The 131,894-nt window shown below is 38.8% G+C and overlaps 7 protein-coding genes and 1 long non-coding RNA gene across 12 annotated transcripts; 7 read left to right on the top strand and 1 right to left on the bottom strand.

Annotated features, from left to right (window-relative positions):
• Nucleotides 1-4,300: 4,300 nt before the first annotated feature.
• Nucleotides 4,301-12,581, top strand: LOC117596973 (E3 ubiquitin-protein ligase TRIM21-like). The gene is made up of 7 exons (XM_053233154.1): nt 4,301-4,536; nt 6,010-6,566; nt 6,801-6,896; nt 7,038-7,271; nt 7,368-7,530; nt 7,666-7,701; nt 11,886-12,581. Exons 1-7 carry the CDS (start codon nt 4,473-4,475, stop codon nt 12,431-12,433), a joined length of 1,698 nt encoding a protein of 565 aa, XP_053089129.1. The 5' UTR covers nt 4,301-4,472; the 3' UTR covers nt 12,434-12,581.
• Nucleotides 12,582-29,649: 17,068 nt separating this feature from the next.
• Nucleotides 29,650-52,347, top strand: LOC117597109 (butyrophilin subfamily 1 member A1-like). 4 transcript variants are annotated; one of them, XM_053233149.1, is made up of 8 exons: nt 29,650-30,142; nt 30,622-30,678; nt 32,827-33,092; nt 37,954-38,232; nt 38,495-38,596; nt 41,203-41,235; nt 43,414-43,440; nt 51,371-52,347. In XM_053233149.1, exons 1-8 carry the CDS (start codon nt 30,135-30,137, stop codon nt 51,910-51,912), a joined length of 1,314 nt encoding a protein of 437 aa, XP_053089124.1. In that variant the 5' UTR covers nt 29,650-30,134; the 3' UTR covers nt 51,913-52,347. The 4 variants fall into 4 exon arrangements, with proteins under 4 accessions (XP_053089124.1, XP_053089123.1, XP_053089125.1 ...); XM_053233148.1 differs by having other exon boundaries at nt 32,742-33,092; nt 51,371-52,338; XM_053233150.1 differs by lacking the exon at nt 29,650-30,142 and adding an exon at nt 30,163-30,511 and having other exon boundaries at nt 51,371-52,342.
• Nucleotides 52,348-56,186: 3,839 nt separating this feature from the next.
• LOC128318095 (GMP reductase 2-like) lies at nt 56,187-57,938 on the top strand. The gene is made up of 4 exons (XM_053233153.1): nt 56,187-56,301; nt 56,510-56,616; nt 56,726-56,768; nt 57,759-57,938. Exons 1-4 carry the CDS (start codon nt 56,244-56,246, stop codon nt 57,920-57,922), a joined length of 372 nt encoding a protein of 123 aa, XP_053089128.1. The 5' UTR covers nt 56,187-56,243; the 3' UTR covers nt 57,923-57,938.
• A 790-nt stretch (nt 57,939-58,728) lies between these two features.
• On the top strand, nt 58,729-80,520 carry LOC128317080 (butyrophilin subfamily 1 member A1-like). The gene is given in 9 exon segments (XM_053233151.1): nt 58,729-59,023; nt 59,134-59,190; nt 61,078-61,428; nt 66,134-66,412; nt 66,675-66,726; nt 66,728-66,774; nt 69,378-69,410; nt 71,634-71,660; nt 79,584-80,520. Coding segments are annotated over 9 exon segments (1,392 nt in total). The 5' UTR covers nt 58,729-59,019; the 3' UTR covers nt 80,126-80,520.
• On the bottom strand, nt 72,940-77,998 carry LOC117596981 (uncharacterized). The gene is made up of 3 exons (XR_004577934.2): nt 77,781-77,998; nt 77,597-77,704; nt 72,940-76,322 (listed from the first exon to the last, which is right to left on the bottom strand). It is a non-coding gene; the product is annotated as an uncharacterized LOC117596981 (long non-coding RNA).
• Nucleotides 80,521-84,403: 3,883 nt separating the features above from the next.
• On the top strand, nt 84,404-86,787 carry LOC128318094 (GMP reductase 2-like). The gene is made up of 5 exons (XM_053233152.1): nt 84,404-84,518; nt 84,727-84,833; nt 84,943-84,985; nt 85,976-86,135; nt 86,657-86,787. Exons 1-5 carry the CDS (start codon nt 84,461-84,463, stop codon nt 86,682-86,684), a joined length of 396 nt encoding a protein of 131 aa, XP_053089127.1. The 5' UTR covers nt 84,404-84,460; the 3' UTR covers nt 86,685-86,787.
• LOC113538166 (butyrophilin subfamily 1 member A1-like) lies at nt 86,734-111,431 on the top strand. 2 transcript variants are annotated; one of them, XM_034303258.2, is made up of 8 exons: nt 86,734-86,871; nt 87,351-87,407; nt 89,297-89,647; nt 92,133-92,411; nt 92,674-92,775; nt 95,446-95,478; nt 97,082-97,108; nt 110,484-111,431. In XM_034303258.2, the coding sequence occupies exons 2-8, from the start codon at nt 87,353-87,355 to the stop codon at nt 111,032-111,034; spliced, it is 1,398 nt and encodes a 465-aa protein (XP_034159149.2). In that variant the 5' UTR covers nt 86,734-86,871; nt 87,351-87,352; the 3' UTR covers nt 111,035-111,431. The 2 variants fall into 2 exon arrangements, with proteins under 2 accessions (XP_034159149.2, XP_034159148.2); XM_034303257.2 differs by lacking the exon at nt 86,734-86,871 and adding an exon at nt 87,094-87,240 and having other exon boundaries at nt 110,484-111,430.
• A 7,185-nt stretch (nt 111,432-118,616) lies between these two features.
• On the top strand, nt 118,617-125,534 carry LOC113540328 (E3 ubiquitin-protein ligase TRIM39). The gene is made up of 8 exons (XM_026936766.3): nt 118,617-118,770; nt 120,266-120,352; nt 121,871-122,427; nt 122,683-122,778; nt 122,919-123,152; nt 123,249-123,411; nt 123,513-123,548; nt 124,729-125,534. The coding sequence occupies exons 2-8, from the start codon at nt 120,289-120,291 to the stop codon at nt 125,277-125,279; spliced, it is 1,701 nt and encodes a 566-aa protein (XP_026792567.3). The 5' UTR covers nt 118,617-118,770; nt 120,266-120,288; the 3' UTR covers nt 125,280-125,534.
• Nucleotides 125,535-131,894: the final 6,360 nt, after the last annotated feature.

Below are 131,894 nucleotides of genomic sequence, written 5' to 3'. Positions count from 1 at the left end.
TTTACAGTGACATTCTGGTTAGTGTGTTGCCAGTAGACAACTGTGTAAAACTGCTTACTTTAAATGCGTTATTCCGGAAAATCTGTAAAATAAGCAATGAACAATTTATATAGGATATAAATCAAAATAAATTTTTATTTAAAGGGCCAGTGTCAGCATAAATTCTGCTACTGTAAAAAACAAAACAAAAAAGACCTGAATGCCAAGGCAACTAGTACAGAAGAAATAAGTGTTTAACTTAAGAATCCTGTGAGGTACACTTATGTTCTCTCAAAAAGCAATTTAAAATATGTACAATATCTAAATTTAGTGCATTGTGTTTTCTGCTGTCTGTGAAAATATACATCAGTTTGAAGATTGTGAAAATAATGCATCATTAGCAACATTTGGAAATCAAACTGCATTATTAAGACCATTCTGAAAAGATACATCATTAAGAACATTTTGAAAATTTGCATCAATAGCAACATTTGGGGGAAAAAACTGTTTAGGTTCCTTTTTACCTTTTAAAAGAGTCGTGTGAGGAGGCACTTGTAGCTTTTAAAAGAGACCTGTGAGGTGGGTGCATGCTTAGCTTCAGAAATAGCTTGGGTGGGTGCTGACAGATTCAGAGAGGAACCTTCTCAGTCTGTTACAGATGACCATCAGCTGGCTGGTTGTTGTTCCTGGTCTGTGAAAATATACTTAATATGCTGGTTGTTGTATTGAGAACACCTTGGAGTCTTAAAGGGGTAGTTTGGGTTTTCTAACATTAGGTTACTAACCAGCACTGACATCATGAGGTATTTTGTAGAATTCTGCTGCCTGATTTTCTGTATCTTGGAACTTTTTGATTGTTGAAAATTGCCAGTATGTCATTTGTATTCCTTTGAGAATGGTTCATGTTTTTTGGTGTGTTGTGGCTTAAAATGTTTTGTTACCTGACCCCATGTTCCGCTACTCATTTTTGCCCAAAAATTGCCCAGCTGGCCGGGAGATTTCTGATCAGACCTGCCTTAGTCAATGTCTGTGTCAATACCAGTAAGTAAGTAATACCATCTTATGTTAAAAATCCAAATTATCCCTTTTATGTATGCAAAGTAATGATTTCTGGTGATTCAGGTTTCAAGAATTGCAACTGTCAAAAAAAAAAAAAAAAAAACTATATTGACGACGAGTGTGACAAGCAGGAGGGAGGGGCCAGGCTGTGAGGACGCACGCAAGGCACCGAGTTGGCTAATCACTGGGAGAGAGGGATAAAGGAGAGGCTGGAGACGCCAAGGCAGAGAGAGAGATGCACGCGTGTTTTGTGTTCTGTTTATTTTCTGTTCTGGGGTGCGGCCGACCCGTTGCAAAACCAACCGTTTCAGGTCCGGGTAGACCAACATGTTGGTGACTGGCAGCTGCTGGGCTGCGACTTGGGCTTCACCCATCAGGAGCGGCAACAGGCGGGCCGCCCACTGATCCTCGGGCCAGCCCTATGCCACTGCGGAGCGCTCATACAGTTCCAGAAAAGCTTCCGGCTCCCATCTTGCAGTCCCATCTTGGTGAGGGCGACGTGGGGTGTGGCCATGGCGGCTTCCAGCTCTGCGGCTGCGGTGCCAGCCTGCTGGACCAGGCCCTGGAGCATCTGCCGATCCGCTGCCTGGGCCTTGAGCAGTTCCGTGAATCACTGCTCCTGGTCTCGGCGCAGCTGGAGGAGGGCCCGATGCTGGGTCTGGTGGAGGCTGGCGAGAGATGAAATGATGTCGGCCATGACGGCGTCTTCCTCAAGTATCCTGGGTTTTGGCACCAGTGTAACAATTTCACGGGTTCAGGCGGAAACGACAGGCAAGGAGGAGGCAGGAACCGAGTGAACTCAAACGTAACATTTAGTCATAAGCAGAACATAAACAGAACATAAAACACAAAACACGCGTACATCTCTCTCTCTGCCTAGGCATCTCAAGCCGCTCATTTATCCCTCTTTCCCACTGATTAGCCAACTTGGTGCCAGGCGTGCGTCCTCACAGCCTGGCCCCTCCCTCCTGCTTGTCACAACGACGAAATTAAATGAGTCTTACCTCTGAATGAATTCCAGAATACAGGCCGCTTCTTCTTGAAGGTTGAGTAAATTTTAGATTGCAAACACAGCAGCAAGAAATCAAAGTTTTAATTGTAGTCTTTGTAACCACTAACACTATCAGCTGGTTTTCCTTTTAAACTTAACCCACTTTTAAAGTTGAAATTATCACCATTTCAACCATTAAGTTTCTTTAGTGTTTTTTGTGGCATATGCAGTTACACTAGATGGTCAAAAGTATGTGGACACCTGACCATCACACTCATATGTGGTTCTTCCCCAAACTGTTGCTACAAAGTTTGAAGCACACAATCGTATGGGATGTCTTAGTATGCTGTAGCATTACAGTTTCCCTTCACTGGAACTAAGGTGTCTAGTCTTAGTCTTATCTGTTTCAGCATGACAGTCCCCCTGTGCACAAAGCCAGCTCCATGAAGACATGGTTTGTCAAGGTTGGAGTGGAAGAACTCGAGTGGCCTGCACAGAACCCTGACCTTAACCCCACTGAACACCTTTGGGATGAGCAGGAATGCAGACTCCACACCAGGCCTCCTCGCTCGACATCTGTACCTGACCTCACTAATGCTCTTGTGGCTGAATTAACACAAATCCCCACAGCCACGCTCCAAAATCTAGTGGAAAGCGTTCCCAGAAGAGTGAAGGTTATTATAACAACAAAACTTGGGCTACATCTGGAATGGGATGATCAACAAGCACATATGAGTGTAATGGTCAGGTGTCCCAATACTTTAGTCCATATAGTGTATTGACAAAGGGCAAAAGACTGCCAGCTAGCTAGCTAGCAACAACCACTCCTAGTCTTAAGAAAGTTCACAGAAGATCCAAAACAGATTGATGAAACTTGGGGACTCTAAAATGCACGTAAATATAAATGTTTGAGTTATTCAAATCTCAGCCTCACTGATAAGTGACATTTTAAAATCACACAGTCACTAGCTAAACAGCTTGCTGAGCATCAGTTTGATTTCAAACATTAATTCTGGTAATACTACCTTTATGAATAAGATACTGGTGAGGAAAATAAGATTGTTTTTAATTGCAGTCTAATTTGTAGCTGCACAACCCGATCGATGCAGATGAAGCAGGACTTCTTGTTGATATGTAGCAGATGTCCTCTGAACTGTGCGTCCTCCTCTGCAAAAACTGCTTTTCAAATGACCTTTCTGGAAAAAAATCTCCTCCCGAGTTCCTAATGGCAAATTTTATTTTCTTTTGGAAAATTAACTTAACAAAAGAACTTTGACAAAACAGCAATTTTAGAATGAAGACTACACCAATTTGTCGTGAAACTTGTACTCAATCTCCTATATTCACTGTGCATCACCCATTTTCCAAAAAATACTGCACTGTTCTGTAATTTAAAACATTAGCATACTGTTTAGTGCCACTGTGCTATTGCTTGAAATGGACCAGCCCACAATGCATTGCTAACTACAGTACAAAACCGTATTACATAAATACAGTAGATTAGTGTTGAAAATTGGCTATAAATTAACAGCAATTGCTTACAGTGTACATTTGCTCCAAAGGCTGCTATCTGCTGGTACAAAGATGAAATGATGTGAAGACGAGAAAAAGATCTTATCCGATAATCACAATAATCTGCAGGAGAAATAAACCACATTACTGTTATTTCATGTGCAGTTTGAATGACTGTATAAATACATATGAGCAGAGCTGAAGCTAAAGCTGAAGGTGGAGACAAACTGCATTGTGGAACTGCCCCTTTATCAGCCACTATGAAGTGAACAAGGAAGTGACTAAAGTGCAGGTGAAAAGCAGTTAGATCACATCGAAAGGAAACTCTTATTTTTACATTAATTTCTGAAATTAACTGCAGGATATTCACTGACTCTGAGATATAAATACAGACCATTCTCATTCCCTGAAAAGAGGAAAGTAAAATAAAGGTATGTACTTCAGTGAATGGTTTATAGTTCAGAGGTTTTGTCAGTGTGGGATTTATCAGGATAAACTGCACATGTTAACAATGTCAGACAGAGACAGGGTCTCTAACACACTGCTGAAATACTGACACTGAAATACAAGCTGATTATAACAGTGTTTTAAAAACTGTGTCTTTAATGATCAGTGATCAACTGAGACAGCAAAGCTGAAAAACCTGAAAAACAGGTTGCTGTGAGAAACTGTGAATGATACAGTTACTGAGCTGAAAGCTGTGAGAATGATCAGTGAAATTCTGTGTTTATTATAATCTAATGAAGATGAAGAATGTTTATGTGTGTTTTATAACACAGTCTAAATGCTTCCAGTGTCATTGCTTAGGTTTAACACTGCAGACAGGCATGCTGAGTCCAACACACTAATCAGTAACACCTCATACTGTTACATGTGTGAACTGAATGATGTGATTTCTTACTGAAAAGGTTAAAAACACAGGAGGAAGTAAATGGCTGAATCTCCATCACAAACACAAGGCATAAGAAGGACGAGCATGGAAGAACCATGTTCATGTAAGTTATACAGCTTATGCGTGATTATTATTATTTTGTATTTATTAAATATTAATGCACTAGAAAGATATTGTTTCTATAGTAACAACTAATTCACAAGGGCTTGTACTGCATGGTGGATGTGCTACATCGTTTGATGAAGGATTGTCACTATTATAAAATTTTGGCTGAAATTAATTGTTATAAAAATGATATAAAAAGTTAATGGTTTAATTGTCTTTTCTGTTGACTTTAAGCCACTCTTTTCATATAAGAATAACACTTGTGTAATAATGCACAAACATCTTAGAAAGTCATTTATTGACACTGATCATGTAACTGTGGAGGAATTTTCAGACTTTATTAGTTAAATATTTAAATATATAATGAAATAATTCAATAATTAGATATGTAGTTTAAAGTGACAATAAATGAATAATACTGACCAGAATTGGGGCATAAACAATTAAACGTAATTGAAAATGGGTTTTTTTGCTATTTAAATACTTAAATATTTATTTATTTCAGTGATGTGAAACATTTAATTTAAATAATTAAATAATTAGATATCCAATAAATATTACTGTGTAAGTCCACAAATTATAGTTACAAATAGTTTATCAATAGATGCCTTTTTAAAATAGATGCCTTTGCCTTTTTTTTTTTCTAAAAAAAGATTTTTATGGTTAAATCTCATGTTTGCCAGTAATTTATGCATAACTGAATATATGTAGCTAAATTAAAAACATATGATTGTGGAATGTAATTGTTAATCATGATCAGCACAAATAATCATGCTAAAATTGTTGTGATTAGGATTAATTGTGATTAATTTAATGGTTGTTACAGACTTAATTTAATGGAACCTTACAACACTTTTAAAATTTAAAAATGCATAATATAACACAGAACAAAACAGTAAAATATACAGTGAGGGCCAAAACTCTGAGACCACATTAAAAGGTTTGTTGTTTTGTTTTTTGGTTTTTTTGCATATGTTCTACAACATTTAAAATGACTACAGAATGAAAAAGTGTAATTTTTTTAAAGAAAAATGTATTATTGTTGGAGCGTTGCAGTGATGCTGTATAAGAGGAATAAATCACTCAAGCATGTGCAGTTTTATGTATGAATAATCAACCCTGTCATCGATTACTTTTATTGCACATTGTTCTGTGTTTTATTTCTTATGTAAGAGCTACAGTACACTTGTAAATACCCTTAACTGTAAAATTAATGAATGTATTCTACAAAAATATTTTTACACAGACATTAAATGACACCCCAACAAATACTTTTAGACTTCAGCTGTGAGTGAGTTTAGAATAAAAAGCCTTTTCGTATCAGTACAGGAAAACATGTAGAAATTCTGCTCTGTGATTTTCACACCTGCACTACAGATGCAGTGTACTGTATAGAGACAAGGCTGAAACAAATTACAGTATTTCTACACTATTTATAAACAATGTGTAACTTTTTTTCCATCAATGCTAGTTTCTCATGACTCCAGCAGTCTCCTGTCTGAAGAGCAGCTGCTGTGTTTGATCTGTCTGGATGTGTTCACTGATCCAGTCACCACTCCATGTGGACACAACTTCTGCAAGAGCTGCCTTACACAGTGCTGGGAGAAGAGTCAACACTGTCACTGTCCATTATGTAAAGACAAATTCACCAAGAGACCTGAACTGAAGATTAATACAACACTGAGAGAGGTTGCAGATCACTTCAAGAAGAAAAGTGGTCCTGATAAACCCGAGGTTCTTTGTGACGCCTGCACTGGAGAGAAGCTGAAGGCCCTGAAATCCTGTCTGGATTGTTGTGCAGCTTTCTGTAAAACTCATTTAGAGCCACATAATAACATTCCAAATCTCAAGAAACACAAACTAATAAACCCTGTGGAGAACCTGGAGGACTACATATGCCAGAAACATGAGAGAGCTCTGGAGTTGTTCTGTAGAGATGATCAGACGTGTGTGTGTCAGTTCTGCACTGAAGGAGATCACAAGAATCACAACACTGTTCCTATAGAGGAGGAGAGCAGAGAGAGGAAGGTGAGAAACACTGATTAACATCAACTTTGGACATTCAGATCAGATTGGAAGACATTGAGTTCAAATTTCAAGACCAATTACAAGGAAATAATTTATTGATAACAATAATAATTTAATATACTAATACAGTATTTGTTACACCATACATAAAGAAAGTTATGATAAATCCCTTTTTAACAAAACAGAGAAACAAATATAATAAAGTCAATTATTTGTCTTCTGCTCTGTCCTCAGACTTGGCTGGGGAAAACACAGACAGATGTGCAGCAGATGATTCAGGACCAACTGAAGAAGATCCAAGAAATCAAACACTCAGTAAAGCTCAGTAAAGTGTGTATAAATATGACATGAGATTATATCTGCTACACTCAGTAGTTTTCTTTTTATTTTGTAGAAATGAACAAACTGCATTAAACATTAGTTCACTATTCAGTGTTACATGATGAAAGTGAAAATGTGTTCCTCCTTTAGAGAAGCACAGAGAAAGAGAAAGCAGACAGTGTTGAAGTCTTCACTGCTCTGATTCGCTCCATTGAGAGAAGTCAGGCTGAGCTGCTCGAGGTGATGGAGGAGAAGCAGAAAGCAGCAGAGAGGCAGGCTGAAGGACTCATTAAAGAGCTGGAGCAGGAAATCACTGTGCTAAAGAGGAGAGACACTGAGCTGGAGCAGCTCTCACACACTGAGGAGCATCTCCACCTCCTACAGGTCAGTGTTCCTCTCTCTGCTCACTGGCACTGCAGAACATCACAGAACAACACTCACCATGCTGAGGGATTTCTCCTCTCTCCTGCTCTACTGTAGATTTACTCCTCCATGTGCAGCCCTCCACACACCAAGAACTGGACTGAGATCAGTATTAACACTGATCTGAGTGGGGACACTGTGAGGACAGCTCTGTCTCAGCTTCAGCAGACTCTGAATGAGAAACTCACTAAAACACTCAATGACAAGTTAAAGGAAACAGGTGAGAAACTTTCTTATTTGACTTTTCTAGACATATGCACATTTACTGCATGTTCATATTTTTTTTACTTTATCTCAGTTCTATCGCAATAGAATTATCTGAAATCTAATTAAAGTGATGTTTTGTTGTAATTAGTTTCCACAGAACTGAAGAGGATTCAGCAGTATGCAGGTACAGTGAGGTTTCTGATTTCCTCTCATATTAAAATGTACATATCAGCATTACACCACTGCATCATCAGACTTATTTTCATCTGTAGATCTCTCCAGCTAAAAGGAAGTCTTAAAGTGTCTCTCCTTATCCTCCTCACTATAGCTCCCTATTACTGCCATGCACTAAAGCCCTTAAACCCTTTTCTACTTTAGAAAGACTGATCTTCTTCTTACAATTCACTAATAAAGTAATGCAGGGAACATGTATGTTTGGACAGAGATTAACTTTATTCTTTCTTTATTAACTGCATGAGTATGAAACACTTTGTCTATCAAAGGTAAATGTTGTTTTCCTGCTAAGCAAAAAAAAAAGTCAGAGTTTTATAATCATGCAGTTAGAAAATTATTTTAAATACATGCAGTGTCTCTATCATTTTCTTTAGAGTCATGTGTCTCTTCCAAAAGCTAAAAGTTACTTAGCGTGTTGTACCATTTTGCATCTCTTGTCATTAAATGCCTCCCCTCTTGGAAGCATGCACCTGCATCACTATAGCAACAGAACAGTGAGAAGGCAACAGTGAGAACAGCTCCAGCACTGAGCCAGAATCCACTGTGTCTCTCACTGTGTCTCTCACTGTGTCTCTCACTGTGTCTCTCACTGTGTCTCCTGGCCTGGTTCAGCTGAGCAGGGTCTCTCTGGGGTTGGTGTAGCTCCAGTAGACTTCTGGACTGCAGGCTGGGCTTCAGGTTCGCTTCAGGGAACGGCCCCAGCAGGCTCAGCTGTATCCCGCCCCGGCCGCTCAGAAACACCAGGGTCACTCTGTCTCTCAGGACAGGCACAGACAAGATGACCTGTTTTACCACATTTAAAGCACTTCATGTCTACATCAGAAGTTACAAAGATACTGTAGTCAAATCCATCAACACTGAATTTAAACACCAGGTTTAGTTCATCTACACCATCTTTGAGAATCATGAAAACCATTCTCCTAAAAGACACCAGGTGTCTAACCAGTGGGGACTTACAGCCAAGGGGGATTTTCTTTATGGACCAGCCGCCCGTATCTAGGTAGTTCTTTGGAGATTATTTCATCCGATATAAAAGGAGGGACATTAGACAGCATAATCTTTTTGATGGGGAACTGAGGGGAGAAACCATTATAAGCTCATTATCAATCACGATACCATGCTGAACTAGCTTGCTTTCCCTGTTGACATCATTCAAGAAAACTACAACTGCACTGTTCATGCGGGTGGCAGAGACAATGTTCTCATTTCCCACCACATCTCCAACCGCTAAACAGCACTCCTGTACACTCGCCCCGCACACCACCCGCACACACACACACACACACACACACACACACGCACAACCAAGCTACTCGCTTACACAACAAATATAAATAATCCGAGATGTAACACGGTTGCACTAACTGCCGAAGAAAATTGGCACGACGCCAACACGTTCACTCTTCCACCGCGCATGCGCAGAGAGAGAGAGAGAGAGAGAGCGAATGAAACATTTATTTACGGTTTGATTTATATAAGAAAAAGAAGAAAAATGTTTTTTAAATGATGTTTTTATTTAAATTATTTTTATTTTGGTATGAGTTTGAAAATGTCTGCCTTTCTGTTTCCTTATCGAAATTTTCTCATCAAGCGAGAAATTCTGTGTGTATTGAAGTAAAAAATGACATAAAGATTAGAATTTTTTAAAAAATTGAAATTTTAAAAGCCATTGAATTCTTAATATTGAAAATTAAAGACCATTACATTCATAATATTGAAACATACACTGCCTGGCCAAAAAAAAGGTTGTTGTTTGGGTTTAAATAAGCAAATACTTAAGAGCCTATGATTGGATCATTACTGCAGTGATTAATATGTTTCAGCTGGCAACAATTCTTTTAACCTTAACTGATGCAGTGTGTAGCTTCTCATTTCTTAAACAACCATGGCAGATTACGTATCCCATGATCATGGAAAAGATGTTACTGAAGGGGAAAATTGTTGGCCTGCATCAAGCAAAGAACACAACTAAGGAGATTGCTGAAATCACTGGAACTGGGTTATGAAATGTCCAGTGCATTATTAAAGCCTGGAAGGATAGTCGTGAACCGTCAACCTTACAGCAGAAATGTAGTCGGAAAAAAATCCTGAATGATCGTGATCGGAGATCTTTAAAATGCTTGGTGAAGTCACATCGTAAAAAAATCGACAGGAGAACTCACGGCTATGTTTAATAGTGAAAGTAAGAGCGTTTCCACATGCACAATGTGATGAGAACTTACAGGATTGGGACTAAACAGCTGTGTGGCCACAAGAAAGCCATTTGTTAGTGAGGCTAATCGGAAAAAATGACTTCAATTTGCTAGAGAGCATAAAGACTGGACTGTGGAGCAATGGAAAAAGGTCATGTGGTCTGATAAAATCAGATTTACCCTATTCCAAAGCAATGGGCGTGTCAGGGTAAGAAGGGAAATGCATGAAGTGATTCACCCGTCATGCATAGTGCCTACTGTACAAACCTCTGGAGGCAGTGTTATGATCTGGGGTTGCATCAACTGGTCAGGTCGAGGCTCAGCCTCATTGTGCGGCAATAAAATGAAGTCAGCTGAGCACCTGAATGTACTGAATGACCAGGTTATCCCGTCAATGGACTTTTTCTTCCCTGATGGCACAGGCATATTCCAGGATGAAAATGCTAAGGTAAATCAGGCTTAACTTGTGAAAGAGTCGTTCAGGGAGCATGAGGAATCATTTTCACACATGAATTGGCCACCAGAGAGTCCTGACCTTAACCCCATTGAAAGTCTTTGGGATGTGCTGGAGAAAACTTTACGGAGTGGTCCAACTCTCCTGTCCTCAATGCAAGATCTCAGCCAAAAATTAATACGACTCTGGATGGAAATAAATGTTGTGAAGTTGCATAAGGTTTTGAAACAATGCCAGGACGAATGCGTGCCGTAATCAAAGCTAAATGCAGTGCAACAAAATATTAGATTGTGCGAATTTTTTTTGGCCAGGCAGTGTATATAAGGCTGAAAACGAGACATCTGTATTTATTTAATTTAAATTAACATCCTTGAAATTCAAGTTATCTCTTTCTTTCAGTGTTCAGAGATTTATATTTTAAAATTCATGTTTTCACAAAGAAATCCAGTATCTATATTCAAATATATTTTTTTCAGTGTTCACAAATTCAGACTGAATAATTCAGTTTTCAGATATTCAGAAATCTGTATTCAGGTCGCTAATTTCAGAGCTCAAATTCAACCAATCAAATTCGGGCTTTGAAATTCAACAAGGAAAAATCTCAATTTTAACATCCGGGTTACTCAGGGCTAGGCAAAGGCAATCGAGCCTGGAATGCGTTGTACCATTTTGCATCTCCTGTCATTAAATGCTTCCCCCTCTCAGGAGCGCGCGCCTATACTATAGCAACAGAACAGTGAGAAGGCAATCATGGATTTGAATCAGATTAATAAAGAAATGTGTCTTATGAGTAAACCTTTGAGTAAATCACTGTTCTTTACTCTTCACTGTTCAGCTTTATGATCTGATTGAATTCAGCTTCACTTGTAAAAATGAAAGATTATAAATGTTAGTAAAACATCGTGTGGAAATAATGTATTATTCTGAAAGAATGATTTGTTCCACCATGTATGTGGAAAAGTGATGAGTATAAAACTCTTTGCCTCTCAGAGGTGAATGTTGTTGTTGTGCTGGACAAAGAAGTCTAAGACATTTATAATCATGGAGTTAGAAAAGAATTGAAAAATGCAGTTTGTCTCCATCATGGACTTTAGAGTCTCGTGTTCTCTTCCAAAAGCTAAAACTTACCAGATATTTATCACTAGAGACACTCGCTCAACTGATTTTGTCCATCAGGATCAAGTTTTTCCTTAATTGTTTTTCTCTCATGTTCTGTGACTCTTTCTATGTTTTTCCTGAACAACAAAAATGATAAACACAAATAAATCAGTAAAGTAAAGTTTCAGAAGGAAAACATTTTATATTTCTCATCTTTGACAGACTCCTACCATAAACTGTACAAGTTTTCTCTTTTTACAAGAAATCATTTAAAAATGTTTCATTATTTAATCTTCTACAAATCCTCTTATAAATCCTAATGAATATGATCCACTGGATGATAACTTTTTTACCTGCATACTCATATCACACGCTGTGTGTTTCTCTCAGTGGATGTGAGTCTGGATACTGATACAGCAAATCCATATCTCATCCTGTCTGCTGATGGAAAACAAGTGACACACGGAGACGAGTGGCAGAAACTCCCTGATACACCACAGAGGTTTGATCCATGTGTCTGTGTTGTGGGAAAGCAGAGTTTCTCCTCAGGTAGATTTTATTATGAGGTGCAGGTCAGAGGGAAAACTGATTGGGATCTCGGAGTCGCCACAGAGTCCAGTAACAGGAAGGGGAAGATTATACTGAGACCTCAGAATGGATTCTGGACTGTGATTCTGAGGAATGAGAATCAGTATAAGGCTTGTGCTGGTCCCTCTGTCCCCCTCACACTGAGAGAGAAGGTGGAGAAGGTGGGGGTGTTTGTGGATTATGAGGAGGGTCTGGTCTCCTTTTATGATGTGAAGTCCAGCTCTCATATCTACTCTTTCACTGGTCAGTCTTTCACTGAGAATCTCTATCCATTCTTCAGTCCTGGTTTAAATAAAGGAGGTAAAAATTCAGCGCCACTGATCATCTCTCCTGTATTTAACACTGAATGAATTTTCACCTCACACATTTAATCATCTATTAAATGGTGAGAATAAAAAGAAATATTTTACTTTTTTGGTGAATTTTAGAAATACATATTCCCTTTTAAAGTGCTGTACAGTTTATTTTAATACCTGGGGTTTGTTTTTTGCAGAAACAAATAATTTTTTTTACACATTATGATTGTGGACCTTTGTCACAGATCAAATATTAATAAAGATCATTTACAGTTCACACTGAGTTTTACTGCAGAATTGAATCTGATCAATAAAATGGATTAAGTTCAGCTGCTGATGTCTGTGTAGATACAACCGAACAAACTGTTTCTCCTTCAAACTCCATCAAACACAAATGCAATCAAATTCATCTTTTATTTAGAAATAAACATGTCAGGGTTATTCTGTTCTTTAAAAAAAAAAGAAATTAATGAATAAATGAATTCTCTATCTGCACTGTTTTACATCAGTACATGTTCTTATCCGAACTGAAAACAAATTTTTAAACAAAGGATGACAGCGGGAGCCTCATTAATATTCATAAGGAAGCGCTACCTGATTGGTCAGTGACACGTTTCGGCTCTGACGTTTCATGTTGCTGCACGCGACCGTTTTCTGGCTGCTGTGAAAAGTCATGGTGAGGAGATTACACTGACTAGTGCAAGAACCAGGATTAACCACCCGGAAATACACCTTTTATTTTATTTTCTGTTTGAAAAGCCAGCTAGCTATGCAGTAAAGTGACATTTTCCTTCTGCTTTCCTCAATATTTCAGTCCCGCTGTGGTTTTATGGAGTAGGTTTGCCACACTGAAATGAAAAGGAGAATGTCATTATGTGATAAAGGGGTAAATGCTGAGTGGGACAGTAAGTCACTGCCACTTTAATCTGTTTTGTAGTGAAGTGATATCGAGCTCTGGAACACAAATCAGGAAAGAAAACCGTCCTTTCAGACTAAACACACAATGTGACCAGATTTAGTCCATGTTTGCAATAAATATTTGTTGTTATAATGTATAAGGACACAATAATATGTGTAATAAATAAATATAACCTAATTATGTAAAGCGAACTTTAAAGAATTCAAATATATACATAGAGAGAGAGAGAGAGTCACTGCCTTCTCACTGTTCTGTGGCGATGTGATCTGCCATTTTTTTGTATGAGGGGCGGATATAGGGTACGCTTTGTGGCTATAAAAGGAGATAGGACTGACGCCTAATTAATGCGTCCAGTTGGATCCTGGAAGTGACGTAAATTTTGGTGCGCCGGGTGCACATTCAGGAGCGTGGCTGAGGAGAACTTCAGATGCATTGAGTGAAGGCTGATCTCTGCGAGAGCTCAATTTGCACGCCGCCGAGCGCGTTGGGCGGGGTGCGTTGCCAGTCGCAGTAGTGATAAGGGGGCTGGAAGGTGTTGCAGCAGGCTTTTTGTGGGGCGCTGCTAGATTCGGCGCGACGCTGTATGAGCTGCAACTACGAGCACGGGTTATTCACCGGCTGTTTAGGAGCGCCGGCACAGATTGGATTGCTTCCTTTTTTTTCATGAGTTGTACTCTTCGATCAACCTTCTACCTTTTACCAGAACCATGCATGGGTTGTGGATGCGTTCGGGGCTAATTGGATGACCATTTCATTTCAGCAAGAAGGGTTTGTTTGGACGATCGGAGCGATCGTTGCAGCTTGAGGTGATTCATTCAAATTTTATGGTTTCAGGCATCCGGTGAATGTGGGACTTGAGGAGGGGTACCTTAGGCGAATAGCTACGTGTTTGTCAGTATTATTTGGTTGTGTTTTTGTGTGCGTGTGTGTATGTGGTTGTGTATTTTGAATTTTTCTTTCTTTGTAAATTTTTGTGAGCCGTATGACTTGCTCTTTTCCTCCAACAGCCCAAGCTAAATGTTCCTTTATTGGGGATATTATTTAAGTGTATGTGTGGTTGTGTCTTATATTTTTTCTTTTTTCCTTCAGAATTGGGGGGCTAGCATTAGCCAGAGTCCTCTGTGTGTGGTGGTTGTGCGGCTGCCGGCTTGCAGTGTTCACAACGGGTGATTTGGTGCTGTGGTGGCACGTGTGGTTGCTGTGATTATTGGATTATTGGGACGATTTCCCCAGTTCTGAAGTGGTAATGTGTGCATGTGTATAATGTTATATGAGTGAGGTGTTTTAATGTTTATATATTAAAGAGATCAATGCTGCAGTTTATTGTATGCCATTCTGAATAAATTGTGAACCCTTCCATCATTGTTTGATACCTGTCTCAGCCACAATGAATCTGTGTATTGGGTACTTGATGTACTTGTGGGTCCCTATTAGCTATGGAGACTGAATTACAGGAAATGAGAGATCTCGTGGCCCAGTCGAAGGCCGATAATGAGAGACTGCAACAGGAAAGGCCACCGGTAGAGCTGCTTGATCCTGGTGCAGCCTCTAGTAGTGCGTCACCGCTGGCAACGCCTCGTTCTGTCGAAGCAAATGTCGGTATCATCGAACGTTTTGTGTTTATTCCCCAAGAGCGTCGATGTCCAAAATTTAATGGTAGGTCCGGAATAGGCATTGAAGAGTAGGTTGAAGAAGCTCAAGCATGTATGCGCATGCAGACTATGACGGTCGCCGAACAAGCTTTCTTTTTGTTTGATAATCTTGAAGGAGAGGCTCGGGATGAAATTAAATATCGACCAAGTCTCGATAAAAATGATCCAGAAAGAATTATTTCGGCGCTGCGTGAGTTATATGGTTGTGTAGATTCTTATGTAACACTTCAGGAGGCTTTCTACTCATGGTGCCAACTGGAGGGGGAAACGTTGCAAGAGTTCTCCCTGGTGCTGTTGGTCCTATTTGATAGACTTAAATGACGGTCACCGCATGTTATTTTAAACGCTGACGTTATAGTGAGGGACCAATTTGTTGAATGCATGTTGGATAATGCGTTACGTTGGGAATTGAAGCAATTGGTACGGCGCCAGCCTGCTGCAACTTTTTTGGAAGTGCGAGGGGAAGCTATTCGTTGGGAATGAGAGGGGATGCCAGGCAGTGTCCGGGGACGAAGTCATCTGTTCCCCTGGTACGCGGTGTTCAATGCAGGGTTCACGGTGACACTAGACTAAGTTCTGAGCAGGGGAATCGTTCATTAGAATTAGGTGAATTATGGGAAATGCTGATTCAACAGCAAAAGCAGATTGATCAGCTTACTCAAATTTTTGCCCGTAGTCAAAGTCCCCAATTTTGTGGTCATCCATCTCGTCCCGCTTCAGTGATCTGCCGACGGTGTCAGCAGCCCGGCCATTTTGCTTGGTAGTGTAATTGGGAAAATCGTTCTTCCGGCCCCGTAGTCCGTCCTCATGTCAATTCATTAACCAGTGACTTAAGGCCTGTTTCTGGCTCTAACCAGTCGGGAAACTAGATCCCACCGGGCTGCGGAGCCACAGTTCGGATGAGGGTATGTCTGGCTCTCAGGTTTGTTTTAATGGTGAATCGGCATCTCATTTAGTCTCCTCATGCCCACATCTTGTAGTTACCATTGGGGGTGTCTCTGTACCTTGCTTGATAGATACTGGGTTCATGGTATCGACCATTACAAAGAACTGCTTTAGGTCACAATTTGAATTTGAGGCCAGGATTGCTTGCAGTCATGCCATTGGTTGCAGCTCAGAGCAGCCAATGGATTAGAAATCCCTTATATTGGGTACTTAGAATTAGACATTGAACTGTGTGGGCGAGTGGTGTCCAAATGTGGAATATTGGTGGTTCGTGATCCTCCGGGTGGCAGCCTAAGCATTCCCGGTATTTTGGGAATGAATGTGCTTAGTCGCTGCTACCAGGAGCTTTTCGGACAATACAGATCCACTTTATTTGAATTACCACTCGTGACTCAGGATGTGTAACTGTCTCAGGCCTTTCAAGAGTGTCATAGGGTAGATGGTGTTCTCTCATGCGGCGGTAAGGTAAAAGTCCGTGGGCGTTGAGTGTGTCGTGTTCCGGGGGGCACTTTGAAATTTGTAACCGCAACATGCTCATCTGAGTTTAGCGGTAGGATTGTGCTATTTGAGCCCCAGGAGACTGGGTTGCCTGCCAGTTTACTAGCCACTCCATCTTTAGTGCATGTGAGTGGCGGTACGGTTTCGGTACCCGTTATTAACGTTGGTGTGCTTGACGCTATTTTATATCCTACCACGATTCTTGGGAAATTACGGGAAGTGTACATGGTGGATTTACCTGTTGGATTGACTGAGGTTTCGGTGGTGCATGCTCAGGTAGTAACCTGTGATAGTACCGTTGCGTTAGGGATGGAGTTGAAACTGTAGAGCTGTCTGGCTTGTCGGACGAGGAGCAGGAAGAGGTAAGAGCTCTCCTTAGAGAATTTCAGAGTGTGTTTTCTACAGGTGAGGGAGACTTGGGGTGTACTAACCTCTTGTCGCATGAGATTCCCTTGATGGATGACACTCCTGTCCGACAACGATATAGGCGGATTCCGCCATCCGAATATGAGTTGGTTAAGACTCATATTAGCTGGCTCTTAGACACTCAAGTGATCCGGGAGAGCTGCAGTCCTTATGCTTCCCCAGTGGTATTAGTTAAGAAGAAGGACGGTAGCCTGCACTTGTGTGTAGACTATTGTCAGCTTAACTCTAAGACTCGGAAAGATGCGTTCCCATTGCCCCGAATTGAGGAGACATTAGATTCTTTAACAGCATCCCGCTGGTTTACTACTTTAGATCTGGCCAGCGGGTATAATCAAGTTCCTGTTGCTGAATCTGATCGTTATAAGACAGCTTTTTGTACACCTTTTGGGCTGTTCGAATGGAACCGTATGCCTTTTGGCCTGTGTAATGCACCAAGCACCTTTCAACGCTTGATGGAGCAGCTCTTTGGCGACCAGCAACATCAGTCCGTCTTGTTATATCTTGATGACATAATTGTGTTTTCCTCGTCTGTGCAAAGCCATCTACAGAGGCTGAGGATGGTGCTGGGTTGCTTACGAGCCGCTGGCCTCAAGATTAAGTTGGAGAAGTGTGCCTTTTTTAGGGAAGAGGTGCGGTACTTGGGACACGTAACATTGTAGCTACAGATCCAGGTAAGGTCGAGGCTGAAGCCCAGTGGCCCTGTCCTACCACCGTATCAGAGCTCCGAACCTTTCTGGGGTTCGCTAGTTACTACAGTGGTTTCATAGAAGGGTTTGCCCAGGTAGCGGCTCCGCTACATCGACTGGTGGCCGAGGCAGTTAGAGGGAAGGCGAGTAGTCGGGGTCAGGGATTGGGGGCACTGTGGTCTGAACAGTGTGAACAAGCGTTTCACATTCTGAAGCAGAAATTGATTACCGCGCCAGTACTCGCCTATGCCGATTTTAAGCACCCGTTCATCTTGGAGATTGACGCCAGTCATGTAGGACTGGGTGCGGTGCTTTCACAGGAGGTGGATGGTAGAGTGAGGCCGGTGGTTTACGCTAGTCGAAGTCTTCAGCCCGCTGAGCGAAATACCGCTACGTATAGTTCTATGCGGTTGGAGTTTTTGGCCTTAAAATGGGCTATGGCTGAAAAGTTCCATGAATATCTGTTGGGACATCACTGCGTCGTACGCACAGACAATAACCCATTGAGTCATTTGGCCACTGCGAAGTTGGGAGCCACCGAACAGCGGTGGGAGGCCGAATTGGCGGCCTTCGACTTTGAGGTGCAGTACAGGTCACGTAGGTCCAACCAGAATGCTGATGCATTATCGCGGCTGCCTGCTGGTGGACAGTCTGTTGAGGGGGACAGTCAGTCGGGAACAGTAGTTCCTGAACTGTTGAGGCGTGCAGCGGTCATGGGTCCATCAAAATCCACCATGTTGGGGGCTGTGCAGGCTATGCCAAGTCGATCTGGGCCAGAACTTGTGATGCTGCAATAGGAAGATCCTGTTATTGGTACAGCCCTCAAGTTCTGGCGTCGAGGGCAGGGCCCGGGGCTTCAAGAGCGGCGAGCATTACCTAGGCTGGTACTGCTTCGGCAGTGGGACCGCTTAGAGGAACAAGAAGGCCTGTTATATCGCAGGGTCTGTCGTTCGGACGGGGGTGAAGAGTTGCTGCAGCTGGTACTACCTGCCGTGCTACAACCTGAGGTACTGACCCAATTACATCAGCTCCATGGGCATCAAGACACAGAACACACCCTTGAGTTGGTGCGACAACAGTGCTATTGGCCAGGGATGTCAGCTGACGTGGCTCGTTGGGTGCAGGAATGCGAACAGTGTCAGCAGGCTAAGGAAGTGGCTCCAGTTGCTCGGAGTTATATGGGGCACCTATTGGCTTCCCGGCCGAATGAGATAGTGGCACTTGATTTTACAGTCCTGGAGCCATCTTACTCAGGGCTTGAAAACATGCTGGTAATGACGGACGTTTTTAGTAAGTTCACGGTGGCAGTCCCGACTCGGGTTCAACAGGCGGAGACAGTGGCCCGTGTCTTGGTGGAAGAGTGGTTTTTTAGGGATTTATGAATGTCTGAAAACTGAATTATTTAAATCGGAATTTGTGAAAACTGAAAAAAAAAAATCGAACACAGATATTTAATTTTTTTTTAAATCTGGATTTTAATCTGGAATCTCCATTGCTCTCAATTCAGTGACTTTTTTTCTTTGGGAAAAAAACAGCACCTAGCGACAAATCTAGCGACTTTTTGGACAAACCTTAGCGACTTTCTGTAGAACAGACGGAGGCTGTGCGCTGTGTGAGAGAAAAAAAATCAGAAAGCCATTGTGTTACTTCTAACTTTCTCTCTGAGTGATATGGCCATGTGTTATTTTTATTTTTTTTTTCTCGTGATCTCGACACAACAACATGTTGTATTTATTGTCATGGAGGCAACAAAAGCTTAGCGCAATCCCACAGCATCATGGATGAACAAATTCGCTTTTACTTTAATCAGGGACTCACACAAGCTGAAACAGCTGTATGTCTGTCAGTGATGGACAACTTCCACATTAGTATCTGACACTTGAGAAGGAGGCTGTCAGGTCCACACCCCTCTCTCTTAATGTGGAGATAAAGTCCATCTCTACAGCGAGCAATTATTAAATTTATGATGGCGAAGACGCCAACATGCATGCAACACCAGTCCCATTCACAAGGCACAAGATTTTGTCGCGATAAAATGACGTCGTGTGAAAACACAGCTTTTTGTTTTGTCAAGATCACAAGGAAATTAAGTCTGTACCAAAAGGTACACAGACCTTGGGGAGTGTCTACAAAATGATTGACAGGAGGCCAAACACAAACAAGCACTCTGGACCGTTATGCAGTTTTCCAAACAGGTTTTCTCAGCCCCATAAAACACTTGTGCTGAGGCCGTGGCTTAAACAATCATTTTTATCATATTCCACATATTTTCCAGGTTATTTATACAAGTAATAAATAAAAGTCCAACTATTGCGCTTTCCAAATTCTGGTCATTGGAATGTGCAGCTACATGAATCACCTCAAAAACACCACTTCATATCTTAGCATGTTTCATTAGAAAAAAGGTGTGTTTAGTCTCGCATTTAAGAAACAGGTTAAACAAACGAAAACACACCAAGAATGAAATTGTAGACAAAGGAGTTTTATTTTTGGGACAAAGGAGTTTTATTTTTTATCATCTTCTTATTGAGAAAATATAAACTTTAACAATAATAATGAGTAAGTATTCAGAGTTTTTAATAGAACTGATGTGTAATTTGTTAAATGTTATTTATCTTATGAAACAGATTGAAACAATAATAATAAACTGTCTTTCAGGGATTATGTTATTGTGTGTGACTCTCCTGATTCTCTACAGCTTTATGGAATCTCAATCAGGTGTGAAAACCTGCACTCTCTCTCTCTCTCTCTCTCTCTCTCTCTCTCTCTCTCTCTCTGTGTGATATATACAGTGAATTCTAAGATCACTTTCCAGCTTGAGAGTTTTTGCCCTCAGAGTGCTGTAAGTTTAGCTGAGTTATAATAGCTGTTTTTGGGAGAACTGATTTCTGGTCCTCTTGTAAACGGTGGTCTGTGACAGTCTTTAATCAAACCCTGGTGTGTGAAGATCTCTCTCAGCGCTAAGTAACTTGACAACACTTGTCAACAACTGGGGAAGGTGTTGTTATGATCAGTGGAGGAGACAGAAAGACTTTTTGATATATGGAGCAAAGAAGAAACTTATGAAAACTCATAATTTGTTATATGTATACGAGCATCTTTAGTCCAAAGCTTCACAGTTGATCGGTGTTGAGATAAAATATTCATATGTGATTAATTATCTCACCATTGTGGGGTGAGTGCCTGCACTGAGAACAGAGTGAAAAAGACACGTCTTATGCTGACCTGCACGGCTAAAAATCTCTACAAGAGCTGCAGATATTCCTTCACGATGACTTGCCAGTCGCCATACATCTAAATAGCAATATTCTTCTCAGATTGTGTGTTTATATCAAAAGAAAATAGTAATAATTAAAAAATTTCAATAAATAGATGAACTTAGTGCCACTATTTTGCAAACCTGTGCAGAAAAGTGATGTGTGGAATTGCACAATCGATCTACAATTATGAGGAAATTCTTCTATGTGAAAACAAATCTGAGATTATGAGCCTCTCCCTGAAATAAGCCTGAAATTTGTCCTGGAGAAGGACTCAAGTATTCAGATCAAGTGTGAAAATGCCCTTAAAAATTGTCAGACATGTTCAGTTTTTCCTCATAGTATTTTGATACCAGCTTACTCTTAAGAAATGACTCTTAAATTATTTTTTCCTTCATAAATCTACAAGTCTAACCTAAAAATCTAAAAATGTGACATAGCAAAAAAGTGTAGGCAGATTTATATATTTGAGAATGTATTCAAAAATGAAAAGGAGAATAATAGATAATAATAGATAATACAAACAAACAAACAAATAAGCATAATAAGCACAAGCAATCATATCCTTTGCTATGCCTTTAAAATAAGCCCATGTGCATCCTGTTTCCACATTCCATCATCCTTCAGATGTTCCTACAACTTTATTAAAATTCATATGTTGTGCATTCAGTTGAATGTGCATGATTTCCAAAGCCATACTTCTGTCTGTATAAAGCCCCATAGATGACAGTGCAGATCAGAGCAAAAAAAAAAAAGATCAAAAAGGCCAAAGCACTGATCTGAGAAAGGACGGCCAAATTCTCTCACCATCCACTTTATTAGGAACACCTGTACACCTGCACATTCATGCAATTATCCAATCATCCAATCATGTGGCAGTAAAACCATGCTTCAGTTAATGTTCACACCCAACATCAAAATGGGAAGAATGTGATCTCTGTGATTTTAACTGTGGCATGGTTGTTGGTGCCAGACTGTAGTGTTTCTTCTCGTGCAGTGTACCCATTAGACTACGTACACGGAGAGTTATAACTCATAACCACATTTGTATTACAGAACACAAGCAGCTCCTGCTGCTAACCCGCTCATGCATGTCTCAGTCTAACTCATCTGACCTGGTAACCCCCTGCAGGACCACCAGGTGAGAAACCTCTGACTGCTTGCTACAGAGAGCTAAACAGTTTTAGATGTAGTGAACTCATTAGTGCGTCTCTATGAGGATCATGAAGACAGAAATCAAAAGCAGGCTCAGTCCTACAGAAGAAGAATATTGCTGTTTAAAGAGGAGCTGCAGAAAGGCAACGCTTCACTCAAACTCTCAGCTCTCCGAGTCTCTGATGAAGGAGAATATGAGTGTTTCATTGAGGACAAGTCCTGGTTTGATGACATCACTGTTCGTATCGTTGTCGAGGGTAAGATCCATTTCTTCACTGAAGAGAAAGTTATACTACTATAAATGTTCTTTTCTCTTAATATATTGGTTTGTACATAAACCACTTTAAAAGTCTGTAGTCTTTCATTGTATTGAGAGGGTTTAGAATGGGTGTTCACTCACTCACTGACAAAATGATCCCATGCACAGGAGTCACTCAGACATACACTCACAGGGTGGCAGTGTACTTCTAAAACATGGCTCAGCAAATCAATATTTAAAAGGATGAAATAAAATTAATTATGGTGTCAGAAACAACTATGGAACAAATGAAACAAATCTGAATTAGCTAAAGCTGTTAGAGGTTTATTTGGTGTTTATTTTATATAATGTAGGATTTTGAACAATTTTCCAATGTATTCCCAGCTAACACATTATGTACCAGTTGTGCAGTCGTCTACTTGCACTCATTGCTGTGATGCATTTCTGTTTTGAAATTGTGCAGTTCTCCCATTTCCAGTAGCATTGTTTACATTTATCAGTACTAGTTTGTTGTGATCAAAGTGAGTGTCCACAATAATGTATTTAAAACAGAATATTTTCAACAATGACTAAAAAAAAATAATGTGGGCTCACATTAGCTTAGGTGTTCATTTCTGCTATTTTCCTGCCGTCCTAGTTGTGAAGGTAAGAATTTATTACAAAGCGTACAGTTTGAAGCCTACTAGAAGGGGCTTTGCAAGTATTCTTGCATATCTGACGAACATCATTGACATTCGGGAACTCCTGCAGACACAGACTGTATTTCCGACTGTAGTGAAAGAACTGGAACTGCAGTACCTGTGGTAAATATAATGCAGAAACTTTTGTGCAAGTAGCTCATTTATTCATCCTTATTGGTGAGTACAGGACTTACCAACTGGTGATGTAGCAACTACGCTCCAGTCTGATAATTTCATTACCATTTTTTTCCCCTCATTTCTAACATGCTGATTTATAATGTTGTGGAGTTACGTTGCCACAACATAACTAGTACCAATGCACAATGCTGCTGAGTAACATTGCTACTACCTGTCTAGGATTTTCACTTTTCTAGCTGTCACAACATAAGTTGTTATGTTGTTATGACAAAACTTTGGTAATCAGTAAATGTTGTGGTTATGTAATGACAACATAATTTGGTTATCTGGGTTTCGTCACAATACCTAGTCAGGGTCCATTGTTAAAGTGTGCATCATTGAATACGTGTTTCAGGAATATATATAGAAGATATTCATGCACTGTATGATTTGATTTAACTGTGGTTCACTTTCTCATTTTCGAGTTTATTGCACTCCTTGGCAGATGTGGAACAAAGCCAGTAAATAATCTTTCCTAATAATCTTCTTCAGTTTGCATATACTTGTCTATTTTATTGTGTCTCTATTGTGTGCTTCAGTCAGCACCAATAACAGTCTTATTTTTCACACAACCACAACAACATGTACCTAGATTTGGCATGTTATCACACATGTGAAGCATTTTTTTCCCTCTGGATGTCTATTTTCTAAAGCTGGTTTTTACCCAGCCTGCTTATCAATGAAAATAATGAAGATATTTTCAAACAAAATACTCTGTAATAGTTCATAAATGTTGTTATACTGTTTAAATAATAATTTATGGTTGTTTTTATCCAATTTTAGATGATATGTTTACCTCACATGTATTTTTCTTAATAACTTGGTGTTACAACATGACATCAAGGTCTGTGGAGATGGTTATGTGTTAACTTTATTAACCTATGATAAACACAGAATATGTACACCACGTCATCATGCCCAATCTGAATCCTGCAAAAATCTGTTCCACTCATTGTCCTTTTTAAAACAGGCAAAGCAAAGCAGCAATCTCTATGAAGGCAAACTGTTTGTTTATGATCTCCTGATGAGTTGTTAGGAAACAGATGAATATATGTGGATGATGTGAGACGCTGTAGATGCTATGAGTGTTACTTTGATTGATCTGTTTATTGTCTCCTGTTGTGCACAAATCATCACAAAGTCAGCCCAAAGATGCACAAATCATGACCAAAAAAATGTCATGCCTCACATAAAAATCATCAATGATCACTTTGCGTTAGGAAGAAAGCCCACCACCTCCCACCCCCCAACTGACTGGGCTGCATCTCATCAGTATCCATATGTTTGTTTAAATGGAATGGAGTTGTCAGTGGTATTGTCAGTGGTGGCTGACCTGACCCTATATCCAGCAAAAGAGATTTATTAGAATAGAGGTAGGAAAGAAATAACCTATTTCAGATAGCAACAATTAATGTTGATTGTCTTGTTTCTTAATATTTAGCATCAGCTTAACTGTGGATTTTTGACCATGAAAAGACAGAACAGACTACATCATTAAACTGAAAATGAGCTTTTAGGTTAAAAGCTTACATTTAAACAGTATTTTTTGTTTAATGACTGTAGTCCTGGGAAGCCACTCGGTGATCATGATGGAGAGTTGTGATAACTCAGGAGGGATTAATCTAGTGTGTGAGTCCAGAGGCTGGAAACCTGAACCTGAGGTTCTGTGGCTGGACAGAGAAGGAGCCACTCTGCCTGCTGAAGATACACAGATACACAGAGACACTGAGGGCTTCAGTGTGAAATGCCGCATCACTGTTTATGATCATAGCGCCTCCAACAGATTTTACTGCAGACTTCAACAAAAACATCACATGATGGAGGCAGAGGTCATCATTAATAGTAAGTGTAAATAATAAAAAAAAAAAACAACTCTTACACTTACATTTGGCTGTAACATTCTACTAAAATCATTACAGATAAGGTAACTAATAATGACATACAAACATGATAAACACACACTATTTTTGTAGTTCTTGCATAATTAATTAAAATATCTGTAATGTGGTAAATGTGGTTTCATTTTAGGTAAAGTTGAATGGACAGCAAGCTTGTGTGAGGGAACTGTTTGGGAACTGTCTGTCTGTTATAACATGGGTGATAACAGTAATTAACTTGTTTTGTGGACATGCCACAACATTATATGTAACTATAAATGGATAAAAAGTATGACATATCGTTTGTTTAAAAAAAATTTCTGTAGTATAAAAGCAATAAAACACTTTGGGATGTGAATGGAAAATAATTAACTTCAGGATGATAACAGTAATTCTATTTTGAAGTGGGCCTCATCACACCACCTTGTCATGATTACACTATAATGCTGAAGGTCTCATTTCCTCTTTCTGTCTGTGTTTCTCTCTGTCTGTCTTCAGAGCGTGGCCGTCAGCACTGGAACAGGCGAGACTGATTTTGAGAGACTCGTTGCTATTTTGGCAGCTGTGCCACAGATACAATACATTTGTGTCGACGTAGCGAATGGATATTCAGAACACTTTGTGCATTTTGTCAAGGACGTGCGGCAGAGGTTCCCTTCACACACCATCATGGTCAGTGGTTCACCCTGTCTGGCAAACACAGCACACTGTTTATAGAGACAGATAGTGAGGTAGAATGTATGTGTATGGTTGATAAGACAGTGGGATTGTTGTAAACATAGTTGTAAACTTCTGTCAAGGCTGGTAATGTGGTCACGGGAGAGATGGTGGAGGAGCTGATTCTCGCTGGTGCCGACATCATTAAAGTGGGCATCGGTCCAGGTGATAACACAAAATCATCCCACTCAATTCTTATGAAGAACAAGTGGTTTTGGGTTAAACAGCTTTGGTTAATGTCATATAAACATCATCCACTGGTATCTGTGTGTTGTCATTTATCATGTATGTGTCTTAATTTACCTGACATATATCATTTATGACATATAAAATTTATCTGACGTATATCATATATGCTGGTTTTTCTGTGTAGGTTCAGTGTTTACAACCCGTAAGAAGACAGGTGTGGGCTACCCTCAGCTGAGTGCTGTAATTGAGTGTGCTGATGCTGCACATGGCCTGGATGGACACATCATCTCTGTGAGCTACAGTTGTCTGCTTAGTCCACATTAATGAACCAAGGCATTTATGTGGGAGAACAGATGTTTTTGCTAGATTTTAATCATTTTCTTTATGGTTTCTCACCCAGGATGGAGGTATGTTTCACTGTTCTGGAATATGACTCGATCTGTTTATTACACAGTAGTAGCATTTTGCTTGCAGTTATTAAAATAATTTGATCTCAAAATGCTACTATTAAAAATATTAGTGTAAACGGGATAGATTTTGTGTTCTACGATATGTATCCTAACGCTTCAGAAAGATAAGAGAACACTATCTTTAGATTTGCCTTTATACTTGTCTTGGTAGGTTGTCTGTAAAAGTCCACTACAACATTATGTTTGATTGGTGTTTTGGCTTCCATGAAGAAAAAAGAAAGGGCTTATTCTGCTGCGACAGCCAAGGGTTGAGGAACTAGCAGTGTGCATGGGACAATGGTTCCACAGTGTAATCACGGTCCACCATATTTATTGATAGAAAATGTGATGATATCTTTGTGTCACTGGTGGATACTGGGCCACTGGGCTTGGCTCCAATTCCTCTAATGGAGACACGAGTACCATTGCTTGGGATGAAACACTACATGCTGACCTGCACAGCACACAGATTCACTGACATGAGACTGTACTGACATGTCAGAGCATGTGTGATTATGGCTGCAACTGAGGAATTTCAAGTGGGCAGGTTGCCATGCACAGGCTTTGTATATCTAGGTAAGATCATGGTGCAGGGAACTCCTGCTTTTCAGCCATGACACAAAGGCATGTGTTAGAAATGGTGACAAGACCATGTGCTCACAACTCGAGGTTTTATTAGCAGAAGTTTCCTCCTTTGGGGCATGACTTTGGGTGTCCTGTTTGCATAAAGGGCAATTGTTACAAGAAACGCCTCCCGGCAGGTCTAGGAGGGTATATGTAAGGGCTTTAGATTGGAGAAAGTGTGACAAAGTAAGCTGCGAACTTCAATTGCGTATCAGCATTCTCGAAATTAAAGCTATGTGGCAAGCTCTACATCCAGAAAACCCCAAAGATATTACGAGTTAGCATTTATTGTGACCCAACAATATCACAATAGTGTCTTACATCTATAACCAAAGTGGAGAAAAGGTCTTGGAAAATGCTGAGGTGGGCATGCAAACAGTGGAACTGGATGGATGCCCATCTTCTGTTTCTAGGCTGTTGCAACTGGATAAAGGGGTTTAGAAACTCAGAATTGCCCTAGAGCTGGGGATTGGTGCATTACCAACTTACTGTAGACTGTGGTTAAGGAAAGGGGAAGGGGCAGGTGCTCTGGACCAGTACGAATGTGGCACACAACTGACCTCTCAAATGCCAAACATAATAAGAATATAAAATGGTAGGTTACAAAGGTAACAGATTCTCCAGCTAAGTGGAGGACCAGCAACGCATTTGATAACAAACGAGATGTCATAGTGGACGTATAGGTTATCCGATGTGAGATTACGATCACTAGGTGACACCTTTGCAAAACTACCAAAGCCAAGAACAAGTACCACGTAGACCTGCCTGTTACCTGCCTGTTCTCATGTTTTTTGTGCTCCATATGTGTAATATACTCTGCACTATATTTGATTGGCTGTGTTGCGTGATGGACAGGTGCGGGAGCGGACTTCGTGATGCTGGGTGGAATGTTGGCAGGTCACTCTGAGAGCGGGGGTGAGACCATTGAGAAAAACGGCAAAAAGTACAAACTGTTCTACGGCATGAGCTCTGATACGGCCATGAAGAAGCACGCAGGAGGAGTAGCAGAGTACAGGTGAGAGAAAGACTGGCAGCATACTGAGTACAGGAGAGAAAAATCAGAATGTAAAGTCATTACACCGTGTTTTAACGTGTGTAATGTTATCAGACAGGATATCAGGCAGCATGCAGTAAAGATATATTCTATAATTCGATAATTCCTGTTGTCTTGGACATCAGTCCCTGTAAATGATTTTCAGAGAGAGCAGCTGTTTTTATTAGATAGTTTAGAAAACGAAACTCACACAACTCTGGTCTGTCTCTTAAATTGCTAGCATATGTTATCCAGGTAGCTCACTACCACACTGAACATATGTGCATTTCACACTCATATAGTGAGTGAAAAGTGAGTGAAAGTGAAGTGACTTGTGGCCAAGTATGGTGACCCATACTTGGAATTTGTGCTCTGCATTTAACCCATCCAAGTGCACACACAGTAGTGAACACACACACACACACCGTGAACACACACCCGGAGCGGTGGGCAGCCTTTTTTGCTGTGGCGCCCGCAGCAACTCTTTTTCACTCTCTCTTTCACTTTTTTCTTTTTCACTGTTGTTGCACAAGCCAATAATACCATACACTAATATATTAGGTGGTAAACCTACTGTGATGCCCAGTGTGATACCTGTGATTTTCAAAAAGTGGTTATAAAACAGCACAGTTTGCAATAATTAGTACACTATTTACCTGTCAGGGAGTGTGTTGAGCCTTGTTGAGGGTAAGACAAGTCTCTCTCTCTCCCTCTCTCTCTCTCTCTCTCTCTCTCTCTCTCGTGTGGATGCAGGGCGTCTGAGGGGAAGACAGTGGAGGTGCCCTATAAAGGGCCAGTGGAGGTCACTGTGAAGGACGGACTGGGTGGAGTTCGCTCCACCTGCACCTATGTAGGAGCTGCTAAGCTGAAGGAGCTGAGTCATCGTACCACCTTCATTAGAGTGACTCAGCAACTAAACACTGTGTTTGGAAACAATGACTAAGACATCGCTATTGCTCATGAGTGCCAATCTGGTCTGCCAGATTTACTGCATTAGTTAAAGAGCTAAACTATGTCAGATTCATGCAAAGGTTTAGAATTTTGTTTTTTGTCTGACATTCACAAACAAAATGCACACAGCACCACACAGTGATAAACCTCACAGCTTTTCCTGCAGCAGTGTTATGGTTGTGGCTAACATGGCTAAGAGAAATTCACCTGCTTAGTCTTCATATAAAGACTTAACTGTACAGTTTGGCTTGAAAATGTCTTGAAAATTTTGTAGTAGTGTTTCTTGAATTTAATTCTCCAGGAAGTATTTAAGATGGAAAGTCTCTCTCTCTCTCTCTCTTCATATCCCAGGCTTCACTGCCCTTAATTCATTGACACTGTGTCTTGACAACAAGCCAAATACTGTTAAAAAGCCTTGTGATTTCCATTTATTTTAGTAACTACTTTACTAATGCACTGTTTTATAGGTTTTTCATGTTTTTGAAAAAAAATTATCTGCATGAACAGTTTTCCTCAAACTGGACCAAAACTATTACTACAGCAATTATTGCCATTCCACGTCATTTAGTATAATTAATATCTTAGAAATGTCATCTATGCACTGATGAATAAAGGAGATGCATTTCACGTAATAGTATCATCAGTGTGAAGCCCTTTTTACACCGAAAGCGTTGTGGTCCACATGCATCAGGGCATGAAGCATTCATTCCTGTGCTTTTCTTGCACTGGTTTAGTAAACATAATGTGCAAATGTTTTTAAATACTATAGACATGCAATACTACTCTATATGATTACATAAAGTTCATTAATGGAATGAGATTTTCACTTCTATGCTCTGTGGCAGTTTAAAAGTTTTTCCTGATGCCAGAGCACTCACTGTTACAGTAGTCTGTAGACTGAAATATCACCCATGTGCTGTTTAGATTATGGGCATACTCTGCAAAACACAGCATGAATATAGCATGAATATTTTAATTTGTAGTTTTTCTACATAGAAATCACTTCCATGCCAAAAAATATCCTAATTTAAATATCTGCTCTGTACTCTGTCAGTGTCTGGCGTAAAGGGCACTTTGATTAACATGAGTGTGCACTGAACACAGTGTTACAGCAGTCTGGTGTAAATGGGGATTAAGAGGAGCTCTGTTTGAGATTTATGTACAGATGAGGAGATGAGAAAGCTGGACAGACTGAAGGACTAAAGCTCTGCTGCATCACTCTCTTTAGGAAGACATGAAGCAAAAATCTCACTGACATCGAATGGCATTGTGGGTAAACCAAAGTTAAAATCACCAACATTTACATTAAAGAAGTTTAAATTAAAAGAGTCAACATGCAATATCATTACAAAATTAATCTTGAACGCCACTGAAGATAATTATAAAGAGTAATATGTAAATCCTTCAGGGTGGATTTTCCTTTTAATAACCGGGTGAGTGTTTTAGGTTGAATATTTGCAGCTAAGTTAGTCGCCTGGAAGACCTCACTTCCCAGCATGCCCCGTTAGAAAAAAGGGCGTGGCTCACAAACGAACGAAAACGAAAGTGAGATACAAACAACTGAAAATGTGAGCTGTGAGATGAAGTGTCTTTATTTTCCGCCTATTCTTACTGAGAAAATATAAACATTAAAAATGAGTAGGTGCTCTAAGTTTTTAATAGAAACGATATGAGATAAATTGTGCACCAGGTGTAATTAGTATAATGTTATTTATCTTGTGAAGCAATAATATTAAACTGTCTTTCAGGGATGTTTTTATTTGTGACTCTCCTGATCCTCTACGGCTTTATGGAATCTCAATCAGGTATGAAAACACCTATTGTGTGTGTGTGTGTGTGTGTGTTATAGTGAAGGCTATGAGAGAGGTTCTGTGTGTTTGGTGGAGTGTAAAGGCTGTTAATTGAAAACAGTGCTCTGTGACTTGCTGTAAGTGAAACCTGGTGTGTGGAAGCCCTGAATGTTTTAAACCTAGACCTGAATACATGATACCTGAATACCGGAAATTTAGTGCGGTGGAGGGAAGAGGAGTAAAAAATGAAGGTGGCTGTAGACTGGCAGAGAGAAACCCTCTCCAAGCGTCTTCTGTGAAACTGGCCATCACTTCTTCATTTTTATTTTATTTTTTTTTCAAGAAGAGAAGTAATGGTCCGGAAGTACACTGATTAAACTACAGTATGTCCGTATCCACAACACAGTTAGGCTAACGTTACGTGTTAAAGAAGAGTGAATGCACCATTACTGGTAATTGTTACTAGCACAGCTAGCTAGTCTAACTGCAGAGAGCTAACTTAAAATCAGTCTCAGTATGCACAATGCAACTTAAAATACACACTTCCCCACCGAATTTACTTCAAGTCAAGTCAAGAGGCTTTTATTGTCATTTCAACTATATATAGCTGACGCAGTACACAGTGAAATGAGACAACGTTTCTCCAGAACCTTGGTGCTACATAAAACATCGTCACTTCACACAACATAGAGATACGAACACAGAGCTGAGGACTAGACTAAGTTGTCCTAGCCACATAAAGTGCATCGTGTGCAGCCTAGTGCAAATAGTGCAAAACAAACTTATTAACTAATACAAACTCTATAACTAAAAAGATGTAAATACTAAAGAGTTATTGCCTGATCTAATACAGATGATAGAGCTGTAATTAGGAGGCGGACTCTTCTGGTGATGTTAATCAATAGTGTACTAACCATATACAGTATATCCACTCACCCTCCACTTTATTAGGAACACCTGTACACCTGCTCATTTATGCAGTTATCTAACTAGCCAAAAATGTGCCATACAGAATTTTTTTAAAATTGTTTAAAAATGTATTTAAGATGGAAAAAAAACATTTGCACAAACATTCATATGCTTTGCTTTGACACTTGAAATACAAATAATTAACAAATATTAAGAACACTCAGTAAGACGTGACGTCATGTTCAGGAGAAAATAAAGCTTTATCCCATTCTCCAGTAGTAAACTACTCCATCTTGGTAAAGCGCTGCCAGTGTTTAATCTGGTTTTACTGTATTTTTTTATCCTTAAGTTTTTGGTCACAGTTGAATTATCTGGCTGTTCTGGGCACTTAGGGATTTCAGACACATTTTTCTTTTTGAACAGACTGAGATGGGGAGGAGTAAATGGGGCATTGGGGAGTGTTTATGAAATGACAGACAAGAGGCTCATGTAAACAAAAAAGCACTCCAGACACAGTTTACCATATGAGTTTTCCACATAATACACTGAGGTCATGGCTTAAACCATCATTTTTTTATCACGTTTTACAGATTTTTCCAGGATATTTGTACAAGTAAAATAAGAAATAAAAATATATTGACTAAATACGACTATAACTTATTGCTACTTGCATTACTAGGCTTGTAAAATGTCCTTAAAATTGCAATTAAATTTGAATTTAGTATTTTGAGGAGTGTTAAACTGTCTGTTATGCTCCCTCAGACAGAGCAAACAGCAGCAGTAGAGCTACACAATGCAAGAATATCATGAGAGGTCAAAATATATTTAAGATTTGTTTAAAAAAAAGCTTTATTGTACATCTATACATCAAAATCCATTTGGCCAAATGGTTTAGGAAACATGTTTTGATGGACATAAATTAAGTAAATTAGTAATATATGGGACCTTCCATGTTTTTTTTTTTTAACTTTAAATATATAAATTTGTTCTGAAAGCCTTTTTCTTATTGTGTTTACCATTGGTGTTATTAGTTAAGGCAACAAACTAAATAAAAAAAAAAATCTGAAAATAAGGTATATAATTCAAAGTAAAATAAAATAAGCTCTGTCTTGATATTGATATACACTATTTGTTTCCTTTAAAAAAAAAAAAAAAAAAAAAAAAAACAGAGCGATTAAAGGTTTTTGGTCCAGAAGGTCCTCTTGATGCTGTAGCTGGTGAAGATCTGGTTCTGCCATGTTTTATCAAACCCAGCACGAGCGCTGTGGACATGACAGTGGAGTGGATGAGACTAGAGGAAGTGGCTTCATTAGTGCATCTCTATAAAGATCAGAAAGAGAAAAATGAAAAGCAGGCTCAGCCCTACAAAGGAAGAACATCACTGTTTAAAGAGGAGCTACAGAAAGGCAACGCTTCACTCAAACTCTCAGCTCTCCGAGTCTCTGATGAAGGAGAATATAAGTGTCTCATTGAAGACAAGTCCTGGTATGATGACATCACTGTTCACATCACTGTTAAGGGTAAGATCCATTTCTGCACTGAAGCTTTACACAGTGAATGTTATGCTACAATAAACTTTCTTTTCTCTTAACATCAATGGTTTGTACATAAATAATGCACATCCAAAATCTGTCTCAAAATCTGTATTTTTCACTGTGTTTATTTATTTATTTATTTATTTGAGAGGGTTTTAGAATGGGAGTTCACTCACTGACTGACTAAATCACAGGTTTCTATCCCTGCTCTTGGAGAACCCCCTTCCCTACACAGGGTTAGTGTTTTCCTGCTCTAACACACCTGCTTTAACTCAGGAAGAGCTGTTAATTAGCTGATTAGTTGAATCAGGTGTGTTGGGAGAAGGAGAAACACTAAAACATGAAGTATTTCAGGACCAGGGTTGGGAACCTGTGAATTAAATGATCTCCAGTACAGGAGTCACTCAGACATACACTCACTAGGTGGCGGTGTGCATGTACAGCGTGGCTTGGCTAATCAATAAGTAAAAAGAAAAAAATATGATTAACATGAGATTCAATTTATGCTTCAATTATTTATTTTTTTAAATAACATCCACTGCAGTGAACAGTAGATATTCATGCAGTGTATGATTTCGTTAGTTTGTGCTTCACTGCCATGTTTTCATATGCAGCTGTGGAACAAAGGCAGTAAATAATCTGCTACAGTTATCTTCATCAGTTTCCCTGTGCTTGTCCATTTTATTGTCTCCCAATAATATTGAGTTCAGCATTTTCCCGTTTCATTTTGGACACAGAAAACATGCCCATTTTTTCTTATTCTTCACACAGCTGCAATTATACAAAGATTCAGCAGCTGTGGTTTCATGCATGTGAAGCATTTGTCCCACTTTGTCTGTATTTTCCAAGTGTTTTGTCACCTAGCCTTCTTATCATTGAAAATAATGTAAACATATTTGCAGAATAAAACGTTCTGTAATAGTTTATAAGCTAATAGTATTTCTGAACTATAAATTCATTTTGTATAAACGATTTTGAGTTATCTGTAGTCTGAATAATTATTCAGTAGTTTTAAAATAATAATTCATGTTTACTTTACCCAATTTGAGACAGTATTATCTTTACGACACCTGCATGTTTCAGAATTGCTGCTGCAGCACGGTATCAGTTTCTGTGGGGACGGTTATGTATTAACTTTACTAACATATGACAGAGGAGCTTAATGTGCACCACAACATCATTCCCAGTTTGAACACTGTTTATTTTTCCTGATGAGTGACGGGGAAATAGATAGTTATGTGGATGATGTGAGAGGGTGTAGATGGTAAGAGTATTTCTTTCTTTGATTTATTTATTGTCTCCTGATGTGCCCAAACCAGGATCTTAACAACCTACAAGCCAGCAGGAAGGATTAGGGAAGTCATTTGTTTGTTTGCCTGAAGATGCAGTTACCTAACACAAGTTAGTTACTGTTACACATTACAATATACAGTTGGAGCCATAAGTTTACATATGCCTTGCAGAATCTGCAAAATGTTAATAATTAAAAAAAAATCAGAGGGATCCTAAAAACTGCATTTTGTTTTTTATTTAGTACTTCCCTAAATAAATAAGCTATTTCCCATAACAGATGTTTATATATAGTCCACAAGATACAATAATAACTGAATTTGCACAAATGAACCAGTTCAAAAGTTTACATACGCTTGATTCTTAATATTGTGTGTTGTTACCTGGATGATCAATGACTGTTTTTGTTTTGTGATAGTTGTTCATGAGTTCATGAGTTGAACATTCACTGATGATCAAGAAGGCAACACACTACATTGAGAGCCGGGGGGGGTGTAAAATTTTGAACAGGATGATCGGTGTAAATTGTTATTATTTTGTTTAAAGATGTTTTTTTTTCTTTTAGTACTGCTCTTGAGAAGCTAAATAATATATTTACATGTTTCCCAGAAGACAAAATAATTACAATTTACACCGATCATCCTGTTCAAAAGTGCAGGGAAATTTTGCTCATTTAGATTAAGCTGATGTATTCTCCACCAATATGTAAGGAAATTAGCTGTTTAGGTTAAGCTGTTGTATTCTCCACCAAAATATGTAGGAGAATAGCAGATCAGCTCAAAAGGGGAAATTTGTAAACTTAATATTTTAATAGCTGATCAACTATTCGTCCAGCGATAAGTTGAAATGAGTGTATTTATTAATTGTGTATGGGATATTACCTCCGTGGCCACCGGCAATAATATCCTAAATATAGTGAAACACTATATTAAGAGCACAGTAACAAGATCGGCAGTTTAAGGCAATAAATTTGAAGCACAGAGACACAAGACACTGGCCTTTATAAAATCAGACGAGACTTTATTACTATTCTAAAACACAGAAACTAATCTAACACACACACACACACACATACACATAAACAGGGGTGAAAATGGCTTTGAAAAGAGAGTGAATGAAATTCCAAGTTACTAGCAGTTTCTCAGACCATGATCTGACCGAACCATCAACTTATCAGTTATTTTAACATTCGCTTCGTTTAGAAGGGCTTTAAACTTGTATTAAATGCACCAGTTCAGCGAGAATCTGGAGGTACTATACTTGCGTTTGTGTTGCCAGGGATTCCCTCGTTGCGTTGTTGTTTGGAAGGAGTTTCCGGCAATGTTGATTTGTCGGCGGTCTGGTTGGCCTTATGTAGCGTCTCGAAAGACCAATGAGGAAGATAAACAGAGTGAGGCGCGAACCCAGCGGAGTCTCGTAGGCGGGTTGCAAAACTTTGAAGAATGGTTCACAGCGGTGCGAAGGCGAGAGTTGGAGGCTTTTCAAGAACCAGTCTGGATGCGGAGTCTCAGAGCAAGCGTGATCTCCTCGTGATGAACTTCTAAAGCTCTTGGTTGATGAGACTTCCTTCAGATGTGGATGGAGACTCTCTTGAGCTGTTAGTTGAAGTGGACTCTCTGAAGATGTTGATGGACTCTTGCACAGGTGTTTTGGATGAGACTCTTGGAAGATGTTGTGGATGAGGCTCCAAAGATGTGTTGGACTCTCTCAAGGATGGATAGGATGAGACTCTTGGAAGATGTTGTGGATGAGGCTCCAAAGATGTGTTGGACTCTCTCAAGGATGGATAGGATGAGACTCTTGGAAGATGTTGTGGATGAGGCTCCAAAGATGTGTTGGACTCTCTCAAGGATGGATAGGATGAGACTCTTGGAAGATGTTGTGGATGAGGCTCCAAAGATGTGTTGGACTCTCTCAAGGATGGATAGGATGAGACTCAGAGTTTCCTTTGTGTCAGGGGGTTTTAACCCTTTCCAGTTGGGCTGACCCCAAAGTGTTTGCTCCGATCAGCAGGATCTTGGGGCAGGGTGTAAACTGTATTCTCCTCCTCTGACACTAATTAACATTCTGGTCTCTGAGTTATGTGCTTTGCAAACTTTGCATAAGGTTAAGTTAGAACTTTGTTAAGGAATTTGGTAACATGCATGTAATACATCTTACTCAACTTTACATTATACCAACCCTTAGGAAATTCAATAGTGATCACACACATACCAAACATGACATACCTGCTGTTATTGATACACACACGAACACTATGGTCCCTGTTAAACGATTAAAAAGCATTATAATGACCTGGTGGCTATAAGTATGACACACATACGGAATGACATTAAAAGAGGCAACAAGTTTCCAAACTATGGTGCATCATCTTAAAAGTCACAACATCCTTATAGGAGATGTGAAGTAGCCTTATGCAGTCTGTTAAAGCTGGGTTCTGTGGAATGTGTGAAGGGTGGTGAACTTTGTGTTCCTGGGGAGAACAAAGGTCTCATTCCATGAGGGTCCTTGGGTGAGTCCCCCCCCCCTTTCTGTAGTTATCAGTTTTAGCATCGTGTTGGGTGAGCCATCTGGTCTTGGCCAGCGGCCTAGATCAATAAGTTTGACAGAGGTGCCTCTTGGCTAAGAGGGTTCGTCCTCTGGTCAGGGATGTCCTATCAGTTGCTGATTGTTCACAGGGCAGTTGAAATCCAGCAATCAGTAAACAAGTGGTAATTAACTTGGGTCTGCAAAGTCTGGGAGCAGGATTCCTAGCTTTATGGCTTCTTTGCTTTCCTTGCCTGTTCACTTCAGATCCTACAAAAGTTTACATCCCCCTGGCTCTTATCGTATCGTGTTGCATTCTTGAGAATAAATAAATGTTTGCACCTTTTGTAATAGCTGTGTATGAGTCTCTCAGTTGTCCTTAATGTGAAAAGATGGATCCCAACATCTTATAGCCACTGTTGGAAAGAGGTCAAATACGCAGAAGATGCTGGAAAACCAAATAACGTGCAGGACCTGGAGGATTTTTCTGAAGAAGAGTGGGCAGTTTAACTGCTCAGGACAAACAAGGGCCTCATGAACAACTATCACAAAACATAAAAACAGTCGTTAATCATCCAGGTAACACACACAGAATTAAGAATCAAGCTTATGTAAACTTTTGAACTGGTTTATTTGTGTAAATTCAGTTATTATTGTGTCTTGTGGACTATATGTAAACATCTGCTTTGTGAAAAAGCTTATTTAGGGCAGTACTAAATAAAAACAAAATGCAATTTGTATGATCCCTCTTTTTATTATTATTATTATTAACATTTTGCAGATTCTGCAAGGCTGTATAAACTTATGACGCCAACTGTAAGTAGATTTATGATGTAAAATTAATTATGGTTACTGTTACTAACATACTGATGTGTATTAAAATGGTAATAGATGCTCATTTAAACTGACAATGAAAAGGAAATAATAACCTCAATTGGGAAGGTTACATGACTTTTTTTTTATTTTGAGGTTAAAATCTTTATATGATTTCACTATATTTAAAACAGTATTTTTTGTTTAATGACTATAGTTCTGGGAAGCCACCCAGTGATCACGATGGAGAGTTATGATAACTCAGGAGGGATTAATCTAGTGTGTGAGTCCAGAGGCTGGAATCCTGAACCTGAGGTTCTGTGGATGGACAGAGAAGGAGCCACTCTGCCTGCTGAAGCTACACAGATACACAGAGACACCGAGGGCTTCATTGTGAAACGCCACGTCACTGTTTATGATTATAGCGACTCCAACAGATTTTACTGCAGACTTCAACAAAAACATCACATGATGGAGGCAGAGGTCATCATTAATAGTAAGTGTCAATGATGAAAAACTCTTAGATATAGACTTTAACATTCTGCTGTAATCATTACAGATGAGGTGATTAAAGATGAAACATGAGCATGATGAACACACACTATTTTTGCATTAGAGCTTATGCATTATTTTTTATTATATCTATTAGTGATTTTGCTACAGTTCTGTCTATAAGAGTGTGTTTTGCAGTTATCAATAATTCTTGCACAGTTTCTTAAAAAATTATCTGTAACTCTGTAAACTTGGTTTCATTTTAGGTAAAGTCTTTGGTGTTTGGAAGTGGGTTGTCGGCATTTCAGTTTCAGCATGTGTTATTGCTGTCGGATTGATAGTAACTGCGGTTATCTGTTACAAGAAAGGTAATATTTAAATAATTTCCCTTCATAACATCTCTAGCTTAAATTATACTGCACTTTATACCATTGCTTTACTCCACAGATTCCCAACTCTGGTCCTGGAGAATCTTCTGTCCTGCACATTTTAGTGTTTTTCCTGCTCTAACACGCTCACTTTAACTCAGTAAGGGCTCTAAATGAGTTGATTATCTGGATCAGGTGTGTTAGAGCACAGAAAACATTAATATGTGTAGGACAGGGGGTTCTCCAGGACCACGGTAAAGAACCTGGCTTTAGTCAGTAGTACACAGGAGTCCAGTTTGCCGTGTTCTCTGTGAAGAGGATGATTTAATTCAGTCCTGTCTCAAACTCTTACCTCTGTCTTTTCATTTATTCACTTCCATTACCACAAGACTTTTTCAGAAAAGTGTAATAATATTTCATTAATGAAAGATTTGGGAAAGTACCGAGTCTCACCTACACATCAGAATGTTATTACAGTGAATTCACACGGAGGATAATTAATTAATTAATTAGTCATGACATCAACGTTGTTTAACTTTAACACATCTTTCCAAACTGTCGAAATAACATTAACATTGTCTTTAGTTCCAGCTTTTGGCTTAAGTCTGGAAAATTATGCATATCAGCATATTAATATTTATGGCTCAGCAAATGTAAGCATTTTAGGCCAATCTGATGAATAGATGGTGATTTGTGTAAAACAAAAAAAATGTTTATGACAAATAGACTTTGTCATAAATAGTTTGTGCTTATATTATGTTAGGTGTAATAATCATAAAAATATATACACAAACTCATAATCAAATCAAACCACTTTATCTCCAATCAGCAGAGGCTACAGGAAATTAAAAAAACAGGCTTCTTCTAAGCTCACTGTTTTTTCCATGAGCTAATATACTAGTGCACTAGTGTACTAGAGCCTCCATTCAGCAGCAATCAGGAGCTGGAAGAACTGTGAGTAGAGAGCATGTTGTTCTGTCTGTCAGCACTGCATGCTGTACTGCTGTTAATCCTCCACATAGCCGTGCCAGTGCCACAGTGTGCAGCTCTGATGTTTCTCAGCACAGCAATCACACTGTTGCTGCCCAGTGGTGCTGTGGCTGAGTGGATTGTAGCTGTAGTACTGCAGATTTATTAAAGAGCTCCAGACAGAGAAATCCAGAAAACAAAATTCAAATATCTGAAGGCTAAACACAAAACAATAGAACAGTCCAAAATGGATTTCCTCCATTTTCTCCATAAAATGATAGACTGTGCTTTGTGTGTGTGTGTGTGAGAGAGAGAGAGAGAGAGACTGATGAAAGAATGACTATAATGTTGCGACCTTTCCTTCATTAATAAATCAAATATTTCAATTGTTAGCACATTGCTGTGCTATAAGTGGAATAACACACTCTTATTAATTTCGCATAACAGCACGGCCTGTTGTATGTTCTTTCTTAGCTAACATTTTATGACATAATTTGTACATAAAATTACATAAAACTAGAAATCTACTTGAAGTGTTGCTCAGTATTTCAAGATATCACTGTGCAATACTGTTTCATATTTAATAGGTAACTGTGCAGGAACTAAGCAGGGGTGAATGAATAGTACTACATTAGCAGTTACATAAGTACATACATTAGTTTCAGTCCACTAATTTGATTGGACAAGCGGTGTTCCAGGCGAGCTGATATGTTGTTTAACAGCACTGGGACATTTCACTGTTTGTATCACTCCGCTTGTCTGTGTTTGCTACATCAAATTACAATTCTAGCAATAGTGAAAACGTTGCTGCACTTACTACAATCTGTCAGTCAGTCTGTGTGTTACCATGGCAACACACACTGCTCCAATCAGCATAACTTTACCACTCAGACACTTCATTATCATAGAGATAAATAAAAGTCCACACCTCAGGTATTGCTGATCATGACCAATGGCCACTGATTCAAAGAATGGCGCAGGGGCACCAAGAGCCATCACAGACAAAAGGGGATAGCCTCAGTTAACATGCTTGTTCGACTCAAAATAAAGAGAACAGGAACTGGCAGGAACCTCCTACTAGAAACTCTGCTCAACATAATCATTCAGCTCATGCTATACACATGTAGGTCACTCTTAAATTTGTATTCCTACACACATCAGTCACAATACATTATATTGCTTTTGTTGAAAATTATTTAAGGGCAGAAATTACAGCTCCTTCTCATGTTTATTTAAATGAACGCTACCAAATTATGGGCAGCTCAGGTCATGTATCCAGATTTGGACAAGAGGAAGTAAACAGGAAGGAGGCTTATGGAGTGAAATCAAAGTCAGCAGAACTGATTTCACTCCATAGAGGGTTCTGTAAGAAGAGTAGAAAACACATCAGTCACAATACATCAAATTACTTGTTTTCCTTACGACTCATAACTGACCTGTAACATCATGTTCCACTTTGTGAAGTGTGCTTAATCATTTAACAAATCTATAACATCAGAAGACAATTACATTTCATAACTGCAATCTGATTTGTGTTGTACATTTACCTTATCACTATATTACACTGCTTAATCTGCTTATACTTTTATTTACAGAGAATTTACACAAAATACTCAAAACAATTTTATCTGTTTTAGTCTCAGGGCTTCAGAAGGAGAAGAGATACGCAGGTGAGAATGAACTTTTTTGCTTCAAAATCATACTGATTAATTAATGGGAGGAAACTTAACATAAATTAATCACCCTGTTAAAATGTAAGATAATGAAGCACTGTACAAGGTCTAGACATGAAAAGACATGCAACATGTCTTTGTCTGTGTGTGTGTGTGTGTGTGGTCTGAAAGGAACACACAGTAAATACACATTTAGAAATTACTGATAATGTACAGTACATGGCCAAAAGTATGTGGACACCCTTCCTAATTACTGAGTTCAGGTGTTTCGGCCACACTCATTACTAACACGTGCATAAAATCAAGCACATAGCTGTTCAATCTCAATAGACAAACACTGGCAGTAGAAACACTGGGTCATACTAAAGAGCTGAGTGACTTTAAACGTGTTGCTGTCACAGGATGCCGCCTTTGCCCCAGGTCAGTTTGTGAAATTTCTGTCTTGCTAGATCTGCCTCGGTCAACTGTAAAGATACGTTCACACTAGCGAGCACTAAAGGGACAGAAGGCCATTCATATTCTATGTACAAATGTGACAAGTAGTTGCAATTTCAGTGACAGTGAGACAAGCGACATGTCAGCTGAGATTTTCTCCTTTATTCCAATTAGATATGATGTGGTAAATTCAAACAACTGGCTCAAACGATTCCTCGGACTAATATGGTGCACGTGGAACTATATTTTTTCATTCCTCCCTCACAGCTTTAGTTCCTACCTGCAATTACTTCCTCTGTACTGCATAATTTTAAATTTGTTCTCAAACTATTTACATGTGGTTAATGTGCACATACTCAGATTTTGATCATGGGTGTTTTTATACCCTTGAGTTTTACCATGTAGAAATTACAGCACTCAGAATTCATTGTGCTTCTGCCATCAGCAGTTACATTATCAGTGAAGATGAGTGAGCCAGTACCTGAGGCAGCCATACAGGCCCATGTTTTACAGATGAGGTGGTATGCTTTGGATTTACATTTACAGCACTTATCAGACACCTTTATCCAGAGCAACTTACATTTATACAACAGAGCATTTGAGCATAAAGGGCCCAGCATTGGCAGCTTGGCAGTACTGGAATTTGAACTCGTGACCTTCTGTTGAGTAGCTCAACATCTTAACCACTGACCTACCTGAGATCCTCTGAGATCCCTGAGATCATGGGCACTCCCTTTTTACCTCCACAGTCTGTTCTTGCCATTGCTCTAATACAAGTTAATCTTGGTCTTATCTGTCCACAACACCTTTTTTCCAGAACTCTGTAGGCTTCTTTAAGTACTTTTTAGTAAACTATCCTGGCCATCCTGTTTTTGTGGAGAACTAGTGGTTTGCAGTGTAGCCTCTGTATTTCTGTTCATGAAGTCTTCTGCAGGCAGTATTCACTGACAAATCCACACCTGCCTTCATTATGGTGAGAATTCTTCTGTCATCAGCTGTGGAGGTTTTCCTTCGCCTACCAGACCCTTTATGGTTACTAAGCTCACCCGTTCTCTCTTTCTTCTTAATAATGTTCCAAACAGCTGAATTTTTTTTAAGCCTAAAGTTTTATTCTTGTCTCTCAGCCTTATAATGTGTCCTTGACTTTCACTGGCACAATTCTGGTCCTCATTCTGACAAACAGCAAAAGAAGACTCTAAAGGTGACCAAATGCCTGGAATTAGATGCTGAGATCTCTTATACCTGCACTGATGAAGCAATTAAACACACCTGAATAATCACTAACACCTGTGAAGTCCTGCGACCCAAATATTATGGTGCCTTGAAATGAGGGTGTATGTAGAAAAAGTGCTGTAATTTCTATATGGTCAAACTAAAATGTATAAAAATACACTTTATTAAAATCTGAGGATGTGCACTTTAACCACATGTGAATTGTATGAGTACAAATTTAAAACTGTGGAGTACAGAGGCAAATAAAAAACACACACACACACACCTTTGCCTCAAACATTATGGAGGGAACTGTGTATATTTAGTAAGAGGAAAAGATTATTAGATTTATATTTCTCTTATTTCTTTACATTTCTACTGATGGCGATAAACCTGTTTCTGGTGTTTTAAATATTGATTTTTTTTTTTAATGGTTTGTACTTTTGGTCTATTTATTTTATTGTTATTTTTGTTGAATCTAATTGTACTTGGTTAAATTAATATAAAATATTGCTTCATGTTTCACAGAGTTGATAAAGAAGAAGTTGTTTGCAGGTAAAAACAATTTGACCTTTTTATCTTCAGTACAGTTAACTTACATTGTCTACTGTATTTACTATATTCTGTGTGTGTGTGTGTGAGAGAGAGAGAGAGAGAGAGAGAGAGAAAGAGCGAGAGTCAGAGAATGTCTAACCTCAGGAACTAATTCAGACAAAGAAATGCAAAGGCAGTAATTTCTAACCCATGTCAAAATAAAAGTATCCAACACAGGGAAAAAACCCCAAAAACATTAGTTACCATCCTTAAAATTCAGAGGAAATGACAGATTGTAAAAACACAGGTAGTAAGTAGACTTATAACACTGGATAAGAGGTAATCAGTTTAGTCTATTAGCTAGTATATAAACATTTTCATGCTTTTCTCTCTTCTCTTTTATAGCCATAGTGAGTAAATGGGGAAACAGCTTTGCTGCGAAGAGCTCACACACAGCGAATTTAAAACTTTACATTTTCTAAGATTTTTTTTTTTTCATGGGACTTGCCCTTTTTTATTAGCATTTTTATTTTTATTTCTGTTGGAGTTCAGGGAACGGCCCTCTCCTGGTTCAGGTCTTATTTGTTCGTTATCAGCTTGTAGATGTAAATGGTGACTTCTCTAGGCATACTAAGGTAAAGTTTGGAGTTCTGCAAGGTTCTGTTTTAGGCCCACTGCTTTTATATATGTATATATATGCTACCTCTCTGTAAAATTATTCATGAACATGGTATTAGCTTCCACTGTTATGCTGATGACACACATTTATGTTTCAGCATAGTGTAGATTAACTTACCAGTAACCAGTAACTACCAGTGGAACTTACCTTATTGTCTGTAACTTACCAGTTCTCATTTCTGAATGTATGGATGATAGATGCAACCATGTAGCGGCTGAGGTTGGGCTGAACTCTCTGCCCAGCCTCCCTCATACTCAATCCATGGTTCAGCAAATGGTTACCAATGTGGCCCTGATCTCATCTGAGACAACTGTCCTTCCTCATCCTCCTCTTACTCTCACTTCTTCATCTCTAACTCTTGCTTCACCATTGACTTCCATTTTCCTCCAAAACAGGAGAGCTCATCTGTGGCCTTTTATAGTGCTAAAGCTCTGATTTCTAAGTTTACAATTCAGCAACTCTTGTTTACACCTGTGAGGAGTGGGTGTTGCCGGTTGGTGTACTGTATAGAGTTTGGCATTGTGATTGGCGTTGCTTTCCAAAGGGACTAAAGAGATTTTAGTTTTGAATGTTGTGTCTAATGTAGATAAATGTGTGTAGTGTTTTGCAAAAAGTGTGATATAGAATTGGAAACTGAGTGTAAAGCAGGAATTGTGCTTGCAATTTAGCAGACTTGGTTTAGGGATTTGGTGCATGAGTTTCAGGTTTCGGTGACTGGGAAAAACTGTAACATCCTTGAAAATCTTTTTTCAGTGTTCAGAGAGTCATCTTTTAAAATTCAGATTTAAAAAAATCAAGTTTCTATATTCAAATTTTTTTTTTCAGTGTTCACAAATTCAGATTGAATAATTCAGTTTTCAGATATTCAGATGTACAGCACACAGCCATCATTTTGTTTAGTTTTTTATTGAATGGCTTTTAACATTGCACCATGCATGCAGGTGTTTTTATTAAATGTTTAGGTAAAATGGCTTTTAGCATTGCACCATGCATTCCTCAACCAAATGCAGTTCTGTTCTTCAGCTCTGGGATGAGTCCGATCTCCACTCTGAAACTGAAATTTCATGTTATTATATCCTCTGATTACAGTGTATGAGTCTCGGGGGAAAGGAACAGTGTGGTCTCTGTTTCACAGAAAGTAATCTCTTTATTGAACTAGCTTGCTACACAGCTGCACACTCCAAAGAAAAGTATAGGTGTATTACTGTATAGGTTGAAAAAGTATAGGTTACTGAGCATTGTCAATCACTGTGGCTTCTTCAAGCGACAGTTCCAGCGAACAATAACTGGGTTTTGTGAATAATGTTAACAAGACCACAGCGTAACACCTAGCTACAAGAGCCTACAAGCCTCCAAATGGATGGGCCAAAAAAAATGCCAAAAAATAAATGCCAACCTTTACACATTTTGCATAGGAGCGTCGCCTTTTAACAGCACAAATGCATAAATACGCCAAAATAGTAGTCTTGTTGAGATGAGCCAATCAACATGTGAATCCAGAATGATTGATAGGTGTGCAGGTGTTTTGAGTCTCTGCTTGAAATATGCCTTGATACGGTGCTGTCACAGTAAATCTGTCACAGTAAATGAAGGTTGTTTTTTTTTTTGTTTTTTTTTTGAGAGTCAAAAACAGCACTTTCAAGCTGAGAAAATGCTGAAATTTATATATACAGTACATATACGTATGTAAAAAAAAAAAAATGAAACCAAGATAAATCATGTCAGAACTTTTTCCACCCTCAATATGAAATTACAACAAATACACATGAAAAACAATCAGAAACATTTTATGGAAAAATGTAAAAATTACAATAACCTGGTTGCATAAGTGTGCACACCCTTTTATACTGTAATTGGGGATGTGGCTGTGTTTAGAATGAGATGAGACAAATTCCAAAAGGTAATTGGTAATAAAAGTAATAATTCCATAATGCCAAAAGGTATGTTTGGTGCAAAAAAAAAAAAAAAAAAAAAAAAAAAAAAGCACATCATCAAAAGAGCACCATACCCACGGTGCAGCATGGTGGAGGCAGCATCATGCTTTAGGGCTACTTTTTTTCAGCCAGAACTGGGGTTGAAGAAATCATGGAGGGAATCATGAATCAACAAATACCAGTTGATTTTAGTGCAAAACATGCAGGTGTCTGCTATTAAGCTGAACATGAAAAGGGGTTTCACCTTTCAGCACAACAATGACCCAAAGCATACATCCAACTCAACACAGGAATGGCTTAACCAAAAGAAGATCAGTGTTTTTGAATGGCCTAGCCAGAGCCCAGACCTGAATCCAACTAAAAATCTGTGGGGTGACCTGAAGCGGGTTGTGCACAGAAATCATCACAAAAACCTGCAATTTTAACAGGGGATTGTAGGCTTTTTATATTCATTGTGTGTGTGTATAGACAGATAGATAGATAGATAGATAGATAGATAGATATACACACAGTGGGTCCATAAGTCTCAGCCCAGTAGTGAAAATCCTTCTATTTTGCATTCTTTTCTAATGTAATACAGCAATTGCAATTTTCAGTACAAATTACAGTATATTTCTGGCAACAACTTGAATGAAAAGTAGAATCTTTGAAATATTTAAATGAATTTTAGATTTTCTTAGTATTTGGTATGTCTCCCTTTTGCTTTAATGACAGTGTGCACTCGAGCTGGCATGGATTCCACAAATTTTTGCAAAACCTTATGATCCATTTTAGATCAGATCCATTGGAGTGTCATCTGACATAAAGAGATTAGGCATGAGGAAAATCTGACCGTTTGTACAAAGCAGTTAACATGGTCAATGTCACACATTCGCTTACATTTAAATAGGGACCTAGAAATAGTGCAGAATCTTGTATGTTAAATAATTTTTTAATATACATTATAAATATGCCTACAATGAATTGTAAAATGTAACACTTCACAAATAATGTTGATGGTGATTATAACTGGAGAGAGATTTTAAACTCTGTTTGCTTGCTCTTCTGCACTGCGGTCACACCATCTCCTCTTCTGAATATTTGTGCTCCTGCGCATTTACAGTCGCCCGATAATATTCCATCCATTCTCAGAGATATTAGACTGAAGATCACAATTATTAGGTAGATTTATTTTATAATTAATATGATGTACATTCTATAAAGACGTCTATTTACAGTTTTAAAAGTCTAAATAAATAACAATATCAGTCTGTCCTATATATTTTAGTTCATAAATGATATATTTAAGTTTTTTTTTTACTTAATGTTCACTGCAGTTATCACCTTCCATTGTTCTGCTGTATTATAAGACATTATATTATGAGGTGGGGGTATGTGGGTTCTGTTGAGGGGGGCACGTGCGAGTTCTCAAAAAAGTTTGAATACCTCTGGTCTATAAGAATGTACTTCTTTGAATTTCAGGCCAGTTTGTACAGGAACATGGTAGAAATATGGTTTGATTTTGGAGATCAGTAAGGCAGTGTTCAGGTCGTGGAGCAAACTGATGAAAAACTAGTGCTGAGCAATAAAACAATATTGATTAGTATCGCGATAAAGTTTTCCTCGATAACGATGATAAGCTGAGGGATTCAAATTTGCTAGACTTTCATTTCTTTTTTCCCCGTCTTGTTGAAAGAGCTAACGGATGCATGTAGGGTTGGTGCAAAGCTGGTACAACAGCCAATCAGGCTGCACACTGAACTGCACTTGAGGGAATCACTTTGAGTAGAGAGAGGCCTGAGAGCTAAAGTGAAGATGAAGGTGGGTCATCTACTCTTGATGACATTGTTCCAGAGAAAGACCACCACACTTCCGGTTCAGATATCTGAAGCATTACGAAGAGCAGTTAAGCCCAGAATACAGTTCAGGGCCATATCCCATGCAGAGAAGTAGCGGAGAAGCTCAAAATCAGTGTTATGGGGCAGAGACTGATGGGTACATGATGTGTGAGATCAATGTCACGTCAATGTCACTGTTGCCCTGGTTTTGGAGACTTAGTCATGCGGTTCTTTAAAAATGGTGTTTCAATTTAAGTTCACCTGTGGAACACAAGAGAGTGTGGAAGTAGGTCTATATGTGAGACAGGATATGGTCCAGTATGATTTACTAAAAAAAATAGCTGTATCATAATTAGGCCCTTAGGCTAACAGCAGCACTATCCAGCTAGCTAACATCAGGCTAACTATTGTATTGTGTTAATTAGTAGCCACGTTTTCTAAAAAGTCAGATACCATCATGCTAACTATATTAGCCTATATAACTAGCCCTTAACCTAATCATGCTGATAGTATTCCATTCATTCTCAGAGATTTTAGAGGTCAAAATTATTAGATTTATTTTATAATTAATAAATATGATAGTTTACATTCTATAAATATGTCCATTTACAGTTTAAAAAGTCTAAAGAAAAAAACATATCAGTTTGTCCTATATATTGTAATTCATAAGTATGATCTATTAAAGTTTTTTTTTTTTACTTAAAGATAAAACAGAGTCAGCTGATCCTTTTTCTATTCAACCATCCATACAATGTCAAATCATCATTCTTCTATGATTATAAATGTTGTTGAAATAATAATAAATATTAATAATAATAAATCCCCAGAAGCAGGAAAATGGTTTAAAGGCAGCACCAAGTTTGAAGTTTGAAATTAGGGGCTGGGGTTGTCCCTTAATTTACCACATGGAAGGTGGAAACCTGTAACCTGTTTCAGGGCTAAAGATATGATGCCACTAAGTACAGTGGAGAAATAAGAGTTCTTCCATGTAGATCTGTATAATATTTTGTAGACTGTGTAGATGTATATTATGTTCTGGTAATAAATATTTAAATATTGTAAACAGTAATGAACACTTGCTTTATTCAGTCAGCATTATTTAGAAGGATATTCTGTAAAAAGTGTGACAGTGTTATGAAATTCTATATTGTAATAATTATCCAGATCGATCAATATAGAAAGATTTATTGTTCCACAACCCAAAATCAGTATCATGTTAATGAACTTGGCTCGAGGCGCATTGCTTGCAAGTAAAAACCTCCTGAAATCTTTCTAAAAGAATCAGTAAGCTTATTTATATCAGTTTATAACACATTATCTGTCCTGTCTGAATGTACTCGTATTCAGTTACATCACTAAGAGGTAGAAAGAGCAGCACTGACAGCATGGAGTGGGAAATCTGCCTCTGACATTTCCACTTCAGTTCATAATCACTCTCAACTAGAGGTGTGTGTGGGGTTTTAATCCTTCTTATGCTGTCATTATTTTTGTTTTTACCTGCTTATTGTGATGTCTTTGGGGTAATTCACCCTTACCTGTTCACCACTAGAGGGCGCTCCAATCTGAGACGTTTTTGAGTTGCCAAGAATAAAAGAAAGAAAACACTGTGTTGTGGCAGCCATCCTGGTGTCGTGTTTGTGTTCCTGAAACGGAGAATAGACATAAATCAGTGTGATAAAAAGGACACAATATCCAGATAATAATCATTAGCATACTAACGCAAACATAACACAAATTGGTGACGAGTGCAAAGTTCCCGCTGCTGTTATCAAGCTGTCAATCAAGATTACACAATGGCTTCTATCATCGGGCATGTCGAGGCATTGGACGAAGCGAGGGAGCAATGGTCGAATGGTCTGAGCATTTTGTCGAGGCTAACGACATCAGTGCTGATAAACGAGTAGCAGTGTTTCTCAGTGTCATCAGGGGTTTTCTGATAGGAGTGTGTAAGTGTAGAGTGTGTGATCTTTCACTGCCATCTAGCGGGCAGATAATATAACAACTTCATAAAACTCTACAGTTTACTCTGTCGAGATGAAACTCCTCAAACTTCATATCAGTCATTTACATTAAAAACAGAGGAACAAGAAACAAATAAATAACTCCGTTTTTTTTTACACAAACTCGAGAGGAGACTGATAAAAATCCGGTTATATTTCTTTACAGACAGTGGATGATTGTTTATTTGGTAATTTAAAAATTATTATAAATTATTAGGTGTTGTTGCTAAGCGCTGATCGGAAGTAAACGTTACACTAGCTACTTTTATTTTGGTGTGAGTTTGAAAATATCTGCTGAGAAGTTATGTGTGTCTGTGTATGGGAGTAAGAAAGTGACATAAAGATTTGAATATATATATATATATATATATATATATATATATATATATATATATATATATATATGTATATATGTGTGTGTGTGTGTGTGTGTGTGTGTGTGTAGTAAATAGTAGATAGAATAGTAGATAAATAGAATTGTAAATAGTGAAAATTAAAGACCATTACATTCATAATATTGAAATATATACGGTTGGAAATCACATCTGTATTTATTTTGAATTAATATCCTTGAAATTCAAGTTATCTCTTTTTTCAGTGTTCAGAGATTCATATTTTAAAAATTCAGGTTTTCAAAAAAAAAATCAAGTATCTATATTCAAATATATTTATTCTGACTGAATAATTCAGTTTTCAGATATTCAGAAATCTGTATTCAGGTTGCTAATTTCAGAGCTCAAATTCAACCAATCAAATTCAGGCTGCAAAATTCAACACAGAAAAACCTCAAGTTTAACATCCGGGTTACTCAGGGCTAGGCAAAGGCAATCGAGCCTGGAATGCGTTGTTACCGTTTTGCATCTCCTGTCATTAAATGCTTCCCCCTCTCGGGAGCGCGCGCCTACATCACTATAGCAACAGAACAGTGAGAAGGCAATCATGGATTTGAATCAGATTAATAAAGAAATGTGTCTTATGAGTAAACTTTTGAGTAAATCACTGTTCTTTACTCTTCACTGTGCAGCTTTATGATCTGATTGAATTCAGCTTCACTTGAAAGATGAACGATTATAAATGTTAGTAAAACATTGTGTGGAAGTAATGTATTATTCTGAAAGAATGATTTGTTCCACCATGTATGTGGAAAAGTGATGAGTATAAAACTCTTTGTCTCTCAGAGGTGAATGTTGTTGTTGTGCTGGACAAAAAAGTCTAAGAGATTTATAATCATCTCATGTTCTGTGACTCTTTCTCTGTTTTTCCTGAAGAACAAAAATTACAAACACAAATAAATCACTAAAGTAAAGTTTCAGAAGGAAAACATTTTATATTTCTCATCTTTGACAGACTCCTACCATAAACTGTACAAGTTTTCTCTTTTTACAAGAGATCATTTAAAAATGTTTCATTATTTAATCTTCTACAAATCCCCTTATAAATCCTAATGAATATGATCCACTGGATGATGATTTAATCTTTTTTACCTGCATACTCATATCACACACTGTGTGTTTCTCTCAGTGGATGTGACTCTGGATCCTGATACAGCTCATCCCAATCTCATCCTGTCTGCTGATGAAAAACAAGTGACGTGTGGAGACACAGAACAGGATCTCCCTGATACACCACAGAGGTTTACTTCTTATTCCTGTGTTGTGGGAAAGGAGAGTTTCTCCTCAGGGAGATTTTATTATGAGGTGCAGGTCAGAGGGAAAACTGCATGGGTATTAGGAGTCGTGAGAGAGAACATTAACAGGAAGGAGTGGATTCCATGGAAACCTCAGAGTGGATTCTGGACTGTGGAACTGAGGAATGAGAATCAGTACTGGGCTCGTGCTGATGTTCGCCTCACACTGCGAGAGAAGGTGGAGAAGGTGGGGGTGTTTGTGGATTATGAGGAGGGTCTGGTCTCCTTTTATGATGTGAAGTCCAGCTCTCATATCTACTCTTTCACTGCTCAGTTTTTCACTGAGAAACTCTATCCTTTCTTCAGTCCTTGTTTAAATGAAGGAGGTAAAAATTCAGCGCCACTGATCGTCTCTCCTGTATTTAACACTGAATGAATTTTCACCTCACACATTTAATCATCTATTAAATGGTGAGAATAAAAAGAAATATTTTACTTTTTTGGTGAATTTTAGAAATACATATTTCCTTTTAAAGTGCTGTACAGTTTATTTTAATACCTGGGGTTTGTTTTTAATTTTAATCCTACAGTCTGTTTTTTTACACATTATGATTGTGGAACTTTGTCATTACAAATCAAATATTAATAAAGATCATTTACAGTTCACACTGAGTTTTACTGCAGAATTGAATCTGATCAATAAAATGGATTAAGTTCAGCTGCTGATGTCTGTGTAGATACAACCGAACAAAACTGTTTCTCCTTCAACCTCCATCAAACACAAATACAATCAAATTCATCTTTTATTTAGAAATAAAAATGTCAGGGTTATTCTGTTCTTAAAAAAAGAAAGAAATGAATGAATGAATAAATGAATTCTCTATCTGCGCTAAATTCTGCCATCTGCTGGTACAAAGCGGAAATGACGTTTTCCATCAATAAATTTTCTTATCCTGACTGGCAGAGGGAGCCTCTAATATTCATGAGGAAGCGCTACCTGATTGGTCAGTGACACGTTTCAGCTCTGACGTTTCATGTTGCTGCACGCGACCGTTTTGTGGCTGCTGTGAAAAGTCATGGTGAGGAGATTACACTGACTAGTGCAAGAACCAGGATTAACCACCCGGAAATACACCTTTTATTTTAGTTTCTGTTTGAAAAGCCAGCTAGCTCTGCAGTAAAGTGACATTTTCCTTCTGCTTTCCTCAATATTTCAGTCCCGCTGTGGTTTTATGGAGTAGGTTTGCCACACTGAAATGAAAAGGAGAATGTCATTATGTGATAAAGGGGTAAATGCTGAGTGGGACAGTAAGTCCCTGCCACTTTCATCTGTTTTGTAGTGAAGTGATATCGAGCTCAGGAACACATCAGGAAAGAAAACCGTCCTTTCAGACTAAACACACAATGTGACCAGATTTAGTCCATGATTGCAATAAATATTTGTTGTTATAATGTATAAGGACACAATAACGCCAAGAATAAACAGTACAATGATGCAGATATGTGTAAAACACGTCAATCGGAATGAATTGGCCAAAACCGATTAAAATTTCATTCGGATGGTAAGGGGTGGTTTAAACCTTTTCTAATCCGATGGAGAGGACATGTAAACACTTCATCGGATTGAAAATGAAACCAGATAGTTCTGCGCATGTGCAATGACGTACAAATCACGTAATGACGTGGACCCTCATCCACAGACGCGTTGTTCTGGGCTCGGGAAGGGGCATTTTAAATGCTTGATAAATACACGCAGCACCGCACAAAACATCACACGCTCGTCGTCTTCTAATTAGCAGCTGAAATAGGCAAATGTTAAGTCTGCTTTTTAAAACGAGAGTGGCTGCTAGTATCTGCATGTTGGAACGGCGGGAAACGTGTAATCGTGCACTGTGCGCATGTCAGAAGATCAAATCCGATTCTGTCATGTAAACGCACATATCAGCCCGATTACTTTATTCAGCGTTCTTGTAAATGTGACTACTGCCTTCTGTTCTGTTGCTATAACCCTGAGTAACCCAGATGTTAAACTTGAGGTTTTTTCGTGTTGAATATTGCAGCCTGAATTTGATTGGTTGAATTTGAGCTCAGAAATTAGCAACCTGAATACAGATTTCTGAATATCTGAAAACTGAATTATTTAAATCTGAATTTGTGAAAACTGAAAAAAAAAAAATTGAACACAGATGTTTAATTTTTTTTTTAATCTGGATTTTAATCTGGAATCTCCATTGCTCCCAATTTAGTGACTTTTTTCTTTGGTCAAAAAAAGTACCTAGCGACTTTTTGGACAAACCTTAGCTACTTTCCGTAGAAGAGACGGAGTCTGTGCACTGTGTGACAGAAAAAAAAATTGTGTCGCTTCTAACGTTGTCTCTGAGTGATCATTTTACATGTAAATATAACCAAAATCACAGCATAACCCTCGTCTTTCACTTGTGTGTATGCTGATTTTGTCAGACGATGATGCCTGTCGAACCAGGCCAACTTTAACGTAGTGTTGATGGAGTTTTTAGCCATAATGCGACACTGTTCCAATGGAGCGATTAAAGCCCATCTCCTTGAGATGCTCATTAAACACCTTGTAAACCTCAGTGTTTAGAAAGTTGTTCAGAAATATGTGTGTCAGACCAAATGTCAATGAGGCGTTTCACCTCATCTTTGGTCCAAGTTAAACTGCGATCCATGTTGCGAGCCATTAGCAAAACAAACCCGGTTTTTAATGTGACACAGTTCCCATCATGCATTGCTATACAGGTTGGTACTTTGGTTCGTTGGGTCAGATTTTACTTTAATCAGGGACTCACACAAGCTGAAACGGCTGTATGTCTGTCAGTGATGGACAACTTCCACATTAGTGTCTGACACTTGAGAAGGAGGCTGTCAGGTCCACACCCCTCTCTCTTAATGTGGAGATAAAGTCCATCTCTACAGCGGGCAATTATTAAATTTATGATGGCGATGGCGAAGACGCCAACATGCATACAGCAACAGACCCATTCACAAGGCGTGAGATTTTGTCACGATAAAATGACATCGTGTGAAAACACAGCTTTTTGTTATGTTGAGATTACAAGAAAATTAAGTCTGTACCAAAAGGTACACAGACCTTGGGGAGTGTCTACAAAATGATTGACAGGAGGCCAAACACAAACAAGCACTCTGGACCGTTAAGCAGATTTCCAAACAGGTTTTCTGACTTAAGGCTTATCCACAGGCTTAATCACTTTTATCATATTCTACATATTTTCCAGGTTATTTATACAAGTAAAAAATAAAAGTTCAACTATTGTGACTTCCAAATTCTGGTCATTGGAATGTGCAGCTACATGAATCACCTCAAAAACACCACCTCATGTCTTAGCATGTTTCATTAGAAAAAGGTGTGTTTAGTCTCACATTTAAGAAACACAAACGAAAGCACACCAAGAATGTAGACTTTGGGACAAAGGGGTTTTATTTTTTATCATCTTCTTACTGAGAAAATATAAACTTTAACAATAATAATGAGTAAGTATTCAGAGTACATCAGTACTGGTTTGTTGTGATCAAAGTGAGTGTCCACAATAATGTATTTAAAACAGAATATTTTCAACAATGACTAAAAAAAATATAATGTGGGCTCACATTAGCTTAGGTGTTCATTTCTGCTATTTTCCTGCTGTCCTAGTTGTGAAGGTAAGAATTTATTACAAAGCGTACAGTTTGAAGCCTACTAGAAGGGGCTTTGCAAGTATTCTTGCATATCTGACGAACATCATTGACATTCGGGAACTCCTGCAGACACAGACTGTATTTCCGACTGTAGTGAAAGAACTGGAACTGCAGTACCTGTGGTAAATATAATGCAGAAACGTTTGTGCAAGTAGCTCATTTATTCATCCTTATCAGTGAGTCCAGGACTTACCAGCTGGTGACGTAGCGACTACGCTCCAGTCTGATAATTTCATTACCCTTTTTTTCCCTCATTTCTAACATGCTGATTTCCAATGTTGTGGAGTTACGTTGCCACAACATAACTAGTACCAATGCACAATGCTGCTGAGTAACATTGCTACTACTTGTCTAGGACTTTCACTTTTCTAGCTGTCACAACATAAGCTGTTATGTTGTTATGACAAAACTTTGGTAATCAGTAAATGTTGTGGCTATGTAACGACAACATAATTTGGTTAATTTTGGGTCCCATCACAATGCCTAGTCAGGGTCCATTGTTAAAGTGTGCATCATTAAATACGTATTTCAGGGATTTTTTTTAAACAACATCCATTCTATGAATAGAAGATATTCATGCACTGTATGGTTTGATTTAACTGTGGTTCACTTTCCCATTTTCGAGTTTATTGCACTCCTTGGCAGATGTGGAACAAAGCCAGTAAATAATCTTTCCTAATAATCTTCTTCAGTTTGCATATACTTGTCTATTTTATTGTGTCTCTGAAAAATAACAGTCTTATTTTTCACACAACCACAACAACATGTACCAAGATTTAGCATGTTATCACACATGTGAAGCATTTTTCCCTCTGGATGTCTATTTTCTAAATGGATATTCGGAACACTTTGTGCATTTTGTCAAGGACATGCGGCAGAAGTTCCCTTCACACACCATCAGGTCAGTGGTTCACCCTGTCTGGCAAACACAGCACACTGTTTATAGAGACAGATAGTGAGGTAGAATGTATGTGTATGGTTGATAAGACAGTGGGATTGTTGTAAACATAGTTGTAAACTTCTGTCAAGGCTGGTAATGTGGTCACAGGAGAGATGGTGGAGGAGCTGATTCTCGCTGGTGCCGACATCATTAAAGTGGGCATCGGTCCAGGTGATAACACAAAATCATGCCACTCAATTCTTATGAAGAACAAGTGGTTTTGGGTTAAACAGCTTTGGTTAATGTCATATAAACATCATCCACTGGTATCTGTGTGTTGTCATTTATCATGTATGTGTCTTAATTTACCTGACATATATCATTTATGACATATAAAAATTATCTGATGTACATCATATATGCTGGTTTTTCTGTGTAGGCTCAGTGTGTACAACCCGTAAGAAGACAGGTGTGGGCTACCCTCAGCTGAGTGCTGTAATTGAGTGTGCTGATGCTGCACATGGCCTGGGTGGACACATCATCTCTGTGAGCTACAGTTGTCTGCTTAGTCCACATTAATGAACCATGGCATTTATGTGGGAGAACAGATGTTTTTGCTAGATTTTAATCATTTTCTTTATGGTTTCTCACCCAGGATGGAGGATGTACCTGTCCTGGTGATGTCTCTAAGGCTTTTGGTATGTTTCACTGTTCTGGAATATGACGCGATATGTTTATTACACAGTACTAGCATTTTGCTTGCAGTTATTAAAATAATTTTATCTCAAAATGCTACTATTAAAAATATTACTGTAAACAGGGGATAGATTTTGTGTTCTACGATATGTATCCTAACACTTCAGAAAGATAAGAGAACACTATCTTTAGATTTGCCTTTATGCTTGTCTTGGTAGGTTGTCTGTAAAGGTCCACTACACCATTATGTTTGATTGGTGTTTTGCCTTCCATGAAGAAAAAAGTAAGGGCTTATTCTGCTGCGATACAGCCAAGGGTTGAGGAACTAGCAGTGTGCATGGGACAATGGTTCCACAGTGTAATCACGGTCCACCATATTTATTGATAGAAAATGTGATGATATCTTTGTGTCAGTGGTGGATACTGGGCCACTGGGCTTGGCTCCAATTCCTCTAATGGAGACACCAGTACCATTGCTTGGGATGAAACACTACATGCTGACCTACACAGCACACAGATTCATTGGCATGAGACTGTGCTGACATGTCAGAGCATGTGTGATTATGGCTACAACTGAGGAATTTCAAGTGGGCAGGCTGCCATGCACAGGCTTTGTATGTCTAGGTAAGATCATGGTGCAGGGAACTCCTGCTTTTCAGCCATGACACAAAGGCATGTGTTAGAAATGGTGGCGCACAACTGACCTCTCAAATGCCAAACATAATAAGAATATAAAATGGGAGGTTACAAAGGTAACAGATTCTCCATCTAAGTGGAGGACCGGCAATGCATTTGATAACAAATGAGATGTCATAGTGGACGTATAGGTTATCCAATGTGAGATTACGATCACTAGGTGACAACTTTGCAAAACTACCAAAGCCAAGAACAAGTACCACGTACATTTACCTGCCTGTTCTCATGTTTTTTGTGCTCCATATGTGTAATATACTCTGCACTATATTTGATTGGCTGTGTTGCGTGATGGACAGGTGCGGGAGCGGACTTCGTGATGCTGGGTGGAATGTTGGCGGGTCACTCTGAGAGCGGAGGTGAGACCATTGAGAAAAACGGCAAAAAGTACAAACTGTTCTACGGCATCAGCTCTGATACGGCCATGAAGAAGCACGCAGGAGGAGTAGCAGAGTACAGGTGAGAGAAAGACTGGCAGCATACTGAGTACAGGAGAAAAAAATCAAAATGTAAAGTCATTACACTGTGTTTTAACATGTGTAATGTTATCAGAAAGGATATCAGGCAGCATGCAGTAAAGATATATTCTGTAATTCTATAATTCCCGTTGTCTTGGACATCAGTCCCTGTAAATGATTTTCAGAGAGAGCAGCTGTTTTTATTAGATAGTGTAGAAAACAAAACTCACTCAACTCTCGTCTGTCTCTTAAATTGCTAGCCTATGTTATCCAGGTAGCTCACTACCACACTGAACATATGCTAATTTCACACTCTTATAGTGAACTCATATAATGAACTCTTTTTCACTCTCTCTTTCACTTTTTTCTTTTTCACTGTTGTTGCACAAGCCAATAATACCATACACTAATATAATCTGCAAAACATAGCATGAATATTTTAATTTGTAGTTTTTCTACATAGAAATCACTACCATGCCAAAAATATCCTAATTTAATTTTAAATATCTGCTCTGTACTCAGTGTCTGGCGTAAAGAGCACTTCGATTAACATGAGTGTGCACTGAACACAGTGTTACAGCAGTCTGGTGTAAATGGGGATTAAGAGGAGCTCTGTTTGAGATTTATGTACAGATGAGGAGATGAGAAAGCTGGACAGACTGAAGGACTAAAGCTCTGCTGCATCACTCTCTTTAGGAAGACATGAAGCAAAAATCTCACTGACATCGAATGGCATTGTGGGTAAACCAAAGTTAAAATCACCAACATGTACATTAAAGAAGTTTAAATTAAAAGAGTCAACATGCAATGTGATTACAAAATTAATCTTGAACGCCACTGAAGATAATTATAAAGAGTAATATGTAAATCCTTCAGGGTGGATTTTCCTTTTAATAACCGGGTGAGTGTTTTAGGTTGAATATTTGCAGCTAAGTTAGTCGCCTGGAAGACCTCACTTCCCAGCATGCCCCGTTAGAAAAAAGGGCGTGGCTCACAAACGAACGAAAACGAAAGTGAGATACAAACAACTGAAAATGTGAGCTGTGAGATGAAGTGTCTTTATTTTCCGCCTATTCTTACTGAGAAAATATAAACATTAAAAATGAGTAGGTGCTCTAAGTTTTTAATAGAAACGATATGAGATAAATTGTGCACCAGGTGTAATTAGTATAATGTTATTTATCTTGTGAAGCAATAATATTAAACTGTCTTTCAGGGATGTTTTTATTTGTGACTCTCCTGATCCTCTACGGCTTTATGGAATCTCAATCAGGTATGAAAACACCTATTGTGTGTGTGTGTGTGTGTGTGTGTGTGTGTGTTATAGTGAAGGCTATGAGAGAGGTTCTGTGTGTTTGGTGGAGTGTAAAGCCTGTTAATTGAAAACAGTGCTCTGTGACTTGCTGTAAGTGAAACCTGGTGTGTGGAAGCCCTGAATGTTTTAAACCTAGACCTGAATACATGATACCTGAATACCGGAAATTTAGTGCGGTGGAGGGAAGAGGAGTAAAAAATGAAGGTGGCTGTAGACTGGCAGAGAGAAACCCTCTCCAAGCGTCTTCTGTGAAACTGGCCATCACTTCTTCATTTTTATTTTATTTTTTTTTCAAGAAGAGAAGTAATGGTCCGGAAGTACACTGATTAAACTACAGTATGTCCATATCCACAACACAGTCAGGCTAACGTTACGTGTTAAAGAAGAGTGAATGCACCATTACTGGTAATTGTTACTAGCACAGCTAGCTAGTCTAACTGCAGAGAGCTAACTTAAAATCAGTCTCAGTATGTACAATGCAACTTAAAATACACACTTCCGCACCGAATTTACTTATTAACTAATACAAAATCGATAACTGAAAAAATACTAAAGAGTTATTGCCTGATCTAATACAGATGATAGAGCTGTAATTAGGAGGCGGACTCTTCTGGTGATGTTAATCACTAGTGTACTAACCATATACAGTATATCCACTCACCCTCCACTTTATTAGGAACACCTGTACACCTGCTCATTTATGCAGTTATCTAACTAGCCAAAAATGTGCCATACAGAATTTTTTTCAAAATTGTTTAAAAATGTATTTAAGATGGAAAAAAAACATTTGCACAAACATTCATATGCTTTGCTTTGACACTTGAAATACAAATAATTAACAAATATTAAGAACATTCAGTAAGACGTGACGTCATGTTCAGGAGAAAATAAAGCTTTATCCCATTCTCCAGTAGTAAACTACTCCATCTTGGTAAAGCGCTGCCAGTGTTTAATCTGGTTTTACTGTATTTTTTTATCCTTAAGTTTTTGGTCACAGTTGAATTATCTGGCTGTTCTGGGCACTTAGGGATTTCAGACACATTTTTCTTTTTGAACAGACTGAGATGGGGAGGAGTAAATGGGGCATTGGGGAGTGTTTATGAAATGACAGACAAGAGGCTCATGTAAACAAAAAAGCACTCCAGACACAGTTTACCATATGAGTTTTCCACATAATACACTGAGGTCATGACTTAAACCATCATTTTTTTCATGTTTTACAGATTTTTCCAGGATATTTGTACAAGTAAAATAAGAAATAAAAATATATTGACTAAATACGACTATAACTTATTGCTACTTGCATTACTAGGCCTGTAAAATGTCTTTAAAATTGCAATTAAATTTGAATTTAGTATTTTGGTGAGGGTTAAACTGTTTGGTGAGGTTAAACCTCAGACAGAGCAAACAGCATCAGTAGAGCTACACTATGCAAGAATATCATGAGAGGTCAATATATATATATATATATATATATATATATATATATATATATATATATATATATATATATATTTGTTTAAAAAAAAGCTTTATTGTACATCTATACATAAAAATCCATTTGGCCAAATGGTTTAGGAAACATGATTTGATGGACATAAATTAAATAAATTAGTAATATATGGGACCTTCCATGTTTTTTTTTTTTTTTAACTTTAAATATATAAATTTGTTCTGAAAGCCTTTTTCTTATTGTGTTTACCATTGGTGTTATTAGTTAAGGCAACAAACTAAATAAAAAAAAACACATCTAAAAATAAGGCATATAATTCAAAGTAAAATAAAATAAGCTCTGTCTTGATATTGATATACAGTATTTGTTTCTTTTTGGGGAAAAAAAAACAGAGCGATTAAAGATTTTTGGTCCAGAAGGTCCTCTTGATGCTGTAGCTGGTGAAGATCTGGTTCTGCCATGTTTTATCAAACCCAGCACGAGCGCTGTGGACATGACAGTGGAGTGGATGAGACTAGAGGAAGTAGCTTCATTAGTGCATCTCTATAAAGATCAGAAAGAGAAAAATGAAAAGCAGGCTCAGTCCTACAGAGGAAGAACATCACTGTTTAAAGAGGAGCTACAGAAAGGCAACGCTTCACTCAAACTCTCAGCTCTCCGAGTCTCTGATGAAGGAGAATATAAGTGTCTCATTGAAGACAAATCCTGGTATGATGACATCACTGTTCACATCACTGTTAAGGGTAAGATCCATTTCTGCACTGAAGCTTTACACAGTGAATGTTATGCTACAATAAACTTTCTTTTCTCTTAACATCAATGGTTTGTACATAAATAATGCACATCCAAAATCTGTCTCAAAATCTGTATTTTTCACTGTGTTTATTTATTTATTTATTTATTTATTTGAGAGGGTTTTAGAATGGGAGTTCACTCACTGACTGACTAAATCACAGGTTTCTATCCCTGCTCTTGGAGAACCCCCTGCCCTACACAGAGTTAGTGTTTTCCTGCTCTAACACACCTGATTTAACTCAGGAAGGGCTGTTAATTAGCTGATTAGTTGAATCAGGTGTGTTGGGAGAAGGAGAAACACTAAAACATGCAGGACAGAGTACTTCAGGACCAGGGTTGGGAACCTGTGGATTAAATGATCTCCAGTACAGGAGACACTCAGACATACACTCACTAGGTGGCGGTGTGCATGTACAGCGTGGCTTGGCTAATCAATAAGTAAAAAGAAAAAAATATGATTAACGTGAGATTCAATTTATGCTTCAATTATTTATTTTTTTAAATAACATCCACTGCAGTGAACAGTAGATATTCATGCAGTGTATGATTTCGTTAGTTTGTGCTTCACTGCCATGTTTTCATATGAGTTCAGCATTTTCCCGTTTCATTTTGGACACAGAAAACATGCCCATTTTTTCTTATTCTTCACACAGCTGCAATTATACAAAGATTCAGCAGCTGTGGTTTCATGCATGTGAAGCATTTGTCCCACTTTGTCTGCATTTTCCAAGTGGTTTGTCACCTAGCCTTCTTATCACTGAAAATAATGTAGACATATTTGCAGAATAAAATAGTCTGTAATAATTTATAAGCTAATAGTATTTCTGAACTATAAATTCATTTTGTATAAAAACTTTGAGTTATTTGTATGAATAATTATTCAGTAGTTTTAAAATAATAATTCATGTTTACTTTACCCAATTTGAGACAGTATTATCTTTACGACACCTGCATGTTTCAGAATTGCTGCTGCAGCACGGTATCAGTTTCTGTGGGGACGGTTATGTATTAACTTTACTAACATATGACAGAGGAGCTAAATGTGCACCACAACATCATGGCCAGTTTGAACACTGTTTATTTTTCCTGATGAGTGATGGGGAAATAGATAGTTATGTGGATGATGTGAGAGGGTGTAGATGCTAAGAGTGTTTCTTTGATTGATTTATTTATTGTCTCCTGATGTGCCCAAACCAGGATCTTAACAACCTACAAGCCAGCAGGAAGGATTAGGGAAGTCATTTGTTTGTTTGCCTGAAGATGCAGTTACCTAACAAAAGTTAGTTACTGTTACACATTACAATATACAGTTGGAGCCATAAGTTTACATATGCCTTGCAGAATCTGCAAAATGTTAATAATTAAAAAAAAAATCAGAGGGATCATAAAAACTGCATTTTGTTTTTTATTTAGTACTTCCCTAAATAAATAAGCTATTTCCCATAACAGATGTTTATATATAGTCCACAAGATACAATAATAACTGAATTTGCACAAATGAACCAGTTCAAAAGTTTACATACGCTTGATTCTTAATATTGTGTGTTGTTACCTGGATGATCAATGACTGTTTTTGTTTTGTGATAGTTGTTCATGAGTTCATGAGTTGAACATTCACTGATGATCAAGAAGGCAACACACTACATTGAGAGCCGGGGGGGGGTGTAAAATTTTGAACAGGATGATCGGTGTAAATTGTTATTATTTTGTTTAAAGATGTTTTTTTTCCTTTAGTACTGCTCTTCAGAAGCTAAATAATATATTTACATGTTTCCCAGAAGACAAAATAATTACAATTTACACCGATCATCCTGTTCAAAAGTGCAGGGAAATTTTGCTCATTTAGATTAAGCTGATGTATTCTCCACCAATATGTAAGGAAATTAGCTGTTTAGGTTAAGCTGTTGTATTCTCCACCAAAATATGTAGGAGAATAGCAGATCAGCTCAAAAGGGGAAATTTGTAATTTTTTTTCTTAATATTTTAATAGCTGATCAACTATTCGTCCAGCGATAAGTTGAAATGAGTGTATTTATTAATTGTGTATGGGATATTACCTCCGTGGCCACCGGCAATAATATCCTAAATATAGTGAAACACTATATTAAGAGCACAGTAACAAGATCGGCAGTTTAAGGCAATAAATTTGAAGCACAGAGACACAAGACACTGGCCTTTATAAAATCAGACGAGACTTTATTACTATTCTAAAACACAGAAACTAATCTAACACACACACACACACATATACATAAACAGGGGTGAAAATGGCTTTGAAAAGAGAGTGAATGAAATTCCAAGTTACTAGCAGTTTCTCAGACCATGATCTGACCGAACCATCAACTTATCAGTTATTTTAACATTCGCTTCGTTTAGAAGGGCTTTAAACTTGTATTAAATGCACCAGTTCAGCGAGAATCTGGAGGTACTATACTTGCGTTTGTGTTGCCAGGGATTCCCTCGTTGCGTTGTTGTTTGGAAGGAGTTTCCGGCAATGTTGATTTGTCGGCGGTCTGGTTGGCCTTATGTAGCGTCTCGAAAGACCAATGAGGAAGATAAACAGAGTGAGGCGCGAACCCGGCGGAGTCTCGTAGGCGGGTTGCAAAACTTTGAAGAATGGTTCACAGCGGTGTGAAGGCGAGAGTTGGAGGCTTTTCAAGAACCAGTCTGGATGCGGAGTCTCAGAGCAAGCGTGATCTCCTCGTGATGAACTTCTAAAGCTCTTGGTTGATGAGACTTCCTTCAGATGTGGATGGAGACTCTCTTGAGCTGTTAGTTGAAGTGGACTCTCTGAAGATGTTGATGGACTCTTGCACAGGTGTTTTGGATGAGACTCTTGGAAGATGTTGTGGATGAGGCTCCAAAGATGTGTTGGACTCTCTCAAGGATGGATAGGATGAGACTCTTGGAAGATGTTGTGGATGAGGCTCCAAAGATGTGTTGGACTCTCTCAAGGATGGATAGGATGAGACTCTTGGAAGATGTTGTGGATGAGGCTCCAAAGATGTGTTGGACTCTCTCAAGGATGGATTGGATGAGACTCAGAGTTTCCTTTGTGTCAGGGGGTTTTAACCCTTTCCAGTTGGGCTGACCCCAAAGTGTTTGCTCCGATCAGCAGGATCTTGGGGCAGGGTGTAAACTGTATTCTCCTCCTCTGACACTAATTAACATTCTGGTCTCTGAGTTATGTGCTTTGCAAACTTTGCATAAGGTTAAGTTAGAACTTTGTTAAGGAATTTGGTAACATGCATGTAATACATCTTACTCAACTTTACATTATACCAACCCTTAGGAAATTCAATAGTGATCACACACATACCAAACATGACATACCTGCTGTTATTGATACACACACGAACACTATGGTCCCTGTTAAACGATTAAAAAGCATTATAATGACCTGGTGGCTATAAGTATGACACACATACGGAATGACATTAAAAGAGGCAACAAGTTTCCAAACTATGGTGCATCATCTTAAAAGTCATTGTCCTTATAGGAGATGTGAAGTAGCCTTATGCAGTCTGTTAAAGCTGGGTTCTGTTGAATGTGTGAAGGGTGGTGAACTTTGTGTTCCTGGGGAGAACAAAGGTCTCATTCCATGAGGGTCCTTGGGTGAGTCCCCCCCCCCCTTTCTGTAGTTATCAGTTTTAGCATCGTGTTGGGTGAGCCATCTGGTCTTGGCCAGCGGCCTAGATCAATAAGTTTGACAGAGGTGCCTCTTGGCTAAGAGGGTTCGTCCTCTGGTCAGGGATGTCCTATCAGTTGCTGATTGTTCACAGGGCAGTTGAAATCCAGCAATCAGTAAACAAGTGGTAATTAAATTGGGTCTGCAAAGTCTGGGAGCAGGATTCCTAGCTTTATGGCTTCTTTGCTTTCCTTGCCTGTTCACTTCAGATCCTACAAAAGTTTACATCCCCCTGGCTCTTATCGTATCGTGTTGCATTCTTGAGAATAAATAAATGTTTGCACCTTTTGTAATAGCTGTGTATGAGTCTCTCAGTTGTCCTTAATGCGAAAAGATGGATCCCAACATCTTATAGCCACTGTTGGAAAGAGGTCAAATACGCAGAAGATGCTGGAAAACCAAATAACGTGCAGGACCTGGAGGATTTTTCTGAAGAAGAGTGGGCAGTTTAACTGCTCAGGACAAACAAGGGCCTCATGAACAACTATCACAAAACATAAAAACAGTCGTTAATCATCCAGGTAACACACACAGAATTAAGAATCAAGCTTATGTAAACTTTTGAACTGGTTTATTTGTGTAAATTCAGTTATTATTGTGTCTTGTGGACTATATGTAAACATCTGCTTTGTGAAAAAGCTTATTTAGGGCAGTACTAAATAAAAACAATTTGTATGATCCCTCTTTTTATTATTATTATTATTAACATTTTGCAGATTCTGCAAGGCTGTATAAACTTATGACGCCAACTGTAAGTAGATTTATGATGTAAAATTAATTATGGTTACTGTTACTAACATACTGATGTGTATTAAAATGGTAGTAGATGCTCATTTAAACTGACAATGAAAAGGAAATAATAACCTCAATTGGGAAGGTTACATGACTTTTTTTTAATTTTGAGGTTAAAATCTTTGTATGATTTCACTATATTTAAAACAGTATTTTTTGTTTAATGACTATAGTTCTGGGAAGCCACCCAGTGATCACGATGGAGAGTTATGATAACTCAGGAGGGATTAATCTAGTGTGTGAGTCCAGAGGCTGGAATCCTGAACCTGAGGTTCTGTGGATGGACAGAGAAGGAGCCACTCTGCCTGCTGAAGCTACACAGATACACAGAGACACAGAGGGCTTCAGTGTGAAACGCCACGTCACTGTTTATGATTATAGCGACTCCAACAGGTTTTACTGCAGACTTCAACAAAAACATCACATGATGGAGGCAGAGGTCATCATTAATAGTAAGTGTCAATGATGAAAAACTCTTAGATATAGACTTTAACATTCTGCTGTAATCATTACAGATGAGGTGATTAAAGATGAAACATGAGCATGATGAACATACACTATTTTTGCATTAGAGCTTATGCATTATTTTTTATTATATCTATTAGTGATTTTGCTACAGTTCTGTCTATAAGAGTGTGTTTTGCAGTTATCAATAATTCTTGCACAGTTTCTTAAAAAATTATCTGTAACTCTGTAAACTTGACTTCATTTTAGGTAAAGTCTTTGGTGTTTGGAAGTGGGTTGTCGGCATTTCAGTTTCAGCATGTTATTGCTGTCGGATTGATAGTAACTGCGGTTATCTGTTACAAGAAAGGTAATATTTAAATAATTTCCCTTCATAACATCTCTAGCTTAAATTATACTGCACTTTATACCATTGCTTTACTCCACAGATTCCCAACTCTGGTCCTGGAGAATCTTCTGTCCTGCACATTTTAGTGTTTTTCCTGCTCTAACACACTCACTTTAACTCAGTAAGGGCTCTAAATGAGCTGATTATCTGGATCAGGTGTGTTAGAGCACAGAAAACATTAATATGTGTAGGACAGAGGGTTCTCCAGGACCACGGTAAAGAACCTGGCTTTAGTCAGTAGTACACAGGAGTCCAGTTTGCCGTGTTCTCTGTGAAGAGGATGATTTAATTCAGTCCTGTCTCAAACTCTTACCTCTGTCTTTTCATTTATTCACTTCCATTACCACAAGACTTTTTCAGAAAAGTGTAATAATATTTCATTAATGAAAGATTTGGGAAAGTACCGAGTCTCACCTACACATCAGAATGTTATTACAGTGAATTCACACGGAGGATAATTAATTAATTAATTAGTCATGACATCAACGTTGTTTAACTTTAACACATCTTTCCAAACTGTCGAAATAACATTAACATTGTCTTTAGTTCCAGCTTTTGGCTTAAGTCTGGAAAATTATGCATATCAGCATATTAATATTTATGGCTCAGCAAATGTAAGCATTTTAGGCCAATCTGATGAATAGATGGTGATTTGTGTAAAACAAAAAAAATGTTTATGACAAATAGACTTTGTCATAAATAGTTTGTGCTTATATTATGTTAGGTGTAATAATCATAAAAATATATACACAAACTCATAATCAAATCAAACCACTTTATCTCCAATCAGCAGAGGCTACAGGAAATTAAAAAAACAGGCTTCTTCTAAGCTCACTGTTTTTTCCATGAGCTAATATACTAGTGCACTAGTGTACTAGAGCCTCCATTCAGCAGCAATCAGGAGCTGGAAGAACTGTGAGTAGAGAGCATGTTGTTCTGTCTGTCAGCACTGCATGCTGTACTGCTGCTAATCCTCCACATAGCCGCGCCAGTGCCACAGTGTGCAGCTCTGATGTTTCTCAGCACAGCAATCACACTGTTGCTGCCCAGTGGTGCTGTGGCTGAGTGGATTGTAGCTGTAGTACTGCAGATTTATTAAAGAGCTCCAGACAGAGAAATCCAGAAAACAAAATTCAAATATCTGAAGGCTAAACACAAAACAATAGAACAGTCCAAAATGGATTTCCTCCATTTTCTCCATAAAATGATAGACTGTGCTTTGTGTGTGTGTGTGTGAGAGAGAGAGAGAGAGAGACTGATGAAAGAATGACTATAATGTTGCGACCTTTCCTTCATTAATAAATCAAATATTTCAATTGTTAGCACATTGCTGTGCTATAAGTGGAATAACACACTCTTATTAATTTCGCATAACAGCACGGCCTGTTGTATGTTCTTTCTTAGCTAACATTTTATGACATAATTTGTACATAAAATTACATAAAACTAGAAATCTACTTGAAGTGTTGCTCAGTATTTCAAGATATCACTGTGCAATACTGTTTCATATTTAACAGGTAACTGTGCAGGAACTAAGCAGGGGTGAATGAATAGTGCTACATTAGCAGTTACATAAGTACATACATTAGTTTCAGTCCACTAATTTGATTGGACAAGCGGTGTTCCAGGAGAGCTGATATGTTGTTTAACAGCACTGGGACATTTCACTGTTTGTATCACTCCGCTTGTCTGTGTTTGCTAGATAAAATTACAATTCTAGCAATAGTGAAAACGTTGCTGCACTTACTACAATCTGTCAGTCAGTCTGTGTGTTACCATGGCAACACACACTGCTCCAATCAGCATAACTTTACCACTCAGACACTTCATTATCATAGAGATAAATAAAAGTCCACACCTCAGGTATTGCTGATCATGACCAATGGCCACCAATTCAAACAATGGCGCAGGGGCACCAAGAGCCATCACAGAAATGGGATAGCCTCAGTTAACATGCTTGTTCGACTCAAAATAAAGAGAACAGGAACTGGCAGGAACCTCCTACTAGAAACTCTGCTCAACATAATCATTCAGCTCATGCTATACACATGTAGGTCACTCTTAAATTTGTATTCCTACACACATCAGTCACAATACATTATATTGCTTTTGTTGAAAATTATTTAAGGGCAGAAATTACAGCTCCTTCTCATGTTTATTTAAATGAACGCTACCAAATTATGGGCAGCTCAGGTCATGTATCCAGATTTGGACAAGAGGAAGTAAACAGGAAGGAGGCTTATGGAGTGAAATCAAAGTCAGCAGAACTGATTTCACTCCATAGAGGGTTCTGTAAGAAGAGTAGAAAACACATCAGTCACAATACATCAAATTACTTGTTTTCCTTACGACTCATAACTGACCTGTAACATCATGTTCCACTTTGTGAAGTGTGCTTAATCATTTAACAAATCTATAACATCAGAGGACAATTACATTTCATAACTGCAATCTGATTTGTGTTGTACATTTACCTTATCACTATATTACACTGCTTAATCTGCTTATACTTTTATTTACAGAGAATTTACACAAAATACTCAAAACAATTTTATCTGTTTTAGTCTCAGGGCTTCAGAAGGAGAAGAGATACGCAGGTGAGAATGAACGTTTTTGCTTCAAAATCATACTGATTAATTAATGGGAGGAAACTTAACATAAATTAATCACCCTGTTAAAATGTAAGATAATGAAGCACTGTACAAGGTCTAGACATGAAAAGACATGCAACATGTCTTTGTCTGTGTGTGTGTGTGTGTGTGTGTGTGTGGTCTGAAAGGAACACACAGTAAATACACATTTAGAAATTACTGATAATGTACAGTACATGGCCAAAAGTATGTGGACACCCTTCCTAATTACTGAGTTCAGGTGTTTCGGCCACACTCATTACTAACACGTGCATAAAATCAAGCACATAGCTGTTCAATCTCAATAGACAAACACTGGCAGTAGAAACACTGGGTCATACTAAAGAGCTGAGTGACTTTAAACGTGTTGCTGTCACAGGATGCCGCCTTTGCCCCAGGTCAGTTTGTGAAATTTCTGTCTTGCTAGATCTGCCTCGGTCAACTGTAAAGATACGTTCACACTAGCGAGCACTAAAGGGAAGGAAGGCCATTCATATTCTATGTACAAATGTGACAAGTAGTTGCAATTTCAGTGACAGTGAGACAAGCGACATGTCAGCTGAGATTTTCTCCTTTATTCCATTAGATATGATGTGGTAAATTCAAACAACTGGCTCAAACGATTCCTCGGACTAATATGGTGCACGTGGAACTATATTTTTTCATTCCTCCCTCACAGCTTTAGTTCCTACCTGCAATTACTTCCTCTGTACTGCATAATTTTAAATTTGTTCTCAAACTATTTACATGTGGTTAATGTGCACATACTCAGATTTTGATCATGGGTGTTTTTATACCCTTGAGTTTTACCATGTAGAAATTACAGCACTCAGAATTCATTGTGCTTCTGCCATCAGCAGTTACATTATCAGTGAAGATGAGTGAGCCAGTACCTGAGGCAGCCATACAGGCCCATGTTTTACAGATGAGGTGGTATGCTTTGGATTTACATTTACAGCACTTATCAGACACCTTTATCCAGAGCAACTTACATTTATACAACAGAGCATTTGAGCATAAAGGGCCCAGCATTGGCAGCTTGGCAGTACTGGAATTTGAACTCGTGACCTTCTGTTGAGTAGCTCAACATCTTAACCACTGACCTACCTGAGATCCTCTGAGATCCCTGAGATCATGGGCACTCCCTTTTTACCTCCACAGGCTGCTCTTGCCATTGCTCTAATACAAGTTAATCTTGGTCTTATCTGTCCACAACACCTTTTTTCCAGAACTCTGTAGGCTTCTTTAAGTACTTTTTAGTAAACTATCCTGGCCATCCTGTTTTTGTGGAGAACTAGTGGTTTGCAGTGTAGCCTCTGTATTTCTGTTCATGAAGTCTTCTGCAGGCAGTATTCACTGACAAATCCACACCTGCCTTCATTATGGTGAGAATTCTTCTGTCATCAGCTGTGGAGGTTTTCCTTCGCCTACCAGACCCTTTATGGTTACTAAGCTCACCCGTTCTCTCTTTCTTCTTAATAATGTTCCAAACAGCTGAATTTTTTTAAGCCTAAAGTTTTATTCTTGTCTCTCAGCCTTATAATGTGTCCTTGACTTTCACTGGCACAATTCTGGTCCTCATTCTGACAAACAGCAAAAGAAGACTCTAAAGGTGACCAAAAGCCTGGAATTAGATGCTGAGATCTCTTATACCTGCACTAATGAAGCAATTAAACACACCTGAATAATCACTAACACCTGTGAAGTCCTGCGACCCAAATATTATGGTGCCTTGAAATGAGGGTGTATGTAGAAAAAGTGCTGTAATTTCTATATGGTCAAACTAAAATGTATAAAAATACACTTTATTAAAATCTGAGGATGTGCACTTTAACCACATGTGAATTGTATGAGTACAAATTTAAAACTGTGGAGTACAGAGGCAAATAAAAAACACACACACACACACCTTTGCCTCAAACATTATGGAGGGAACTGTGTATATTTAGTAAGAGGAAAAGATTATTAGATTTATATTTCTCTTATTTCTTTACATTTCTGTATTTTTTATTTTTTGGGGGGGGGGGGGGGGGGGTGTCTACTGATGGCGATAAACCTGTTTCTGGTGTTTTAAATATTGATTTTTTTTTTAATGGTTTGTACTATTGGTCTATTTATTTTATTGTTATTTTTGTTGAATCTAATTGTACTTGGTTAAATTAATATAAAATATTGCTTCATGTTTCACAGAGTTGATAAAGAAGAAGTTGTTTGCAGGTAAAAACAATTTGACCTTTTTATCTTCAGTACAGTTAACTTACAGTGTCTACTGTATTTACTATATTCTGTGTGTGTGTGTGAGAGAGAGAGAGAGAGAGAGAGAGAGAGAGTCAGAGAATGTCTAACCTCAGGAACTAATTCAGACAAAGAAATGCAAAGGCAGTAATTTCTAACCCATGTCAAAATAAAAGTATCCAACACAGGGAAAAAACCCCAAAAACATTAGTTACCATCCTTAAAATTCAGAGGAAATGATAGATTGTAAAAACACAGGTAGTAAGTAGACTTATAACACTGGATAAGAGGTAATCAGTTTAGTCTATTAGCTAGTATATAAACATTTTCATGCTTTTCTCTCTTCTCTTTTATAGCCATAGTGAGTAAATGGGGAAACAGCTTTGCTGCCAAGAGCTCACACACAGCGAATTTAAAACTTTACATTTTCTAAGATTTTTTTTTTTTCATGGGACTTGCCCTTTTTTATTAGCATTTTTATTTTTATTTCTGTTGGAGTTCAGGGAACGGCCCTCTCCTGGTTCAGGTCTTATTTGTTCGTTATCAGCTTGTAGATGTAAATGGTGACTTCTCTAGGCATACTAAGGTAAAGTTTGGTGTTCTGCAAGGTTCTGTTTTAGGCCCACTGCTTTTATATATGTATATATATGCTACCTCTCTGTAAAATTATTCATGAACATGGTATTAGCTTCCACTGTTATGCTGATGACACACATTTATGTTTCAGCATAGTGTAGATTAACTTACCAGTAACCAGTAACTACCAGTGGAACTTACCTTATTGTCTGTAACTTACCAGTTCTCATTTCTGAATGTATGGATGATAGATGCAACCATGTAGCGGCTCAGGTTGGGCTGAACTCTCTGCCCAGCCTCCCTCATACTCAATCCATGGTTCAGCAAATGGTTACCAATGTGGCCCTGATCTCATCTGAGACAACTGTCCTTCCTCATCCTCCTCTTACTCTCACTTCTTCATCTCTAACTCTTGCTTCACCATTGACTTCCATTTTCCTCCAAAACAGGAGAGCTCATCTGTGGCCTTTTATAGTGCTAAAGCTCTGATTTCTAAGTTTACAATTCAGCAACTCTTGTTTACACCTGTGAGGAGTGGGTGTTGCCAGTTGGTGTACTGTATAGAGTTTGGCATTGTGATTGGCGTTGCTTTCCAAAGGGACTAAAGAGATTTTAGTTTTGAATGTTGTGTCTAATGTAGATAAATGTGTGTAGTGTTTTGCAAAAAGTGTGATATAGAATTGGAAACTGAGTGTAAAGCAGGAATTGTGCTTGCAATTTAGCAGACTTGGTTTAGGGATTTGGTGCATGAGTTTCAGGTTTCGGTGACTGGGAAAAACTGTAACATCCTTGAAAATCTTTTTTCAGTGTTCAGAGAGTCATCTTTTAAAATTCAGATTTAAAAAAATCAAGTTTCTATATTCAAATTTTTTTTTTCAGTGTTCACAAATTCAGATTGAATAATTCAGTTTTCAGATATTCAGATGTACAGCACACAGCCATCATTTTGTTTAGTTTTTTATTGAATGGCTTTTAACATTGCACCATGCATGCAGGTGTTTTTATTAAATGTTTAGGTAAAATGGCTTTTAGCATTGCACCATGCATTCCTCAACCAAATGCAGTTCTGTTCTTCAGCTCTGGGATGAGTCCGATCTCCACTCTGAAACTGAAATTTCATGTTATTATATCCTCTGATTACAGTGTATGAGTCTCGGGGGAAAGGAACAGTGTGGTCTCTGTTTCACAGAAAGTAATCTCTTTATTGAACTAGCTTGCTACACAGCTGCACACTCCAAAGAAAAGTATAGGTGTATTACTGTATAGGTTGAAAAAGTATAGGTTACTGAGCATTGTCAATCACTGTGGCTTCTTCAAGCGACAGTTCCAGCGAACAATAACTGGGTTTTGTGAATAATGTTAACAAGACCACAGCGTAACACCTAGCTACAAGAGCCTACAAGCCTCCAAATGGATGGGCCAAAAAAAATGCCAAAAAATAAATGCCAACCTTTACACATTTTGCATAGGAGCGTCGCCTTTTAACAGCACAAATGCATAAATACGCCAAAATAGTAGTCTTGTTGAGATGAGCCAATCAACATGTGAATCCAGAATGATTGATAGGTGTGCAGGTGTTTTGAGTCTCTGCTTGAAATATGCCTTGATACGGTGCTGTCACAGTAAATCTGTCACAGTAAATGAAGGTTGTTTTTTTTTTTGTTTTTTTTTTGAGAGTCAAAAACAGCACTTTCAAGCTGAGAAAATGCTGAAATTTATATATACAGTACATATACGTATGTAAAAAAAAAAAAATGAAACCAAGATAAATCATGTCAGAACTTTTTCCACCCTCAATATGAAATTACAACAAATACACATGAAAAACAATCAGAAACATTTTATGGAAAAATGTAAAAATTACAATAACCTGGTTGCATAAGTGTGCACACCCTTTTATACTGTAATTGGGGATGTGGCTGTGTTTAGAATGAGATGAGACAAATTCCAAAAGGTAATTGGTAATAAAAGTAATAATTCCATAATGCCAAAAGGTATGTTTGGTGCAAAAAAAAAAAAAAAAAAAAAGCACATCATCAAAAGAGCACCATACCCACGGTGCAGCATGGTGGAGGCAGCATCATGCTTTAGGGCTACTTTTTTTCAGCCAGAACTGGGGTTGAAGAAATCATGGAGGGAATCATGAATCAACAAATACCAGTTGATTTTAGTGCAAAACATGCAGGTGTCTGCTATTAAGCTGAACATGAAAAGGGGTTTCACCTTTCAGCACAACAATGACCCAAAGCATATATCCAACTCAACACAGGAATGGCTTAACCAAAAGAAGATCAGTGTTTTTGAATGGCCTAGCCAGACCTGAATCCAACTAAAAATCTGTGGGGTGACCTGAAGCGGGTTGTGCACAGAAATCATCACAAAAACCTGCAATTTTAACAGGGGATTGTAGGCTTTTTATATTCATTGTGTGTGTGTGTATAGACAGATAGATAGATAGATAGATAGATAGATAGATAGATAGATAGATAGATATACACACAGTGGGTCCATAAGTCTCAGCCCAGTAGTGAAAATCCTTCTATTTTGCATTCTTTTCTAATGTAATACAGCAATTGCAATTTTCAGTACAAATTACAGTATATTTCTGGCAACAACTTGAATGAAAAGTAGAATCTTTGAAATATTTAAATGAATTTTAGATTTTCTTAGTATTTGGTATGTCTCCCTTTTGCTTTAATGACAGTGTGCACTCGAGCTGGCATGGATTCCACAAATTTTTGCAAAACCTTATGATCCATTTTAGATCAGATCCATTGGAGTGTCATCTGACATAAAGAGATTAGGCATGAGGAAAATCTGACCGTTTGTACAAAGCAGTTAACATGGTCAATGTCACACATTCGCTTACATTTAAATAGGGACCTAGAAATAGTGCAGAATCTTGTATGTTAAATAATTTTTTAATATACATTATAAATATGCCTACAATGAATTGTAAAATGTAACACTTCACAAATAATGTTGATGGTGATTATAACTGGAGAGAGATTTTAAACTCTGTTTGCTTGCTCTTCTGCACTGCGGTCACACCATCTCCTCTTCTGAATATTTGTGCTCCTGCGCATTTACAGTCGCCCGATAATATTCCATCCATTCTCAGAGATATTAGACTGAAGATCACAATTATTAGGTAGATTTATTTTATAATTAATATGATGTACATTCTATAAAGACGTCTATTTACAGTTTTAAAAGTCTAAATAAATAACAATATCAGTCTGTCCTATATATTTTAGTTCATAAATGATATATTTAAGTTTTTTTTTTACTTAATGTTCACTGCAGTTATCACCTTCCATTGTTCTGCTGTATTATAAGACATTATATTATGAGGTGGGGGTATGTGGGTTCTGTTGAGGGGGGCACGTGCGAGTTCTCAAAAAAGTTTGAATACCTCTGGTCTATAAGAATGTACTTCTTTGAATTTCAGGCCAGTTTGTACAGGAACATGGTAGAAATATGGTTTGATTTTGGAGATCAGTAAGGCAGTGTTCAGGTCGTGGAGCAAACTGATGAAAAACTAGTGCTGAGCAATAAAACAATATTGATTAGTATCGCGATAAAGTTTTCCTCGATAACGATGATAAGCTGAGGGATTCAAATTTGCTAGACTTTCATTTCTTTTTTCCCCGTCTTGTTGAAAGAGCTAACGGATGCATGTAGGGTTGGTGCAAAGCTGGTACAACAGCCAATCAGGCTGCACACTGAACTGCACTTGAGGGAATCACTTTGAGTAGAGAGAGGCCTGAGAGCTAAAGTGAAGATGAAGGTGGGTCATCTACTCTTGATGACATTGTTCCAGAGAAAGACCACCACACTTCCGGTTCAGATATCTGAAGCATTACGAAGAGCAGTTAAGCCCAGAATACAGTTCAGGGCCATATCCCATGCAGAGAAGTAGCGGAGAAGCTCAAAATCAGTGTTATGGGGCAGAGACTGATGGGTACATGATGTGTGAGATCAATGTCACGTCAATGTCACTGTTGCCCTGGTTTTGGAGACTTAGTCATGCGGTTCTTTAAAAATGGTGTTTCAATTTAAGTTCACCTGTGGAACACAAGAGAGTGTGGAAGTAGGTCTATATGTGAGACAGGATATGGTCCAGTATGATTTACTAAAAAAAATAGCTGTATCATAATTAGGCCCTTAGGCTAACAGCAGCACTATCCAGCTAGCTAACATCAGGCTAACTATTGTATTGTGTTAATTAGTAGCCACGTTTTCTAAAAAGTCAGATACCATCATGCTAACTATATTAGCCTATATAACTAGCCCTTAACCTAATCATGCTGATAGTATTCCATTCATTCTCAGAGATTTTAGAGGTCAAAATTATTAGATTTATTTTATAATTAATAAATATGATAGTTTACATTCTATAAATATGTCCATTTACAGTTTAAAAAGTCTAAAGAAAAAAACATATCAGTTTGTCCTATATATTGTAATTCATAAGTATGATCTATTAAAGTTTTTTTTTTTTACTTAAAGATAAAACAGTGTCAGCTGATCCTTTTTCTATTCAACCATCCATACAATGTCAAATCATCATTCTTCTATGATTATAAATGTTGTTGAAATAATAATAAATATTAATAATAATAAATCCCCAGAAGCAGGAAAATGGTTTAAAGGCAGCACCAAGTTTGAAGTTTGAAATTAGGGGCTGGGGTTGTCCCTTAATTTACCACATGGAAGGTGGAAACCTGTAACCTGTTTCAGGGCTAAAGATATGATGCCACTAAGTACAGTGGAGAAATAAGAGTTCTTCCATGTAGATCTGTATAATATTTTGTAGACTGTGTAGATGTATATTATGTTCTGGTAATAAATATTTAAATATTGTAAACAGTAATGAACACTTGCTTTATTCAGTCAGCATTATTTAGAAGGATATTCTGTAAAAAGTGTGACAGTGTTATGAAATTCTATATTGTAATAATTATCCAGATCGATCAATATAGAAAGATTTATTGTTCCACAACCCAAAATCAGTATCATGTTAATGAACTTGGCTCGAGGCGCATTGCTTGCAAGTAAAAACCTCCTGAAATCTTTCTAAAAGAATCAGTAAGCTTATTTATATCAGTTTATAACACATTATCTGTCCTGTCTGAATGTACTCGTATTCAGTTACATCACTAAGAGGTAGAAAGAGCAGCACTGACAGCATGGAGTGGGAAATCTGCCTCTGACATTTCCACTTCAGTTCATAATCACTCTCAGCTAGAGGTGTGTGTGGGGTTTTAATCCTTCTTATGCTGTCATTATTTTTGTTTTTACCTGCTTACTGTGATGTCTTTGGGGTAATTCACCCTTACCTGTTCACCACTAGAGGGCGCTCCAATCTGAGACGTTTTTGAGTTGCCAAGAATAAAAGAAAGAAAACACTGTGTTGTGGCAGCCATCCTGGTGTCGTGTTTGTGTTCCTGAAACGGAGAATAGACATAAATCAGTGTGATAAAAAGGACACAATATCCAGCTAAGAATGATTAGCATACTAACGCAAACATAACACAAATTGGTGACGAGTGCAAAGTTCCCGCTGCTGTTATCAAGCTGTCAATCAAGATTACACAATGGCTTCTATCATCGGGCATGTCGAGGCATTGGACGAAGCGAGGGAGCAATGGTCGAATGGTCTGAGCATTTTGTCGAGGCTAACGACATCAGTGCTGATAAACGAGTAGCAGTGTTTCTCAGTGTCATCAGGGGTTTTCTGATAGGAGTGTGTAAGTGTAGAGTGTGTGATCTTTCACTGCCATCTAGCGGGCAGATAATATAACAACTTCATAAAACTCTACAGTTTACTCTGTCGAGATGAAACTCCTCAAACTTCATATCAGTCATTTACATTAAAAACAGAGGAACAAGAAACAAATAAATAACTCCGTTTTTTTTTACACAAACTCGAGAGGAGACTGATAAAAATCCGGTTATATTTCTTTACAGACAGTGGATGATTGTTTATTTGGTAATTTAAAAATTATTATAAATTATTAGGTGTTGTTGCTAAGCGCTGATCGGAAGTAAACGTTACACTAGCTACTTTTATTTTGGTGTGAGTTTGAAAATATCTGCTGAGAAGTTATGTGTGTCTGTGTATGGGAGTAAGAAAGTGACATAAAGATTTGAATATATATATATATATATATATATATATATATATATATATATATATATATATATATATATATATATGTATATATGTGTGTGTGTGTGTGTGTGTAGTAAATAGTAGATAGAATAGTAGATAAATAGAATTGTAAATAGTGAAAATTAAAGACCATTACATTCATAATATTGAAATATATACGGTTGGAAATCACATCTGTATTTATTTTGAATTAATATCCTTGAAATTCAAGTTATCTCTTTTTTCAGTGTTCAGAGATTCATATTTTAAAAATTCAGGTTTTCAAAAAAAAAAATCAAGTATCTATATTCAAATATATTTATTCTGACTGAATAATTCAGTTTTCAGATATTCAGAAATCTGTATTCAGGTTGCTAATTTCAGAGCTCAAATTCAACCAATCAAATTCAGGCTGCAAAATTCAACACAGAAAAACCTCAAGTTTAACATCCGGGTTACTCAGGGCTAGGCAAAGGCAATCGAGCCTGGAATGCGTTGTTACCGTTTTGCATCTCCTGTCATTAAATGCTTCCCCCTCTCGGGAGCGCGCGCCTACATCACTATAGCAACAGAACAGTGAGAAGGCAATCATGGATTTGAATCAGATTAATAAAGAAATGTGTCTTATGAGTAAACTTTTGAATAAATCACTGTTCTTTACTCTTCACTGTGCAGCTTTATGATCTGATTGAATTCAGCTTCACTTGAAAGATGGACGATTATAAATGTTAGTAAAACATTGTGTGGAAGTAATGTATTATTCTGAAAGAATGATTTGTTCCACCATGTATGTGGAAAAGTGATGAGTATAAAACTCTTTGTCTCTCAGAGGTGAATGTTGTTGTTGTGCTGGACAAAAAAGTCTAAGAGATTTATAATCATCTCATGTTCTGTGACTCTTTCTCTGTTTTTCCTGAAGAACAAAAATTACAAACACAAATAAATCACTAAAGTAAAGTTTCAGAAGGAAAACATTTTATATTTCTCATCTTTGACAGACTCCTACCATAAACTGTACAAGTTTTCTCTTTTTACAAGAGATCATTTAAAAATGTTTCATTATTTAATCTTCTACAAATCCCCTTATAAATCCTAATGAATATGATCCACTGGATGATGATTTAATCTTTTTTACCTGCGTACTCATATCACACACTGTGTGTTTCTCTCAGTGGATGTGACTCTGGATCCTGATACAGCTCATCCCAATCTCATCCTGTCTGCTGATGAAAAACAAGTGACGTGTGGAGACACAGAACAGGATCTCCCTGATACACCACAGAGGTTTACTTCTTATTCCTGTGTTGTGGGAAAGGAGAGTTTCTCCTCAGGGAGATTTTATTATGAGGTGCAGGTCAGAGGGAAAACTGCATGGGTATTAGGAGTCGTGAGAGAGAACATTAACAGGAAGGAGTGGATTCCATGGAAACCTCAGAGTGGATTCTGGACTGTGGAACTGAGGAATGAGAATCAGTACTGGGCTCGTGCTGATGTTCGCCTCACACTGCGAGAGAAGGTGGAGAAGGTGGGGGTGTTTGTGGATTATGAGGAGGGTCTGGTCTCCTTTTATGATGTGAAGTCCAGCTCTCATATCTACTCTTTCACTGCTCAGTCTTTCACTGAGAAACTCTATCCTTTCTTCAGTCCTTGTTTAAATGAAGGAGGTAAAAATTCAGCGCCACTGATCGTCTCTCCTGTATTTAACACTGAATGAATTTTCACCTCACACATTTAATCATCTATTAAATGGTGAGAATAAAAAGAAATATTTTACTTTTTTGGTGAATTTTAGAAATACATATTTCCTTTTAAAGTGCTGTACAGTTTATTTTAATACCTGGGGTTTGTTTTTAATTTTAATCCTACAGTCTGTTTTTTTACACATTATGATTGTGGAACTTTGTCATTACAAATCAAATATTAATAAAGATCATTTACAGTTCACACTGAGTTTTACTGCAGAATTGAATCTGATCAATAAAATGGATTAAGTTCAGCTGCTGATGTCTGTGTAGATACAACCGAACAAAACTGTTTCTCCTTCAGACTCCATCAAACACAAATACAATCAAATTCATCTTTTATTTAGAAATAAAAATGTCAGGGTTATTCTGTTCTTAAAAAAAGAAAGAAATGAATGAATGAATAAATGAATTCTCTATCTGCGCTAAATTCTGCCATCTGCTGGTACAAAGCGGAAATGACGTTTTTCATCAATAAATTTTCTTATCCTGACTGGCAGAGGGAGCCTCATTAATATTCATGACGAAGCGCCACCTGATTGGTCAGTGACACGTTTCGGCTCTGACGTTTCATGTTGCTGCACGCGACCGTTTTGTGGCTGCTGTGAAAAGTCATGGTGAGGAGATTACACTGACTAGTGCAAGAACCAGGATTAACCACCCGGAAATACACCTTTTATTTTATTTTCTGTTTGAAAAGCCAGCTAGCTATGCAGTAAAATGACATTTTCCTTCTGCTTTCATCAATATTTCAGTCCCGCTGTGGTTTTATTGAGTAGGTTTGCCACACTGAAATGAAAAGGAGAATGTCATTATGTGATAAAGGGGTAAATGCTGAGTGGGACAGTAAGTCACTGCCACTTTCATCTGTTTTGTAGTGAAGTGATATCGAGCTCAGGAACACATCAGGAAAGAAAACCGTCCTTTCAGACTAAACACACAATGTGACCAGATTTAGTCCATGATTGCAATAAATATTTGTTGTTATAATGTATAAGGACACAATAACGCCAAGAATAAACAGTACAATGATGTACAGATATGTGTAAAACACGTCAATCGGAATGAATTGGCCAAAACCTATTAAAATTTCATTCGGATGGTAAGGGGTGGTTTAAACCTTTTCTAATCCGATGGAGAGGACATGTAAACACTTCATCGGATTGAAAATGAAACCAGATAGTTCTGCGCATGTGCAATGACGTACAAATCACGTAATGACGTGGACCCTCATCCACAGACGCGTTGTTCTGGGCTCGGGAAGGGGCATTTTAAATGCTTGATAAATACACGCAGTACCGCACAAAACATCACACGCTCGTCGTCTTCTAATTAGCAGCTGAAATAGGCAAATGTTAAGTCTGCTTTTTAAAACGAGAGTGGCTGCTAGTATCTGCATGTTGGAACGGCGGGAAACGTGTAATCGTGCACTGTGCGCATGTCAGAAGATCAAATCCGATTCTGTCATGTAAACGCACATATCAGCCCGATTACTTTATTCAGCGTTCTTGTAAATGTGACTACTGCCTTCTGTTCTGTTGCTATAACCCTGAGTAACCCAGATGTTAAACTTGAGGTTTTTTCGTGTTGAATATTGCAGCCTGAATTTGATTGGTTGAATTTGAGCTCAGAAATTAGCAACCTGAATACAGATTTCTGAATATCTGAAAACTGAATTATTTAAATCTGAATTTGTGAAAACTGAAAAAAAAAAAATTGAACACAGATGTTTAATTTTTTTTTTAATCTGGATTTTAATCTGGAATCTCCATTGCTCCCAATTTAGTGACTTTTTTCTTTGGTCAAAAAAAGTACCTAGCGACTTTTTGGACAAACCTTAGCTACTTTCCGTAGAAGAGACGGAGTCTGTGCACTGTGTGACAGAAAAAAAAATTGTGTCGCTTCTAACGTTGTCTCTGAGTGATCATTTTACATGTAAATATAACCAAAATCACAGCATAACCGTCGTCTTTCACTTGTGTGTATGCTGATTTTGTCAGACGATGATGCCTGTCGAACCAGGCCAACTTTAACGTAGTGTTGATGGAGTTTTTAGCCATAATGCGACACTGTTCCAATGGAGCGATTAAAGCCCATCTCCTTGAGATGCTCATTAAACACCTTGTAAACCTCAGTGTTTAGAAAGTTGTTCAGAAATATGTGTGTCAGACCAAATGTCAATGAGGCGTTTCACCTCATCTTTGGTCCAAGTTAAACTGCGATCCATGTTGCGAGCCATTAGCAAAACAAACCCGGTTTTTAATGTGACACAGTTCCCATCATGCATTGCTATACAGGTTGGTACTTTGGTTCGTTGGGTCAGATTTTACTTTAATCAGGGACTCACACAAGCTGAAACGGCTGTATGTCTGTCAGTGATGGACAACTTCCACATTAGTGTCTGACACTTGAGAAGGAGGCTGTCAGGTCCACACCCCTCTCTCTTAATGTGGAGATAAAGTCCATCTCTACAGCGGGCAATTATTAAATTTATGATGGCGATGGCGAAGACGCCAACATGCATACAGCAACAGACCCATTCACAAGGCGTGAGATTTTGTCACGATAAAATGACATCGTGTGAAAACACAGCTTTTTGTTATGTTGAGATTACAAGAAAATTAAGTCTGTACCAAAAGGTACACAGACCTTGGGGAGTGTCTACAAAATGATTGACAGGAGGCCAAACACAAACAAGCACTCTGGACCGTTACGCAGATTTCCAAACAGGTTTTCTGACTTAAGGCTTATCCACAGGCTTAATCACTTTTATCATATTCTACATATTTTCCAGGTTATTTATACAAGTAAAAAATAAAAGTTCAACTATTGTGACTTCCAAATTCTGGTCATTGGAATGTGCAGCTACATGAATCACCTCAAAAACACCACCTCATGTCTTAGCATGTTTCATTAGAAAAAGGTGTGTTTAGTCTCACATTTAAGAAACACAAACGAAAGCACACCAAGAATGTAGACTTTGGGACAAAGGGGTTTTATTTTTTATCATCTTCTTACTGAGAAAATATAAACTTTAACAATAATAATGAGTAAGTATTCAGAGTACATCAGTACTGGTTTGTTGTGATCAAAGTGAGTGTCCACAATAATGTATTTAAAACAGAATATTTTCAACAATGACTAAAAAAAATATAATGTGGGCTCACATTAGCTTAGGTGTTCATTTCTGCTATTTTCCTGCCGTCCTAGTTGTGAAGGTAAGAATTTATTACAAAGCGTACAGTTTGAAGCCTACTAGAAGGGGCTTTGCAAGTATTCTTGCATATCTGACGAACATCATTGACATTCGGGAACTCCTGCAGACACAGACTGTATTTCCGACTGTAGTGAAAGAACTGGAACTGCAGTACCTGTGGTAAATGTAATGCAGAAACGTTTGTGCAAGTAGCTCATTTATTCATCCTTATCAGTGAGTCCAGGACTTACCAGCTGGTGACGTAGCGACTACGCTCCAGTCTGATAATTTCATTACCCTTTTTTTCCCTCATTTCTAACATGCTGATTTCCAATGTTGTGGAGTTACGTTGCCACAACATAACTAGTACCAATGCACAATGCTGCTGAGTAACATTGCTACTACTTGTCTAGGACTTTCACTTTTCTAGCTGTCACAACATAAGCTGTTATGTTGTTATGACAAAACTTTGGTAATCAGTAAATGTTGTGGCTATGTAACGACAACATAATTTGGTTAATTTTGGGTCCCATCACAATGCCTAGTCAGGGTCCATTGTTAAAGTGTGCATCATTAAATACGTATTTCAGGGATTTTTTTTAAACAACATCCATTCTATGAATAGAAGATATTCATGCACTGTATGGTTTGATTTAACTGTGGTTCACTTTCCCATTTTCGAGTTTATTGCACTCCTTGGCAGATGTGGAACAAAGCCAGTAAATAATCTTTCCTAATAATCTTCTTCAGTTTGCATATACTTGTCTATTTTATTGTGTCTCTGAAAAATAACAGTCTTATTTTTCACACAACCACAACAACATGTACCAAGATTTAGCATGTTATCACACATGTGAAGCATTTTTCCCTCTGGATGTCTATTTTCTAAATGGATATTCGGAACACTTTGTGCATTTTGTCAAGGACATGCGGCAGAAGTTCCCTTCACACACCATCAGGTCAGTGGTTCACCCTGTCTGGCAAACACAGCACACTGTTTATAGAGACAGATAGTGAGGTAGAATGTATGTGTATGGTTGATAAGACAGTGGGATTGTTGTAAACATAGTTGTAAACTTCTGTCAAGGCTGGTAATGTGGTCACAGGAGAGATGGTGGAGGAGCTGATTCTCGCTGGTGCCGACATCATTAAAGTGGGCATCGGTCCAGGTGATAACACAAAATCATGCCACTCAATTCTTATGAAGAACAAGTGGTTTTGGGTTAAACAGCTTTGGTTAATGTCATATAAACATCATCCACTGGTATCTGTGTGTTGTCATTTATCATGTATGTGTCTTAATTTACCTGACATATATCATTTATGACATATAAAAATTATCTGATGTACATCATATATGCTGGTTTTTCTGTGTAGGCTCAGTGTGTACAACCCGTAAGAAGACAGGTGTGGGCTACCCTCAGCTGAGTGCTGTAATTGAGTGTGCTGATGCTGCACATGGCCTGGGTGGACACATCATCTCTGTGAGCTACAGTTGTCTGCTTAGTCCACATTAATGAACCATGGCATTTATGTGGGAGAACAGATGTTTTTGCTAGATTTTAATCATTTTCTTTATGGTTTCTCACCCAGGATGGAGGATGTACCTGTCCTGGTGATGTCTCTAAGGCTTTTGGTATGTTTCACTGTTCTGGAATATGACGCGATATGTTTATTACACAGTACTAGCATTTTGCTTGCAGTTATTAAAATAATTTTATCTCAAAATGCTACTATTAAAAATATTACTGTAAACAGGGGATAGATTTTGTGTTCTACGATATGTATCCTAACACTTCAGAAAGATAAGAGAACACTATCTTTAGATTTGCCTTTATGCTTGTCTTGGTAGGTTGTCTGTAAAGGTCCACTACACCATTATGTTTGATTGGTGTTTTGCCTTCCATGAAGAAAAAAGTAAGGGCTTATTCTGCTGCGATACAGCCAAGGGTTGAGGAACTAGCAGTGTGCATGGGACAATGGTTCCACAGTGTAATCACGGTCCACCATATTTATTGATAGAAAATGTGATGATATCTTTGTGTCAGTGGTGGATACTGGGCCACTGGGCTTGGCTCCAATTCCTCTAATGGAGACACCAGTACCATTGCTTGGGATGAAACACTACATGCTGACCTACACAGCACACAGATTCATTGGCATGAGACTGTGCTGACATGTCAGAGCATGTGTGATTATGGCTACAACTGAGGAATTTCAAGTGGGCAGGCTGCCATGCACAGGCTTTGTATGTCTAGGTAAGATCATGGTGCAGGGAACTCCTGCTTTTCAGCCATGACACAAAGGCATGTGTTAGAAATGGTGGCGCACAACTGACCTCTCAAATGCCAAACATAATAAGAATATAAAATGGGAGGTTACAAAGGTAACAGATTCTCCATCTAAGTGGAGGACCGGCAATGCATTTGATAACAAATGAGATGTCATAGTGGACGTATAGGTTATCCAATGTGAGATTACGATCACTAGGTGACAACTTTGCAAAACTACCAAAGCCAAGAACAAGTACCACGTACATTTACCTGCCTGTTCTCATGTTTTTTGTGCTCCATATGTGTAATATACTCTGCACTATATTTGATTGGCTGTGTTGCGTGATGGACAGGTGCGGGAGCGGACTTCGTGATGCTGGGTGGAATGTTGGCGGGTCACTCTGAGAGCGGAGGTGAGACCATTGAGAAAAACGGCAAAAAGTACAAACTGTTCTACGGCATCAGCTCTGATACGGCCATGAAGAAGCACGCAGGAGGAGTAGCAGAGTACAGGTGAGAGAAAGACTGGCAGCATACTGAGTACAGGAGAAAAAAATCAAAATGTAAAGTCATTACACTGTGTTTTAACATGTGTAATGTTATCAGAAAGGATATCAGGCAGCATGCAGTAAAGATATATTCTGTAATTCTATAATTCCCGTTGTCTTGGACATCAGTCCCTGTAAATGATTTTCAGAGAGAGCAGCTGTTTTTATTAGATAGTGTAGAAAACAAAACTCACTCAACTCTCGTCTGTCTCTTAAATTGCTAGCCTATGTTATCCAGGTAGCTCACTACCACACTGAACATATGCTAATTTCACACTCTTATAGTGAACTCATATAATGAACTCTTTTTCACTCTCTCTTTCACTTTTTTCTTTTTCACTGTTGTTGCACAAGCCAATAATACCATACACTAATATAATCTGCAAAACATAGCATGAATATTTTAATTTGTAGTTTTTCTACATAGAAATCACTACCATGCCAAAAATATCCTAATTTAATTTTAAATATCTGCTCTGTACTCAGTGTCTGGCGTAAAGAGCACTTCGATTAACATGAGTGTGCACTGAACACAGCGTTACAGCAGTCTGGTGTAAATGGGGATTAAGAGGAGCTCTGTTTGAGATTTATGTACAGATGAGGAGATGAGAAAGCTGGACAGACTGAAGGACTAAAGCTCTGCTGCATCACTCTCTTTAGGAAGACATGAAGCAAAAATCTCACTGACATCGAATGGCATTGTGGGTAAACCAAAGTTAAACTCACCAACATGTACATTAAAGAAGTTTAAATTAAAAGAGTCAACATGCAATATCATTACAAAATTAATCTTGAACGCCACTGAAGATAATTATAAAGAGTAATATGTAAATCCTTCAGGGTGGATTTTCCTTTTAATAACCGGGTGAGTGTTTTAGGTTGAATATTTGCAGCTAAATTAGTCGCCTGGAAGACCTCACTTCCCAGCATGCCCCGTTAGAAAAAAGGGCGTGGCTCACAAACGAACGAAAACGAAAGTGAGATACAAACAACTGAAAATGTGAGCTGTGAGATGAAGTGTCTTTATTTTCCGCCTATTCTTACTGAGAAAATATAAACATTAAAAATGAGTAGGTGCTCTAAGTTTTTAATAGAAACGATATGAGATAAATTGTGCACCAGGTGTAATTAGTATAATGTTATTTATCTTGTGAAGCAATAATATTAAACTGTCTTTCAGGGATGTTTTTATTTGTGACTCTCCTGATCCTCTACGGCTTTATGGAATCTCAATCAGGTATGAAAACACCTATTGTGTGTGTGTGTGTGTGTGTGTGTGTGTTATAGTGAAGGCTATGAGAGAGGTTCTGTGTGTTTGGTGGAGTGTAAAGGCTGTTAATTGAAAACAGTGCTCTGTGACTTGCTGTAAGTGAAACCTGGTGTGTGGAAGCCCTGAATGTTTTAAACCTAGACCTGAATACATGATACCTGAATACCGGAAATTTAGTGCGGTGGAGGGAAGAGGAGTAAAAAATGAAGGTGGCTGTAGACTGGCAGAGAGAAACCCTCTCCAAGCGTCTTCTGTGAAACTGGCCATCACTTCTTCATTTTTATTTTATTTTTTTTTCAAGAAGAGAAGTAATGGTCCGGAAGTACACTGATTAAACTACAGTATGTCCGTATCCACAACACAGTTAGGCTAACGTTACGTGTTAAAGAAGAGTGAATGCACCATTACTGGTAATTGTTACTAGCACAGCTAGCTAGTCTAACTGCAGAGAGCTAACTTAAAATCAGTCTCAGTATGTACAATGCAACTTAAAATACACACTTCCCCACCGAATTTACTTATTAACTAATACAAAATCGATAACAGAAAAAATACTAAAGAGTTATTGCCTGATCTAATACAGATGATAGAGCTGTAATTAGGAGGCGGACTCTTCTGGTGATGTTAATCAATAGTGTACTAACCATATACAGTATATCCACTCACCCTCCACTTTATTAGGAACACCTGTACACCTGCTCATTTATGCAGTTATCTAACTAGCCAAAAATGTGCCATACAGAATTTTTTTCAAAATTGTTTAAAAATGTATTTAAGATGGAAAAAAAACATTTGCACAAACATTCATATGCTTTGCTTTGACACTTGAAATACAAATAATTAACAAATATTAAGAACATTCAGTAAGACGTGACGTCATGTTCAGGAGAAAATAAAGCTTCATCCCATTCTCCAGTAGTAAACTACTCCATCTTGGTAAAGCGCTGCCAGTGTTTAATCTGGTTTTACTGTATTTTTTTATCCTTAAGTTTTTGGTCACAGTTGAATTATCTGGCTGTTCTGGGCACTTAGGGATTTCAGACACATTTTTCTTTTTGAACAGACTGAGATGGGGAGGAGTAAATGGGGCATTGGGGAGTGTTTATGAAATGACAGACAAGAGGCTCATGTAAACAAAAAAGCACTCCAGACACAGTTTACCATATGAGTTTTCCACATAATACACTGAGGTCATGGCTTAAACCATCATTTTTTTCACGTTTTACAGATTTTTCCAGGATATTTGTACAAGTAAAATAAGAAATAAAAATATATTGACTAAATACGACTATAACTTATTGCTACTTGCATTACTAGGCCTGTAAAATGTCTTTAAAATTGCAATTAAATTTGAATTTAGTATTTTGGTGAGGGTTAAACTGTTTGGTGAGGTTAAACCTCAGACAGAGCAAACAGCATCAGTAGAGCTACACTATGCAAGAATATCATGAGAGGTCAATATATATATATATATATATATATATATATACATATATATATATATATATATTTATATATATATATATTTGTTTAAAAAAAAGCTTTATTGTACATCTATACATAAAAATCCATTTGGCCAAATGGTTTAGGAAACATGATTTGATGGACATAAATTAAGTAAATTAGTAATATATGGGACCTTCCATGTTTTTTTTTTTTTAACTTTAAATTTACAAATTTGTTCTGAAACCCTTTTTCTTATTGTGTTTACCATTGGTGTTATTAGTTAAGGCAACAAACTAAATAAAAAAAAAACACATCTAAAAATAAGGCATATAATTCAAAGTAAAATAAAATAAGCTCTGTCTTGATATTGATATACAGTATTTGTTTCTTTTTGGGGAAAAAAAAAACAGAGCGATTAAAGATTTTTGGTCCAGAAGGTCCTCTTGATGCTGTAGCTGGTGAAGATCTGGTTCTGCCATGTTTTATCAAACCCAGCACGAGCGCTGTGGACATGACAGTGGAGTGGATGAGACTAGAGGAAGTAGCTTCATTAGTGCATCTCTATAAAGATCAGAAAGAGAAAAATGAAAAGCAGGCTCAGTCCTACAGAGGAAGAACATCACTGTTTAAAGAGGAGCTACAGAAAGGCAACGCTTCACTCAAACTCTCAGCTCTCCGAGTCTCTGATGAAGGAGAATATAAGTGTCTCATTGAAGACAAATCCTGGTATGATGACATCACTGTTCACATCACTGTTAAGGGTAAGATCCATTTCTGCACTGAAGCTTTACACAGTGAATGTTATGCTACAATAAACTTTCTTTTCTCTTAACATCAATGGTTTGTACATAAATAATGCACATCCAAAATCTGTCTCAAAATCTGTATTTTTCACTGTGTTTATTTATTTATTTATTTATTTATTTGAGAGGGTTTTAGAATGGGAGTTCACTCACTGACTGACTAAATCACAGGTTTCTATCCCTGCTCTTGGAGAACCCCCTGCCCTACACAGAGTTAGTGTTTTCCTGCTCTAACACACCTGATTTAACTCAGGAAGGGCTGTTAATTAGCTGATTAGTTGAATCAGGTGTGTTGGGAGAAGGAGAAACACTAAAACATGCAGGACAGAGTACTTCAGGACCAGGGTTGGGAACCTGTGGATTAAATGATCTCCAGTACAGGAGACACTCAGACATACACTCACTAGGTGGCGGTGTGCATGTACAGCGTGGCTTGGCTAATCAATAAGTAAAAAGAAAAAAATATGATTAACGTGAGATTCAATTTATGCTTCAATTATTTATTTTTTTAAATAACATCCACTGCAGTGAACAGTAGATATTCATGCAGTGTATGATTTCGTTAGTTTGTGCTTCACTGCCATGTTTTCATATGAGTTCAGCATTTTCCCGTTTCATTTTGGACACAGAAAACATGCCCATTTTTTCTTATTCTTCACACAGCTGCAATTATACAAAGATTCAGCAGCTGTGGTTTCATGCATGTGAAGCATTTGTCCCACTTTGTCTGCATTTTCCAAGTGGTTTGTCACCTAGCCTTCTTATCACTGAAAATAATGTAGACATATTTGCAGAATAAAATAGTCTGTAATAATTTATAAGCTAATAGTATTTCTGAACTATAAATTCATTTTGTATAAAAACTTTGAGTTATTTGTATGAATAATTATTCAGTAGTTTTAAAATAATAATTCATGTTTACTTTACCCAATTTGAGACAGTATTATCTTTACGACACCTGCATGTTTCAGAATTGCTGCTGCAGCACGGTATCAGTTTCTGTGGGGACGGTTATGTATTAACTTTACTAACATATGACAGAGGAGCTAAATGTGCACCACAACATCATGGCCAGTTTGAACACTGTTTATTTTTCCTGATGAGTGATGGGGAAATAGATAGTTATGTGGATGATGTGAGAGGGTGTAGATGCTAAGAGTGTTTCTTTGATTGATTTATTTATTGTCTCCTGATGTGCCCAAACCAGGATCTTAACAACCTACAAGCCAGCAGGAAGGATTAGGGAAGTCATTTGTTTGTTTGCCTGAAGATGCAGTTACCTAACACAAGTTAGTTACTGTTACACATTACAATATACAGTTGGAGCCATAAGTTTACATATGCCTTGCAGAATCTGCAAAATGTTAATAATTAAAAAAAAAATCAGAGGGATCATAAAAACTGCATTTTGTTTTTTATTTAGTACTTCCCTAAATAAATAAGCTATTTCCCATAACAGATGTTTATATATAGTCCACAAGATACAATAATAACTGAATTTGCACAAATGAACCAGTTCAAAAGTTTACATACGCTTGATTCTTAATATTGTGTGTTGTTACCTGGATGATCAATGACTGTTTTTGTTTTGTGATAGTTGTTCATGAGTTCATGAGTTGAACATTCACTGATGATCAAGAAGGCAACACACTACATTGAGAGCCGGGGGGGGGGGGGTGTAAAATTTTGAACAGGATGATCGGTGTAAATTGTTATTATTTTGTTTAAAGATGTTTTTTTTCCTTTAGTACTGCTCTTCAGAAGCTAAATAATATATTTACATGTTTCCCAGAAGACAAAATAATTACAATTTACACCGATCATCCTGTTCAAAAGTTTACATCCCCCTGGCTCTTATCGTATCGTGTTGCCTTCTTGAGAATAAATAAATGTTTGCACCTTTTGTAATAGTTGTGTATGAGTCTCTCAGTTGTCCTCAATGTGAAAAGATGGATCCCAACATCTTATAGCCACTGTAGGAAAGGGGTCAAATACGCAGAAGATGTTGGAAAACCAAATAACATGCAGGACCTGGAGGATTTTTCTGAAGAAGAGTGAGCAGTTTAACTGACAAACAAGGGCCTCATGAACAACTATCACAAAACAGCTTATTTAGGGCAGTACTAAATAAAAACAAAATGCAATTTGTATGATCCCTCTTTTTATCATTATTATTATTATTAACATTTTGCAGATTCTGCAAGGCTGTATAAACTTATGACGCCAACTGTAAGTAGATTTATAATGTAAAATTAATTATGGTTACTGTTACTAACGTACTGATGTGTATTAAAATGGTAGTAGATGCTCATTTAAACTGACAATTAAAAGGAAATAATAACCTCCACTGGGAAGGTTACATGACTTTTTTTTTATTTTGAGGTTAAAATCTTTATATGATTTCATTATATTTAAAACAGTATTTTTTGTTTAATGACTATAGTTCTGGGAAGCCACCCAGTGATCACGATGGAGAGTTATGATAACTCAGGAGGGATTAATCTAGTGTGTGAGTCCAGAGGCTGGAACCCTGAACCTGATGTTCTGTGGCTGGACAGAGAAGGAGCCACTCTGCCTGCTGAAGATACACAGACACACAGAGACACAGAGGGCTTCAGTGTGAAACGCCACGTCACTGTTTATGATTATAGCGACTCCAACAGATTTTACTGCAGACTTCAACAAAAACATCACATGATGGAGGCAGAGGTTATCATTAATAGTAAGTATCAGTGATGAAAAACTCTTAGATTTAGACTGTAACATTCTGCTGTAATCATTACAGATGAGGTGATTAAAGATGAAACATGAGCATGATGAACATACACTATTTTTGCATTAGAGCTTATGCATTATTTTTTATTATATCTATTAGTGATTTTGCTACAGTTCTGTCTATAAGAGTGTGTTTTGCAGTTATCAATAATTCTTGCAGAGTTTCTTAAAAAATTATCTGTAACTCTGTAAACTTGGTTTCATTTTAGGTAAAGTCTTTGGTGTTTGGAAGTGGGTTGTCGGCATTTCAGTTTCAGCATGTGTTACTGCTGTCGGATTGATAGTAACTGCGGTTATCTGTTACAAGAAAGGTAATATTTAAATAATTTCCCTTCATAACATCTCTAGCTTAAATTATACTACACTTTATACCATAGCTTTACTCCACAGATTCCCAACTCTGGTCCTGGAGAATCTTCTGTCCTGCACATTTTAGTGTTTTTCCTGCTCTAACACGCTCACTTTAACTCAGTAAGGGCTGTAAATGAGCTGATTATCTGGATCAGGTGTGTTAGAGCACAGAAAACATTAATATGTGTAGGACAGGGGGTTCTCCAGGACCAGGGTAAAGAACCTGTGCTTTAGTCAGTAGTACACAGGAGTCCAGTTGGCCGTGTTCTCTGTGAAGAGGATGATTTAATTCAGTCCTGTCTCAAACTCTTACCTCTGTCTTTTCATTTATTCACTTCCATTACCACAAGACTTTTTCAGAAAAGTGTAATGATATTTCATTAATGAAAGATTTGGGAAAGTACCGAGTCTCACCTACACATCAGAATGTTATTACAGTGAATTCACACGGAGGATAATTAATTAATTAATTAGTCATGACATCAACGTTGTTTAACTTTAACACATCTTTCCAAACTGTCGAAATAACATTAACATTGTCTTTAGTTCCAGCTTTTGGCTTAAGTCTGGTACATTATGCATATCAGCATATTAATATTTATGGCTCAGCAAATGTAAGCATTTTAGGCCAATCTGATGAATAGATGGTGATTTGTCAGGCTTCTCCTAAGCTCACTGTTTTTTCCATGAGCTAATATACTAGCGTACTAGTGTACTAGAGCCTCCATTCAGCAGCAATCAGGAGCTGGAAGAACTGTGAGTAGAGAGCATGTTGTTCTGTCTGTCAGCACTGCATGCTGTACTGCTGTTAATCCTCCACATAGCCGTGCCAGTGCCACAGTGTTCAGCTCTGATGATTCTCAGCACAGCAATCACTGTGGTTACTGGATATAAGAAGTCTGTTAGTGAATGAGCTACACCTTTACCTCAGTCTAATCAGTGTCTATGACAGGTGAGGTAGTATGTTGCATGGCTGGGGTGACAGTAGTGTGGTAGCACTGGCTATTAAAAGGACTGGGGCAACAAAACTATGCCGATTTGAGCACAGTAACAGCTTTACAATGATATAAATGTCTAAATAAAATGTACAATTATTATCATTAGCCAGAGGCTCAGACTGGGTCTCCATGGGTTGTTGTTTTACAGAGTCATTCTTATAATCGTTATTGTGGTGAAGATTTTTGTTAGGAGACGTTTATTTAACGTTTATGGAAGAAGTCTCAGTTACTCTTTCGGTTTCCTCCATTTTCTCCATAAAATGATAGACTGCGCTTTGTGTGTGTGTGTGTGTGTGAGAGAGAGAGAGAGAGAGACTGATGAAAGAATGACTATAATGTTGCGACCTTTCCTTCATTAATAAATCAAATATTTCAATTGTTAGCACATTGCTGTGCTATAAGTGGAATAACACACTCTTATTAATTTCGCATAACAGCACGGCCTGTTGTATGTTCTTTCTTAGCTAACATTTTATGACATAATTTGTACATAAAATTACATAAAACTAGAAATCTACTTGAAGTGCTGCTCAGTATTTCAAGATATCACTGTGCAATACTGTTTCATATTTAATAGGTAACTGTGCAGGAACTAAGCAGGGGTGAATGAATAGTGCTACATTAGCAGTTACATAAGTACATACATTAGTTTCAGTCCACTAATTTGATTGGACAAGCGGTGTTCCACGAGAGCTGATATGTTGTTTAACAGCACTGGGACATTTCACCTTTTTCACCGCTTGTCTGTGTTTGCTACAAGGAATTACAATTCTAGCAATAGTTTGTTAGAGTGAAAACGTTGCTGCACTTACTACAGTCTGTCAGTCAGTCTGTGTGTTACCATGGCAACACACACTGCTCCAATCAGCATAACTTTACCACTCAGACACTTCATTATCATAGAGATAAATAAAAGTCCACACCTCAGATATTGCTGATCATGACCAATGGCCACCAATTCAAAGAATGGCGCAGGGGCACCAAGAGCCATCACAGACAAAAGGGGATAGCCTCAGTTACCATGCTTGTTCGACTCAAAATAAAGAGAACAGGAACTGGCAGGAACCTCCTACTAGAAACTCTGCTCAACATAATCATTCAGCTCATGCTATACACATGTAGGTCACTCTTAAATTTGTATTCCTACACACATCAGTCACAATACATTATATTGCTTTTGTTGAAAATTATTTAAGGGCAGAAATTACAGCTCCTTCTCATGTTTATTTAAATGAACGCTACCAAATTATGGGCAGCTCAGGTCATGTATCCAGATTTGGACAAGAGGAAGTAAACAGGAAGGAGGCTTATGGAGTGAAATCAAAGTCAGCAGAACTGATTTCACTCCATAGAGGGTTCTGTAAGAAGAGTAGAAAACACATCAGTCACAATACATCAAATTACTTGTTTTCTATACGACTCATAACTGACCTGTAACATCATGTTCCACTTTGTGAAGTGTGCTTAATCATTTAACAAATCTATAACATCAGAGGACAATTACATTTCATAACTGCAATCTGATTTGTGTTGTACATTTACCTTATCACTATATTACACTGCTTAATCTGCTTATACTTTTATTTATAGAGAATTTACACAAAATACTCAAAACAATTTTATCTGTTTTAGCCTCAGAGCTTCAGAAGGAGAAGAGATACGCAGGTGAGAATGAACTTTTTTGCTTCAAAATGTGGTAAATTCAAACAACTGGCTCAAACGATTCCTCGGACTAATCATATGGTGCACATGGTACAATATTTTTTCATTCCTCCCTCACAGCTTTAGTTCCTACCTGCAATTACTTCCTCTGTACTGCATAATTTTAAATTTGTTCTCAAACTATTTACATGTGGTTAATGTGCACATACTCAGATTTTGATCATGGGTATTTTTATACCCCTGAGTTTTACCATGTAGAAATTACAGCACTCAGAATTCATTGTGCTTCTGCCATCAGCAGTTACATTATCAGTGAAGATGAGTGAGCCAGTACCTGAGGCAGCCATACAGGCCCATGTTTTACAGATGAGGTGGTATGCTTTGGATTTACATTTACAGCACTTATCAGACACCTTTATCCAGAGCAACTTACATTTATACAACAGAGCATTTGAGCATAAGGCAGCTTGGCAGTACTGGAATTTGAACTCATGACCTTCTGTTGAGTAGCTCAACATCTTAACCACTGAGCTACCTGAGATCCTCTGAGAGCCCTGAGATCTTGGGCAGTCCCTTTTCACTGCCACAGGCTGCTCTTGCCATTGCTCTAATACAAGTTAATCTTGATCTTATCTGTCCACAAGACCTTTTTTCCAGAACTCTGCAGGCTTCTTTAAGTACTTTTTAGTAAACTATCCTGGCCATCCTGTTTTTGTGGAGAACTAGTGGTTTGCAGTGTAGCCTCTGTATTTCTGTTCATGAAGTCTTCTGCAGGCAGTATTCACTGACAAATCCACACCTGCCTTCATTATGGTGAGAATTCTTCTGTTATCAGCTGTGGAGGTTTTCCTTCGCCTACCAGACCCTTTATGGTTACTAAGCTCACCCGTTCTCTCTTTCTTCTTAATAATGTTCCAAACAGCTGATTTTTTTTTTTTTTTTTGAGCCTAAAGTTTTATTCTTGTCTCTCAGCCTTATAATGTGTCCTTGACTTTCACTGGCACAATTCTGGTCCTCATTCTGACAAACAGCAAAAGAAGACTCTAAAGGTGACCAAAAGCCTGGAATTAGATGCTGAGATCTCTTATACCTGCACTAATGAAGCAATTAAACACACCTGAATAATCACTAACACCTGTGAAGTCCTACGACCCAAATATTATGGTGCCTTGAAATGAGGGTGTATGTAGAAAAAGTGCTGTAATTTCTATATGGTCAAACTAAAATGTATAAAAATACACTTTATTAAAATCTGAGGATGTGCACTGTAACAACATGTGAATTGTATGAGTACAAATTTAAAACTGTGGAGTACAGAGGCAAATAAAAAAATACACCTTTGCCTCAAGCATTATGGAGGGAACTGTGTATATTTAGTAAGAGGAAAAGATTATTAGACTTATATTTCTCTTATTTCTTTACATTTCTCTTTTTTTTGGGGGGGGGGGGGGGGATCTACTGATGGCAATAAACCTGTTTCTGGTGTTTTAAATATTGATTTTTTTTAAATGGTTTGTACTTTTGGTCTAATTATTTTATTGTTATTTTTGTGGAATCTAATTGTATTTGATTAAATTAATATAAAATATTGCTTCGTGTTTCACAGAGTTGATAAAGAAGAAGTTGTTTGCAGGTAAAAACAATTTGACCTTTTTATCTTCAGTACAGTTAACTTACAGTGTCTACTGTATTTACTATATTCTGTGTGTGTGTGTGTGAGAGAGAGAGAGAGAGAGCGAGAGTCAGAGAATGTCTAACCTCAGGAACTAATTCAGACAAAGAAATGCAAAGGCAGTAATTTCTAACCCATGTCAAAATAAAAGTATCCAACACAGGAAAAAAAAACCCAAAAACATTAGTTACCATCCTTAAAATTCAGAGGAAATGATAGATTGTAAAAACACAGGTAGTAAGTAGACTTATAACACTGGATAAGAGGTAATCAGTTTAGTCTATTAGCTAGTATATAAACATTTTCATGCTTTTCTCTCTTCTCTTTTATAGCCATAGTGAGTAAATGGGGAAACAGCTTTGCTGCCAAGAGCTCACACACAGCGAATTTAAAACTTTACATTTTCTAAGATTTTTTTTTTCATGGGACTTGCCCTTTTTTATTAGCATTTTTATTTTTGATGGAGTTAAGGGAAGGGCCCTCTCCTGGTTCAGGTCTTATTTGTTCGTTATCAGCTTGTAGATGTAAATGGTGACTTCTCTAGGCATACTAAGGTAAAGTTTGGTGTTCTGCAAGGTTTTGTTTTAGGCCCACTGCTTTTTTATATATATGCTACCTCTCTGTAAAATTATTCATGAACATGGTATTAGCTTCCACTGTTATGCTGATGACACACATTTATGTTTCAGCATAGTGTAGATTAACTTACCAGTAACCAGTAACTACCAGTGGAACTTACCTTATTGTCTGTAACTTACCAGTTCTCATTTCTGAATGTATGGATGATAGATGCAACCATGTAGCGGCTCAGGTTGGGCTGAACTCTCTGCCCAGCCTCCCTCATACTCAATCCATGGTTCAGCAAATGGTTACCAATGTGGCCCTGATCTCATCTGAGACAACTGTCTCCTCATCCTCCTCTTACTCTCACTTCTTCATCTCTTGCTTCACCATTGACTTCCATTTTCCTCCAAAACAGGAGAGCTCATCTGTGGCCTTTTATAGTGCTAAAGCTCTGATTTCTAAGTTTACAATTCAGCAACTCTTGTTTACACCTGTGAGGAGTGGGTGTTGCCAGTTGGTGTACTGTATAGAGTTTGGCATTGTGATTGGCGTTGCTTTCCAAAGGGACTAAAGAGATTTTAGTTTTGAATGTTGTGTCTAATGTAGATAAATGTGTGTAGTGTTTTGCAAAAAGTGTGATATAGAATTGGAAACTGAGTGTAAAGCAGGAATTGTGCTTGCAATTTAGCAGACTTGGTTTAGGGATTTGGTGCATGAGTTTCAGGTTTCGGTGACTGGGAAAAACTGTAACATCCTTGAAAATCTTTTTTCAGTGTTCAGAGAGTCATCTTTTAAAATTCAGATTTAAAAAAAATCAAGTTTCTATATTCAAATTTTTTTTTCAGTGTTCAAAATTCAGATTGAATAATTCAGTTTTCAGATATTCAGATGTACAGCACACAGCCATCATTTTGTTTAATTTTTTATTGAATGGCTTTTAACATTGCACCATGCATGCAGGTGTTTTTATTAAATGTTTAGGTAAAATGGCTTTTAGCATTGCACCATGCATTCCTCAACCAAATGCAGTTCTGTTCTTCAGCTCTGGGATGAGTCCGATCTCCAGTCTGAAACTGAAATTTCATGTTATTATATCCTCTGATTACAGTGTATGAGTGTCGGGGGAAAGGAACAGTGTGGTCTCTGTTTCACAGAAAGTAATCTCTTTATTGAACTAGCTTGCTACACAGCTGCACACTCCAAAGAAAAGTATAGGTGTATTACTGTATAGGTTGAAAAAGTATAGGTTACTGAGCATTGTCAATCACTGTGGCTTCTTCAAGCGACAGTTCCAGCGAACAATAACTGGGTTTTGTGAATAATGTTAACAAAACCACAGTGTAACACCTAGCTCCAAGCCTCCAAGCCTCCAAATGGATGGGCCAAAAAAATGGCAAAAAATAAATGCCAACCTTTACATATTTTGCATAGGAGCGTCGCCTTTTAACAGCACAAATGCATAAATACGCCAAAATAGTAGTCTTGTTGAGATGAGCCAATCAACATGTGAATCCAGAATGATTGATAGATGTGCAGGTGTTTGAGTCTCTGCTTGAAATATGCCTTGATACGGTGCTGTCACAGTAAATCTGTCTCAGTAAACGAAGGTTGTTTTTTTTTGTTTTTTTTTTTTGAGAGTCAAAAACAGCACTTTCAAGCTGAGAAAATGCTGAAATTTATATATACAGTACATATACGTATGTAAAAAAAAAAAATGAAACCAAGATAAATCATGTCAGAATTTTTCCACCCTCAATATGAAATTACAACAAATAAAAACACATGAAAAACAATCAGAAACATTTTATGGAAAAATTTAAAAATTACAATAACCTGGTTGCATAAGTGTGCACACCCTTTTATACTGTAATTGGGGATGTGGCTGTGTTTAGAATGAGATGAGACAAATTCCAAAAGGTAATTGGTAATCAAAGTAATAATTCCATAATGCCAAAAGGTATGTTTGGTGCAAAAAAAAAAAAGCACATCACCAAAAGAGCACCATACCCACGGTGCAGCATGGTGGAGGCAGCATCATGCTTTAGGGCTACTTTTTTTCAGCCAGAACTGGGGTTGAAGAAATCATGGAGGGAATCATGAATCAACAAATACCAGTTGATTTTAGTGCAAAACATGCAGGTGTCTGCTATTAAGCTGAACATGAAAAGGGGTTTCACCTTTCAGCACAACAATGACCCAAAGCATATATCCAACTCAACACAGGAATGGCTTAACCAAAAGAAGATCAGTGTTTTTGAATGTCCTAGCCAGAGCCCAGACCTGAATCCAACTAAAAATCTGTGGGGTGACCTGAAGCGGGTTGTGCACAGAAATCATCACAAAAACCTGCAATTTTAACAGGGGATTGTAGGCTTTTTATATTCATTGTGTGTGTGTGTGTGTGTGTGTGTGTGTGTGTATAGATAGATAGATATACACACAGTGGGTCCATAAGTCTGAGCCCAGTAGTGAAAATCCTTCTATTTTGCATTCTTTTCTAATGTAATACAGCAATTGCAATTTTCAGTACAAATTACAGTATATTTCTGGCAACAACTTGAATGAAAAGTAGAATCTTTGAAATATTTAAAAATTAATTTTAGATTTTCTTAGTATTTGGTATGTCTCCCTTTTGCTTTAATGACAGTGTGCACTCGAGCTGGCATGGATTCCACAAATTTTTGCAAAACCTTATGATCCATTTTAGATCAGATCCATTGGAGTGTCATCTGACATAAAGAGATTAGGCATGAGGAAAATCTGACCTTTTGTACAAAGCAGTTAACATGGTCAATGTCACACATTCGCTTACATTTAAATAAAGACCTAGAAATAGTGCTTGAGAATCTTGTATGTTAAATAATTTTTTAATATACATTATAAATATGCCTACAATGAATTGTAAAATGTAACACTTCACAAATAATGTTGATGGTGATTATAACTGGAGAGAGATTTTAAAGGAACATGGTAGAAATATGGTTTGATTTTGGAGATCAGTAAGGCAGTGTTCAGGTCGTGGAGCAAACTGATGAAAAACTAGTGCTGAGCAATAAAACAATATTGATTAGTATCGGAATAAAGTTTTCCTCGATAACGATGATAAGCTGAGGGATTCAAATTTGCTAGACTTTCATTTCTTTTTTCCCCGTCTTGTTGAAAGAGCTAACGGATGCATGTAGGGTTGGTGCAAAGCTGGTACAACAGCCAATCAGGCTGCACACTGAACTGCACTTGAGGGAATCACTTCGAGTAGAGAGAGGCCTGAGAGCTAAAGTGAAGATGAAGGTGGGTCATCTACTCTTGATGACATTGTTCCAGAGAAAGACCACCACACTTCCGGTTCAGATATCTGAAGCATTACGAAGAGCAGTTAAGCCCAGAATACAGTTCAGGGCCATATCCCATGCAGAGAAGTAGCGGAGAAGCTCAAAATCAGTGTTATGGGGCAGAGACTGATGGGCACATGATGTGTGAGATCAATGTCACGTCAGTGTCACTGTTGCCCTGGTTTTGGAGACTTAGTCATGCGGTTCTTTAAAAATGGTGTTTCAATTTAAGTTCACCTGTGGAACACAAGAGAGTGGGGAAGTAGGTCTATATGTGAGACAGGATATGGTCCAGTATGATTTACTAAAAAAAATAGCTGTATCATAATTAGGCCCTTAGGCTAACAGCAGCACTATCCAGCTAGCTAACATCAGGCTAACTATTGTATTGTGTAAATTAGTAGCCACGTTTTCTAAAAAGTCAGATACCATCATGCTAACTATATTAGCCTATATAACTAGCCCTTAACCTAATCATGCTGATAATATTCCATTCATTCTCAGAGATTTTAGAGGTCAAAATTATTAGATTTATTTTATAATTAATAAATATGATAGTTTACATTCTATAAATATGTCCATTTACAGTTTAAAAAGTCCAGAAAAAACCATATCAGTTTGTGATATTGTAATTCATAAATATGATCTATTTAAGGTTTTTTTTTACTTAAAGATAAAACAGACTCAGCTGATCCTTTTTCTATTCAACCATCCATACAATGTCAAATCATCATTCTTCTATGATTATAAATGTTGTTGAAATTATAATAAATATTAATAATAATAAATCCACAGAAGCAGGAAAATGGTTTAAAGGCAGCAACAAGTTTGAATTTTGAAATTAGGGGCTGGGGTTGTCCCTTAATTTACCACATGGAAGGTGGAAACCTGTAACCTGTTTCAGGGCTAAAGATATGATGCCACTAAGTACAGTGGAGAAATAAGAGTTCTTCCATGTAGATCTGTATAATATTTTGTAGACTGTGTAGATGTATATTATGTTCTGGTAATAAATATTTAAATATTGTAAACAGTAATGAACACTTGCTTTATTCAGTCAGCATTATTTAGAAGGGTATTCTGTAAAAAGTGTGACAGTGTTATGAAATTCTATATTGTAATAATTATCCAGATCGATCAATATAGAAAGATTTATTGTGATAATATTTTTGGCCACAACCCAAAATCACAACCCAAAATCAGTATCATGTTAATGAACTTGGCTCGAGGCGCATTGCTTGAAAGTAAAAACCTCCTGAAATCTTTCTAAAAGAATCAGTAAGCTTATTTATATCAGTTTATAACACATTATCTGTCCTGTCTGAATGTACTCGTATTCAGTTACATCACTAAGAGGTAGAAAGAGCAGCACTGACAGCATGGAGTGGGAAATCTGCCTCTGCATTTCTGAAGTGGAAATCTGCATTTCCACTTCAGTTCATAATCACTCTCAACTAGAGGTGTGTGTGGGGTTTTAATCCTTCTTATGCTGTCATTATTTTTGTTTTTAACTGCTTGTTGATGTCTTTGGGATAATTCACCCTTACCTGTTCACCACTAGAGGGCGCTCCAATCTGAGACGTTTTTGAGTTGCCAAGAATAAAGGAAAGGAAACACTGTGTTGTGGCAGCCATCCTGGTGTCGTGTTTGTGTTCCTGAAACGGAGAATAGACATAAATCAGTGTGATAAAAAGGACACAATATCCAGCTAAGAATCATTAGCATACTAATGCAAAAATAACACAAATTGGTGATGAGTGCAAAGTTCCCACTGCTTGTTATCAAGCTGTCAATCAAGATTACACAATGGCTTCTATCATCGGGCATGTCGAGGCATTGGACGAAGCGAGGGAGCAATGGTCGAATGGTCTGAGCATTTTGTCGAGGCTAACGACATCAGTGATGATAAACAAGTAGCAGTGTTTCTCAGTGTCATCAGGGGTTCCCCTTCAGGAACTCGAGCTGCGTCACGAAACGCTATGGGAACGCCCCCGCATGACCGCGCTCTGAATCACGTGTCTAATCCGTCCAATGGATGGGTGAGACGTCACAGGCGGGGTGACGTAGAGACCCGGAAGCATAAAAGCCCGAGCGGCGAGCCCCGCGTTAGCTTCCTGTTTTCAGCAAGCGCTCTGTGTTTATTGTCTGTCTATTTTCTGTCTGGTTGGTGTTTTATCGTTGGCATGCCTAAAGCCAAGGATAAGACGAAGGGCGAGAGCGGGCAGCGCTTCAGGCCGTGTGTTCCTCCCTGTCCGCTATTTATTACGGGCGGGGATACACACAGTCTGTGCGTTGCCTGTTTGGGAGCGGAGCATGTTCAGTCGGCTCTCGAGGGAGCCGGCTGCGCACATTGTGAGCGTTTACAGCTGCACACTCTCCGCTCCCGCTGGGCTCTCTTTGAGGAGGGAGCCCTCACTAGCGTGCCTCGCGGTGCCGGCCCCGCTTCTGCCGAGGCAGAGCGGTGGTTGCGCTCGTGGGGCTCGCAGATGGACCTGGCGGAGGGAATGGAGACGGGCCCGTCCCTTTCTCCTTCCTCACCCTCCAGGTCCTCTGTCCCCTCCCTGGGCTCGGAAGCACGCTCTGCGGTTTCGTCCCCCCGGGGAGCGGACTCGGCGCTCCACCTATCGTCCTCCGAGGAGGTAAATGTGGAGAGCGTCGACCCTGAGCCGCAGTCTCCTCAATACGGGGAGCTGCTCGAGGTGGTTGCGTGGGCAGTCGCTAAGCTTAGCATTGACTGGCCCGCTGAGTCACGGCCTGAGCCTCAGGGCTCTAGACTGGAGGAGCGTTTTTTGCGCAGTAGGCCGCCACCTCCGCCCCGGAGCCTGCCCTTTTTTCCGGACCTCCACACTGAGGTGTCGAGGTCCTGGAATAGGCCGTTTTCAGCCCGGTTGTTCAGCCCCACTTCTTCCCATTACGCTAATGTGGCGGGGCTGGACTACTCCGGCTACAGGGCGATGCCCAGGGTTGAACAGACGCTAGCCAGCTATCTGTCCCCTGCTGCTGCATCGTCCCTGAAGGCTCCGGCGTTGCCTACCAAGCCGCTGCGGACCACCTCAGCGCTGGTAGGCAAGGCGTACACGGCAGCAGGTCAGGCACCATGGCGGTGTTACAGGCGTACCAGGCTGACCTGCTTAAAGAGCTGGATGAGCAGGGGGAGAGTACGTCTGAGCAGGTAGCTGAGCTCAGGCGGGCCGCTGATCTGTCCCTCCGCGCCACCAAGGAGACCGCCCGTGCTATCGGTCGGTCTATGGCAGTCCTGGTGGCGGCGGAGAGGCATCCCTGGCTGACCCTGTCCGATATGAAAGAGAAGGACAGGGTCGTGCTCATGGACGCCTCGCTTACTCCCTCGGGCCTGTTTGGCGACGCGGTAGACTCCGTCGTCGAGAGATACCAGCAGGACCGTGCTCAGGCGGCGGCGTTCCAGCGGTTCCTCCCCCGTCGCTCTCTAGCTCGTGGGGCTGCCGGGCGGGGGCAGCCCCCTCCGTGTACGGCCCCCTCCTACAGGGAGGCCCAAAAGCAGAGCGTCGCCTCCCGTGCTCCCCCGAGGCGGGAGCAGGAGTCGCGACGACGCTCTGGGCCCGGCCCTTCAGGCACTAAGGCGGGTCTGAGGACCGTCCTCATGTCCAGAAGGGCCGCGGCTAAGAAGCCCTGATGGTTTTGGCCCAGGGCTTTCGAGGGCGGGCCCCTCTGGGGCGACGCGGCGTACACCTCATCTTACGGTGCCCGGGTCCCCCCAGTGCCCTCAGGAGGTCGATCTGCCAACCCTGCCACCTATGGTGCTTCAGGGTGCAGCAGTCTCCGGCAAGCGCCTCTCCCAGTTCTCGCCCGGCAACGTAGCGGGTCTGGGAGGCTCGTGGCCTCTCCTGAGGCCTTCGCAGCGGTTAGCTCATTTCCCCCATGTCGGTTCGCCGCCTCAGGGCACCCAGCTAACCGCTTCTATTACACCAGAGGTCAGTCTCGAGAGACTGATTCCCTTAGTGAGCTTTCTGGCAGCGTGGAAACTTCTGCCGAATGTGTCTCATTGGGTCCTGCGTACTGTAGAAAGAGGCTACCGAATTCAGTTCGGCTCGCCTCCACCTCGTTTTTCTGGGGTTCTTCCCACTGTGGTGGGTCCCGAGCAGGCTCTGGTATTGGAGCAGGAAGTACGTACTCTCCTGAGGAAGGAGGCCATCGAGGTGGTCCCTCCTCACGACAGAGAGTCAGGGTTCTACAGCCGGTACTTCATTGTTCCCAAGAAAGGGGGAGGGGTGCGTCCCATTTTGGACTTGCGGCAATTGAACCTCTCAGTCGCTCGACTGAAGTTCAGGATGCTTACAGTCACTCAGGTCGTGTCTCAGATCAGGTCAGAGGACTGGTTCGTCACGATTGACCTAAAAGATGCGTATTTCCACATCTCCATCCTTCCCCCGCACAGGAAGTTCCTGAGGTTCGCTTTCGGGGGCGAAGCTTACCAGTATCGGGTTCTTCCCTTCGGCCTAGCACTCTCACCCCGCACCTTCACGAAGTGCATGGATGCTGCCCTGGCTCCTATGCGACTACAGGGCATCCGCATACTGAACTATATCGACGACTGGTTGATTTTAGCTCATTCAGAGCAGATGGCGGCTCGGCATCGAGATGCCGTTCTCGCCCATATGAAGGAACTGGGGTTAAGACTAAACGCCGAGAAAAGCGTGCTTTCTCCAGCTCAGAGAACCGCTTATCTAGGCGTCGTGTGGGATTCGACCACGAGGCAGGCACGTTTGTCTCCTGCTCGGATCGAGTCGGTCCTCACAACGGTCGCGAGAGCGAAAGTAGGCCGGTCACTCACTGTAAAGCAGTTTCAGAGACTGCTGGGCCTATTGGCAGCTGCGTCTAACGTGATACCATTTGGCCTGCTGCACATGAGACCCCTACAGTGGTGGCTCAAGACCAGGGGGTTTTTCCGAAACAGAGGAAACCCGCTCCGCATGATCAAGGTCACGCGGCGATGCCGCCGTGCCTTAGCTGTGTGGAGAGAACCTGGGTTCTTGTCTCAGGGCCCGGTCCTGGGAGCTCCTGGTCGCCGCGTAGTGCTAGCGACGGATGCGTCCCTCACCGGATGGGGAGCGGTCATGAGTGGCCGTCCTGCCCGTGGTCTGTGGAGCGGCCGCCATCTCACTTGGCACATCAACCGCCTGGAGATGCTGGCCGTGTTTCTAGCTCTGAAACACTTTCTCCCAGACCTAAGAGGCCGCCACGTGTTGGTGCGCACCGACAACACGACAGTGGTCTCTTACATCAACCGCCAGGGAGGTCTGCGTTCGCGCCCCCTTTACAGGCTGGCGCTCCAGATCCTTGTGTGGTCCCAAGGGAACCTCCTCTCATTGAGAGCGGCCTACATCCCTGGTCATCTCAACGTGGGAGCGGACGCCCTGTCGAGGCAGGGGCCGGTGCCCGGGGAATGGAGACTCCACCCCGAGGTGGTGGAGCTCATATGGCGTATGTTCGGCAGAGCCCAGGTGGATCTGTTTGCGACGCAGGAGACGTCGCACTGTCCCCTTTGGTTCTCTCTGACTCATCCAGCTCCTCTTGGACTGGATGCCATGGTACAGCCGTGGCCGAAGCTGCGTCTGTACGCCTTTCCTCCGGTCGCTCTGCTCCCGGGAGTTCTGGAGAGAGTGTGCCGGGACGGAATTCGTCTACTGTTAGTAGCCCCGTTCTGGCCGGGCCGAGTATGGTTCTCGGACCTGATTTCCCTCCTAGACGGCTCCCCATGGGAGATTCCGATCAGGAGGGATCTCCTCTCACAGGCGGGGGGCCATCTTCACCCCCGCCCGGAGCTGTGGAAGCTGTGGGTGTGGCCTCTGAGGGGGCACAACTCCGCGCTTCCGGTCTCTCAACCGAGGTTGTGGAGACCATCCTCCAGTCCAGAGCTCCCTCTGTACGCCCTGAAGTGGAAACTTTTCACTTCCTGGTGCGGAGACCGCCGGCTTGACCCTGTTCACTGCCCAGTTGGTACAGTGCTGGAGTTCTTGCAGGCCCGCCTCTCTGCGGCACTGACCCACTCTGCCCTGAAGGTGTACGTGGCGGCTATTGCGGCCTGCCACGCCCCTCTCGATGGCCAGTCAGTGGGCAGGCACCCCTGGGTGACACGTTTCCTCCGCGGTGCGCTGAGGATCAGACCTCCAGCTCGATCTCGGGTCCCCTCGTGGGACCTGGCCGTGGTTTTAGAGGCTCTCTGCAAACCCCCCTTCGAGCCCATAGAGGAGATTTCGGACCGTCTTCTGACGTTGAAAACTGCCTTTCTCTTGGCAATTTCCTCTCTTAGGAGAGTGGGGGATCTTCAGGCCCTCTCGGTGGCCCCTTCCTATTTAGACTTTGCGCCTGGTTTGGCCAAAGCATTCTTGTACCCCCGAGCGGGGTACGTACCGAAAGTCCCCTCCTCGGCACCACGGCCGGTCGTGCTGCAGGCTTTCTGTCCTCCTCCCTTCAGGGAGACCGACCATCGGAAGCTCAATTGTACGTGTCCAGTGCGAGCACTGGACGCGTACGTCCACAGAACTGCCCTGTGGAGAAAGGCGGACCAGTTGCTTGTTTGCTTTGGTCCCCCTAAGAGGGGTTTTCCTGCTTCTAAGCAGACCCTCAGCCGGTGGATTGTAGAATCCATTTCTCTGGCTTTCGAGTCGTCTGGTCTCCCCAGTCCCCTGGGGGTCAAGGCTCACTCTACCCGAGCGGTGGCGGCCTCTAAGGCCTTTCTGGCAGGTGTGTCCTTACAGGACATCTGCAATGCGGTGGGACATCTGCAAAGCTCTGGCTTTTATGCTTCCGGGTCGCTACGTCACCCCGCCCGTGACATCTCGCCCATCCATTGGACGGATTAGACACGTGATTCAGAGCGCGGTCACGCGGGGGCGTTCCTATAGCGTTTCTTGACGCAGCGTCTCGTTCCCTCGGGGAACCATGGTTACATACGTAACCTGGAGACGTTTTCTGATAGGAGTGTGTAAGTGTAGAGTGTGTGATCTTTCACTGCCATCTAGCGGGCAGATAATATAACAACTTCATAAAACTACAGTTTACTCTGTCAAGATGAAACTCCTCAAACTTCATATCAGTCATTTACATTAAAAACAGAGGAACAAGAAACAAATAAATAACTCCGTTTTTTTTTTACACAAACTCGAGAGGAGACTGATAAAAATGCGGTTATATTTCTTTACAGACAGTGGATGATTGTTTATTTGGTAATTTAAAAATTATTATAAATTATTAGGTGTTGTTGCTAAGCGCTGATCGGAAGTAAACGTTAAACTAGCTACTTTTATTTTGGTGTGAGTTTGAAAATATCTGCTGAGAAGTTATGTGTGTCTGTGTATGGGAGTAAGAAAGTGACATAAAGATTTGAATATATATATATGTGTGTGTGTGTGTGTGTGTGTGTAGTAAATAGTAGATAGAATAGTAGATAAATAGAATTGTAAATAGTGAAAATTAAAGACCATTACATTCATAATATTGAAATATATACGGTTGGAAATCACATTTGTATTTATTTTGAATGAATATCCTTGAAATTCAAGTTATCTCTTTTTTCAGTGTTCAGAGATTCATATTTTAAAAATTCAGGTTTTCAAAAAAAATCAAGTATCTATATTCAAATATATTTATTCTGACTGAATAATTCAGTTTTCAGATATTCAGAAATCTGTATTCAGGTTGCTAATTTCAGAGCTCAAATTCAACCAATCAAATTCAGGCTACAAAATTCAACACGGAAAAACTTCAAGTTTAACATCCGGGTTACTCAGGGCTAGGCAAAGGCAATCGAGCCTGGAGCGTGTTGTACCGTTTTGCATCTCCTGTCATTAAATGCTTCCCCCTCTCGGGAGCGCGCACCTGCATCACTATAGCAACAGAACAGTAGCTATGTTTACATGGACACTAATAATCCGATCGTAATTGGACTAGAAGCACAATCAGATCTAAAAAGTCACATGTAAACACGTCAATCGGAATGAATTGGCCAAAACCGATTAAAATTTCATTCGGATCGTAAGGGGTGGTTTAAACCTTTTCTAATCTGATGGAGAGGACATGTAAACACTTCATCGGGTTGAAAATGAAACCAGATAGTTCTGCACATGTGCAATGACTTACAAATCACGTAATGACGTATGACGCACGGCTGTCAGCGGTATTGGGGCTCTGACCGTAGCCTCACCAGGTGCCATGTTCCCCTCCACCATTGAGCATAGTGTCATAAATGACTTTCGTGTCATCCTAAAATTCTCCTTCCATTCCTCGTCTGTGAAGTGGTGCAAGACGACGTTGTCCCACCAGTCCTTGCTTCAGACCCTCATCCACAGATGCCTTGTTCTGGGCATTTTAATTGCTTGATAAATACACGCAGTACCGCACAAAACATCACACGCTCGTCGTCTTCTAATTAGCAGCTGAAATAGGCAAATGTTAAGTCCGCTTTTTAAAACGAAAAAAAGAAGCAATGGCAAGAGAGTGGCTGCTAGTATCTGCATGTTGGAACAGCGGGAAACGTGTATTTGTGCACTGTGCGCATGTCGGAAGATCAAATCCGATTCTGTCATGTAAACGCACATATCAGCCCGATTACTTTATTCAGCGTTCTTGTAAACACTGCGATCGGATTAATCAATCTGATTGATTTCATTCTGATTGAAACAAAAAGTGTCCATGTAAACGTGACTAGTGAGAAGGCAATCATGGATTTGAATCAGATTAATAAAGAAATGTGTCTTATGAGTAAACCTTTGAGTAAATCACTGTTCTTTACTCTTCACTGTTCAGCTTTATGATCTGATTGAATTCAGCTTCACTTGTAAAAATGAAAGATTATAAATGTTAGTAAAACATTGTGTGGAAATAATGTATTATTCTGAAAGAATGATTTGTTCCACCATGTATGTGGAAAAGTGATGAGTATAAAACTCTTTGCCTCTCAGAGGTGAATGTTGTTGTTGTGCTGGACAAAGAAGTCTAAGAGATTTATAATCATGCAGTTAGAAAAGAATTGAAAAATGCAGTTTGTCTCCATCATGGACTTTAGAGTCTCGTGTTCTCTTCCAAAAGCTAAAACTTACCAGATATTTATCACTAGAGACACTCGCTCAACTGATTTTGTCCATCAGGATCAAGTTTTTCCTCAAATGTTTTTCTCTCATGTTCTGTGACTCTTTCTCTGTTTTTCCTGAAGAACAAAAATTACAAACACAAATAAATCACTAAAGTAAAGTTTCAGAAAGAAAACATTTTATATTTCTCATCATTGACAGACTCCTACCATAAACTGTACAAGTTTTCTCTTTTTACAAGAGATCATTTAAAAATGTTTCATTATTTAATCTTCTACAAATCCTCTTATAAATCCTAATGAATATGATCCAATGGATGATGATTTAATCTTTTTTACCTGCATACTCATATCACACACTGTGTGTTTCTGTCAGTGGATGTGACTCTGGATCCTGATACAGCAAATCCTCATCTCATCCTGTCTGCTGATGGAAAACAAGTGACATGTGGAGACACACGACAGGATCTCCCTGATACACCACAGAGGTTTACTTCTTATTCCTGTGTTGTGGGAAAGGAGAGTTTCTCCTCAGGGAGATTTTATTATGAGGTGCAGGTCAGAGGGAAAACTGCATGGACATTAGGAGTCGTGAGAGAGTCCATTAACAGGAAGAGGTTGTGGATTACACCGAATCCTCAGACTGGATTCTGGACTGTGGCTCTGAGGAATGAGAATCAGTACTTGGCTCTTGCTGGTCCCCTTGTTCGCCTCACACTGCGAGAGAAGGTGGAGAAGGTGGGGGTGTTTGTGGATTATGAGGACGGTCTGGTCTCCTTTTATGATGTGAAGTCCAGCTCTCATATCTACTCTTTCACTGCTCAGTCTTTCACTGAGAAACTCTATCCATACTTCAATCCTTGTTTAAATAAAGGAAGTAAAAATTCAGCACCACTGATCATCTCTCCTGTATTTAACACTGAATGAATTTTCACCTCACACATTTAATCATCTATTAAATGGTGAGAATAACAAGAAATATTTTACTTTTCTGGTGAATTTTAGAAATACATATTCCCTTTTAAAGTGCTGTACAGTTTATTTTAATACCTGGGGTTTGTTTTTAATTTTAATCCTACAGTCTGTTTTTTTACACATTATGATTGTGGAACTTTGTCATTACAAATCAAATATTAATAAAGATCATTTACAGTTCACACTGAGTTTTACTGCAGAATTGAATCTGATCAATAAAATGGATTAAGTTCAGCTGCTGATGTTTGTTTAGATACAACCGAACAAAACTGTTTCTCCTTCAAACTCCATCAAACACAAATACAATCAAATTCAGCTTTTATTTAGAAATAAAAATGTCAGGGTTATGCTGTTCTTTAAAAAAAAGAAATGAATGAATGATTAAATGAATCCTCCTGCCATCTGCTGGTACAATGCGGAAATGACGTTTTTCATCAATAAATGTTATTATCCTGACTGGCAGAGGGAGCCTCATTAATATTCATGAGGAAGCGCTACCTGATTGGTCAGTGACACGTTTCGGCTCTGACGTTTCATGTTGCTGCACGCGACCGTTTTGTGGCTGCTGTGAAAAGTCATGGTGAGGAGATTACACTGACTAGTGCAAGAACCAGGATTAACCACCCGGAAATACACCTTTTATTTTAGTTTCTGTTTGAAAAGCCAGCTAGCTCTGCAGTAAAGTGACATTTTCCTTCTGCTTTCTTCAATATTTCAGTCCCGCTGTGGTTTTATGGAGTAGGTTTGCCACACTGAAATGAAAATGAGAATGTCATTATGTGATAAAGGGGTAAATGCTGAGTGGGACAGTAAGTCACTGCCACTTTCATCTGTTTTGTAGTGAAGTGATATCGAGCTCAGGAGCACATCAGGAAAGAAAACTTTCTCATCAATCAAGCCTTATTTCTAAAGACTGTTTCTACTTTTCCCTTTCTTTCAATATGATATTGTTTTTTTTTACTTTGTTCGCGGTTGCCATGGTGATTAAAACCGTTGCGCAGCATGAAACGTCAGAGCCGGTGTTCCAGTGATTCAGGTCCCCTGTTTCTCCGTCAGTGCGCATGCGCGAAATCAGAACGTTTTCACCTGTTGCGACGTTGAGTAGCTTGTGTGTGCTTTGTGTGTGTTAGTTTTATTATTTTGTGTTCATCAGGTAATAAGGTAAATTTCAGGTAGCTTGTAAAATAATTTGTATTAAAATATAAGCTTTAAAGTAGAGAATGTTTATTTGTCAGAGTACAGACACAGTAAGTAGGTAGTGTGTGTTATTGTTTTAGGTTCTCAGCTACACACTAGGCTTTACTCTGAGAATAAGTGCACCTAGAAAAGTGGTTTCTCTCTAGTGTGTTGCATGACATTTATAACCTACTGTTGTGTTACTCAAGTATCTGTTTCACACTTTCATTCAGCCAGTTTCATCCGTACTTCATTCTTTCTTTGAAAATGAGGTTTTCCCTCCATATATTACAGTATATTACACCTGAAATGGCTTTGAACTACAACAGTGATGATGGTAATCTATCTCTCTGCCTCCACTCATCTCTACAAGTTTCATCCACATGCTTTTATAATTAAGAACACAGGGGAAATGGATTTCGCTCACACTCTTGGAAAGTGGTTTCTCCAGTATATTCCGACTGGTTTATAATTAAAAATTCTACAGCAATGCTAGTAATGTGTCTGTGTTTTACCAGCAGATCTAATCGGAGCCTTGAGAAATGTGGTTCACCCTGTGTATTACCGCTAGAGAAGAATTTAAAGTACAATAATGATGTTTTTCACGCAGCAACATTTACTCAAACCTTACACACCTTTAGAGTGAAAACACACAGGTAACAGGTGTAACTGGGGCCCGTAAATAAGTAGCTTCCCCCTGACATATTATATCTGGTGTAGAAACCAGTACCAGGAATGATACTGGCAATGCATTTCTGCTTAAAAATCACATATTAGATTCATCCATTTTCCATCTCATTACTGTCCTACTGCAGAAGGATTTACCCAGTGCTCATGGAAAACATATCACAGCTGTATATTATACCTATTATAGATTTGATGCACTGCACTCATACTGTATTGTACTGTATTAAAATTGTCATCGACAAGCTTCACTCCTGCTGCATGCTTTCACAATGAGAGCACACAGGGGGAACAGATTTATCAATGCTCCTAAAAGAAGTTTCCCTCATTATATAACAGTTAGGATCAATTTAAAGTACTACCATGATCTCACTAATGTCTCTGTTTTATGAGTTCTCCTAGGAACTGTGACTCATAGTGCATGTTGTCCCAGTGAGAATTCAAAGGGGAACAGATTTAACTGGCCTCCCCTTGATTTTAAATTTGAGCAAAACCTACTAAAGAATGTTTCTTGGACATTTGGACAAAGGAAATAGAATCTTTCTTCCTTCAATTTTATGTTTTTATTCATCAGGGCCTAAATGACAATTTTGGTGGTCTCACTTCTATAAACAAACCTCAGGTGACAACAAAACACACAGTAGATTTCAATATGTAGTCATTTTTTCCCAAAAAGTAAACTGACATTAAGAAACCAGGTGGAAAAAATTATGTACACCCTTCTATCTTCCACAATCATTAAGAGAGTAATTAGCAGCCAGGTGCTACTAAAGAAATATTAAAGATTATTTCATCATAAAGAAGTGTGACTACCTCTATAAAAAATTTTTTGGTGTTCTAGAGCACTCAGGGTTGTGTGTGTGTGTGTGTGTGTGTGTACACATCACGCCAAGAAGAAAAGACATCAGCCATGACCTCAGGGAAGGAATTGTTGCTGCTTATTAATCTGAGAATGGTTATAAGGCCATCTCCAAACAATTTGAAATTCACCATTCTACAGTGAGAAGGACTGTTTACAAGTGGAGAGCCTTCAAGACAGTTGCCAATTTTACCAGGAGTGGGCAAATTCAGAGGCCATCTGTCTTGCAGCTTGTGTCATGCAGTCATGCAACAGGACGATGATCCCAAGCACACCAGCAAATTGAGTCGAACTGAATCTAAAGGTGTTGGAATGGCCAAGTCAAAGACCTCAATCCCACTGAGATGCTGTGACAGGATCTTAAAAGAGCTGTGTATAAACGAATGCACTCTAACATCAATGAACTGAAGCACTGTTGTAAAGAAGAGTGGGCCAAGATTTCTGTGAGATGTGAGAGACTGATAAACCCCTACAGAAAACTTTTATTTCAGGTTATTGTTGTTAATTTTGGTTCTACATGTTAGTGAATTATACAGATGTGGACAAAATTGTTGGTACCCTTACAGCACATTGAAACAATGCTTCATTCCTCCAGAAAGGTGATGAAATTAAAAGCAATTGTCTCATGTATACCTACATGCCTTTGGTATGTCATAGTACTGACATCATGAGGTATTTTGTAGAATTCTGCTGCCTGATTTTCTATTTCTTGGAACTATTTTAGTTGTTGAAAATTGCCAGTGTATTACTACGCACTGGAGCCAGTTCACATATTACGCCTCTATTCAAGCTTACAGGCAGTGTGATTTGAAAATCGGCTCCACTACATAGTAATACACTAGCATAATTCAACACAAAAATATTTTCAAGATACAGACAGATCGGACAGGCATCAAGCAGCAGAGTTACTGTATATACTGTATGTCATTTGTATTCCTTTGAGAATGTTTCATGTTTTTTGGTGTGTTGTGGCTTAAAATGTTTTTGTTACCTGACCGCATCTTCCGCTACTCATTTTTGCCCAAAAATTGTCCAGCTGGCCAGGAGATTTCTGATCAGGCCTGCCTTAGTCAATGTCTGTGTCAATACCAGTAAGTCAGTAATACCATCTTATGTTAAAAATCAAATTATCCCTTTAAGTATGCAAAGTAATGATTTCTGGTGATTCAGGTTTCAAGAATTGCTATTGTCAAAAAAAAAAAAAAAATTGACGACGAGTGTGACAAGCAGGAGGGAGGGGCCAGGCTGTGAGGACGCACGCCAGGCACAGAGTTGGGTAATCATTGGGAGAGAGGGATAAAGGAGAGGCTGGAGACGCTGAGACAGAGAGAGAGATGCATGCGTGTTTTTTGTTTTATCTTCTGTTCTGGGGTGCGGCCGACCCGTTGAAAAACCCGTTTCAGGTCCAGGTAGACCAGCATGTTGGCGACCGGCAGCTGCTGGGCCGCGAATTGGGCTTCACCCATTAGGAGCAGCAACAGACGGGCCGCCCACTGATGTTCGGGCCAGCCCCACACCGTATGATTTCGGCCATGAAGGCATCTTCCGCAAGTATCCCGGGTTTCAGCACCAGTGTAACAATCTCACGGTCTCTCTCTCTCTCTGCCTTGGCATTTCCAGCTGCTCCATTAACCCTCTCTTTCACTGATTAGCCAACTCGGTGCCAGGCGTGTGTCCTCGCAGCCTAGCCCTTCCCTCCTGCTTGTCACACTCCTCTGTGGGCAGATTCAGGCCTCCAGCATAACGTACACCCCCTCGCCCCCTCTCGGGAGGAGTGGTGCTGCCATTCCGACTATGTCCTTTGGCCGGCCGGACCCGCATCCTAAGAGCAAGAGGAGCGCCGAGAGGAGGAATGGGGAGAGAGAAGGAGCGAGCAATAGAGACAGTAAGAGAGAGAGAGCGAAAAGAGAGAAAAAAAAAAGTGGTTCCCCGGTCCCCAGACACTCTGTCATCTGGTTCTCTGCCAGCAGGGAAGCGGTCCCCACGACGCTGGGCGCTGGCGTTGGACCTCCTGCTGGACGGCTACAGCTCCTCCCCTTTTCAGGCGGATGGCAGCCACACCTCCGCCTCCTGGTGGATGGCAGCAGGTCGTCCGTCCCCAGGTGGACGGCAGTCGTTCCTCCCATTTTTTGGCGGACGACAATGACTCCTCCCCTTTCCAGGCGGCCGGCAGCGACTCCTCCCCTTTCAGGCGGCCAGCAGCGACTCCTCCCCTTTCAGATGGACGGCAGCGACTCCACCCCTTTCCGATCAGACGGCAGCGACTCCTCCATCCTCCGGCAACTGCTCCAGCACCACACTTTCTCGGCGCCGCAATCCTCCTGCAGTGGTGAGGGCTCTCCTACAGCGCGTCCCTCCTCCTTCCCGGGTTTCGGCACCAATGTAACAAATTCAACGACAGGCAAGGAGGAGGCAGGAACCGAGTGAACTCAAACGTAATGTTCAATCATAAACAGAACATAAAACAGAAAACATGTGTGCATCTCTCTCTCTGCCTCGGCGTCTCCAGCCACTCGTTTATCCCTCTTTCCCACTGATTAGCCAACTCGGTGCCAGGCGTGCGTCCTCACAGCCTGGCCCCTCCCTCCTGCTTGTCACAATGAGGAAATTAAAGGAGTCTTACCTCTGAATGTATTCCAGAATACAGGCCGCTTCTTCTTGATAATGAAGGTTGAGTATATTTTAGATTGCAAACACTGCAGCAAGTCCTATCAAAAAGGTTGGTGTTATGCCCTCAGATATGACATGGCCCTCAGACGTGATCATCCAGCACCCCACTAGTGACTTGCCCTGTTCCACCTGAGACTTCAAGTAATACCAATATCAGAATGCATCTCACCTTGCATAAACAGCTGTAAACTCAAAGAACAATAACAATGTAATATGTCTATGTATATAACATGTCTATCAATGAAATGCATACCAGACAATATCAGGCGAGGACTTGCAGGTACAGTGAGGGTTGTCTCAACATCGGCTGCAGTGACACACCCGTAGGGACCAGACAAAGACATTTTCAAAGATGTTTTTACGGAGAAAAATAAACAAAAAGTTCAATAATCAAATTTCTAATCTCAAACCAAGTTGCAATATTAACCTTGGTTGGCTATGAAATAAACAGTGAAAGAAATCAATGTTTTAACTGTAGTCTATGTAACCACTAACGCTATCAGCTCGCTTTCCTTTTAAACATAAGCCACTTTTAAACTTGAAATTATCACCGTTTCAACCATCAAGTTTCTTTAGTGTTTTTTTGTGGCATTTGTAGTTACACTATGTTGTCAAAAGTATGTGGACACCTGACCATCACACCCATATGTGGTTCTTCCCCAAACTGTTGCCACAAAAGTTGAAGCACACAATCGTATGGGATGTCTTTGTATGCTGTAGCATTACAATTTCCTGTCACTGGAACTAAGGTGTCTAGTCCAAATCCGTATCAGCATGACAGTCCCCCTGTGCACAAAGTGACCTCCATGAAGACATGGTTTGCCAAGGTTGGAGTGGAAGAACTTGAGTGTCCTGCACAGAACCCTGACCTTAACCCCACTGAACACCTTTGGGATGAGCAGGAATGCAGACTGCACACCAGGCCTCCTCACCCAACATCAGTACCTGACCTCACTAATGCTCTTGTGGTTGAATGAACACAAATCCCCACAGCCACGCTCCAAAATCTAGTGGAAAGCCTTCCCAGAACAGTGGACGTTATTAAAACAACCTCCACAAGGCTACATCCGGAATGGGATGTTCAACAAGCACATATGAGTGTAATGGTCAGGTGTCCCAATACTTTTGTCCATATAATGTATTGACAAAGGGCAAAAGACTGCCAGCAAGCTAGCTAGCAACAGCCACTCCTAGTCTTAAGAAAGTTCACAGAGGATCCAAAACAGACTGATGAAACTTGGTGACTCTAAAATGCACGTAAATATAAATGTTTGAGTTATTCAAATCTCAGCCTCACTGATAAGTGACATTTTAAAATCACACAGTCACTAGCTAAACAGCTTGCTGAGCATCAGTTTGATTTCAAACATTAATTCTGGTAATACTACCTTTATGAATAAGATACTGGCGAGGAAAATAAGATTGTTTTTAATTACAGTCTAATTTGTAGCTGCACAACCCGATCGATGCAGATGAAGCAGGACTTCTTGTTGATATGTAGCAGATGTCCTCTGAACTGTGCGTCCTCCTCTGCAAAAACTGCTTTTCAAATGACCTTTCTGAAAAAAAATCTCCTCCCGAGTTCCTAATGGCAAATTTATTTTTCTTTTGGAAAATTAACTTAACAAACGAACTTTGACAGAACAGCAATTTTAGAATGAAGACTACACCAATTTGTTGTGAAACTTGTACTCAATCTCCTATATTCACTGTGCAACACCCATTTTCCAAAAAATACTGCACTGTTCTGTAATTTAAAACATTAGCATACTGTAGTGCCACTGTGCTATTGCTTGAAATGGACCAGCCCACAATGCATTGCTAACTACAGTACAAAACCGTATGACATAAATACAGTAGATTAGTGTTGAAAATTGGCTGTAAATTAACAGCAATTGCTTACAGTGTACATTTGCTCCAAAGGCTGCTATCTGCTGGTACAAAGATGAAATGATGTGAAGACGAGAAAAAGATCTTATCCGATAATCACAATAATCTGCAGGAGAAATAAATCACATTATTGTTATTTCATGTGCAGTCTGAATGACTGTATAAATACACATGAGCAGAGCTGAAGCTAAAGCTGAAGGTGGAGACAAACTGTGGAACTGCCCCTTTATCAGCCACTATGAAGTGAACAAGGAAGTGACTAAAGTGAAAGGGAAAAGCAGTTAGATCACATCGAAAGGAAACTCTTATTTTTACATTAATTTCTGAAATTAACTGCAGGATATTCACTGACTCTGAGATATAAATACAGACCATTCTCACTCCCTGAAAAGAGGCAAGTGAAATAAAGGTATGTACTTCAGTGAATGGTTTATAGTTCAGAGGTTTTGTCAGTGTGTGATTTATCAGGATAAACTGCACACGTTAACAATGTCAGACAGAGACAGGGTCTCTAACACACTGCTGAAATACTGTCACCAAAATACAAGCTGATTATAACAGTGTTTTAAAAACTGTGTCTTTAATGATCAGTGATCAACTGAGATAGCAAAGGTGAAAAACAGGGGCTGTGTTTTATTACCTACTTAAAAGTAGAGAGTTCCAGCATGAACACTTAAATCCAAGGTAAAATACAAACTTTATGTTTATTGACTAAATTTGCCCAGATGTCTGAGCTAATCTGAATTAACTGGATGAAAGGTGTAAGTGTGTGTGTGTGGTGTGTGTTAGAAGTACAGAGGTGAGCACTGGGTGAAACATAAACGCTTATACAAACATATCAGGAAGTGAGAAACTGTGAATGATACAGTAACTGAGCTGAGAGCTGTGAGAATGATCAGTGAAATTCTGTGTTTATTACAATCTAATGAAGATGAAGAATGTCATTGCCAGTGTCATTGCTTAGGTTAGTATATTTGTCACTTTGAGTTAGGCGATAGCCATCTTGTTGCACTGCAGGTAATATCAGCATGCATGCTAACGTACAGTGTCCATCATTAATATGGGCTGGCCAGAGGTTGACCCACTGCATGTCCGGCAATAACTACTGCACATGCTCTGACTCCAAGGTCTCTACTGCACAGACTCTAGTTCCAATTTTCACAATTTGGCGACTCTCATTTCAACCCCAAAAGGCTTCAAAACTGCACAATGCGAGTGAATGGGGCCATGTTGTCCACTCTTATATACAGTCATTGCTTTAAACACACTGACAAGTTCTGTTTCTCTTTCATATTTTCCATCACTGTTGTGACTGTTCTCACTGAGCTGCATCTCAAATTAAAAACTCTGACCTTATGTTCAAAAGTATCTAAAAATCTAGATAATCCAGAAGACTGGTACTCAAAACAGACCTTTTGGTAAGTTTGAAGGCTACATGAGAGGATTTTAAATTCATAAACTGTAATACTGGAAAAATGGTTAGTGTTAGTAGTCAATATCAGTCTAATAGTACATTAATATGCTAACTGAGACATGATGCTAGTTAATTTACTAGAGGTAGATGGATGGAGAAATTTGTCCGTTTTTATTGCTGAACTACGCTAGTGTAGCATGTCATGATAAGACATGAAAAACCTTAAATATCACATGTGCTATTAACTTAAATGTGGCCTGTTTGAATGTGTCTCCCAGTAACATTTCAAAAGAAGAGATTGTGAGTTTCACTCAAGACCCCAATTGTAAATAAAAGTGACCCCTAGTTTGGGAAGCTCTGTTAGAAATGCTTCCAGTGTCATTGCTTAGGTTTAACACTGCAGACAGGCATGCTGAGTCCAACACACTAATCAGTAACACCTCATACTGTTACATGTGTGAACTGAATGATGTGATTTCTTACTGAAAAGGTTAAAAACACAGGAGGAAGTAAATGGCTGAATCTTCATCACAAACAGAAGGCAGAAGAAGGAGAAGCAAGGATGAACCAGGTTCATGTAAGTTATACAGCTCATGCATGATTATTGTTATTTTGTATTTATTAAATATTAATGCACTAGTAAGTTACTGTTTCTATAGTAACAACTAATTCACAAGGGCTTGTACTGCATGGTGGATGTGCTACATCATTAATGAAGAATTGTCACTATTATGAAATTTTGCCTGAAATTAATTGTTATAAAAATGATCTCAATTAATGGTTTAATAGTTTTTCTACTGACTTTAAGCCACTCTTTTCATATAAGAATAACACTATATTACACTATAATGCACAAACATCTTAGAAAGTCATTTACTGACACTGATCATGTAACTATGGAGGAATCTTCAGACTTTATTAGTTAAATATTTAAATATTTAATGAAATAATTCAATGACTATATATTTAGTGACAATAAATAAATAATACTGAACTAGAATTGGGGCATAAACAATTAAATGTAATTCAAAATGTTTTGTTTGCTTTTTAAATACTTAAATATTTATTTATTTCAGTGACACTGAATGCCATAAAAAGTGACATGAAATAAACCATGAAAAAGAGCATCATGAAATACTGTCACTTTCATCTATACTTAATAAAGTCTGAAAAACCCTCCATATTTAACTAAACTGGATTTTTTTAGAAACTAAAAAGAAAAGATACAGATAATAGCAACTTTATAGAACCTGTTAATGAAATATACATAGAAGTTACATAATAATATACAATATTCTTTAGCAAAATCTGTAATTGAATAATGCACTATGGCTAAGCTACAGCTCAACTTTGCCAGTAATTTATGCATAACTGAATATATATAGCTAAATTAAAACATATGATTGTGGAATGTAATTAGTAATCGTGATCAGCACAAATAATCATGCTAAAATTGTTCTGATTAGCCTTTAATTCAATGATTGTTACAGAGTTACTTAATCTGTTAATGAACATAAAGTTTTTGAAATTTTTGCATATGTTCTACAACATTTAATTTAACTACAAACTGAAAAAAGTGTAATAATTTAAAGTTAAATTTAAATTACATTTAACTTTGTTGGAGTGATGCAGTGATCCTGTATAAAAGGAACAAATCACTCAAGCATATTCAGTTTTATGTAAAAAAAAAAAAAAAAGAAAAGAATAATAAGCTCTGGGATGATAACGACTTTGTGTCATCACACCACCCTGTCACTGATTATTTTTAATGCACATTGTTCTGTGTTTTGTCCCTTATGTAAGAGCTCCATTTGAATATAACCTTCAATGAAAAATTCATAAATGTATTCTACAAAAATGATTTTACACAAACATTAAATGACACCCCAACAAGTGCCTTTAGACTTCAGCTGTAAGTGAGTTTAGAATAAAAAGCCTTTTCGTATCAGTACAGGAAAACATGTAGAAATTCTGCTCTGTGATTTTCACACCTGAACTACAGATGCAGTGTACTGTATAGAGACAAGGCTGAAACAAATTACAGTATTTCTACACTATTTATAAACAATGTGTAACTTTTTTTGATCAATCCTAGTTGCTCGTGACTCCAGCAGTCTCCTGTCTGAAGAGCAGCTGCTGTGTTCGATCTGTCTGGATGTGTTCACTGATCCAGTCACCACTCCATGTGGACACAACTTCTGCAAGAGCTGCCTTTCACAGTGCTGGGAGAAGAGTCAACACTGTCACTGTCCATTATGTAAAGACAAATTCACCAAGAGACCTGAACTGAAGATTAATACAACACTGAGAGAGGTTGCAGATCACTTCAAGAAGAAAAGTGGTCCTGACAAACCTGAGGTTCTTTGTGATGCCTGCACTGGAGAGAAGTTGAAGGCCCTGAAATCCTGTCTGGATTGTCGTGCATCTTTCTGTACATCCCATTTAGAGTTTCATAATTATGTTCCAAAGCTTAAGAAACACAAACTAATAAACCCTGTGGAGAACCTGGAGGACTACATATGCCAGAAACATGAGAGAGCTCTGGAGCTGTTCTGTAGAGATGATCAGACGTGTGTGTGTCAGTTCTGCACTGAGACAGACCACAAGAATCACGACACTGTTCCTATAGAGGAGGAGAGCAGAGAGAGAAAGGTGAGAAACACTGATTAACATCAACTTTGGACTTCATTATACATAATGCAATTAATTTATTGAGGGGTAAATCAGATTGGAAGATTTTGAGTTCAAATTTCATAACCAATTCCAAGGAAATAATTTAGTAATAAGAATAATAAAATATGTTACACCATATATAAAGAAAGTTATGATAAACCTCTTTTTAACAAAACAGAAGGACAAATTTAATAAGCATCAAATTCAATTATTTTTCTTCTGCTCTGTCCTTAGGCACAGCTGGGGAAAACACAGACAGATGTGCAGCAGATGATTCAGGACCGAATGAAGAAGATCCAAGAGATCAAACACTCAGTAGAGCTCAGTAAAGTGTGTAAAACATGACATGAGATTATATCTGCTACACTCAGTGGTTTTATTTTTATTTTGTAGAAATTAACAAACTGCATTAAACATTAGTTCACTATTCAGTGTTACATGATGAAAGTGAAAATGTGTTCCTCCTTTAGAGAAGCACAGAGAAAGAGAAAGCAGACAGTGTTGAAGTCTTCACTGCTCTGATTCGCTCCATTGAGAGAAGTCAGGCTGAGCTGCTCGAGGTGATGGAGGAGAAGCAGAAAGCAGCAGAGAGGCAGGCTGAAGGACTCATTAAAGAGCTGGAGCAGGAAATCACTGTGCTAAAGAGGAGAGACACTGAGCTGGAGCAGCTCTCACACACTGAGGAGCATCTCCACCTCCTACAGGTCAGTGTTCCTCTCTCTGCTCCCTGGCAATGCAGAACATCACAGAACAACACTCACCATGCTGAGGGATTTCTCCTCTCTCCTGCTCTACTGTAGATTTACTCCTCCATGTGCAGCCCTCCACACACCAAGAACTGGACTGAGATCAGTATTAACACTGATCTGAGTGGGGACACTGTGAGGACAGCTCTGTCTCAGCTTCAGCAGACTCTGAATGAGAAACTCACTAAAACACTCAATGACAAGTTAAAGGAAACAGGTGAGAAACTTTCAGTCTATAATATTGTTTTACTACATTGAGAAAAATATTGAAATAAAACCATCTTAAGTCTAATGAAGGTGATGTTTTGCTGTAATTAGTTTCCAGAGAACTGAAGAGGATTCAGCAGTATGCAGGTACAGTGAGGTTTCTGATTTCCTCTCATATTAAAATGTACACATCAGCATTACACCACTGCATCATCAGACTTATTTTCATCTGTAGATCTCTCCAGCTAAAAGGAAGTCTTAAAGTGTCTCTCATTATCCTCCTCACTATAGCTCCCTATTACTGCCATGCACTAAAGCCCTTAAACCCTTTTCTACTTTAGAAAGACTGATCTTCTTCTTACATTGTCGTGCTAGGCAAAAAAGTCAGAGTTTTATAATCATGCAGTTAGAAAATTATTTTAAAAACATGCAGTGTCTCTATTATTAACTTTAGAGTCACGTGTTCTCTTCCAAAAGCTAAAACTTACTTAGCGTGTTGTACCGTTTTGCATCTCCTGTCATTAAATGCTTCCCCCTCTCCGGAGCGCGCGCCTGCATCACTATAGCAACAGAACAGTGAGAAGACAATCATGGATTTGAATCAGATTAATAAAGAAATGTGTCTTATGAGTAAACCTTTGAGTAAATCACTGTTCTTTACTCTTCACTGTTCAGCTTTATGATCTGATTGAATTCAGCTTCACTTGTAAAAATGAAAGATTATAAATGTTAGTAAAACATTGTGTGGAAATAATGTATTATTCTGAAAGAATGATTTGTTCCACCATGTATGTGGAAAAGTGATGAGTATAAAACTCTTTACCTCTCAGAGGTGAATGTTGTTGTTGTGCTGGACAAAGAAGTCTAAGAGATTTATAATCATGGAGTTAGAAAAGAATTGAAAAATGCAGTTTGTCTCCATCATGGACTTTAGAGTCTCGTGTTCTCTTCCAAAAGCTAAAACTTACCAGATATTTATCACTAGAGACACTCGCTCAACTGATTTTGTCCATCAGGATCAAGTTTTTCCTCAAATGTTTTTCTCTCCTGTTCTGTGACTCTTTCTGTTTTTCCTGAAGAACAAAAATTACAAACACAAATAAATCACTAAAGTTTCAGAAGGAAAACATTTTATATTTCTCATCTTTGACAGACTCCTACCATAAACTGTACAAGTTTTCTCTTTTTACAAGAGATCATTTAAAAATGTTTCCTTATTTAATCTTCTACAAATCCTCTTATAAATCCTAATGAATATGATCCACTGGATGATGATTTAATCTTTTTTACCTGCGTACTCATATCACACACTGTGTGTTTCTCTCAGTGGATGTGACTCTGGATCCTGATACAGCTCATCCCAAACTCATCCTGTCTGCTGATGGAAAACAAGTGACACACGGAGACACACGACAGGATCTCCCTGATACACCACAGAGATTTACTTTTTATTACAGTGTTGTGGGAAAGCAGAGTTTCTCCTCAGGGAGATTTTATTATGAGGTGCAGGTCAGAGGGAAAACTAACTGGACATTAGGAGTCGTGAGAGAGAACATTAACAGGAAGAGGTTGTGGATTACACCGAATCCTCAGACTGGATTCTGGACTGTGGCTCTGTGGGGTGAGAATCAGTATGAGGCTTGTGCTGATCCTGATGTCCCCCTCACACTGAGAGAGAAGGTGGAGAAGGTGGGGGTGTTTGTGGATTATGAGGAGGGTCTGGTCTCCTTTTATGATGTGGAGTCCAGCTCTCATATCTACTCTTTCACTGCTCAGTCTTTCACTGAGAAACTCTATCCATACTTCAGTCCTTGTTTAAATAAAGGAGGTAAAAATTCAGCACCACTGATCATCTCTCCTGTATTTAACACTGAATGAATTTTCACCTCACAGATTTAATCATCTATTAAATGCTGAGAATAAAAAGAAATATTTTACTTTTTTTGGTGAATTTTAGAAATACATATTCCCTTTTAAAGTGCTGTACAGTTTATTTTAATACCTGGGGTTTGTTTTTAATTTTAATCCTACAGTCTGTTTTTTACACATTATGATTGTGGAACTTTGTCATTACAAATCAAATATTAATAAAGATCATTTACAGTTCACACTGAGTTTTACTGCAGAATTGAATCTGATCAATAAAATGGATTACGTTCAGCTGCTGATGTCTGTGTAGATACAACCGAACAAAACTGTTTCTCCTTCAAACTCCATCAAACACAAATACAATCAAATTCAGCTTTTATTTAGAAATAAAAATGTCAGGGTTATTCTGTTCTTTAAAAAAAAAAGAAATGAAATGGATGAATGAATAAATGAATTCTCTATCTGTGCTGTTTTCCATCAGTAAATGTTCTTATCCCAACTGAAAACAAATTGCTTAAGCGTAGGATGACAGCGGGAGCCTCATTAATATTCATGAGGAAGCGCTACCTGATTGGTCAGTGACACGTTTCAGCTCTGACGTTTCATGTTGCTGCACGCGACCGTTTTGTGGCTGCTGTGAAAAGTCATGGTGAGGAGATTACACTGACTAGTGCAAGAACCAGGATTAACCACCCGGAAATACACCTTTTATTTTATTTTCTGTTTGAAAAGCCAGCTAGCTCTGCAGTAAAGTGACATTTTCCTTCTGCTTTCTTCAATATTTCAGTCCCGCTGCGGTTTTATTGAGTAGGTTTGCCACACTGAAATGAAAAGGAGAATGTCATTATGTGATAAAGGGGTAAATGCTGAGTGGGACAGTAAGTCACTGCCACTTTCATCTGTTTTGTAGTGAAGTGATATCGAGCTCAGGAGCACATCAGGAAAGAAAAATTTCTCATCGAGCAAGCCTTATTTCTACATCTATGAGGGCTGAATGTTTCTACTTTTCACTTTCTTTCGTTATGATATTTATTTGTACGCAGTTGCCATGGTGATTAAACCCGTTGTGCAGCATGAAACGTCAGAGCCGGTGTTCCAGTGATTCAGGTCCCCTGTTTCTCCGTCAGTGCGCATGCGCGAAGTCAGGACGTTTTCTCCTGTTGCTACGTTGAGTAGCTTGTGTGTGTGTGCTCTGTGTGTGTTAGTTTTATTATTTTGTGTTCAGCAGGTAATAAGGTAAATTTCAGGTAGCTTGTAAAGTAATTCGTAATTAAATCCATGCTTTAAAGTAGAGAATGTTTATTTGTCAGAGTACAGACACAGTAAGTAGGTAGTGTGTGTTATTATTTTAGGTTCTCAGCTACACACTAGGCTTTACTCTGAGAATAAGTGCACCTAGAAAAGTGGTTTCTCTCTAGTGTGTTGCATGACATTTATAACCTACTGTTGTGTTACTAATGTATCTGCTTCACACTTTCATTCAGCCAGTTTCATCTGTACTTCATTCTTTCTTTGGAAATGAGGTTTTCCCTCCATATATTACAGTATATTACACCTGAAATGGCTTTGAACTACAACAGTGATGATGGTAATCTATCTCTCTGCCTCCACTCATCTCTACAAGTTTCATCCACATGCTTTTATAATTAAGAACACAGGGGAAATGGATTTCGCTCACACTCTTGGAAAGTGGTTTCTCAACTGTATTTCTGTATTTTCTCTATTTAAGAAGGTGACAGGCTGCACTTTCAGGATTTTTTTTTTTTTTAAATAAACATAAAACACCACAGCAAAACCTACCACAGACCGTTTCTTGGACAAAGGTTATACATCATGGTAAATGGTTATACATCATGGTAAAAAGAAAACACTCTCCTTCAATTTTATGTTTTTATTTATCAGGGCCTAATTAACAGTTGTGTTGTCCTCACTTCTGTAAACAAACAAATAACCTCACGTGACAAAAAACCCACAATGGATTTACATTTTAGAGCAAAAGACACTGAGTTAAAGTAAGCTTTATCAGTGACACTCAGGTTTTTCGCTTCCTTCCTGTTTTTCTCTCTTTTGTATCCTTTTGTATGTTTTAATTAAAATCACACAAACACACATATAAATTGTGTTCTAAATTTATTTATGCAGCATAACGATTTAAAAAATAAACCTCAGTATCAGTCTCAGTCTGTGATTATATGATCACAGTACACTAAATAAAAATCTCTGCATCCTACGTAATAAAGTAATATTCTATATTTCCTAGTCAACCTTATTCCCCTGACTATTAAGAGCATCATAATAACACTTTAATGCACATAAAAATCCATCAGTGCATTATTCAGCCACAGTTGTGGGGTGTTTCATGCATCCCTTCATGCATCCATTATATCTCTTCACTTTTCCTCTCTCCACTTATTGTATTTTAAGGCTGTCCTAATTAACCTGAACCATGTTTGGTAATTTGTGACATCTTGTAAATGATTAATTTATAAACATGTGTACATTTTATACTCACCTTATGCTTATGTTTTTATACTAACCTTATGCTAACCTTATGTTTATTTTGTTCCTGTAGTTTAACATGTTTAACTTCTTGTTTGATGCCGTCCACACCCCCTTATATGATGTCTAATGAATTAACTCACATTATTTCTATCAAGCAGTTTCACTGCAAGGGTTCAGTAACATAAGTTTTGCTTTCACTCATCAGGCCAGAAAATAAATGCTGGTAAGTTTAACTGTCTATCGATCAGTACTTTCAACTTAACTGCCATTAAATAACTATTTTCTTACCATCAGTTAACTATATTTATTAGAGAGGCCACTGCAAACTGCACTGAACTTTGAGTGTTTGGCCAAAAGTGAAAAATGGCAAATAGTTTGACAAAAATAAAGATTAAATAGACCTAAAACAAAATGCAAGATCTAACACTACAGAATTATATCTACAAATTATATTAATTTTAATTGGAAAATGCAAACAAAAATGCTGTTTGTTCTAATGTGCTTTTCTTTTATATATATATATATAACAGAAAAATAATATTATACGTATATATATATATATATATATATATACGTATAATATTATTTTTCTGTTTCTTTACACTCGCCGAGCACTTTATTAGGAACACTATACTAATACTGGGTAGTGTCTCCCTTTGCTCTCAAAACAGCCTCAATTCTTTGTGGCATGGATTCCACAAGATGTTGGAAAAATTCCTTTGAGATTCAGGTCCATTTTGATGTGATTGCATCATGCAGTTCCTGCAAATATTTCAGATGCACTTTCATGTTGTGAATCTCCCGTTCTACCACATCGCAAAGGTGTTTCGTTGGATTCAGATCCACTGACTGGGAAGGAACACTGAACTCATTGTCATTTTCATGAAACCAGTTTGAGACGACTTTTGCTTTGTGACATGGTGCATTATCATGCTGGAAGTAGCCATTAGAAGATGGGTAAATTGTGGCTATGAAGGGATGCATATAGTTACTAACAATACTCAAATAGGCTGTGGCATTCAAGCGATGATTGATTGGTATTAACAGGCCTAAAATGAGCCAAGAAAACATTCCCCACACCATTACACCACCTCCACCAGCCTGGACTGTTGACACAAGGCAGGTTGGGTCCATGGATTCATGCTGTTGGCACCAAATTCTGACCCTACCATCTGTGTGCCTCAGCAGAAATGGAGATTCATCAGACCAGGCTATGTTTTTCAAGTCTTCAGCTGTCCAGTTTTGGTGAGCTGAGATCAAATTTTTTCCCCATGCTGTTGGTTGATGTGAACATTACCTGAAGCTGCTGGCCCGTATCTGTATGATTTTATGCATTGCACTGCTGCCACACGATTGACTGATTAGACAATTGCATGATTGAGTAGGTGTACAGATGTTCCTAATAAAGTGCTTAGTGAGTGTATGTATCCCAGAGACTATACAGAAAACCCAGCGTCCTCTAACATTTCATTAAAATGCAGAAATGAAATGTTTATATATAACATTCCATTCCAGATTTGCTGTTATAATAACCTCCACTTTTCTGGGAAGGCTTTCTACTAGATTTCGGAGTGTGACTATGGGGATTTGTGCTCATTCAGCCGCAAGAGCATTAGTGAGATCAGGCACTGATGTTGGGAGAGAAGTCTTGGTGCAAAGTCTGCACTCCAGTTCATCCCAAAGGTGTTCAGTGGGGTTGAGGTCAGGGTTCTGTGCAGGCCACTCGAGTTCTTCCACACCAACCTTGGCACAGCATGTCTTCATGGACCTTGCTTTGTGCACAGGGGCATTGTCATGCTGGAACAGGTTTGGGCCTTAGTTTCAGTGAAGGGAAATGTTAATGCTACAGCATACAAAGACATCCTATACAATTGTGTGCTTCTAACTTTGTAGCAACAGTTTGGGGAAGAACCACATATGGGTGTGATGGTCAGGTGTTAACAAACCTTTGGCCATATAATGTATCAAATATCTCATTGCAGTATTGTGCTGTTTGTTCATTTAATGAAAACTTTTTTGGGGGGGGATAATGCAACCTGCCTGAAAATCTACTTTGGAGATTTTCCGACACATTGATAATAGAAACCCAGAGAAGTCTGGCCTCTGTGGGGTCCTGTGGCAGATTCAAGTACATTGTGTTTTAATAGGAGGAAACATTAACACTAATTGGACACCAGGCATTTAATGTTATTTTGAGTCTCACCTGGATTTGCAGCTTCTCTGGGGATGAATGGGAGTGTGGGTGGGTGGGTTTGCATAGAAAAAAATTATCTCAATGTTTATTGGCCAACGCATTGCATGCTTGTCATGGCTGCAAGCATGGCTTCTCTAGATGATGATCTGGCGAGCTCTCAAAGGGGCGGAACGTCACACGTAACTACCAGTCACTGAAATGGCAACGAACATGACTGCCGTCTTGAACTTAGACATATTAGCATCAGTCAGATTTCCAGAGCACTCAGAGCTCTTCAGTAGTCAGTAATCAAATCCATAACAGTTTTATACAGCTACTATATTTTGTTATTTTATCACTGTAATTGGTAAATATTGTAAATAAATTGTAAGTTTAAAGTTATGTTTGTTTTATTTTCTGCATCTGTTTTTGTATATAAATCCAAATGTCTAGATGTCACTACCTTCTTCAGTGAAATCGAGCTAGCAGCCTAGCTGGCAAACACTTCTAGTTTTGTCTTTTGATGCTTTTGCTCATGAGGAGAGACTGAGAATTAAACAGATCAGGCAGATAAAACAGAAAACACAGATGTATACTTCAGTAACAAACACCTGTGCTTCCCATATTAAAAAAAAAAAAAAAAAAAAAAAACACCAGCCACCACTGAGGTATACCATGCAGTAGTTTGAATATTAATAAGTTTGTTCTCAAAAAAATGGAAAGTGAGCCTCATGGGGAGAAATTTTGAATATGTCTCCTCTAATGTATCCTAATGAAAATGATCCACTGGATGATGATTTAATTTTTTTTTTACCTGCATACTCATATCACACACTGTGTGTTTCTCTCAGTGGATGTGACTCTGGATCCTGATACAGCTCATCCTCATCTCATGTCATCAAGCAGAGTTTCTTCTCAGGGAGATTTTATAATGAGGTGCAGGTCAGAAGGAAAAGTGAGTGGGAACTCGGAGTCGCAAGAGAGAGCACTGACAGAAAGGGGAGATTCCACTGACTCCTCAGGATGGATTCTGGACTGTGGGACTGAGGAAAGAGAATCAGCACTGGTCTTGTGCTAGTGCCACTGATGTCCCCCTCACACTGAGAGAGAAGGTGGAGAAGGTGGGGGTGTTTGTGGGTTATGAGGAGGGTCTGGTCTCCTTTTATTATGTGGAGTCCAGCTCTCATATCTACTCTTTCACTGCTCAGTCTTTCACTGAGAAACTCTATCCATACTTCAGTCCTGAAGTAGATGATAAAAACACAGCACCACTGATCATCTCTCCTGTATTTAAGACTGAATGATTTTTTTTATCTCACATAAAATAGTAAGTTTAAAAATGGATTTTAAAACCTTTTTCTGGTGCACATTATGAAAACAACAGAACAACAATGTAACAGAATCTGAAATAATCAGAAATGTTTAAATAACAAAAGTTAGGTTCAATAAATCTGAATTTAAAAGATGTGCTAATTGTATTTTCACTTTTGTTTCAGATATTCAGAAGTGAAATTTCTACTAGAAATTGTGTATCCCTACAATATTTACAAATCTCCAATTAAAATATATGCATAACATTTAGGCTACACTAAATTAAAATTTTGATCTTATGATCTTATGCAAAATCAAATGTATTGTCAGTCATAAACTCTGTGCTTGCTTTTTCCATTTTTATTATCACACTCACTTTAGGCTTGTGAAACTTTGTCATTCGATTTAAATAGTTAACATACAGAGACAGAGAGCAGCGTTGACTCTGTAACAGCACTTTTAGGTCTGTCTTTAGCGCAGTTACTTTAGCTCAGTAGTCTTGGGATGAGAAAGTGAATTAGCATGAACAGACAGGATGTAATTGCACTGATGCATCTGAGAATTATTGATTAGAAGAGAAAACACACCACAATCAAGCCACACACACACACACACACACACAGCAAAAATAATAGTGT

Source organism: Pangasianodon hypophthalmus, chromosome 4 (assembly GCF_027358585.1).
Source record: "Pangasianodon hypophthalmus isolate fPanHyp1 chromosome 4, fPanHyp1.pri, whole genome shotgun sequence".
Lineage (NCBI taxonomy): Eukaryota > Metazoa > Chordata > Actinopteri > Siluriformes > Pangasiidae > Pangasianodon > Pangasianodon hypophthalmus.
The sequence above is the reverse complement of the archived record's forward strand: the minus strand, read 5'-3'. Positions and strand labels throughout refer to the sequence as shown.

Coding starts and splice junctions, on each gene's coding strand:
- LOC117596973 (XM_053233154.1), top strand. CDS start 4,473: ATGGCTGAATCTCCATCACAAACACAAGGCATAAGAAGGACGAGCATG. Junction 6,897..7,037: donor ACTCAGTAAAGCTCAGTAAA/GTGTGTATAAAT, acceptor TTCCTCCTTTAG/AGAAGCACAGAGAAAGAGAA. Junction 7,702..11,885: donor GAGGATTCAGCAGTATGCAG/GTACAGTGAGGT, acceptor TGTTTCTCTCAG/TGGATGTGAGTCTGGATACT.
- LOC117597109 (XM_053233147.1), top strand. Junction 41,236..43,413: donor GAAGGAGAAGAGATACGCAG/GTGAGAATGAAC, acceptor CATGTTTCACAG/AGTTGATAAAGAAGAAGTTG. Junction 43,441..51,370: donor AAAGAAGAAGTTGTTTGCAG/GTAAAAACAATT, acceptor TGTTTCTCTCAG/TGGATGTGACTCTGGATCCT.
- LOC128318095 (XM_053233153.1), top strand. CDS start 56,244: ATGGTGGAGGAGCTGATTCTCGCTGGTGCCGACATCATTAAAGTGGGC. Junction 56,617..56,725: donor TGGGTGGACACATCATCTCT/GTGAGCTACAGT, acceptor TTTCTCACCCAG/GATGGAGGATGTACCTGTCC. Junction 56,769..57,758: donor TGATGTCTCTAAGGCTTTTG/GTATGTTTCACT, acceptor CGTGATGGACAG/GTGCGGGAGCGGACTTCGTG.
- LOC128318094 (XM_053233152.1), top strand. CDS start 84,461: ATGGTGGAGGAGCTGATTCTCGCTGGTGCCGACATCATTAAAGTGGGC. Junction 84,519..84,726: donor TAAAGTGGGCATCGGTCCAG/GTGATAACACAA, acceptor TTTTCTGTGTAG/GCTCAGTGTGTACAACCCGT. Junction 86,136..86,656: donor GGAGGAGTAGCAGAGTACAG/GTGAGAGAAAGA, acceptor CTCTGTACTCAG/TGTCTGGCGTAAAGAGCACT.
- LOC113538166 (XM_034303257.2), top strand. Junction 92,412..92,673: donor GGCAGAGGTTATCATTAATA/GTAAGTATCAGT, acceptor GTTTCATTTTAG/GTAAAGTCTTTGGTGTTTGG. Junction 95,479..97,081: donor GAAGGAGAAGAGATACGCAG/GTGAGAATGAAC, acceptor CGTGTTTCACAG/AGTTGATAAAGAAGAAGTTG.
- LOC113540328 (XM_026936766.3), top strand. CDS start 120,289: ATGGCTGAATCTTCATCACAAACAGAAGGCAGAAGAAGGAGAAGCAAG. Junction 122,428..122,682: donor AGGAGAGCAGAGAGAGAAAG/GTGAGAAACACT, acceptor CTCTGTCCTTAG/GCACAGCTGGGGAAAACACA. Junction 123,412..123,512: donor TGACAAGTTAAAGGAAACAG/GTGAGAAACTTT, acceptor TGCTGTAATTAG/TTTCCAGAGAACTGAAGAGG.